Source organism: Dasypus novemcinctus, chromosome 29 (assembly GCF_030445035.2).
Source record: "Dasypus novemcinctus isolate mDasNov1 chromosome 29, mDasNov1.1.hap2, whole genome shotgun sequence".
Lineage (NCBI taxonomy): Eukaryota > Metazoa > Chordata > Mammalia > Cingulata > Dasypodidae > Dasypus > Dasypus novemcinctus.
The window spans coordinates 20,310,854-20,429,652 of record NC_080701.1 but is presented as its reverse complement, the minus strand read 5'-3'; the positions used below and the strand labels follow the sequence as shown (position 1 = coordinate 20,429,652).

At 48.2% G+C, this 118,799-nt stretch overlaps 3 protein-coding genes and 1 long non-coding RNA gene across 4 annotated transcripts; 1 reads left to right on the top strand and 3 right to left on the bottom strand.

The window, feature by feature from the left end:
- Positions 1-13,851: 13,851 nt before the first annotated feature.
- On the bottom strand, positions 13,852-30,503 carry PLPBP (pyridoxal phosphate binding protein). The gene is made up of 8 exons (XM_004469377.5): positions 30,350-30,503; positions 26,205-26,312; positions 26,091-26,126; positions 25,552-25,627; positions 18,913-19,047; positions 16,638-16,780; positions 16,147-16,245; positions 13,852-15,200 (listed from the first exon to the last, which is right to left on the bottom strand). The coding sequence occupies exons 1-8, from the start codon at positions 30,446-30,448 to the stop codon at positions 15,069-15,071; spliced, it is 828 nt and encodes a 275-aa protein (XP_004469434.3). The 5' UTR covers positions 30,449-30,503; the 3' UTR covers positions 13,852-15,068.
- A 6,102-nt stretch (positions 30,504-36,605) lies between these two features.
- On the bottom strand, positions 36,606-58,120 carry ERLIN2 (ER lipid raft associated 2). Its single transcript, XM_004469378.4, has 12 exons — positions 57,996-58,120; positions 56,618-56,739; positions 54,336-54,417; positions 53,211-53,257; positions 51,728-51,789; positions 51,447-51,572; positions 47,403-47,476; positions 47,188-47,246; positions 46,572-46,663; positions 45,588-45,677; positions 40,361-40,440; positions 36,606-39,976 (listed from the first exon to the last, which is right to left on the bottom strand). Exons 2-12 carry the CDS (start codon positions 56,722-56,724, stop codon positions 39,776-39,778), a joined length of 1,020 nt encoding a protein of 339 aa, XP_004469435.1. The 5' UTR covers positions 56,725-56,739; positions 57,996-58,120; the 3' UTR covers positions 36,606-39,775.
- LOC101426048 (uncharacterized) lies at positions 58,110-61,622 on the top strand. Its single transcript, XR_001119294.4, has 3 exons — positions 58,110-58,251; positions 61,278-61,334; positions 61,415-61,622. It is a non-coding gene; the product is annotated as an uncharacterized lncRNA (long non-coding RNA).
- A 25,780-nt stretch (positions 61,623-87,402) lies between these two features.
- Positions 87,403-92,312, bottom strand: ZNF703 (zinc finger protein 703). The gene is made up of 3 exons (XM_004469379.4): positions 92,050-92,312; positions 91,160-91,361; positions 87,403-90,267 (listed from the first exon to the last, which is right to left on the bottom strand). Exons 1-3 carry the CDS (start codon positions 92,295-92,297, stop codon positions 88,759-88,761), a joined length of 1,959 nt encoding a protein of 652 aa, XP_004469436.2. The 5' UTR covers positions 92,298-92,312; the 3' UTR covers positions 87,403-88,758.
- Between the last annotated feature and the right edge of the window lie 26,487 nt (positions 92,313-118,799).

Below are 118,799 nucleotides of genomic sequence, written 5' to 3'. Positions count from 1 at the left end.
CAGTCCTGCCCCTGTGCCCCCCGAGTCGGACCCGGGCCACCGCGCGAGGAGGCAGGCGGGGAACCCAGGAGTCAGCAGACCCTCGGCCGCCGCCGGGCGGGTGACCTCGCCCGGCGGGGGGGCGCATGTCGTTCAGTCCAGGAAGGGTCAAAGGCCACGGCAGGCACGCTTGATCTGGCCTCCCACCGCTCCCACCTCTCCGGGTCCCCGTGGCCTGGACCCGCGCTGGGGGTGGGACAGTGGGTAGGAGGGACAATGAAGAGGGGGCATCAGTGCTGGGGTGTGGAGTCAGGAGACCCCCCTTCCAGACTCTCCTTCACCCAATGACTCTGGGGACAGCCCCTGACATCCTTGGGTATTAATCTCTGGGGTCAGAACGGGGGTCTGCGCCTGCCTCCTAGGGTATCAGTGTAGGCGGTGGTGTGAGTTAGGAAGAGGTGGGAGGGCACTGGATTTTCCTAAGCAGAGGAGTAGAGACCTTGGCAGAACTCAGGGCAGAGAGAAAATTGCCCGTGGGGCTTGAACATCCTGGGAACGGGGCTGCAGGCAGGGAAAAGAGAAGTGTGGCTCAACAGTCTGTGTCCTCAGTTTCCCCCCAGAGGCTGGCCTTTCTGCCGCCCGGAAGAGCCTGCTCACGGGGTGGGCTGCCAGGGCTGAGGGGTCCTCGGGCAGGAGTCCTGTTCCCCCTCTTTTATTGTACCGACCAAGTGGTCCCTCAAGTGACCTTCACCTTCTTCTGTGATCTTGGCCCTGCTGGAGAGTGTGGCGCCCTTTCCAGCCACCGCCGTGGCCCGACGGCCAGATCCCCCATCCCACCCCCTTTGGAGGAGAGCGGCCTCTCCGGTGCCGCTGGCCCAGACACTGGCCTCTTCACTTTCCCTGCCTGGCTCCAGAAGTCTCTCCAAGCTGCAGGCTCTGGTTCCTTGAACTTCCAAAGATAAATAAATAGGCATTGCAAATGGAAGGAGAGAGAAGGGGGATGGACTCCCCCAGTGGGAGGCGGGCTGAGATTACATTCCTCAGGAATGGGTCTGAGGCCCCTCCGTGAGAGCTCTGCAGGCAGGGACCCGCCCCGACAACCCCTGCAGTTCACAGGCCGGGGAAACTGCTCAGAGAAGTCAAGCCTCTGGCCTGGGCCACACAGCTTTCCGTGATTTCTTTTCTTTTCCTTTTTTAAAAAGATTTTTAATTTTTTTAATTTTTTATTTCTCTCCCCTTCCACCCCCTCCCCCCAGTTGTCTGCTCTCTGTGTCCATTCGCTGTGTGTTCTTCTGTGATCGCTTCTATCCTTATCAGAGGTACCAGAAATCTGTGTTTCTTTTTGCCGCGTCATCTTGCTGTGTCAGCTCTCCGTGTGTGCGGCACCATTCCTGGGCAGGCTGCACTTTCTTTCACGCTGGGCGGTTCTCCTTATGGGGCGCACTCCTTGTGCGTGGGGCTGCCCTACACGGGGACTCCCCTGCGTGGCTCGGGACTCCTTGTGCGCATCAGCACTGCGCGTGGGCCAGCTCCACACGGGTCAAGGAGGCCTGGGGTTTGAACTGCAGACCTCCCATGTGGTAGGCGGACGCCCTAACCACTGGGCCACATCCTCTTCCCTCTTTTCCTTTTTTTAAGAGGTACTGAGAATTGAACCGGGAACCCCGTACATGTGAAGCAGGCACTCAACCACTGAGCTACCCCCCCCTCCCCTTTGTGATTTCATTTTGCTGAAAGAAGACACACAACATCTGGAAGGGAATTCTCTTCTAATATTTCTGAGGCCAAGGAGAGGCCAAAGGACATTTACTGAAGCAGCTGCTTCCCCACAGGTGGGGATACTGCGCTTCGTGGAGACAGATGCAAAATGCTCTCCTTAGATTTGACCTACTAGGGAGGTAAATGGCACAGACGTCATCTTCCCCTTTTACAGGGAGATGGATGGGGAAACCGAGTCACTGAGAGATTAAAGAGCCTGAGTCTGATAACGTAAGTTATCTCCCATGTGCCAGACACTGTTTCAGCCACAGAAGATACAGCAGTGAACCCAAACAAAGCATGTGGCTTCACGGAGCCAACATTACGCAGGGAGAGACCAACAATAAACAAATAAATGTGTACACTGTGGTAGGTGATAAGATCAAGGGAGCGAAATCAGGCAGCCTAAGCGAGCAGTGGCAGGGAAGCCCTGCTCAGGTGACATCTGAGCAGGGTCCGGAAGGCTGAGGGAGCAGGCCAGGGGGGTGCATTCCCTGCAGAGGAAACGGCAAGGCAGGAGAGAGTTTGGGTTGTTCAAGGAAGAGTGAGGCGGCCAGTGTGGACGGAGGGGAGCGAACGCGAGCGAGAGAAGTAAGAGCCGAGGGCGCGGTGTGAGGGGCCCCGAAAGCCATGGAGACGACTTTGGATTTTATTGTACTGCTTTTTAATATATATTTTTAGGAGGTCCTGGGCATTGAACCGGGGCCTGTTATATGGGAAGCAGGTGCTCCACCACTGAGCTATACCGGCTCCCTTTGGAGTTTATTTTGAAATTTGAAGAAAAGCCATTAGAAAGGTTTGAAAAGAAGAATCTCCTCTGAATTAGACTTAATTTACCCCTTGCCTCCCCGGAGGAGGAAAAACCATTGTGGGGCATGGGGAGGTGTGTGTGGGGGCAGCAGGAAGGTGTGTTGGGGGGCCCATGAGGAATCATGGGGCCTTGGGCCAAGGAGGTGGGGAAGGGGTAAAGAGAGGTTGGATCCTGCGTTTATTTTGAAAGTCAATTCAAACAAGATTTCCCAACACACTGAAAGGTGAGCTCTGAGAAAAACTGGTCTAGAATGAGCCTTAGGTGTTAGGTGTAAGCTCTGAGAAGAATGGAATTGCCATTTACTAAGACAGAGAAGACTCAGGAAGGATAGATTTGGGCAGAAGTCGAGAGTTTGGCCATTCATTCTGCTAGGTGCTGGGAATACAGCGGTAAACAAAAAAGACATGGTCCTGGGAAGCGGATGTGGCTCAGGCCATTGGGCGCCGCCTACCACATGGGAAGCCCGGCTTTGGTTCCTGGTGCCTCCTAAAGAAGATGAGCAAGGCAGCGAGCTGATGCGAAGAGCTGGCGCTGCAAGATGACGCAACGAGAAGACAAAGCGGGAGGCACAACAAGCAGCGGGCAGGTGTGGATCAAGTGATCGGTCGCCTCCCTCCCATATGCCAGGTCCCAGGTTCGGTTCCCGATGCCTCCTAAAAGGAAGACAAGGAGGCAAAGAGCACACAATGAACAAAGAGAGCAGACAGGGAACGCAAACAACGAGGGGGTGGGGTGGAGACAGTGAATTCAACGAGGGGTAGAGAGATGAATAAATAAATCTTTGGAAAAAAACACTAAAGTCACGGTCCCTGCCCTCCTGGAGCTTATAGGCCAGTGGAGGAGGCGGTTACTGCACAAACACACACACAAATGACTGTAATTACAGATTATGACACGTGCTGGGTAGGGAGGGGCCAGAGCAGCCCCAGTTTCCACATCAGGGAAGGCTAAGCTGAGGCCCCAAGGATGAAGAGGCGTTGGCCAGGCGAAGAGGGAGACTGGGGGGTGGGGGGTGAGGGAGGAAGTTGGTGCCTTAGACAATGGAAGGCCCAGGTTGTGGGAGGGAGTCAAGGGAGGCCGGCGGGAGCCAGGGGGTGGGGGCTGGAGGCCCGCCTGCGCCCCCTGCCCCTGCCCCGCCTCTCCCTGGCCAGTTCTGCGGAGCATCTGCCAAACCGTAGGCGCCTCTGCTGAGGCGGGGCACAGGCCTCTCTAGGGTCTCAGGGACCCCCAGCCTCAGGAAGCCCCCGATTCACAGCGTCACGGCCCGCAGAGGGAGGGTGGGCCTTCTCTGGCAGGGGGGCCAGGCCAGGCTGCCTTCCCCCCACCCCCACCCCAGAGGCAGCCGAGAGGGCGAGGCTGGCTGGCAGGCTGGGACCCCTCTCCCCGAGCCCCCCAGGGGTCAGACTGTTCAGGTTCCAGAAGGAGAAGCAGCTCTGGCCAAAAGAAGAATGGGGGGGGTGGGGGGTCATGTGTGTGTGTGGGGTTGCCGTGGGAGGGTGAGGGGAGGTGGGCGGGGGGAGAGAGGGTGGCAGGGGCCATGTGGCGCTTCAGGGGAGCAGCAGAGAGATATCGAGGCACGATATGCCGTTGAGTCCTCACCGCTTGTCTTTTTTAAGATTTGATTTATTTATTTCCCCCCATGCCCTCGTTGTCTGCTCTCTGTGTCCATTCACTGTGTGTTCTTCTGTGTCTGCTTGTCTTCTCTTTAGGTGGCACCGGGAACCGATCCTGGGACCCTCTGGAGTGGGAGAGAGGGATCATTCTCTTGTGCCACCTCAGCTCCCTGGTCTGCTGCGTCTCTTATTGTCTCTCCTCAGTGTCTCATTTTTTGTGTTTTTTAAAAATTTATTTTATTTTTTATTTATTTCTCTCCCCCTCCCCCCGTTGTCTCCTCTCTGTGTCCATTTGCTGTGTGTTCTTCCGTGTCCACCTGTATTCTTGTCAGTGGCACTGGGAATCTGTGTTTCTTTTTGTTGTGTCATCTTTCTGCATCAGCTCTCCGTGTGTGCAGTGCCACTCCTGAGCAGGCTGTGCTTTTTTCATGCAGGGTAGCTCTCCTTACGGGGCGCACTCCTTGCACGTGGGGGTCCCCTATGCAGGGGTGCCCCTGCATGGCAGGGCACTCCTTGTGCATGGCAGCAGTGCATGTGGGCCAGCTCCACATGGGCCAAGGAGGCCCAGGGTTTGAACCCTGGCCCCTCCATATGATAGACGGACACTCTGTCAGTTGAGCCACGTCCACTTCCCTCGGTGTCTCTTTTTGTTGCATCATCTTGCTGTGCCCGCTCTCCGCATGGGTCAGCACTTCACCCAGGCAAGCTCGCCTTTACCGGGAGGCCCCCGGGAATCGAACCCTGAACCTCCTGTATGGTAGACGGGAGCCCAATTGCTTGAGCCACGTCCGCTTCCTTACCTGTCTTTCACAGAAGGATTGGAGCTGGCTCTCCTGTAGCCCGTCCCGACACTACCTGCACCGATATGGGGGCGCTGGGCAGGTGTGAACCTCTCGCCTCCCCACCCCAGGCCGGCTGAGGCCCCCTGCTCTTCTGTGCCCCTCACACCCCGCGGGGAGGTGAGCAGAGAGCCGGCTGGTGAAGGCTGCAGGCGGGATCCGGGCGGGAGGAAGGCTGGAGAGTGACAGGGGCAAGGCTGGGGTGTCCGGGGTCATCCCGGGCCCGGGGCCGGGTGGGGGCTGCTGAGGGCAAGGGAGGGGGGCGCTCCGCTTGCAGGGCGTGTGGCAGGGAGCCTGAGGTTGTGGCAAACCTCAAGTCTGTCTAGAGCCGAGCCTGCTTCCAGTTCTCACCGCCATTGAAAAAAATGGATTTTTATCAAGGCCATTTCGTGCATTTGGTTAAAAAGGAAATGGCGTGGAAGAGCTTATCATGAAAAGCAGTAGTCCCTGTCCTCTCCCCGTCCCAGTCCTGCTCCCCAGGGGTGACTGCTTTTAACCTTTCCTGCTCTTAGTTGAAGCAGCCACTGGACAAGACTTAGCACCCGCAGAGACGTGCTCTGTTTGGGGGGCGGTTTTTCAAACCCGGCTCTCAGGAGCTCGCCACCCCCAGCTCCCCACCAGGGCCGAGCTGCTGTCTGAGCTGTGGCAGACCATAGACTTCCCAACTAGAGTCTCTGGGTCACTGTCACCCTCTCTCTCCCCAAACCGCCACCCCCTTCCCAAAGGAGGAGTGTGTGGGAAAGCTCCACAGCCAGACTGGAGCCACGAGCAAAACGCCCTCCTTAGCGCCCGGGCACAGCCCAGGCTGATTCGCATTTTTCAGCAAATTTTTTTATTGTCCTTTTTTAAAAAAAGATACATAGATGACACAAAATGTGACATTAAAAAATATAAGAGGTCCCCGTATACCCCACTCCCCACCCCCACTCCTCCCATATCGACAACCTCTTCCATCAGCGTGGCACATTCATTGCATTTGGTGAATACATTTTGGAGCCTTGCTGCACAGCGTGGATGATAGTTGACACTGTAGTTCACACTCTCCCCCAGTGGGTCATGGCAGGATATATAATGTCCAGCATCTGTCCCTGCGATATCATTCAGGACAGCCCCAAGTCCCGAAAATACCGCCATATCACACCTCTTCTTCCCTCTCCCTGCCCTCAACAACCCAGAGACAGCCAAAGTAGGTACAACCCCAGGTGCTGGCGCTCCTGAGGGCTACGGAGACACCCGGGTCCCACGGTCATGGCAGGTGGCTCTGGAGTTTGTTGCCTGCCAGTGGGCCCTACTTTGGAGTTTATGCTCCTGAGTGTGACAGCGTTGAACTCAGATGCGACCTTTCTACGCGTGCCTCTTCTGTCCCTTTTACTGAGTCCGCGGTTGGCACTGGGGTTGCTGTGGGCTCAGGGGGCTCGGGTCTCTGGACTGTCCTTGTGCCAGCTGGGCCCTGAGCCTCAGCAGAGCTGCAGCACCTACTCTCCGGTTCATCGGACGTACCCAGGTTGGCTGACAGGTTGGAGTTTTCGTTGGCTGGAAGTCCTTGCCTGGAACCCCGATTCCCTGCAGCAGCTGTCTTCCTGGTTCCTAGCGGGTCCCTGGGAGTGGTCCTGGGCTGGCCTTGAGGGCTTTGTCTCTCCTGCCTCTCTCCTTTCCCCCTCAGCATCTTGTACTTTTCTTTCTTTTCCTCTCCTGGCTTCTTTCTGCATCTGCCTCCTCTTCGCTGCGTCTTCTCTGGCTTCAGAGGACCCCGGGCCTTCGCTCTTGAAGGTCAAGGTCACACTTTGATGCGGGGAGGTTTGCCGGCTCTACTTCCCTAAGACCGCGCCCTGGAAGACCTGTGGTTGTGTGGGGGGACGGTGTTGGGGCACTGCATCAAGGGGGGCCCTCTCTGCGGGCCTCGCCCCGGCCACTGCACTTGCGGGTGTCTGGGTGCGTCGCTGGCCGCCTGCGAGCCCTGTACGCGGGTTCAGGGGTCGCTTTGGGTGGATTTCGTGTTTTTTATGCTCCGGAGGCTCGGGGGCCCGGGTTTGGGCAGCATGTTAAGGCGGAAGCAGGCCTTCCCGTCGACCCGAGCCCGCCTCGTTAGGTCAGCTAGACTCGGCAGAGACCCCAGTCTGGGGGACTTGGGGTTTGGGTGCCCCACCCTCCCTGGGACGGTCCCCCGTTCTTCTAAGTCTCAGGAGAAACAAAGGTCCCAGGGTTTCCCATTTCCCCCCACAGCCCTTTTCTGCTCCGTCCATCAATGCTCCGCCCTATTGCCCCACAGAGGTTCAAAGGGACTCTGAAGGCGCAGGGAGCTGGGCCCAGCATAGCTTCAGCTTAACGCTCCCTGTTCCCTGAGCTCTTCTTGTATGCCGGGTTCTGCCATAGAACCCTTTACATGCAGTATCACGTTTTAAAAAATATATATATATATATTTATTTATTTAATCAGTCCCATCCCCACCTGTTCACGCTCCCTGTCTGCTCTCTGTGTCCATTCTCTCTCTCTTTTTAAAAAGGTTTATTTATTTATTTATTTCCCCTTCTCCCCCTGCACCGGTTGTCTGTTCTCTGTGTCTATTTGCTGCGTGTTCTTCTTTGTCCGCTTCTGTTGTTGTCAGTGGCACGGGAATCTGTGTCTCTTTTTGTTGTGTCATCTTGTTGTGTCAGCTCTCCGTGTGGGCGGCGCCATTCCTGGGCAGGCTGCACTTTCTGTTGCGCCGGGCGGCTCTCCTTATGGGGCGCACTCCTTGCGTGTGGGGCTCCCCTACGCGGGGGACACCCCTGCGTGGCACTGCACTCCTTGCGTGCATCAGCACTGCTCATGGGCCAGCTCCACACGGGTCAAGGAGGCCCGGGGTTTGAACCGCGGACCTCCCATGTGGTAGACGGACGCCCTAACCACTGGGCCAAGTCCGCCACCCATGGGGCCATTCTCTGTGTGCTCTCTGTGTCTGCTCGTCTTCTCTTTAGGAGGCACCGGGAACCGAACTTGGGACCTTCCATGTGGGAGAGAGGCGCGCAGTTGCTTGAGCTACCTCCACTCCCTGCTTTGTTGTCCCTCTCATTGTGCTTCCTCTTTGTATCTCCTTGTTGCATCATCTTGTTGTGTCAGCTCACCATGCCAGCCCATCGCACCAGCTCACTTGTCTTTTCCAGGAGGCACAGGGAACTGAACCCGGGACCTCCCATGTGGTAGGCGGGAGCTCAATTACTTGAGCCACACCTGCTTCCCATAATATCACATTTAATCATCACAACCATGCCAGGAGGCCATTACTCTTAAATTAAGTCTACAGCTGAGGAAAGGAAGGCACCAAGGAGGTCAAGCATCTGGCACAAGGTAAGTTGGCTGGTAAGGAACAGACCTGGGATACGAATTCCGTCAGCCTGGTGCCAGGTGCTATGACTCTACATCCCCTAACGTGCAGCACCCATCATGGCTCTGTGTGTGTGAGCGGGGAGGGGGCTTGCAGAAGTTCTTTTGGCCTTATTCCTTTCTGTGCCATAGCAGTACGGGCTATCATCTCTCTCTTTTTTTTTTAGGAGGTTCCTGGGATTGAACCCAGGACCTTGTAGATGGGAAACAGGCACTCAACCACTGCTCCCCAATGAGAGGGTTTTTTTTTCTGTTTTTTTTGTTTTTTTTTTAGGGGTTACTGGGGTTGACTCCTGGACCTCGTAAATGGGAAGCAGGCACTCAACCACTTGAGCTACATCCACTCCTATCATCTACTTTTTTTTTAAAGATTTATTTCATTCATTTATTTCTCCCCATCCCCTTATTGTTTGCATTTGCTGCGTCTCCTTGTTGTGTGCTTGTCTTCTTTTCAGGAGGCACTGGGAACCGAACCTGGGACCTCCAATGAGGGAGGGAGGTGCCTAATCGCCTGGGCCACCTCAGCTCCCTGCTTTGTGGTGTCTCTCACTGGTTTCCTCGTGTCTCTTATCACGTCATGTTGTTACGTCACCTTGTTACGTCAGCTCGCCCTGCCTGCCCGTTGCCTCTGCTCACTGTTTTGCTCATCTTCTTTAGGAGGCCCCGGGAACTGAACCCGGGACCTCCCATGTGGGAGGTGGGAGCTCAGTCGCTTGAGCCACAGTCTCTTCCCCCATCATCCTCTTTTATTCCTGCAGCTCTTTTCCCTGTAAGAACATCCTCAAATGACCTACCTAAAGTCCCCTGATGACCCGGTGCCTTGAAGTGGGACCCAGAGAGGGCCCACCCCCGCCTGGCCCAGGTGGCACCCTCACACGGCCGACGACTCCCAGACCCGGACCGTGAAGAGACGGGCGCTCCGGCCGAGGGGCTGCCCTCTGAGGTCCGCCCAGGCCCCCGAGTCCAGCACCTCGGCCCGGTGAGCTTCCACCGTCAGCTGGGGCTGCTCGGTGGGGGGGCGTCAAGCGGAGTCAGAGCAGGCTCAGCTCAGGCTTGGGGTTCTCCTGCCATCGGTGAGGGGAGATCCGAGAGGGAGGTAGCTAGAGGTGGGCTAGAGAGAAGGAAAACAGCGGAGGGGGCCAGAGACCCCCACTGCCCTGCCTCCCCGGGCCATGGAAGGCTGCTCTGGGGAAACCAGCAGGAGTGGAGGAAGAACTGCCCTTGGCTTGCAGACCCACCAGCGGCTCTCTGTGCACCGGGGCGTCTGTGGGGCACCCTCGGGGGGCTGCGCCTGCAGCTCAGCTGCCGAGCCCCCTCCCCAGAGCCCGGGCCCAGCGCCAGCAGATGGGGCTGTTGGCAGAGGCGGCCTCCTCCCTGGCTCCGCCGTCCACACATTGAATCCATCAGGCCCGGCCTGGCTGCGGGCTGGAGCCGCGGCTCGGAACACCCTGCTTTCATCCAAGCCGGCCCTCTGCTCCCCCAGCTCTCCCGGGGCGAGAGCACCCCTCACTCGGGCTCCCCTGGAGCCACCTTCAGAGCTTGTAAGCTCTCGTCCGTCCCCTAATTGGGTGTCCCCTCTGGTCCCCTGGCTCCACACTCCAAAAATTCCTTCTGGAGGGATTTTTAAGTCGGTGCTGCAGAAACTGGGAATTCTGGAGGCCCCAGAATCCATCAAGCAAGCTTCAGTGCCTCCTGTTCTGGGGAAGCCAAATCAAAGGCAAAACCCTGAATTCCTCTTGCTCACGGCCAATAAAAACCTTGCTTCAGTGCCGGCTTCCTCTGCTGAAATCAGATATCCCAGTAATAAACAAGTCCAAAAGGCAGGGCAGAGCTCAGGCTTCTTTCTTCTGATTAGTTTTTCTTCCTTTGAAAAAACAAAACAAAACACCAATGCGCTCTAACAGGATGCCCGCTCCAGAAACCCAAGCACAGGACTGGCCCCTCGCCTGCCCCGGCCCCCTCACCCTTCCAGAATCCTCCCTCTGCTCCCCCCCCCCCCCAGCTCCTGCAGGCTGGGGTGGCTCCGGCTTCCCCAGTGCGAGTCTGCTTGCCCATGGGCAGGTCGAAGGCCGCTGGGAAGGAGAGGCCGGAGCTGCCTGCGGAGCTGCGTGCCAGAAATGGGCAAGGGGAGTTATCCCAGCTCGGGATCCTTTCGTTTTTTCCTAAAGCAACCCTTCTGAGTTCCTGATCAGGGCCGTCAGGGCTTGAGCACTGTGGGATTTCATGTTGCGTTCACAGTTCTAGAAACCAGGCAAGCAGATCCTTGGGCATTAGAAGGATGGGTTGGGGGGAAGGACCTGGAGTTCCACTTCGCCCTTGTTCCTCGGTTCCATCCCGGGGCAGACGTATCTCCCCCTCTCCCTGCAGGGTTTTAAGTGACTTTGCTGTCAGAAGATGCACTTCGGCTTGTTTTTCCTTCTGACACCATCTCTCCAGAGAGTTTCTGGTCGGGAGAATTATGTTGAGGCTGCAGATTTTAAGGGAATGGTGCCTAATGGGGAACAGACGACGAGATACCTTTCATGTCCAGCCAAGTTGTTTTATATTTTTTTCTTCACCTCTTTTTCTCTCTCCCACTTCTCATCTTCCCTTTTTGGCTTCAGGGTTGGCCCGAGTTTGTGCTCGTTTCTCGAGGACATCTGGAGAATCAGGTCACATGCTGGTTTTATTTTGGAGATTGGCAGCTGCGTCAGGCGTGGCTCCGAAGCTGGGGAGCAGCGCAGCCTCTCCTGAGGCCTGGGCTGGGGGGGGGGGTGTCATTTGCCCCGAGAGCCCCCAGCTTGCTGGTGGAACAGAGCCGTTTGGGAAAGTGCTCTGGAGCTCCCAGAGCGGCTCCTGTTTCAAGGTGATTTCAAAGCTCGGGACTGGGAGCTTGCAACATTCATTTTACAGACAAGGAAGGTGCCGAGAGCCGCCTCCTCTGTCCCCACCACGTGCCCTTCCAGCGCATCTGCGCTGAACTTGTGGTGGCTCTTGGGACCTTGGAGTGATGAGAGGGCAGGAACTTAAAGTTAAGGACCCTCGACCTTGTAATCAGGGATGCAGCACACACAGCCGTGGTGGATGCCCGCCGAGGCGAACTGGGTGGAAAAGAAAGTTCTTTACATATGTGCCTCTTGAGGGGCGGGCAGAGCAGTAAAACCTTTTGAGGGAGGAGGTGTTTGGATTCTTTTGCCCTGAGTCATGTGGCTGATGTAATAGTGTTCAACTGATTTCACGGCAAAGACAGTCGCGGTTCCCAGAGTAAATTATTTCCATTTATACCACTGATGACATCCCACTCTTATTTCAGCGTTTCAGGAATCGGTGGGGCGAGTCCTTCCTGCCTCAGATCTTTGGTGGGAAATATGGGGCTTCTTTCCCGAAGGTGAGACTTGGAGCCCTAATTCCCAGGTATCTTGGGTTTTAATGATGTCCCAGTCCCCCTTGTCCCTCCAAACCAGCATTGGAGAAGAGAACTCATTGCCACACTTGTGGGGGCTGAGGCGATGGGTAAGAGGAGGGTGATTTTTACACTCCGTACGCTGCAGCCTGTGGACCCGTGTGTCTCTGGAGTAGGGAGAACGGATCATCCTTATTGGTGGGTTTCGCTTCCTTCTCGCCCCTACCACTTGGATTCAAAGTTTGTTTTGCACTAAGATGTGTCAACTCTCAGCAATTACAGTAGACCAAAACGATGGATTTCTTTTATGGTACAGAAGTTTCCCTTAAATTAAACCTGAAGACCTAAGAATGTGCCTCTTTCCAATCACTCACGTCCGAGGTTAACAGAAGCGAGCAGAGTGGTGTCGTGGCCAATTTCTGGACCAGAGATCAAGAGCCCCAAGCTTGTTCCTTGCTCTGCCACCACTCACTCTGACCTCAGTCAAGGAGAGCAGTAGACCTTCTCTGAGGCTCAGTGCCTGTGTCCATAAATGGGTAACATCAAATGCCCTGCCAACTGTCGTGAGAGAAAAGGCGAAAGAGTGCTTTACAGGGTACTATTAAAAAAAAAAGTGTGTGTTAACTTTTAAGAGGTTGCTCTGTCAAGTGATGGAAGAGGCAGAAATCTGTTATGACCTGCCCAAGATGGCAAAGCCTTGATGGTTTATTGGGGGGTCTTGGGGCAGCGTGAACCTCCAGAGGCTGGCACCAGGGCAGGTGGGGCCCAGCGCCACTGGCGGCATCCTCGGAGAGACGGCTGTGCTGACGGGCGGAGCTGGCCCAGGAGAGCAGTGCCGTTGACCTCAGGAAATGGGCTGTGGGATGCTGTCACAGCTTTGATGAGACTCTGGAAATAACCCAGCCTGCTGCCAATCGTGTGTAACAAAAGACAAGGTCACCCGGAGAGGAGCAGGGCTGGGGAACGGCGAAGTTAATGCTCAACTGGTGTAAAGTTTCTGTTTGGGGTGATGGAAAAGTTTTGGTAATGGATGGGATTGCTGGTAGCACAACATTGTGAATGGCAATTATATACTTGAAAGTGGTTAAAAAGGGAAATTTTATGTTGTTTATGTTACACCCATACCCACATCCCAGAGAACTGTACAAAGAGTGAATCCTAATGTGACAATGGACTTTAGGTGATAATGTATAATATTTGTTCAATTGTAACAAATGTGACAACTAATACATTAACAGGGAAAACTGTATGTGTGTGGCAACATAAGCACTCAGTACTTTCTGCATTTTTCTGAAGACCTAGGAAAGAGAGGGAGGAAGAAAGGGAAGGGAAAGGAAAAGGAAAGGAAAAGAAGAAAGGAAAGCGGGTGGGGGGGGAAGAAACAGAAAGAAAAGAGAGAGGAAGAGGAAGGAAAGAGGGGAAGGGAGGAAAGGAAGGAAGAGAGAGAAAGGGGAAGGGCAGAAAGGAAGGAGGCTCAGTTTTCTCTGAATAATGTCCGTCTGGAGGCACACTGGACGGACATCCGTGTTTCCTTTCCTTTAACTGGATCTGACTCACCCCCGCAGCTCACCTGCTCCCTTCGTTGTTCTCAGTCCCTAGACAGAAGAGCTCTTTCCGGCTCTCCTTTCCTGAAGGGTTCTGCAGCCACTCTCAGAACCCTCGCCAAGTCAGCAAAGACGTGGAGCTCCAAGACCCGGCGGCTCTTCAGGAGCCAGCTGTATTACTTGGGAAAATCATCTCTGCTCTAACTTCCATTTCTTTCTATAAAAAGGGGTGACACTAAATGACCAGGGTCGCCTCCAGGGCCATTTGTGGACTGTGGGGCGGTAGTGTTCGCTTCCCCAGGCTGGCCAATGCCGCCACCTAGAGGCAGCTGAACAGAGTTCCTTACAGCGAGAGGGGACCTCTTTATTTTTGTAATTCCTGAAATGTCAACATTACATCTTCTTGCCCTTGGACATTCAGAATCCCTCTGTCCTCACGGCTTGACTGTGGCTGTGGCCCCAGGGGTGTCCTCCTCCAAAGCCGGCTGGCCCCATGCGTACTGATGGGCGCAGCTGCTCCCAGCGCCCCCTCCTGCCGTACTCACTCACTACACCACAGCATAAAAAAAATAAATCTTTTAATTGCTTTGTAATTGGCACAGATGGTATAATTCAAACTCATTTTTATTTAATAGACTGAAATATCACACTATAGCTTTGATTGAAACAGTACAGGAATCATAATGAGTTGTTTTACAAAATTACATTCAGCAGCAGCATCACGTTGTGAAAACAAAATAAGTTCATAAAATTGAAGACTGGGCTGGGATAAATAAGAGAAAAGGCCATCTAGAAATGTAACAACCTGCACTGCAGCCATCTGTCATGAGTGACAGTGCTTTCTGGTATTTGAAGCTCTTGCTATTTCAATAACAAGAAGAGTTGCAAAATTCTGACTTACAAACAGAACGAGGAGGCTATACATGTGCTGGAAAGTGCTCCTCTGGGAAAGGAACCTCAAAACCAGGCTTTGCTGAAACCATGTGCTTGGACTGGCTTTGAAGAATCTTTCATTTCCAGAGAGCAGTGAGATTCATTGGCTTGTCTTTGATAAAAAGAAAATTATGGTGGAGAAGAAATCATATGAAATCACCTCGTCCCTGTAGATCCCAGAGGAAAAAGCTCAAAGTCCTGCCTCTTCAGGAGGCAGAAGGGCCCAAGTTCAATGTACACTACTGTTGCAATTTTCAGGGTCAATACCACCGTGTGGCCAGTCACGTGGGCTCTCATCAGCAACAATGGGTGTGGAGTGTTAACTTGAGCCATGTCCTGAAATTACCTGTACTGCCGGGCTAGAGTAGAGGATATCTTCCAAGGCTGACTTGGTAGGGTAGAAAACGGGGACTGACATCCCAGGAGTCTGTAGGAAGCTGTTAACATTGAGAGAATTTTCTAGTAAAGCAGATGATGAATGGAAATCCCTTCTGACTGCAATGCATATAGGCATCGGTGACCAAATTTTAGTCTGGAGAAGACATTCATGATTGGTTGCTGCTTCTGGGCAGGATTCAATACTGAGCTCAACTCCTTGCTAATGGTTTGGTATCCTTGGAATGCCTCAGAACTGTCTGGAATTCCTCAAACCCAATCTAAAGCCACTGCTTGAAGGAGCTTCCATCAACACACACGGTCATTAGCCATCTCTACCTGGGGCATAGGGAGAGCACGGCTGTGTTGTAATGTGCAGGATATCAAAACTGAAATTTCGCTTAGTGCATAGTTAAGTCTTCCTGGGCAGCGCGCGGAGGTTGTGAGCCACTGCTGGGCTGTTCCTCGGCTCAGTGGTTTGGGGCGATCTCCACTGCGGCCTTCAGGTCAGCTGCAGACTTGTCCAGGGCAGGTTTCTTGGAGTAATCCCTTTCTCCAAAAATGGTGCTTCCTATTCGGACATTCGTGGATCCGACCTCAATCTGGGGGAAGAGAAGGCAGTGGGAAATGAGTAATGGGGTGAGCACACACTGCTCCTCGCCTTCTGGCTCTTGAGTTCTCTCAAGGACGGTGATGGTTCAGCTGAACTCAACTACTGGGGGCAAACTCACCTACCGGGCAGTGGTTCTCACTGCCCTGATCCACCTCCTAGGGGGCGTCTGAGAAAGAAGGACTTCTTTGGTTTTCCTTATTTCTCAAACATCCCCTAGGGTTTTGGTGGCTGGGGAGTGCACCTGACATCTAGCTGGGTGGGGGCCGGGGATCTAGAGAGCCTGCAGTGTGCGGGGCACGACGAAGAGGGGCCTTCCAGGCCACACCCCGTTCTAGTGTGCCGTTGTCAGCTAGATCAAAAAACCCGTTTATGATGATCTGAGCACAGCATCGAATTCCATTTTATTTATAAACACGGCATTTTCGCACAGTTTTAATATACAGTTTTTAGGAATGCAACTTCTAAATAAAAAAAGAGAAATTTATACTTTATTTTGAGAACTTTATCAAGTTATTTACTGTTCCAGAAAATCATCTATTTAAGCTGCCAATATGGCAATACGGCATCAGCCTGTATTCACAGCTGTGGCCTTCATGGTGAATCTACATGAGGAAGCATCCGACTCCTTTGTTATGACTTTGTTATATATCCATGCTCCAGCATTTATGCATTAAAACATCTTCTCTAAAATAACTCTAATTTACTTTCTTCTCATTCTCCTGAATTAGGGAGTTATACTGGTTAAAAATTTAGGAATCAGAGAGGTTATCATTTCTAATGAATTTCATTTCAAGAGAGAAGAGGCAAGCGGGCCTAACAGAATAGTTGAGAACCACGGCTACAGGAAGGCACCTGAGGTCTTCTCCAGCAAAGACCTTTTGCTGCAGGCCTTCGTACCCTGCCCGAGGGAGACCAGGACACCCAGAGACACTTACCGCGTGCTGGAAGTCCCCGGACATGCCCATGCTCAGCTCGACCTGGCCAGTGGGGATGCTCAGCTTTTCACACAGCTCCTTCCGGAGGGACAGTAACATCTAGAAAGACAAGTGGGATACCTGTTTTATTCCCACCGTCCCTCTGGGTGCTTTGGCAAGTGACAATGATTATTAATTCCTCATGGCTTCGAGGCCTGTCCTGCTTGCTAGAAGTTACCGAAAGGGTTTTTAGGAAACTTTCCCACTTTCAAGAAGATTATTAGTTACTGGAGAGGAAGAAAGAGCCCATTTACTCTTAAAACTGTGCTCTGTCCAGGTTCAAATTATGTTGAAAAAGGTCGGGGGGTTTTGGGACAAGCGGACTTTGGAAGATTATATCTGACAGGCAAGGCCTGGGCTGCCTTTGAAGCTGACAAGAACAAGCCCGTTGTACTGGGGGGCTTCGTGAGCACGGGAGCAATTCATTCCCCATCGTCCTCAGCCCCCAGTACCTGGAAGTCTGGATTGGGTCCTTGACTGAGATCGTGTCCAAAGCTTCCTATGGTCATCAGCCCCACAAACTCCAGGCTGGGGCACTGGGCATTTATGTGCTGGACCACGGCTACTGTCTCTGAAGGCGAAAGGCCATGCTTACCTTCATGAAAAGAGAAGACACATATCCTGCATGTTGGAAGTAGCCAGAGGGAGGCGCCGTTCCCACCCCTTCTTCTAACACAGCAGCTGACTCCCGGATGCCAGGACCCCTTGAAATAACTTATCCACAGGTCCTAAAGAGTAACTTCCTATTTGGGGTCTGTTTCTATGTTGCTCTCCTTCTGCTCAGATTCTGAATTTCCCAAAGAAAGAATTATAAAGCAGCTTCTCTTCACTATGCCTCACTACTTAAGGACAGCTCAAGGAGAGGGAGAAGAAAAAATGTTGCTTTTCTTGGGATGCCAAGAAGAGTCAAGTTCCCCAAAATGCCAGCTGAACCAGAGAATTATTTTTCTAATCTGGTATTTTTATTAATTTATTTAGAATTACAAAAATTTAAAACAAAGTAACAGATAAAACACTTTTTTTTTGTATTTGCAAAGTTTAACTGCACTTGTAAATTAATAACGAGAGGAATCTCTAGCAAATGATTATTTGCTATGCAGTTTTGTTTTTTTTAAGGATTTATTTATTTATATCCCCTCCTTCCTCTTCTCCTGCCCTGCTGTTTTTGCTGTCTGCGTTGTCTTCTCTTCTCATTTTCTCTCCTCTAGGATTCAACAGGATTCGATCCTGGGGACCTTTGATGGGGAGAGAGGTTCCCTGTCAATTGTGCCACCTCAGTTCCTGGTTTCTGCTGCACTTCACCTTGACTCTCCCCTTGTCTTTCTTTTGATGCATTGTCATCTTGCTGCATGACTCACTTACATGGGGCACTGGCTCACCACCCGGGCACTTGTGTGGGCAGTGGCTTACCTTGTGGGCACACTTTCTCTTCTTCTTTTTTACCAGGAGGCCTCAGGGATCGAACCCAGGTCCTCCCATATATTAGGCAGAGGCCCTATCACTTGAGCCACATCGGCTTCCCTGCTGTGCAGTTTTAAGGATTACAGATACTGTCTTGCCTCCTGCCATTTATCAAATGGAGCTGCTAGGAACATCCACCTCAATCTTTTTAAATTAGACTACTGATCAAGAAATGAAACAATGAACTGATATGGAGTCAGTTACAGAATTACCTATAATGGTAATATAATGTAGCTATAATCTGGGAGCACATTATATACAATGATGATAATTGTTAAAATTTACTGAACACGCATATGCCAGGAACATGTGCCACATCTTAAGAGCTTTTCATTTAATACAGTAACTCCACAAGGTAAGGATTCTTACTGTCTCCATTAGAAAGATGAAGGTGGATACTAAGGCATGGGAAGGTTAAGTGCCTTTTCCAAGGTCACACAATTTAGGAACTGTGGAACTGGGATTTGAACTCAGGTAGTCTGACCTCTGGACCTATCTAGAAAACAGATGGGCTTCCGTGCTAAGATTTGGTGAATACTGGTGCTGTGGTGGATGTAATCAAATGACTGATCTGCCACCGTTTAGTGTTAGTAAATAGCTAACAAGTAGCATGTGCAGAGTTCTATGCGAACAGCTTTGCCTGCATTATCATATTCGATCCTCATAACGCCCTCTCAAGCAGGCACTCTTATGAAACCCCTGCCAGGCAAGGACACTGAGATACCAAGAGGATAACTTGCCCAAGGTTGCAAAGATGGAAATGGTGGTGCCCACACCCAGGGGCTGTGTGTTTCAAGGCCCATGCTTCCATTCACTACGTCCCACTGTCAGCCCCAGTCCTGTAATGATACTCACTGCCTGGACCCAGTGAGTTTTCCACTATTCTGTTCTAAAGTAATACTCATTACTTTTTTTTTTTTTAGACAAAAGTATTATCCGTGTGACCTTTGGGAATATTCAGGAGATCAAAGGTACAATCTCCTTCTTGACTGTTCCCATGTACCCCCTTGACACTGCTTCCCTTCCCTTACTCCCCGCCCCCCCCCCCCCAAAAAAAAGGTAGAATATAAGAAACCATGATGTGTTAAAGAATTCTACGTGGACTGGCTTGCATGCCATTGGTGTTATCCAGATCACGCCCGGAAGTTTCTTTGGGCAGGGATTTCTTTCCATAACTTTATCAGATCCCTAGGCCCAGCATTCTCCCTGAGCCTCAGCCATCCTAAGGGAAGGGAGAAACTCTACAATCCGGGTCTGCTCACTTACTCTCCTCTCCACTGGTGTTAATTTGCACCATAACCTTTAACCTTTCTGGAGAACTTTTTTTCTGCCAGGAACTGTTCACTTTGTCTGCCAGTTTCACAGAATCCACGGTTTCCAGCATGAAGAGATTGGGGACGGCTGCAAGGAGAAAGAGGCAAGGTAATATTCTCCACTTACCCAATCGCAGCAAGCGACACACAACAAACCCTTGACTTGGTGGAGGGAGAAATAACTTTCCAGGAAAAGAAAAGCACGGTTAAACCTAATTCCACTGAGGACAAATACGCATGTGACAGTTTTACTAGATGCAAATTAGAAAGTCAGGCCATCCTTGTCTAAAGCAGGCAGCATATGTATCCACTTTAAACCGGGCTGGTTTCAAGCAGTTAGCAGTGGCAGAGATTCCTAGTAATAAGCCTGATCTAATTAAGGCCCAGTTCAAACTGAGGTCAACAGGTCAAGATGACAATGAGGAAAGGATAACCAGTAGAGGCCAAAGTCCTTCCCTAGCATGTCTAATGAGCCATGTACCTCCTGGGATGGGAGTGCTCTTATCAAACAAGGACACCAGAACGACCCAAACACGGACAGCGACGTGAGACTCCACCAGCCACACACACACGTACACATACCGCAAATATAGGATTTCTTGTTATTTTTGTTTTTTTTAAACAACACATCAATTGGGAGACACTAAAATATTCTTCTACGGATTGCTTGCTTTCACTTAGCAACATGTGTTGGAGGTTTTTCCACTTTGGTACCATAGATCCACGGCTTTTTTTTTTTAAAATAATAAATAATTCAGAGCTGGTAATTAATTATATTCACAATGTTGTGCTACCATCACCACCATCCTCTACCAAAACTTTTCACTGGTTCTTTTTTTTTGTTATTAAAAACAAATAATTTTATTGATATATATTAATAAGGCAGACAATTCTTCCGAAGCGTACAATCAATGGTATTTGGTATAATCACATAGTTGTGCATTTATCACTTCAATCACTATTAAAGCATTTTGTTTCAATGATAATAATAAACAAAAAAACAGACAAAAGAAAATTCTCATCTCTCAATCTCTCTATGCTTTCCCCACTGTACATAGCTGCTGTTTCTGGCTCTTCTATCCAAAGTACATTATCAATGGCTGTTAGTATAATCACAATGTTGTACATTCATCATCTCAACTGGTTCTTTTTCAAAACTGTAGAATTCTTCAGAGTGGATGGCCATAATTTACTTAACTATTCCTCTTGTTAATGGATATTATGATTGTTTCTTGTTTTTTAAAAGCTTAGACATAGAGCTGTGGACATTTTTACAAATATTTCCATAGAGCAGAGTCCTAGAATTGAAATTACTAGTCAAGGAGGACGTACATTTTAATATGTGTTTGGCTTTGCTAATTTGACATGCAAAAAAACCCTTCTAATTTTAGAATCTTTCTCGAAAAACTGTGGGAGTGCTTATTGTCTCAGGCCTTCAAACACTGTCATTAGTGATCGTCTTTATTTTTTCACTAAATCGGACTGGTGAAAGTGGGATTTATTTTATTTTGCATGTCCCTCATTGAAGCTGAGCATTTTGCATTTGATTATTGGCTTTCTGTATTTCTTTTTCTGTAGATTGCCTGTGTTAGTTTTTGCCTCTGTCTGGCATCTAGACAAGATAGAGTATAGGGGCCAATTTTCTCTCACCGGAGAAAAACGAAAATAAAAGAATCGCCCTGCCCCCCATGCAAATGGACAATATATAGGAAATAATGGTTTGAAAGAACAGGATATCGTGTGATGAAGGACAGTGACCTCTGATAGATACGGAACAAATGAAGTGAGGCCTTCACCCCCCGCCCAGCTTACTTCCTGGAGAAAGTTTCCAGATCAGTGCAGGGAGAGGGGACTCAGGTGGAGCAAGTGGACTCTGAGGTGAAGAGATGGAGCTGGGAGTCTGGGAAGAGTGAGGCAGCTGCAGTTCACAGGACAGCAGGGGGGGGGAGGGCGCCGTGCACAGCGAGCACGCTGGCATCTCTGCAGAGGCTCCCGCTTGAGTGTTCGGCTGGGCAATGACCAGTACAGACATGTGAGGACATTATCCAAGGCTGGGAAAGAACCATGTGGAAGGATGAGAAGCAGCAGTGCCTGATGCCCACACAGAGCAGGGGATAGTGCCGATTTCCCCCAGTCAGCCTGGAAAAGTCAAGATTCGTGGCACCCTGGGTAGAGTACACAGAAGTGGGGAACAGTTAACCTCAGCCTGAGGTCTGCTCCTATCACACCAGCTAATCTCAAGAACAAGACCTCGATGGAACAAACTGTCTCCATGAACGTGGCTGTGTTCCAGAATAAAGCTCAAGAACACTGATAGAAATATAAACACAACAGAAGCAAGTTCACAATGGCTGTATTTTGTACCAAACAAAAACGACGAGGCATGCAAAGAAGCAAGATGGTATGATGCCTAATGTGGAATTTAATCAATCAAAATAAATCCAGAACTCACACCACTGATAGAATTAACATAAAAGAACATTAAAAAGCCTTCCTAACTGTCCCATATATTCAGAAAATAGAGACATGAAAGGTATAAAAAGGATTCACATTGAACTTCTAGTGTGAAAACTACAAATTAGATTAGGGCAGGGGAGGAAAATATATGTGAATAAATAATGGCTAAAAAATTTATAAACTTGGGAGGAGATGTGGCTCAAGCAGTTGAGTGCCTGCTCCTCACATACAAGGTCCTGGGTTCAATCCCCAGTGCTGGTATCTCTGAAAAAAAAAGGAGGGGGGGCAAAAGATAAATGGCCAAGATGCACATGAAAAGATGTTCAACATCATTAAGTCACTAGAGAGATGCAAATCAAAACCCTAAGATACTGTTTCACATATTTTTTGGTAACTTCATTTTATCTTCTTTGTTGACTTATCAGCTATGATCCTTTACTGTGCTATTTTGTTGGTTGCTTTAGGGCTTAACAAGTTGCAGTCTGCATTCACATGGGGTATGCCACTTCCATATAATTTAAGAACAGTGCAATAGAGAAGCGGACTTGGCCCAATGGATAGGGCATCTGCCTACCATGTGGGAGGCCCGCGGTTCAAACCGCGGGCCTCCTTGACCCGTGGAGCTGGCCCATGTGTAGTGCTGATGCACGCAAGGAGTGCCCTGCCACGCAGTGGTGTCTCCACGTAGGGGAGCCCCACGTGCAAAAAGGAGTGCGCCCTGTAAGGAGAGCTGCCCAGCGCGAAAGAAAGTGCAGCCTGCCCAGGAATGGCGCCGCCCACACGGAGAGCTGACACAAGATGACGCAACAAAAAGAAACAGAGATTCCCGTGCCGCTGATAAGGATAGAAGCGGTCACAGAAGAACACACAGTGAATGGACAGAGAACAGACAACTGGGGGTGAGGGGGAAGGGAAGAGAAAAGAAAAATCTTAAAAACAAAAACAAAAACAACAACAGTGCAATAGTGTACTTCCATTTCTCCCCTTCTATCCTTTATGCTATTGTTGTCACGTATTTTGTTGTTACATATAAGCCCAACAATACATTGTTACTCTTTTTGTTTATATGATATGAAAATAAATAATCATAGCAAAATAACAGAGAAACATCAATGGGACCAAAGATGGATTCTTTGAGAGAATAATTAAAGTTGATACACCTCTAGGCAGACAGATTAGGGAAAAAAACCCGGAAGACATAAGTTACCAATATCAGGAATGAAAGAGGTGACATCACTACACATTCTAAAGATAGTAAAGGATTAATAAGGGGTGCAGATGTGGCTCGAGCGGTTGAGCCCTTCTTCCCATGCAGGAGGACTGGGGTTTGGTCCCTGGTGCCTCCTGGAGACAGAAGCAAACAACAAGCAAACAGGCAGAATCAACTCAGGGGAGCCAATGTGGCTCGGTGGGTGAGCTCTGGCTTCCTACATACAAGGTCCCAGGTTCTGTCCCCCAAGTACCTCAAAACAAACAAACAAACAAACAAGCAAAAGGATAATAAGCAGTTATTACAAACAACATTATGTCCCTAAACTCATCAACTTAGAGGAAAAGGACAAAGTCCTGGAAAGACAGAGTACCAAAGTTCACCTTAGAAGCAGATTATGTGAACAGCTCTGAATCTATCAGAGAAATTGAAACTGTTGTTAAAAACCTTCTGGAGAGTGGATGTGGTTCAAGGTGGTTGAGTGCCTGCTTCCCACACGGGAAGGTCTTGGGTTCAGTTCCCAGGGCCTCCTGGAGACAGAAGCAAACAAGAAAACAGATGGGGGAATCAACTCAGGGAGCTGATGAGGCTTGCTGTTTGAGTGCCTGCTTCTTACATGGAAAGGCCCCAGGTTCAGTTTCCGGTGCCTCCAAAAAAAAAATAAACAAGCAAACAAATGAAAAAACCTCGAGAAATGGATCTGGCTCAACGGATAGAGCATCTGCCTAACACATGGGAGGTCCAGGGTTCAAATCCAGGGCCTCCTGACCCAAATGGTGAGCTGGCCCATTCGCAGTGCTGAAGCGTGCAAGGAGTGCTCTGCCACGCACGGGTGTCCCCCACGTGCAGGAGCCCATGCGCAAGGAGTGAGACCTGTAAGGAGAGCTACCCAGCATGAAAAAAATGCAGCCTGCCCAGGAATGGCGTCGCACACAGGGAGAGCTGACACAGCATGATAACACAAAAAAAAGAGACACAGATTCCTGGTACAGCTGACAAGAATGCAAGCGGACACAGAAGAACACAGAGCAAATGGACAGAGAGAGCAAACAACTGGGAGTTAGGGGTAGGGTGGGCAGGGAAGGGGAGAGAAATAAAAAATAAATCTTAAAAAAAAAAAAGAAGGGAAAAACCAACTCAGGGAGCCGATGTGGTTCAGTGGTTGAACTCCGGCTTCCCACATACGAGGTCCCGGGTTCAATTCTTGGCCCCGGTACCTCAAAAACAAAACAAAACAAAACATGTCCCTACAAAGAAACCTCTAGGGTTCAATGGTAAACTCTAGCAAACAAAGGAGGAAATAATATCAATTCTACACAAAGTCTTTCAAAAGACTGAAGAGGAGGAATACTTCCCAGCTCACTGTAAGAGCTACTCAACAGGCAGACTGTGGTGAGGTACCATGAGAGCAAAGCCGTAAACACAGTACAGGAATAGAAAACTATGGATCAACATCCCTTGTGAATAGAGGTACAAACATGCTAAGCAAAATATAACAAATTGAATCCAATATTATAATAAAAGGATAATACTTCTTGAGCAGCTGATGGTTATCTCAGGAATACAGGGTTGGTTTAACACTTAAAAATCAATCAGTGTAATTCTACAGCTTAACAGACTGAAAAAGAAAAATCAAATGATCATTTCAATAGCATTTGACAAAATCCAACATCCATCCTTGCTAATACCTCTCAGCAAACTGGGAATAGAAGGGAACTTCCTTCTTCCCATAAAGGACATCTATGAAAAATCTACATTTAATATCAACTTAATGGTGACAAATTCACTGCTTTCCTCTCAAGTTCAGCAACAAGGCAATGATGTCCACTTTCAGCACTTCTATTCAATATTGTACTGGAGGTTGATAGTGTAGTAAGGCAAGAAAAACAAGGCACCCAGATTGGAAAGGAAGAAGCAAACTCTTTATTCATAAATGACATGAATAAAAATATTTGCAGATTGTTGTTCATAGCAGCATTATTCACAATTACCAAAAGATGGAAGCAACCCAAGTGTCCATCAATCATGAATGGGTAAACAAAATATGATATATACATACAATACATATGATGGAATATTATTCGGCCCTGAAAAGGGATGAAGTTCTGATACACAGGACAATACAGATGAAACTTGAAGACACTATGTTGAGTGAAATAAGCCAAGCACAAAAGGACAAGTATTGTATGACCTCACTGATATGAATAATTAGAATAAGCAAATTCACATTCTCAGAAACCAGAGAGCAGGTTATCACAAATGATGGAAAAGTTTTGGTTACTGGATGGTGATGATGGTAGTACAACACTGTGAGTGTAATTAACTGGATTATATAACTGAATGTGGTTAAAAGGGGAAATTTTAGGTAGTATGTATTACTTGAATAAACATTAGGAAAAAAACCAAAAACAACCACACACACCCTGGGAATGTACAACACAAACACTGAACCCTAAATGTAAACTATGGTCTGAAAGTTAATAGCATAATTATAATAATATTGTTTTATCGGCTGTAACAAAGATGGCACATACAATACAATGTGCTTATAGGGAAAATGGTGTGTGTGAGGTGGGAACTCTATTTGCTACATGATTTTACTGTGAACCTACAACCTACAACTTCTTTAATAAAAATTAAAGTGTATGGGCTCCAATTCTTTACAACTAATTTGAAAGGCCATCAGTACCTGGGATGAGGTAGTGTATTTATCCAAGTTTATATAACCCAGTTCCTTTGATTCTTGGTGTGATGCTTTTTCCTTATGCTAAGAACTAAGACTTCCTTCCCCCAAGAAACTGCAAAGCACAATTCGCAAATGGTGAATTGGGCATATTCTAAAAGCTGCTCTTTTACCAAGAGAATACAGGACAAGTGATAAAACGGTGGAGTGGTTTTGTTTTTGTATTTCGGTTTTTACCTTACCCATCAATTTGTTGACATTTTGTTTCTGTAGGTGGCCAATGAAGTGCCATTTGATTTCAGGACAGGAAGACAAAATCTGAAGGGAAAAGGGTAATTACATTTGACTCAGATTTGATAGAGGCCTTGCTGGCCCACATGCCTTGTGCCCTGCCTGCCTTCCGGCCCCTCATGTCCACGCTGCGATCCTTAAATGCCATGAATCACTCGTACCGTCTTCAGCCAGCCTCCCGAGAAGAGAAAGGCCACTTAGAAAGACACCTTAAGGTCTCTGTTCACTGCTTCCTTCCCTTGTTCCCATCGACTCCCTCCACCTTCCAGATCTTACCCATTACAAATGAAGTGGTCAAAGCTTACAAATCTCACCAGGACACGAGATTATTACAAATTCACTTAAAAAAAAATCACCGTTTCTAAAAATTCACAAGACTTTACCCCCAGGCCAACCCCCTGTTCCCAAACCAAAGCACCAGAGTGGGTCTAATTTTCAAGTGAAGAGCAAGATTTAGATGCAAACTCAAAGAAATCAGATATCCACTTACTCTAGGATTTGATGCTTTTTCCAGCAACTCCTGAACCTAAAGGGTGAAAACAGGACAAGTCAGACGTCAGCCGGCCACGGCTCTTCCAAAGGCTCATGGGAAAAGGGCTCTTACGTAGTTCTCCCCGAAAGTGCGCTGACCGTGGCTGTAGGCGTCGATCACCATGTCTGCCGGCTTGGTTTTGCTGACGGCTACGAGCCGGGGCTGGATGGCGGGGAGATCCTGCCAAGAGGGAGAGACCCATTTGGGTTACTGTGTGGGAATCTTACTCCAAGTCCTGTAGGATAGATCAGCACGGACCTTAACTTGGCTTTTGGCAAGATCCGTTTTTCCAATACTGCAAGGAGATCACTGCCAAAAAATGTTCATCAGGTGTCTTTCACATGCATGGCATTTCAACCAGATATGCCGTTTACCTTCCTGTCTAGCAAAAGGCATTCTTCTCGCAGGAGCGCCAGGGGTAGGGTAAAGCGGTGTTTCCTTAACGGGGGTCTTTGACCCACTGCATCGGCACCACCTGGGACCCGCCCCAGACCTGGTGGGTCTGAATCTCTGGGGCCAGAGTTTGAGAATCTCCTTTTGAAGCAGCTCTCTGGTTCTGTTTGCAAACCAAGGCTGGGGCTTAAGGATCACTTTTCATTAAGAGAAGGCAGCATTCTGACCAGAAGGGAGGCTACTTCTGGCTTCTGAAACTGCAGGTTAGCAGTTTTGGCAATTCATTTGATAATGTCCTGTTTCTCATTATGGTTCCTCGTGTGTCTCACTCACTAAAACCTAGACGTGGGTGGTTAAGAGAGAAAAGAGAATCTTTCGGAACTTCTGTGAAGTGTTGAGGAGGGGAATAAATTCTTCCTCAGGTTAATACTTGGTTCCCTCAAGGTTTTGGGCTGGTAACTGTTGCTTAGAGTTCAGTGATTCTTTACGTCCCCAAAGATTCAGATATAAATTAAAAAAAAAAAAAATTATTTATTTCTCCCCACCCCCTTGTTGTTTTTTTTACCTTGTCTGTTCATCTTCCTCATTTCTTTAGGCACCAGGAGCTGAACCTGGGACCTCTCAAGTGGGAGGGAGGTGACTAATCACTAGAGCCACCTCCGCTCCCTGCTTTGTTCGTCTCTCATGTCTTTTCTTCTTGTGTCTCTTGCTGTGTCAGCTTGCCGTGCCTGCCTGTTGCGCCAGCTCACTGTCTTCTTTAGGGGGCACTGGGATCTGAACCAGTGACCTCCCATGTGGTAGGCGGGAGCCCAGTCATCTGAGCACATCCACTTCCCTCAGATATAAAAGTAAAGGCACATCCCTCAAGTGCTTCAGTGGAGGTGAGAAAGGTTTTGTTCTTAAAATCAACAGAGTACATCAAGGTGGGAAGGGGCTCCCCTACACATCCTGTAACACTCGTCAGTGTTACCCACTGCCCAGTGAGCTAGCCTCTCTGACATCAGGGACAGGAGAGAGGGAAGTGCCCTGACCTTGCTCCTTGGGGCGAGCTTAGCTGTGTCCAATGTAGATGTTACCTTTGAAGAGTTCTCTGCTTTATAATGTAATTCTAACTGTGAAAAGACAGAAACAGAGCCCAGAAGGGGAAAGAATCCTGCACCAGACACTTCAACTACCCATCGGCCCACGGGCACTTCAGAGGGCTGCCTGACAACTTGGTGGTTAAGAGCAGCAAGGAGCTCACTGGCAGGATTCTTTCCACATCCAAATTGCCTTAGCTACTCGATGGGACACAGGCCCAGAGGATTCCCTCAATTCTTAGCCACATCCCACTCCTGAAGAGGGGAAATAACAGGTCTATGAACTGGGTGACCATACATCCTGGTTTAGGCCAGCTGTCCTAGCGTAATTATTAATATCCCCCCCATTCATTCTCAAAAGCAGGTAACCATGTACTTTATTGTCTATGAATCAATGAATCAAGCACCTGAGGCAGAACTGGGACCCAAAAATCTCTGTGCTCGGGATTAGGCCCCCCTGATCCCTTCCCATGGCCACTACATCAAGACAGTTTCCTCGCATTTTGTCGCAACCAAATCCACACAGAGGCAACAGGAGAACAGATTCACCTCTCCTTCATGGGCCCTGTCACCTTAAGGCATTTTTACAGAATCACAGTTATTTGCAGAGGACCTGCAGGAGTTGGGTCAGGCAGCGGAGTCTCCTTGTCCTCTCTTCTGAGGGCCTCATTACCTGCCTCTTTTTTTTTTTTTTTAAGATTTATTTATTTATTTAATTCCCCCCTCCCCCAGTTGTCTGTTCTGTGTGTCTATTTGCTGCGTCTTGTTTCTTTGTCCGCTTCTGTTGTGGTCAGCGACACGGGAAGTGTGGGCGGCGCCATTCCTGGGCAGGCTGCTCTTTCTTTCGCACTGGGCGGCTCTCCTTATGGGTGCACTCCTTGCGCGTGGGGCTTCCCCACGCGGGGGACACCCCTGCGTGGCGCAGGACTCCCTGCACGCATCAGCACTGCGCATGGGCCAGCTCCACACGGGTCAAGGAGACCCGGGGTTTGAACCACGGACCTCCCATGTGGTAGATGGATGCCCTAACCACTGGGCCAAGTCCGTTTCCCACCTGCCTCTTTTATGAGATCAAGTCACATCTCCTAGGATTATGCTGATGAACTGATGGTTTCCCAAGAGAAAAGTGGAACGGACAGCCCATGTGCTTGACAGCGACCCTGGGAGAACCTCCCAGAATGATGTTCACTAGGGAAAGCCCTAGGTTTATTTTTTTAAATTTTATTTAGGAGGTACTAGGGATTGAACCCAGGACCTTGTACATGGGAAGGAGGTGCTCAACCACTGAGCTGCATCTGCTCCCCAGTGAGAGTTGGTTATTTTGTTAGTTTTTTTTAGGAGGTACTGGAGATCAAACCCAGGATTTGGGAAGTAGGTGCTCAAAAGCCACCTCTGCTCCCCCCAGCTTTATTTCTTGAGAAGCACTGGGAATCATAGAGAGCTTAGAGCTTTCAGAGCTCATCCCCTACCTGTACAGATGAGGAAACTGAGAGTCAGAGTAGTTATGTGACTGGACTGAGGTAACAGCTAACTAGTAGCCAAGGAAAGATTAAAACACAAGTCTTTCGTCCCCAGGACAGCACTCTGCATCAAGATACCACAAATGATTGATCACTGAAACTTCTGACCTCTCTGTCAATCTCACTCCACGCTATTCGGCATAAACTTGCACTAAGGAGGACAGATATTGACTCTTGAACTAACAAAAAAAATTCCAAGCATTGACAAAATACATATAAGGGGAAAAAGATCCCCTTTTAAACTGCTTGGGATTGGATGTCTGACTGCTCCGTACTGTCCCAAACGTGGACGTGCATCTCCGGTGCCTCCAGTCTGGCAATCCACCGTCTCCTTCGCTGCAGGTGGAACGGACGTTTACTGAGCATCTACTACCTGCCAGAGGTTGCCACACTCAGCATTTCAGGAGGCCCTGGCCTCCTCTGGGTTCTCCTTCATCTGACTTCTCTTTTTCTTTCTTTCTTTCTTTCATCTATTTTTTTAAAATGTTACATAAAAAAAATATAAGAGGTCCTCATATACTCCCGCCCTTCTCACCCCTCTCTTCGCACATCAACAACCTCTTTCATCATCGTGGGACATTCACTGCATTTGGTGAATACATTTTGGAGCACTGCTGCACCACATAGATAATGGTTTACATTGTAGTTTACACCTTCCCCCAGTCCACCCAGTGGGCCATGGCAGGACATACAATGTCCAGCATCCGTCCCTGCAGCACCACCCAGGACAACTCCAAGTCCTGAAAATGCCCCCACATCACATCTCTTCTTCCCTCTCCCTACCATCAGCAGCTATGGTGGCCACTTTCTCCACATCAATGCTACGATTTCTTCCATCACTAATCACAATAGTTCCATAGTAGAATATCAGTCATCCGACTTCTCTTGCAGCCTCTGGGCACAGGCCCGACCCTGCTCCAGGCCGGCAGGGCTGGGGACCCCTACGCGAAGCGGTGTGAGCAAACGCCCGCACGGCCAGGGGACTGACTGGTCGTCGCCCCAGGGTGGCGGGTCCCCAGACAACCTGGTAGCACTCATCCCGGGGTCGGCGAGGAAACCCTTCGCTAGCCTCTCGGAGGCTCCGCGGCCCCCGCCAGTGCTGACGTGCCGGAGGCATCCCGCCCCTCCGGGAGACCCCGCTGCGTCACCGTGACGACCCATTCCCCCGCTGGTATCCCCTTCCTCAAAGCGGCCGCCCGCCGTCCCACCCGGTCCCCTTCCTCACCGGCGGCCGCCGCGCCACCGCCTGCTGCACGCGCTCGTTCACCGCCCGCAGCGCGAGCCCGACTCCCAGCTCGGCCGACATGCCGCCAGCTCTCCACATGCCCCGGGCGCCGACGCCGAAGCCCAGTTCCCGGGCGCCCCCGGGTTGAGACCACCTTCCGGTCCCGCCCAGCTGACGGCTTCGTGTGGCCCAATCGCCGCTCACCACCGAGTGGTCTCACCCAATCGATACACCCGGGCGGCGTGGGGGCGGGGACGGAGGCGGGCGTAGCGAGCGGCACCGCCCCTCGGGGCCGGCCATCTTGGGGAGGTCGCCCGCCGCCCGCGCTGGCGCTGGCTTGGCGGGACTCAGGGCTCGGGGTTGTTCAGGGGTTCCCGGCTTGGGTTCTTCTCTTTTTACTGTCGGAGTCACTGCTGCACCTTCTCCCCTGAAAGGGAATTTCCTGGCGCGGAAAACGCTGCCGGTTCTCGGGATTCAGCTCCATTTCAAAATGCCTCCCAAGGTTTCCCGGCCCCTGACTCCGAGCGCTGTGAGCTGATGTCGTGGGCCAAGGGGCCTGGGGTAGAAGGGGCCGGAGCAGGAGACTTGGTTTTTAGTATCGCACATGGGCCCCCTGAGGAACCGTTAAGAGATTCAGAAGAAAACTTGAAGAGATAACAGTACAATGGTCCCACAGTAAAATGGTAAATTTTATAGCCAGACGGTGAAATAGTAGGTGCTATGGACAAGGAAAGAGGTCAGTTATATTGAGGAGGCCCCTTTTTTTTTTTTTTTTTAAAGATTTATTTATTTAATTCCCCCCCTCCCCTGGTTGTCTGTTCTTGGTGTCTATTTGCTGCGTCTTGTTTCTTTGTCCGCTTCTGTTGTCAGCGGCACCATTCCTGGGCAGGCTGCACTTTCTTTTCACGCTGGGCGGCTTTCCTCACGGGCGCACTCCTTGCGCGTGGGGCTCCCCCACGCGGGGGACACCCTTGCGTGGCACGGCACTCCTTGCGCGCATCAGCACTGCACATGGCCAGCTCCACACGGGTCAAGGAGGCCCGGGGTTTGAACCGCGGACCTCCCATATGGTAGACGGACGCCCTAACCGCTGGGCCAAAGTCCGTTTAAGGAGGCCCTTTTGACTGCACTTGCTGTTGAAAGATTGAGACGTAATTTAGTTTAACGAAATGGGCAAAATTTGGTCTCCAGGTTGTCTGGCCTTGAGGTGACCGGGCTTACTGAGATCCTTCCGGGAAACGGGCAAAGTTCTTTCCCTTCCCCTCACGCCTTCTTCCCAGACTCCGGGAACTGAGATGGGATTTCACAAGCTCTCTTTTGGCAAAATCACTTTGAGCAGAATCTAGGGTCCTTGCAATAAGGAAATTCCTTTCTTCCCCCAAACACACCGAAAGTCTCTGGTCATTTACCATGGTAAATGCCTGTAAACTGGGTTGCCAGAGATATTAGGAGTAATTGTGGTGGACTTGATACATTTCTACTCCCCAAGAAAGATGTATGCTGGTGGGCATACAAAGTTGGAGGGCGGTACCCAGAAGTAGTGGTGGAAGGAACAAAGCGGATGATGGTTAAGAGATGTGTAAAAGGATTGGGAATTGTGAAATATTTTAAGTGATATATTTGGAAAACACTTTAAGATCATGCATAGAGGACTGGCATACGTTTGGGTCTTGGTTTCATCACTAAACTGCCATCCTGGGCAAGTTACTGAACTTCTCAGTTCTTTTCATTTATAAAATGGAGTATCTCCTTTAGAGTATTTGTAAAGCACTTGGCAGAGTGCTCTGTCCTAAGTGTGTGCAAGTGTTCAATGAATGCTAGTTCCCCCACCCCCTCCCAATGGAGCCATTCAGTGAACGTTTGTAAGCCTTCACTCTGTAAAGGTACATTGGGAGAAACCAGGACGATTAAGAGAGGCCCTCATCCTCTGAGAATGTGGTTTGTTGTGAAACCAAGTTTTGTTCACTAATACAAGGCAGAAAGCAATAAACCCTACGTTTTCTTTTTTAAAAGATTTTATTTCTCCCCCTGCCCCTCGTTTGTGCTTGCAGTCTGCTTTCTGTTTATTGTGTGCTCATCTTTTTTTTTTTAGGAGGCACCGGGAACAGAACCCGGGACCTCCCATGTGGGAGAGAGGTGCTCAATTGCTTGATCCACCTCTGCTCCCTGCTTGTTTTGTCTCTCATGTTTCCTCGTGTCTTTGTGTTGCATCATGTTGTGCCCACCTGTCACGTCAGCTCGCTGTCTTGCTCATCTTCTTTAGGAGGCACCAGAAACTGAACCTGATACCTCCTGTGTGGTAGGTGGGCACTCAACTGCTGGAGCCACATCTACTTCCCCAAGAACTTCTTTTAGGAATCAGCATTTAAGCTGGCTCTTGAAGGATGGTTTGATTAGGACTTGAAGAAGGGAGTAAAAAGTAGACTCTGTTCTCAGCGACAGCTATTGGCTTGGGTTCTCATCCCCAACTTGGGCCCTAGATCTTCATTTGTAAAAAGAATTTAGCCTTGATTCATTTTTTTTTTTTTTTTAAACATTTTTTATTTTTCTCCCCCCCACCCCAGTTGTCTGCTCTGTGTCCATTCGCTATGTGTTCTTCTGTGACCACTTCTATCCTTAACAGTGGCACCCAGAATCTGTCTCTTTTTGTTGCATCATCATCTTGTGTCAGCTCTCCGTGTGTGCGCACCATTCTTGGGCAGTCTGCACTTTCTTTCACGCTGGGCAGCTCTCCTTATGGGGTGCACTCCTTGTGCGTGGGGATCTCCTACACGGGGGGCACCCCTGCATGGCACAGCACTCCTTGCGCGCATCAGCACTGCACATGGGCCAGCTCCACACGGGTCGAGGAGGCCCTGGGTTTGAACCGCGGACCTCCCATGTGGTAGGCAGACGCCCTATCCATTGGGCCAAGTCCGCTTCCCATGATTCATTTCTAAGATGCTTTTCATCTCTAATATTTCATGATCTTATGAAAATGGTAGTAGAGCTCAAAAGATTATGGTTACCCCAGTCCTATTATCATTTCACATTTCCAGTTTCCTTATTTCTTAGTTGTGCTTTTAGATTAGTTTTATTCCACTTTTCCTCCTTTTTTGTTTTCTTTTTTAGTTTCTATTCTTTCTCTTCCTGGGGCATCAACCATCCAATTTAACTTTCATCCTTCTCTACCTAATTCTTGAAAAATCAAGTCCAAAATCACTTCATCCCCATTTTCTTTAAATTGCTAAAACAATTTGCAAGGACAAAGGGGAAAAGAGAAAGATTAAAAATCCAAATACCCAGAGGAACAGATTTTATCAGCAGTTTAAGATCTGGTATACTTATTCACCATAAATACTCTTAAAATATTCACCTCTGTAGTCTAAGGCCCTGAATTTATGAGGAAAATGTATATAGATTTTAAAATTGCTTCCTTCTGAGCCTACTGATTCTTTTGGGGGTATAAAAAAGATAAAATAATAGAAAATTATTGTTGCCTGGTTACTTGGCTCCAAAGAGAATGGAGAAATAATAATGCCTGTGCCCCAGTTTAAATGAATTCAGGTAGAGTAGCCATGACGTCAGTCCCTCAGCAAACATGTTGTCACATTCAGCTTTTGAAATGTCAATATAGATTCTAAAACCCTAGACCTGGGGGGGACCTTTAGAGATCATTTGTTCTTTCATATAGACAGAATGACATTGAAACCATCCAAACCGCACATACTCTTCCCAATTTCTGAAGCCAATTAGAGAAGAAAATGTTAGCATGTTACCCATGCTAATCCCTCAATTTATTTTCTAGTAATATTTGCAGATAAGTACTTCTCTCCCATTTCAAATTTTAGTCAGCCTTACCTTAAGTAGTTCTTTTAAAAATGCTCTATTTTGCAAGCTAATTTCCTTTTCTTTGGTCTCTGTGGAGCTAGAGAATAGCTGACCATGATGCAACTTTTGTAAAGGTGAAGTTGTTAAAATTCTTCTACCTTTCCTGGGGTGAACCTATGAGCTTCTTTTTCAACTTTTTTTTTTTTTTTTCATTTTTGTTTTAACATTTTATTTTCTTTCTAGTCCCTTAAAATCCTTTTTAATTTGGAGTGCAGGAACTGGACAATTCCTTGTAACACTGCATCATGGCCTACTTTCTGCATTTCTCTGTACCTGTTTGCTTCATTACAATGTTGTCTTTTCTTCATCTGTGCATTATCCTGTATGTACTCCTGTTCTATTTGATCACATTTAATTTTCCACTTAGTGGTACCCACTTAATAGTTGTATTTTCTACTCCATTTTTACAGTTGACTGAAAACAAGTTATTTTTGAATAATTATACATGCTAGGATAGGCATGGTGCTAAACCTTCACATGCATTATTTAATTTAATCCATGCAACACATTTTACAGATGAAGAAACTGAGGCTTAGAGAGGTTAAAGAACTCACTCAAGACCACACAGCTAGGAAGTAGTAGAGCCAGGATTTGCACTTGGCAGTCTAACTCCAGTAACTATACTCTTAATTTACTCATTCAGTTGTAAATTCTTATTATTTGCATAGGAGGTTCTCAAACCAATAAAGTCTGGGAGCATCATAAAATAAGCTGAGAAAGGGCTGGGTTAGAGTTGCCAGATTTAGCAAATAAAAGTATAGGACACCCAGCTAAACTTGAATATCAGATAAAGCACAAATAATTTTTAAAGTATAAGTATGTCTCTTGTGATAATATTTGAGCCATACTTACACTAAGAGTTATTCATTGTTTATCTGATATTCAAATTTAACTGAGCATCCTTTGTTTTACCTGCAAAGGGGGAAGTGGATATGGTCAAGTGACTGGGCTCCTGCTTACCACAAGGGAGGTCCCGGGTTCAGTTCCTGGTGTCTCCTGGAGAAGATGAGCATGACAGCGAGATGGTGTGACGGGCAGGTGTGGCAAGTTGGCACAACAAGATGACGCAATAAGGAGACATAAAGTAGGGAGCTGAGATGGCTCAAGCAAATGAGTGAGTACCTTTCTCCCATGTGGGAGGTCCTAGGTTCAGTTCCCAGTACCTTCTAAAGAGAAGATGAGCAGAAAAAGAGCATTCAGCAAATGGACACAGAAAGCAGACAGTGAATGCAAACAATGAGGGGTGGGGGAATAAAAAAAATAAATCCTAAAAAAAATTTTTTTTATCTGCAAAGTCTGGGTGGCTTTCCAGAGTTAAGTCTGGGACTTCCTACTGAATTGAGAACAAAATGAGTTTTGGGGGAGCAGATGTGGCTTAAGCAGTTGGGTACCTACCTCCCACACGGGAGGTCCTGGGTTCAGTTCCTGGTACCTCCTAAAGAAGATGAGCAAGACAGCTGACGTGAAGGGCTGGTGTGGCAAGCGGAAGCAATGCGCTGTCACAATGAGGCAACACAATGAGAGACATAACAAGCAGGGAGCAGATGTGGTTCAAGTTGATTGGTGCCTCTCTCCTACATGGGAGGTCCCTGGTACGGTTCCTGGTGCCTCCTTAAAGATGAGCAGCCAGCATACAACGAATAGACAGAGAGCAGACAGCAAGTGCAACAACAAGGTAGGGGGAGAAATAATAATAAAAAAAAGAGTTCTGGGCAAACTGAAAACATCTCTGCCCTCACATATACAATTCTATAATATGATAAACTTCTATAGCACTTACCCAAAAGGATGCCATGCTCACAAAGTGGTGTTTATTGTTTCTCTGTTGGTAATAGGGATAGATTTTCATCTGAATATGTTTTTAGGGAGATCTTGAATTTAACTTGTTAGGCAGGGATTTTTTTTGAATTAAAAAAAAATATTTATTTCTTCTCCCTCCCTCCATTGTCTGCTCTCTGTGTCCATTCGCTGTGTTTTCTTCTGTGTCTGCTTGTGTTCTCATTAGGCAGCTCTGGGAACTGATCCTGGGACATTCTGGAGTGGGAGAGAGGCGATCATTCTCTTGTGCCACCTCAGCTTCCTGGTCTGCTGAGTCTCTTACTGTCTCTCCTCTGTTTCTCTTTTTGTTGTGTCATCTTGCTGCGCCAGCTCTTCATGTGGGCCAGCTCTCCTGCATGGGGCAGCACTCCGCATGGGCCACTCACCACACGGGCCAGCTTGCCTTCACCAGGAGGCCTTGGGTATCGAACCTTGGACCTTCTGTATGGTAAATGGAAGCCCAATTGCTTGAGCCACATCTGCTTCCCTGATTTTTTAATTTTTAATATTTTAAAAATATCACCTATTCTAATATGAGGTATAACTAAATTTAGTGTTTGTAAAAAAGTAAATACAAAGACTCATTTTATTTAGTAAGACTGAAAAGAAAACTAAGACATAAACTCACACAAGACCTTTAGTGTTGTCCAAAACAATCCCTCCAGCTTTCAGCCCAAGGTAACTAATCCAGTAGTATCATTTATAGACTCATTGATAAACAAGAATCATTTCCCAGTTACAAAGGGTGTCATTAAGCCCTTGGTGTGCAGAATTAGTTTGGCTATTCAATCACCAGCCTATACAAAAAAGAAATAAAAAGAGAATGGAAATACAAACACAAAATGATTGGCTATTACCTCTTAAGGAAACATAGAAACAGTGGCTAACACCCTCTATTGGATAGAAAAAATGTAGTAGTCAAGTTGAAAGATACAGAATAGCCACTAACCAAAATCCAGTTTATCTTAAATCAATCAAATGGATAAATCCAGTCAATAAAAATGACCATCTTTCATGATTTACTCTCTATAAATGGTAATGTTATCAGTGTTGAAACATACAGACCCATAGAAATTACCACAGATCATTTATAAAACATCTACTTTTTAAAATCAACATATTGCTAAGATTCTTTCAGTGATTTTTTTCTCCCTTTTCATCTTGGCATGATTGCAGGATCCCTCTGACTCTATTTTTTATCTTAGTCATGTAAAAATTAACCAACTCTGGCTTCCCTGAAAACATTCTGTCTTTAGATGAAAAAAGTGATTAAAAACAGTACTAAATATGAGTCACTTCTGCAAAATTTAATGAGAAACATTCAACCAAGGAGCTTTTCCTTGGAAAATCCTAGAAAAAACTGAGTTTTATAAACAGTTACTCATGTTGATAGAAATTCCATTTATAAATAGCAGCCATGACTCTACTGCCTACAAAACTGCAGGCTGTCACATTTACATGTTGAGATCTCCAAAGTTTTAAGATGAGAGTTTCTACTATTAAAAAAACAAAGTCATAACACATCAATGGGTTTGCTGCCCAATGCGAAGGAAACAGCTGACTCCCATGATTTTACTATTCAGGCAGGTACAGACGACCAGTGGATTTAAAATAATGGGTACAACAACATTTATAGTTTTTGTTTAAAGAGGAAGCAACATTAACATGGAGGAGGGCAGTTGCAGCAGGATTTTACTCTCTTGAGACACTTGTAGTCAAAGTGTATCTAGTGCAAGGGACAAGCTATCATGGGATGGTAATATTAGAGAAGCTTTCAAGTTAAGCACCTGAGCAAAACGTGCTATTCAGACAGACCGAGAGATCCCCGCTCCCGATTCTGTTGTAGTGAAGTGGTGTTTTCTGAGGCGCAAGAGCCTCCATGTAAATGGAGGTGCTGGCCATATCCTGTTGCTCCTAGCAAATGCTTAAAGGCATTGAAATGGGAGGAAGATGAGCGCATCTTAATAATGATACCCTCTGCTGGTCCTGGGAGCCCGTCTACCTCCCACAAGTGTATTAAAATCTGTCACTCAGGAGCATTTTGCTTCCTGTACAAAATGTGATTAGGACCACTGGTTTGAGAATTCTAAGTCCAGGAATTAGAAGAGAGAAAAGCAGCATTTGAAGGAAGGGGGGTTATCCCTCTGTACCTTCCTAGATAGGCTGGAGGCTCCCCGAACTGACAACCAGGTGCTACTTAGGAGTAAGCTGGCCTGGAGAAGAAGCCATACTATGAAGCAGAAGTCTGGGCATGGGACGAAGAATGAGGTGGGAACCTGTATCAGAAAGTATTGTTCATAATAGTCACCCGGGGGAGGAGGGGTACAGAGGGAGTTTGTGGGGAGGGGGATGTGTGTGCACGTGCATGCAGGGAAGCAAACAAATGACAAGCCAGGGCTGGTCATGGCTAGAAGCAATGTGCTTGCAAGTTAATACCAAATAGTTGTGCTCCACTGACCCATGCTGTGTATAACTCATGGGCTAGAGGCTGGACCCTCCTTTCCCTCCAATCCCAATTTTAGGATATAAGACAAACTTTTCTTTCATGTTTGCTCTCCCCCATCCAGAATCAACCAGGGTGGCTCAAACTTTTTCAAATGGTAATATAAAGATAAAACATTTAAAACTGCTTTTGGGGCGGCCACTCCAACCCAGGGACCTGGGCATGAACTCTGATTTGTACCCACATAGCTGTTTCTACAAATTTAACCGTCAACCTGATCCTTGTGTGGCTGCCTGAATCCCTGGGTTTAGAAACACATGCTACAATGCTATCATTATGTCAGACACATCACACCTTGAGCAGTAAGACTAGGAAATCTCTGGGTTGATACAGCATTAGAGCTTTTCACTGTCGAATCTCCACAACAATAAAACACACGATCTCAAGGTACGTACATAATGTGCCAAGCAGGTACTGTGGAGGCAAACAGATAAAACGATCCCACTGCAGCAGCTATTAAGACACTTGAGTTGTTTGTCCCTGTCTTCTTGATGCTGAGTGGGACTAGCAAACAGATTGAGAGGAAAAGAACCAAATCATGGAACAGGTGAAAAGCTTCAAAGACTGTGTGGTGGTGACAAAACATTGACTCTGGAAATGGAAATGTGGTCACCATACTCTATTAGCCCTAGGGTCAGAAGGGTAGTGTACAGAAAACCTTGCAAGACCTAGCACCAGTTCTTCCTTATCAGGGCTCAAGAAAGCATGCCTCTAAAACAACTCATATATGGACTGACAAAAATACCAGGAAAGGCAAACATTCCGTTTCTCCACAGTTCTACTGACAAATTCACAAGCACATATTTGCCCAGTTGCTAAACCTCACCCACAGACACCTCCCACCTTGGAGGCAGGGGTGAGAAAATTGGACCAAATTTTCCCAAATAAGGGAAATCAAATCCCCGGGACACAACACCCTACATTTCTCTCGCTCCTTAATGATAAACGTCAACAAGCCAAAATTAGTGTCTGGAGGTCAAAGGTCAAACCCATGGTTTACAAATCTTATCAGAGGTCATGTAACCTCCTCACCTGAATAAAATCCCAAATCATCAATCTCCCACACCATCTCTCCTTCCCAGGAAGGGGAGTAGATTTATGTCCATTTCTCTTTTGTCACCACAGTACCTTGAAGATAGTCCAAGAAGGTATTGTGGGAGGGAGGGGCATCCTGGTTCCTCATTAAAAAATAAAGAGCTCCTTAAGTGTCACTGGAGGCGGTTTAGCTATCATTTTCAGTTCCCCTCAGTGGCTGCCTCCAAGGGCTCTTCTTCTAAGCCCAAACTCAGCTTGTCAGCTAGCCCCTCAAACTGCTTGCCCAGCCCGCCCGCTGAGTCCATGAACATGTTAGGGATGTCTTTGCCGAAGTAAATTTTGCTGTTGGAAGCAATTGCCTTGTACTTCATCAGCTGCAGATATTCGGGGGTCAGCTTCAGCTGTTTACAAAAAAAAAGTAGAGATTTGGGTGAAGGCAGATTAGAGGAAACCCTGGATGGCAGCCCTTCCATTTTCACCCGGAGAGAGCCCCTGTCAAAAAAACATGGCTCCCTCGACTCTTCTGATCTGTTACGGCAGATCTAAGGGAGAATGATCTCAGATCTTCCAGAGGCAAGAGTTGCGAGAGTTTCAAAATTTCTATGTTTAGCACAAAAATTAAACTTCAGTCAGGGCCCTGCTGAGGAAAAGGGATGTATCTGTCCCCCACAGCACAGCAGTCTTCAGCTCTGGCAAAGAGGAGCTCTGGGTGGTGTGTCATCTAACACTGGGGACTCTCTAGCGTTAGAAACCCAAACCCAAACCGGGCTGCACTGGGTCTTTACCTTATTTGCTTCAGCTATTTTCATAGCAGTGTAACACTCAGCATCAGCCTTTGCCTTCTCCCGGGCCAGAAATGCAGCATCTGAGGGAAGAGAATGAAGTGAACTGGATGAAGTACAAAACAGTGTGGTTTGCAGGAAGTGCAGAGGCTCTCCGAAGACCTGTGTTTTGGCCCCTGTGATTTTCCCCGATTGCCTTTGTAATGCAAGGGAAGCATGTGCTTTGATAATCCAGATGGTGTAGTGAGAAGCTCCAGGGCTCTGTCCTCCCACAGAAGTACTGAACAACCAGCAAGACCTGGCAGAAACATCTTTCTCAAAGCTTGAGAAAACAGTTAAAGGATTTCAGTGATGGGGTGAATGCTGAAAAAAAGAAAAAGGCACCTTAATAATGGTAGGATCTTGGGCAGCTGATGTGGCTCAGTGGTTGAGTGCTGGCTTCCCACATACAAGGTCCTGAGTTCAATCCCTGGCCCCAGTTCCTCAAAAAACAAACAAACAAAACAAACAAGAAATGGTAGGATCTCAAAAAAAAAAAAAAAAGAAACAGATGTGGCTCAGTGGTTTGCATGTATGAAGTCCTGGGTTCAATCCCTGTACTTCCTTAAAAAAAAAAACAAAAAACAAAAATAAAAAAAAAACACACTGAAAAAGGTAGGATCTTGTAGTGTTCTTGCTGGCTCTGTCCCCAACTTGATAGTTTGGTGAGAGCCAGCTTGCACTCCAAGTGCAGGTCTCTGGTTCTCGTACCAAAAGGAACAAAGTAACTCTTGTGCACGTACTGGGAACATGTATGTCAGGGCCAGTCTCTCTAGTGGCAGCCTGAAGGACTGAACCAGGACACTCGTTACAGGTCTGTTGTCCCACATGCCCTGCGTGAAGAAGGCAGATCACAGAGCTCTCCTACAGAATACCATAGGAAAACAGTCAAATCACAACTGTCTGGGGCAAATCATAGCAGCTGGCTGTGGGACATACAGCACAGTGGCCAGGACAGTGAGGAAATGCTATTTCCTAGGGAAGAGGGGACATTTGGATCCGAGTAAAATAGGGGAATTCCTAGGGCCACGTGTGCTTGCCCAGAGCAAGATACATGCACAAGAAGGACCAGGAGGACATACGGATAAGGAAGCACTTGCTCAGGTCAATCTGCAAAGACTGGGAAAGGTGTTTTCTTTTTTTTCTTCTTTTTTTGTTGTTACCTTCCAGCATTCAAGGAAATCTGTTATAACACTAGCTAGATATGAGCTTAAAGAACAGATGTTGGCGGCGGACTTGGCCCAGTGGTTAGGGCATCTGTCTACAACATGGGAGGTCTGCGGTTCAAACCCCGGGCCTCCTTGACCCGTGTGGAGCTGGCCCATGTGCAGTGCTGATGCGCACAAGGAGTGCCCTGCCACGCAGGGGTGTCCCCCGCGTAGGGAGCCCCATGCACAAGGAGTGCGCCCAGTAAGGAGAGCCGCCCAGCGCGAAAGAAAGTGCAGCCTGCCCAGGAATGGCACCGCCCACACAGAGAGCTGGCACAACAAGATGACACAACAAAAAGAAACACAGATTCCCATGCCACTGACAACAGAAGCAGACAAAAGAAGACGCAGCAAATAGACACAGAGAACAGACAATCGGGGTTGGGGGGGAAAGGGCGGAAATAAATAAATAAATAAATCTTAAAAAAAAAAAAAGAAAAGAACAGACCCTTCAGAGTCCAAATTCCAGTGATAAAATGTTAAAATATCAAAATATCCAGGTTGCAACAAAAGATTACAAAACATATAATGAAACAGGAAGTGATGGCCCTGGCAAAGGATAACATTAAAGTATGAGAAACCATCAATAAGGAGGACCACACCTGGGATACACCAGAGAGAGGCTTTAAAAAATGTCCTAAAGGAAATCTAAAGGAAATCTAAAGGAAATCAAGAAAATGATGGATGAACACAAAGATAATATGAATAAAAAGAGAAATTATGAAAAGGGACCAAATAGACCCCAGTAACAGAAAGAAAAAGGGGTTCAACAATAGATTGGAGCTGACAGAAGAAAGAATCAATGAATTTGAAAGTAAGACAATTGAAATCATTCAGTCTGAGGACAAAGGAAAAAATATACTCATTGTGGGAGTCCCAAAGGAGGAGAAAGAGAGAAATGGGTAGGAAAAATATTAACATAATGGCTGAAGATTTCCCAAATTTAATGAAAGACATGAATATACACACCCAAGATGATTAACAGATGATCCTTCAAACAGGATAAACCCAAATAAACCCACACCTATCCATATGACACTTAAACTGTCTAATGATAAACCTAAAGAGGGAATTCTGAAAGCTGCAAGAGAGAAAAGCAATGTGTCATGTACAAGAGAACCTCAATAAGATTAAGTGCTGTTTCTTATTGGAAACCATGAAGGCACGAAGGCAGTGGGATGGCATATTTAAAGTGCTGAAGGGAAAAACTGCCAATCAAGAATTCCATAACTGTCAAACTCTCTTTCAAAAATGAAGGCGTGGTTAAGACATTTCCAGATAAACAAAAGCTGAAGGAGTCTGTCACCTTTAGACCGGTCCTGTAAGAAGTGCTCAAAGGAGTTCTGCAGGTTGATGGGAAAAGACACTAGACCATCTATCAAAGTTGCAGGAAGAAAAAAAGATTTCCAATAAATGTTAATGACATGGGTAAATCTAAATGTCAGTGTTACTGCATATTTGGTTTGTAACCCAACTTTTAACTTCCCACAGGATCTAAAAAGCAAATACACAAAATATAATGATAAATCAATGGTGCTAGACTTATAATGTATGGGGGGACTCAAAAAGGTGGGGGGACAGAGAGGTATAGGAACATAGTATATGTATGCTATTGAAGTTTATTTACTATCAATCCAAAAGTGATTGTTATAGACTTAGGATGTTAAATTTAAGCCCCAAAGTAATAATAACCAAGAAAATATTGGAGAATATGCAAACCCATAGAGACAGAAAGTAAAATACAGGTTACCAGGTGTGGGTGCCAGGGGAAATGGGGAGTTAATGTGTAATAGTTACAGAGTTTCTGATGGAGTGATGGGAAAGTTCTAGTAATGGATGGTCGTGAGGGTACTGCAATATCATAAATATGATAATCCCACTGAATGGTATCCTTGGGAATGGTAAATGGGAAAGCTGATGTTGTATCTATGTTTCCACAACTAAAAAAAGAAAAAAGGATGAGCAACTCGAGACAATGACAATTAAATTCAATATATGATCTGTCATGGGATCCAATAATACAGGAGAAAAGGCCCAAAGGGACATTTTTGGAACATAGAAAAAAATTGGAATATAGACTGTGAGCTTTATATCAATGTTAAATCCTTGAACTTGGTAAATGCACTTAAAGTGGATACATAAGTGGATATCCTTATTCTTAGGAAAAGTACAAGGAAGTATTAAGTGTTCAAGGAGCATGATGTATCCAACCTATGTTCAAATATTCAGAAAAAGACTGATAAATAGATAAGACATATCGGCAGATGAATGTATAGATGGTTAGATAGAACAGTAAGGCAGATGTGGCAAAATGTTAAAATTGATGGATCTGGGTATCTGGGGAGATGGGGGTATGGTGGAGTTCTCTGTAAGGGGCTTGTATTATTTTTGCAACTGTCCTATAAGTTTGAAATATTTCAAAATAAATGTTTAAAGGAAAAAAAAAAGTGCTTTGAAAGCATCTCCCCATGATGGGGACTATTTTATGAACACAATAATCACTGTGCCTCAAACATACACTTTAACGGCATTAGAAACACAAACAAAACCAAGTGTTGCTACTCCAGTTTCCACAGGCTTACTTCTCTTGTAGCTCCATGTCTGGGTAGCAAAGGGTGGGACCCTGCCTTAACTTACAGTTCCAAAACTCACCATCTCCTCCCTCTTGTGTTAAACACCAAAAGTCCAAAGAAGGCTCCAAATACTGTCAGAGATATAGCCACCCAAAAACTGAACATGGGACCACAAATAAAATAAACAAAATAGAGTTCAGTCTCTCTCTACCATCGTTTCCCTTTTATTTCCTTCAATCTTCTACAAAAGTTTTAAAATAAACACTGATTAAGCTGGCACAACTCTAAGAGAGAATTATATGCCATGGTCTAGACCAACACCTGTTTGGATTAAGACCAATTTAAACTTTCACTGTGCAAGCACTATACTTCCCTAATGGGCTCTGAGACTAGCTTGCTGTTAAGCTCATGCAAAACTTTTGATATTTACCCCATTGCTTTGGGAAAGAGGCCAGCCTTATGTGAGTACTATTTGTAGGAAAAACCCCAGGAATAAAAGTCAGCATGCAGGCCTGTAGTTCCTGCATGCCCCCAGCATGACCCAGGGTAGAAGGAAATGTGCAGGGAGTGTGGAGTCTGGCTGGAGCTCTGGCTGCTGTGCAGCCAACTCGACTGGCATTAGTACCCGGCGACGTATTTATAAGAAATAAAATGTGTTTTTCTGCTGAAAGTTCCCTAATGAGGAGCTGCTGATGTGTAAAATCCTAATTGGCTCTGCTATGGGTCCCCGGCAAAGCCTGATGGTCCCACAACGAGTGTAATTGGACAGAGCACTGTGTAGCCTGAAGCTATAAAGTGAGGTCTCACTTTGCCCTGGAATTTGTGTGACATGAGGCACTACATGAAGGGGTGGGTGGTGGGAATGAGGTGAGGGCTTCGGGGCAGGGAACTGAAGGTGAATGGTATTTAGGTAAGTAACAAAGAAAATTCTTCCCTCCAGCTCCAGGGTCATTGGTGTTGAAAAGGCACCTTCTTCAAACCAGGCTCAGCATCTACACAGACCTTGAGAGCAGACTGAGATGCCAAAAATATGTCGTTTATTGACTTCTGAGGGAGGGGCAGGTAAGGCATGAGGGAGAGAGAGCTGCTGGTTTGGCCTGCTCCTCGTGAACTCCCAATGCTCTGGGGCCCTTGCGAGACTGTGAACTCCAAGACAGTAGAGGCTATCTGCTTTTCTTTTTTCATATGCCTAATAAAATGCTTAGCACAAAATGGCCCTCAATTACCATTTGTTGAGTGACTGAATGCTCTCTGAAGTGGAAAACTGATGGTAGCTTGGCCAAAAAATCCTCAGAATTCAAGTCTGAGCACAGAGAAAAGGTGATGCTCCAAAGAAATCATGACATCCTACCCACTTGCCACAAAACGGGGTCTGAGGAAAACCCAGGCATCAACTTCACTTTTGCTCACCTTCAATTTCTGATATCTTCTTCTCAGTCTCCTTCTCCATTACCTTCTGCCCATAGGTGATTTCTGCAACCTGAGCCACTTTTTCTGCCTCTGTGTTAATGAAGTTGAGAAAAGATTTAAGAGTCCTGAAATTTTGCAAGTTTGACTAAATTTCACCTTTGACCCTGATCTGCATGCCCTGATTCTTGAGACTGGGCCAACTCAGATGGTGTGCCCCTGCCCCCAGAGGACAGCCGTGACAGGAGCACATGGCTAGAAATGGAATGCAGGAGTGAGCGCAGGGCCACACCACCAGTGCAAGATGGCAACTGAGGCGACCTGGGCCCGAGGACAGAGAGTCATTCAGTCTTTGAAGAAGGCAAGGAACCTCTCTCATAAGCTGTGAGGCTGGGTATTTCTCCAAAAGGAATATTTTAAGGAGTAAGGTATTCCCTAAGAAGTTTTCACCTTCTACTTCCTTTTAGGAAGTAGCCAGGTTTGTTGTTGAAAGACAGGATAGTATGGTAATCAAGAACACAGCTCCTAAAACCAGATTCCCTGGATTTGAACCCCAGGTCCACTACCTACTTGCCATACGACTTTGGGCAAGTTTATTTCACTTCTCTGTGCTTCAGATCCTTTCATTGTAAACTGAGGCGAATGGTAATATCTACCTGATAGGGCGGTTGTGAGAAAAGAGTTAATTCATAGTTAAGTGTTTAGAAAATGCCTGTGGCTCACTGTAAGTACTCAATAAGTGTTAGCCATTATTACTAGGAATTAAGAATCAACAGGTAGGACTCCTTTCATTTAAGAGCTATGTGGAAACTCAAAACTCATTACACTCTAGCCACAATTGGCAAGTTTCAACTTCGATTCTTGGAGTATGAATGCTACTCCTGCATTGTGAAAAAAGGTTCTGGGGGGACTGTGTCATCTAACTGTGCCTGGCCCACTCTCCCCAGTCCCTCTGCCCCGAGAGGGGCTGCAGAAGCACATTCAGACCAATGAGGGCCTTCTTCCGCTCGGTCTCGGCTTCCTTCTCCACCACCTTCTGTTTCTGGGCTGCAATAAGAAGCTTAGTCTTCTCACTTTCCCTGAAAGGAAAAAAACAGGCCGCTGTGAGGCTGCAATGGGAAAGCTCCAGAGAAACTCAAACTCGTCCGCTGCAGAGAGACAAACTACGATTTCTTACTCTCTCCTGGAAGGCTGTTCAATGTCCCATATAAAAGCTGATCTGTTGCAGACATTAACAGGGCTCTTTTTCTCCACCAAAATAATCCATTGGTGGGAAATAAAATATAATTTACCTTAGTAAATCACACCTACCTGCCCAAGTACTCCTCTTTCCCTCCCATCTCCTTTGGCATGAACCATTGAACACCAACAAGGCCCCTGGCCCTTTTGAAAGCATTGCTGCTCTAAAGGACTCCTCTCAGTCACAGCTACAGAGCCCCAGTGAGACTATGCTGACATGCCTGCTCCATGCACCAGTGCAGGAGGCTAGAACACACATGCAAGATGGAATAAAAGCTTGGCTCAGCTTCGATTAACTCCGGGACGGGACGAGATGGGAGGTATGAGAGAGCGGTGGTTAGAGCTGAAGCACAGGTATACTCACATCAACTCGTAGTTTCTGCGGATTGACTCAGGTATATTGGGCTTTGTCACCCGTACAGCCTGGAGAAGGATAAAAATAACAACTGATGGGAAGGTGAGGGTGGTGGGGGATGAAAAGTAGCTCCCACTGGTCCTTGATCTTCCTGGACAAAAAGGACATCCCTTGGAAGAGGGGATGCCAATTCAGCAGGAACTATCCCATGCGGCAATGCTTACTTGGATGACAAGCCCAGGGGCCATGGAAGTCAGGTCCTGTTGCAAAGCCAGTTTGAGATTTTCATCAATCTGATCTGGAATCAAGAGAATCAGAGAAATGAGTTGTTACACTTTCTAGACAGGGTGGAGGAAGGTATGGGCGCAGATACAAACTAAAAAACCAGCTCAAGAATGTACCATATAGGCAAAAGGTCTTCCTGAGGTAGTTATGTTTACCAAATTCTAGAAATTTAAAGATTCCCTGGGGGATCCTGTGTGGCTCAAGCAGTTGAGTGCCTGCTCCCTACATGGGAGATCTCAGGTTTGGTTCCTGGTACCTCCTGAAGCAAAGCAAAACAGAAAAAAAAACAAAATAAAAACAAACAACAAGCAAAACAAATGAAGAAACCAACTCAGGAAAGCTGATGTGGCTCAGTGGTTCTATGCTGGCTTCCCACATACGAGGTCCCAGGTCCAATCCCAAAATAAAATAAAGATTTCCTGCAAACCTTTTGGAGCAGCATGCCTAAGCAAGCAGTCCCCTCTCCATAAGGTAGATATGTGTCACCTACTCCTATGGCCTTAAAATAAAATCACCTTTGTAGTTGAAAAATCTACAGGAGAACTGAACTATAAAAAAAGAAGTATGAACATTTCTAGCATACTTCCTTTCTAGCATCATTGAGCAGCCTTTCTCTAGATGATAGCAGCAAAAAAGGACAGGGAACAGTTTTCATGGAAGCAGGAAGGTGGGAGAGCTGTGTTAGGTATTTTGAAAAGAGCCGGGCACATTAAATCTAAAAGAAAAACAGACTGTGACGTCAAGGAGAGCCTCAAGGAAGACTGTTTTCATTAGGAACTCCATCAAACAGCAGCAGGGGAATATTAAAATTTACAGCTCTGGAAACGAGCCCAATTCTTCTGATGTGCTATTTGCCTTGGTCCTGATTCCTCTGTCTGGAATTAACGTGTAAGGTGCTTCTGAGACAAGTGCAAGAACAGCAATAACTGGTTCCCCTCTGTGATTCTATCTGTGATTCTGAAACAACAGCATCAGAGCAGCTTTCTCTGGTCTCGGCCTTTTCAGGGTTTTGTAGCCCTCTTCCCTCTTCCCTGCCAACAAGATCCTCAGAAGGTTCCGGAAAGGCATTGGAAAAAAAAAAGACTCCGTGAACTCAAGACTTTAAAATGAATCACCTCCCTTTTGTCAGCTACCAAGTACTGTAGTTGGTCATCCTTGATATCATCTATGCCCAAATGAGCCTCTGAGGATATGCGTACATAAATCCTTCCCTTTTACAGATGCCAAGACCACGGCCAGAGACTAAGTGATAGACTAAGTCCACAAAGCTAGCAAGTAGCCCAAATATTGAAATAAGCTTATTTAATTACTATACTTCGATTTCTAGAATTTTTTTCCTTAAGTTTCTTTAAACCAATTTAAAAATTTTTATTGTGGTAACATATATATACACAACATAAAATTTCCCATTTTAACCTCTTTCAAAGTACAATTCAGTGGTATTAATTATATTCACAACATTGTGCTAACATCACCACCATCTATTACTAAAACTTTTCCATCACCCCAAACAAAAACTCTGAATTCAGAAAGCATTAGCTCCCCATTTCTCCCAAGCCTGCCCCTGGTAACCTAATCTACTTTCTGCCTCTATGAATTTGGATACAACTGTTAAGAAATTAAAATAGTACTTTCATCAACTGTCCTAACAGTAGGCAATGGATTTTAATGTTTTTACTTATTGAATTTGTTCTCACAAGTCTCATGGCACTAAGAGGGATGTACAAGTCCAGGTTCCGCAGGTAGCATCTTCCATCTGATATGGATATAATAATTTGACAGGTAAGGATAAACATTATATTTCATAGTTTATATTTTAAATAGGATACCAACCAAATTTTAAGTGAGATGGCCTGTACCCTCATATGTTAATCATAATGCAGCCAATTATATCTGAGTCAACGTGGAAGAATCGGGCCTAGTAACTTACTAGGAGAATCTAGAAGAAAAATTTCGCAAGGTAACTTAGTAATACTAGTAATAACTTGTTTATATGTTATGGTCATGTTGATAAATGCTGATTAAGTTTTACCATTAAGCAATCACAAAGAAGTTCTTCAGGTAGGCTTTTGAACAGATATTTGATAATATTTTTAAAAAATGGGCAAAGAAGATACAGCAGAGTAAGAAAAGAGTTAACTTATCCAGAGTCAGGTTTAAAGTCAGACTTATGAGCATCCTGAGAGGAAGGGGTAGACAAAACCTCTGAGTTCAAAGATAAAAAAACTTGAGTTTTTCCTTTATGGATTCAAACCGATTTTAAGTAGTATACTGCTTGCCAACAAGAAAAAAACCTTCAAAGCAAATATATTTTCCCAGCACCCTTGTATAAGAAGCTATACTTCACTAAGCTACAATTTATCTTTAAGACAGTAAGAATTTTTCTGATACAAAGCAACCTAATATTTTAATTTTCTCTTCATGGAGAAAATTTGTTTTAAATGTTTTGAAACAACTTTGCTCAGGTAATTGTACAAATCCTAAAACAATGGTTAGACTGAAAATTAATTATATTTTATAAAATTCTATCAGTTTGAAGAGAAAGCATCAGTAGCAAATTTCCTGAATTTTTCTTAACAGCACACTGAATCCAAACACTGGAAAAGAATCCAAATCCTATTGGGATGGTAAAGCTATTGGTTAACTCGGCCAGGTAATTATGCCCAGTTGTTTGGTCAAGCAAGCATTGGGCTAACTGTAACACAAGGGCATTTATGGACTTTAGTCACCATTGACTTTACTGCAGTGGTAAATCATAGATAGCTGATTACAATCAATCAGGGAGATTACTATTAGCAATGAGTGATGCTTAACCCAATCGGTCAAATGCTATAAAAGGGGAAGTGATTCCAACATTGAGAGAGAATTTCCAAGCTCTTCTTTGGACAACCAACATCTCCCAGAACTCAAGAATCATCACTGGACTTCCATTGGAGCTCCTGGTTGCAGCCTACCTGTGGAACTTGGATTTGTGCATCTCCACAACTATGTGAGAGACTCTGATAAATCTCTTACTATCAAGAGATATCCCTTGTTGATTGTTTCCCTAGAGAACCCTGACTAATACACCTATAAAATGAGTTTAGATTCGTTTCCTATTGTAGAACAATTAAAAGAGATTCTGATGATTTCTTAACTCTTAAGCACAGAGCAAAAAGATGTTTGCTTAATTAAGATCATTGGCAATGTCAATGATTCCTTCTTCTATTACTGAGATGTTTCCTTCCACTGCTGCTGAAGTCAGGCTGTATTTACTTTGACTAGGTGAAAAGGATAAAAGGTGTCTACTTAAGCACATGGATCCTTTATGTTTTAAGTGATTTCCTACTCATCACTACAGAGCAAAAGGTACAAAAACAAAAAACAAAACAAAACAACAACAAAAACCAAAAAACCATAAAAGTTCTAGGAACTCTAAGGAGCGATGCTTTTTGTCCCAGTTCTAGAATTAAATGGGAACCACACCATAGGTTCATCAAATTCCTGGGTGCCCTTCACTCAGTTTGGTGTGGTAGAAAGAATACTCAAGAAAGAACCTGGAAAAGGAAGTTCTAGTTTCAGCTCTGCTACCACATAGCTCTGTGACTCAGGAAAATCACTTTCTCCCTTTGGGCTTCAGTACCATACCCTTATCTTAAAATGAGGATGTTGGGCTGGATAATCTCTAAGGTTCTTGCAGAATTGATCTTAATTATAGAATGAGGTTTTAGGAATAGACAGTGGGAACATATTTCCATTCCAATCCTCTCAATTATACCAGAAGTGAGATTTCTATTTCACTATTATTCTAAGGTATCTTCTTCCATGTTAGCTTCATTAATGTTTTCCAGGAATTCCCTTGTGGCCTGCACACTAGATTCTTTAATACTTCTTATCCATAAATGACCACCCTGAAATCCTTCTCCTAGCCTGTAGCTCGGAATTTGGCAGTAGGGCGAAGCAGGGCTGCTAAAGCATGGCAAGGTCAGAAAAGACTTTCTTACCAAACAGTTCAATGTAGACCTCTTGAAGTGTATGTACACTGCAGAACTGGTTCAGCTCATGGTGGATCTTGTTGAAAATCAGGGCCTTATCATAGTCGGCAGTATAGTTTTTCACTATATCATACACTGGCGAGGGAAGACGAGATTTCAGAATAAGAGAAGGCAAGACTCAAAACTTCCTCAGATGCAGATGTTCTCCCTTCCCGGGGTGCTGTGACAGACAAGGGGGTGGCATGCAGGGGAAGTACAGTGGTGGTGAGGATAAAATGGGAAAAAGTTACCTGCGTTTGGGACCAGGAAGTTCACCACCTCGATTCTATCAAAGTAGATCATCACACCACCACTACCGGAGGAAGAATGGACAAAAAGGTCACCAATATGTTTTGGAATACAGTGAGGTCTTTTAAGATGATGACATAAGATTTATGACTTGGCAGAATGGGAGAAGAGTTCACAGGAGATTAGAAGGCATCTCGAATCTCCAACGAGGAGATCTTCAGGGCTCACAGGAAGAACACGACTGCCCAAGAAATTGCACCTCCTGAAAATACCTCCAGAGAAAAAATGTGGGAATTCTGGAGTGCCAGAAAGAAAAAAAGTAGTTCATACCTTTTGAATTGGCAATGCCTTTTGGTGAAAGCAATCAATTGCAGGGAAAAGACTGTGAATCTCAGAAATTAAAAGATGACTGTGGAATTCTATGACCAATGTTCCTCAGTTTGTCTTCACTATCACTTTGGGGCAGCACCTCCAACTCCCCAACCCCGCCCAAATTTTTATTATAAAAAATTTTCAAACATACAGAAAAGTTGAAAGAACAGTACAACCAATCAACCAAAAGCTAAAAGAATAGTACAAATATATCAACACCTATATTCAACAAAATTCAACAACTGTTAACATATTACCCAATTTATTCATCTACCTTTTTTGCTGGGCATTTCAAAGTAAGTTGCAGTTATGCTGCTTTACCCTTTAAACACTGAGCAAGCTTCGCCTAAGAATGACACGCTCCTACAAGACCACTCCCAAACCTAAGAAAATTAACAATAGTTCCTTTATGTCATCTACTAGCCAGTCCTTTTTCAAATTCCCCCAATACGTCCCATAATACCTCTTACAGTTATTTTTGAACCAGGTTCTAATCAAGGTTCACCATTGCATTTATGTCTTAAGTCTCTTTTTCAATCTAGATTCTTTCTAATGCAAATTTACCACATTAACTAATAATTTTAAAGGTTTCTAAGAGAAAAACAGTCCCTGACATAAAATAAAATGACTCTGTCTAATTCGGGTTTGCCTGAGTGCTGTGTTTGCTCATGGTGGTGTTTAACTTGTTACTCTGTCCCAGTTTAGACTCTACCTTTCAACTGGACGACTCAATAGTATTCTCTTTGGGTTTCCTGCCCCTAAGGTCTTCCCCTACCTCTAAGACTGTCTCCATAGTTAGTTATGCTGGCGTTCTCTTCCTAAAGCAGTGCTCTACCAAGTTATTTATCTGTTTACAACCTTTAGTTGGACCTCACTTCTCACAGAGGAAATCTAAAGTTATGGCATTAAAGGCCCTCTCAAGCCTGTTGACCTTCTCCTGGTTTCTCTCCTGCACGCCGCCACCTAGTCAAATCAGAATATAGGCAGCCACGGGCAGGGAATTTACCAAAACCTCCAACAAGGCGAGCCTGTCTTTTGTACTGTGCTTTTGCAATCAGCCGATTACTTTTTCCTCTTACTTGTTTGTACTTAGCTTTATTGTGGGTACCTTACCTAGTTCCACAAGGTACATTCTTCACCTCATCTGTTTGGAGTGTGGTCTGAAATAGAGATGTAAAATACTGTAAGACTGGCAAGGACAAAGTAATTCATTTGTCAGAATTTCCAAATGGCCTTGTCCTTGAATACTTATTTGGGCTGAGCTTTGCCTTTGTTAAACATGAATACTCTACCTGATCCTCCTTACTTACAGAGTTTGAGACTAAGCCAAGCAAAAGTACCCAGTCCCACTGTCAGGGTACCACTACACAATTGGGCTGAGTAATAATAGTATAGTAGAAAAACCCTCGATTAGAAGTCCTAAGATCTGTGCTTACTTCTACCTCTCCCGTTTCCTAGTCTTGAAACAGGGCTCCCTTACTTAGCTTGTCTCAGCCTGTAATACCTGTTCATCCACTCTCAGGAATACCGTGTGATGCAAAGAAAATGATGTACCCGAAAATACCGTGAAAACCGTAAAGCACAGTAATGGCAAAAGAAACTTACAGAGAAAATGCTGATTAGATGTCATAGGATATTTCCTTGGGTCAATTTAAAAGTCACTCTCCAAATCATCCTATTCCTTTTAGCTGGATACACTCAGAATCATTTTAAAGATGGCTAGTCTAACTTAGCTAGACTTAGATCTGTCATAATTAATTCTACTCCTACTTTACATGTCATCTCCCCTCACCAGGTTCAATCTCTCTCTTTTATCTAAAGTTCAGATAGAAACTAGCAAAATTCAATGACAGACGGAAACATCACATGTTTAAACCCTGGGCTTAAAAGCATATACCCACCCAACTTTTCCTTCTATACATTTAGAAGAGATTTTGTTGGCTTTGTCGTCACATGAAGAAATAATTCCCAGCTGGGGCTGATGGGTCAAGGCAATGACTCTCATTTGCTTATCTGAACCATCGAGAAAAGCTCCAAAGTAAGTAGCCCATGGAGCCTCATTTTTTCTCAAATTACTAAAACAAAACAAAACAAACCACACACGCAGACAAAAACTAGCCTTAAATAATTTCCTATAAAGGCATTTACATATCCAGTGGCTAAATAGTTCAGAATCATGCCATTAATCAGTGCCCCAAAGCGACGGCCATCCAACCACAGCACACAGGTCAAGCGTACCTGCACAGACTTGTACGACGTGATGAAAGGGAGCATGAGGTGGAAACCAGGGCCACTGGTGGAGGTCAGCAGGGCACCGCCCCTGAGGGGAGGGAGAGGCAGGCTCAGTTTACCAAGAAGGCTCTATCAGATACCATGTGACTGACTTAATCTTCCCTTCAAGTGACATGTGCCAGAACCAAGCTCATAGACCCCTTCCTTCCTCTCATTCCTTCCCTAATGTTCTAGGAAGCCTGGTGATAGAACATAAAACCATCAGTCATGCTTTTGCAAGGAGAAAAAGAGGCCCAGGAGCTAAGTGGAATAAAGACAGAAGAATCTCTGGTTATACTTAGGATGAGAGGAAGTTTGTTTTCCTCTGTCATACACATTGGGCTTGTGGCAATTAGAGCAGTTAAATCTAGGAGTACATTATCAACTAACTGCACTAATGTTAGAGTCCAGGGACATGAACAACCAAAAGAATAATTTTAACTACCCTTTATACGTCTTTTTTTTTTTTTTAAAGATTGATTTTATTTATTTCTCTCCCCTTCCCCCCACCGTTGTCTGCCCTCTGTGTCCACCTGCTGCGTGCTCCTCTGTGTCCGCCTGTATTATCAGGTGGCACTGGGATAAACTGTGTCTCCCTTTTGCCATGTCATCCTGCTGTGTCAGCTCTCCTTGTGTGCAGTGCCACTCCTGGGCAGGTTGCACTTTTTTCACACAGGGTTGCTCTCCGTGTGGGGTGTACTCCTTGCACGTGGGACTCCCCTACGCAGGCACAGCACTCCTTGCGTGCAGCAGCACTGCATGTGGGCCAGCTCACCATACAGGCCAGGAGGCCCTGGGTTTGAATCCTGGACCTCCCATATGGTAGGCATACACTCCATCAGCTGAGCCATGTCCGCTTCCCTATAAGTCATTTTAATATGTATTTTTTTGACAGCAGAGTCACATTTCTAACCAAGTTGTAAGTAAATAAATAACATTAAAAGTTCTTTTTTTTGGTACATGTAAGCAGATGTGGGGGAGAAATGATTAAAGGAGAGGGGAGAAAACAATCAGTTTTAGTACTTGCGATTGGCAATCCAGAAAAAGCAACTAAGGGTATATACAAGAAGGGGTCTGTAAAAACCGAAAAGTAAAAAACTTGGCTGGGAAGGTTAATAAAAGGAAAGCAACTCATGACTTCTAAGTGTTTCTTTGCTTTACATATGAAGGTCAAAGATAAAATAATAATGAAAAAAAATTGAGTAAACAGTGACATAATGGGTTCCTTTATTGTAGGAATCATCATCCTGGCACTTGCCTTGGTTGATATAAATCAACCTGCAGGCTCTTACACTTTTCCTGAAATGATAGTTTTATAGAGTAGTCCCAAAGGAACCATTCTTTAAATCAGCAGAGTAGGCTAGCCTCTCAATTTGCCAGTAAAAGCTGGGGCTCAGTTGTTTTTTTTTTTTTTTTTACGATTTATTTTATTTATTTCTCCCCCCTCCCTCCATTGTCTGCTCTCTGTGCCCATTCGCTGTGTGTTTTTCTGTGTCTGCTTGTATTCTCATGGGGGGGTTCCGGGAACTGATCCCGGGACCTTCTGGAGTGGGAAAGAGATCGTTCTCTTGCGCCACCTCAGCTCCCTGATCTTGTGTGTCTCTTATTGTCTGTCCTCTGTGTCTCTTTTTGTTGCATCATCTTGCTGTGCCAGCTCTCCATGTGGGCCAGCACTCCGGCACGCAGGGCAGCACTCCTGCGTGGGGCAGTACTCTGTGCAGGCCAGCACTTCACCTGGACCAGCTCGCCACGTGGGCCAGCTTGACTTCATCAGGAGGCCCTGGGCATTGAACCCTGGACCTCTCATATAGTAGACAGGAGCCCAATTGCTTGAGTTACATCTGCTTCCCTCGACTGGTTTTTGTGGAGATAACCTAGCGGTGTGGAGTCAAAACACCCTGAATGATGCAGGAAAGAGCGTTTTAGGGATTGTCTGCAAGGAGCACTGCCTACTTTAGGTTTTGTCTCTCAATCTATATACATGTTTATCAATTGCCATCCATGGCCTCAAAGAATACTAAGGAGGGTTTTTTGGGTGTACAACAAAATTACAAAAATATATAAAATACATGTATGTAAATAAAGTATTTATCTCCTCCCCCCATGGTACTGATACAATTGCTCAGTCTAAGAAACAAAAAATATATAAAAAATGTAAACACAGATACTCTGCAGAATCTGCTAGACAGTGACTAGCAAAGGGGGACATTTAACAGTAAGTTGCAAACTTCTACCTGCCCCTGCCTTACCTGTAATATACCCCAATATGTCCCTCTTCTATCTTGTGCACAGCTGAGAAGAGAGACGCACAAAAGAAACTGGCAGCCACAGCCACAACCGCTCCCAACTGAGCCATCAGTGAACTGTTATCCTAGGGAAAAGATAGCAGAAATATGTGTGTCTGGTGTGCAGGAGAAAAACCTGAACAGTAAGAGTACTACATCGAGGCGAGGTCCCTGAAAGTGGCTCATATGCAGCCTGTTGTAGAATGAGCACAAGGGTCTCTTCATTTTTGTTCTCAAGTCAACATTCATATTCCCCAGCCACAGAATTATATTTTCACCTCAGTGAAGAGACAGCGGCTCTGGCTCCAGATACAGCCCTGGTCCAAGAAAGAACCAGTGCCAAATGGGCAGTGTTCAGAACACAGCCTTCTCTTTCTGTGAACACTAATGTGCTGTCACTGGAACCACCCATACTAGGAAGAGGGAAGAGAGGCACCTGAAATCGGTTGGACCAAATTACAGAGGATGTCAAATGACAGGTAGTTGTGACCAGGTATTTCTGGCCAGTTTCCCAATCCTAATTGCCTGTCATTTCAAAGGAAACCATTATGTGCTCCTTTCAGATCCTAGAGTGACAGAAACATGCGAGCAGAGTTTCAAGGTAGGCTTCTCTGGCCTTTCGTCCACCTTCCAGTTAGTCCTTTGACCCTAAACAGGATAGGTATCTGAACAAGACTAGAGCCACCCTTCCTTCCCATAGACTTAACTGGAACTTTGCACCCGAGTTCCCAAACCCCTCCTTAGAGGAAAAAATTATGTGCCTCAGGATAGGAGACTCTGGGCTCTTGGGTCCAAATGCGTTCAAGGACCAGGGCGCCGGAGTTGGCATCTAAAGGCTCATTTCCTGAACACTGGACGAGCTGGAAAAACTGTGGTGACTGTGAAGTTCACAATCAGGCGTGTGTGGGCACTCAATGAGAGCGCGGATTTTGCCTCTCCGGTCTAACGTTAAGTCGGGCGTAGAGAGCCCGCGAGGCGCTAGTTTTACCACGACTGCCTCCAGCTGCCGATGTGCAGCCAACCACATCTTTTCTGCAGAGACCCTTCCCTCCTCGAGGTCCTCCCCGCCCCACCTCGCGCCCCTTCCCCTCCCTCTTCCGAGAGAGGAGAGCGGGTCTCCAGCACCCTGGGTCGCAGCCGGGGCGCCAAGAGCGGAGGGTCCCGCCTGGGAGATGGCGGGTAGGGGGCAGGGGACAGAGAGGGGCTAATATCTCGCTGTAGAAACGACCCGGTTGAAGGAGAAGGGCTGGTGGAGCTGGGGCCCGAAAGATCGCCCACCACCTCGGGCCCAGATGGCCCCCAGGCCCAGGGCGCGCACTAAGAAGGGGCGGGGGCGGCGTACCAGGCTGTCCCTCCAGGCGCTCCGTACTCCTCCGAAGCCCGAGCAACCGCAGAAACCGCCACGCCCCTCACCGCAGCTACTTCCTTCCGGGCCCGTCGCTGCTATGACGCCATCAGTCCGCGCGAGAGCCCCGCCCGCCCGTCCGCGCTCCCAGGCGGGTCCGCCACGCCTCTCTGGGTGCGAGACGTCGGTGTCCGTGACGGCCACGAGGGAGCGCCCGCCGCTCGGCCGGGGAGGCTGCGGGGCTCGACCTAGGGTTTGTTTGGGGGAGTGGGAGCGGAGGAGCGCCCGCAGGAGGACGCCTCACCGCGGGGTGGTGGTCGGGCCTGCGTGGGGGAGAGAGGGTGTTGAGGCCCAGCGCGTCACTTTCTGAGACTCCCCCAAACTTGAGGCCGATCCGATTGTGGGAGCCCCGGTGGTCTTTTCGAAGCAGGTACTAGCGAAATGAAGCCACTCTAGCCCTCTGCTCGTCCCCTTTCCAGTTGCCCTGCTGAAAGGCACGATCTTCTAAATATGCAGATTAAATACCGTTTGCTACCAATCAAGAAACCCTACTTTGAATTGCCCTTTATGCTTTTCTAGGAGCTTTGGCCTTGGGGTCCCACAGCACCATAAAGTTAGATTAATAAGGAACCATTGCCCCCTTTTTATTGAAGAGGCTCTGAGTTCAGTGATGCGCAGGAGGTAAGTCAGTGAAAGCCTTCTTTATGCTTCCTAAACATCTTGAGCTTAATTGCCTTTATAACACCCTGGGACAGTGCACAGAAGCTAGTGCACTTCATTGCCTCCCTGGAGAGACAGTAAGTTCCCTGAGGGTAAGATCTGTGTCTTTTCTTGAGCATCCCCCATACTCAATGCTCAATAAATACTCGCTGAAGGAATGGTGAAACCAGGACCGGAATGCAGACCTTGTGACTCCTCATCTTAGGGCCTGACGTTGTCCTCCACCTTCACTGTTCTGTAGGATCATGCCCACGGCATTGCTACATCAGTTACTGAAATTATTTTGTTTGCAGAAGGGAAGGTTCAGTCTGCTTAATTACAGCCTTTAGTAAAGGCAGGGTGGTAAGCTTGTGTTGTCAGGCGGATTTCCGATGCAGGAAAAGTAGGTTTTTTAGGCATCATGGCTGTTCGGGATTGACCCATTCTTCCTCCCTGGTTTTGTTCGGGTTTGTATTGAGATTTTTCTTTTGAGCAGATGGAAATTTATTTCTCTTTCATATAAAGGGAATCCAGAGGCAGGCAGTCAAGTGTTGGTATGGTGATGACATGGTCATCAGGTACCTAGGTTCTTTGTATTTTGTTAGTCCAAAATTTTTAGTGTAGAGCTTCATAAGAAAGTTGCTTGAGGGGAGAGGGTGTAGCTCAGTGGTTGAGTGCCTGCTTCCTTGAATTCAAGCTGTTCTACATTCCAGTAAATAGAAAGGTGAAAGGGGCAAAGGGTAAAGGCCAATTGCCTTTTTATTTTTTCATTCGAGGAACAATTTATTGAAGTATATCATTCACACACCAACACATAAGCAATAAGTGTATGGTAAAAACTGGTGTGTATTGAGATGTTTCAGCATTATATGGTTAAGCCCGTAAGTGGGGTGGGTGGTGCTGTGTGGGAGCCCTGTGCCACCTCTTTTTATGAGGACCTTCTACTCTCTCCTTTCCCCACCCTGCTACCCCACACCTCCACACACAATCACACATCCAGGTCCACCACCTGACTCACCCTGTGAGAACTTGAGAGCTTTTTCTCTAACTGTTCAGAGATAGAACTCAGCAGGACATGCTTAACGAATGTTTATTTAGTAGCTGAGTGAACGAGTAAGAGAAATGGAAATACTGGAATTTATTAACCCAATGAAAAGGGCTTAGCCAGCAGCATACAAGATTTAAATTAGTTTTAATTTAAGAATTTCTTGAGGAGCGACTGTAGCTCCTCCGTCGCTGTGTGCCTGCTTTGCATGTATGAGGTCCTAAATTCAATCCCCCGGTACCTCCTTAAAAAAAAAAAAAAGAGCATTTCCTGACTATTAAACTTTGGAATGAACTATGAGAGGAAGTTGTGGGATTTTGTCATCAGGAGGCTTTTACCAGATCTGAATTGTTTAGTTGTGACCCTGCCTAGAGGCAGGGGGTGGACTTCACTAGATGATGAGCTAACATTTCTGAAAATCCCTTAAGAGACCTGTGATTTTTATGACTCAATATCCAATGTTTCCATGCAGCTAAACCATGACAGAGTTAGGTGTAGGGATTGTGCAGCCAGACTGCCTGGGTTTGAATCCTGGCTCACACCTCTTGTTAGCTGTGTGATCTGTAGACAGTGACTATCTGTGCTTCTGTTCTTCACTGGTAAAATGAGGGTATTAGTAGTATTAACCTTATAGGACTGTTGGGAGGATTAAATGACAAATTTTAAGTGATCAATATGTGTTAGATGTTGCTATTTTAAAGAGCAGATTCTCTTAATGCGTTCTTGTGTGTTTGTGGGTACAGATTATTAATATGACAGGGTGAGAGGGTGAGAGAAGGATAAGCTCAAAGTTATGTGATATTGAGCAATTACCAAATGAAAGCTTATCAGAAGAAGAGATAAGGGACTCTGGATTTATACTTCAATAGATATTTGCAATACAGACTTCCTAAAACATTACTGAGTACTTTCTATATACCAGACCTGAAGCCTTTCTCATTTTATATTGTCTTCATTTCAACCCTTTAAATTCAACTCCATTTTAGAGAAGGAAGTTGATGTTTAGAGAAGTTAAGGAATTGGCCATGATCACAAAGCTGGTAATTGGCAAAGGCAGAGTTCAAATACTCCCACATCTATTTCTTTTCCATAGTAAGTCAATTGGAAAATGATTCAGCTTAACACACACACACACACGCACACATACCCGCATTTATTTCACATGTAATCTTTCAGGAATGTAAATCAGTGGTCAAAAACTGTAAAACTTTAAATTGGGCCAGATCATTTTGCAGTTGTAGGTTGAAGCAGGGTAAAAAGCACCTCACCCCAGCAATCCACATCACTGTATCTCTGGATTGCTGTTTGTTTGGTCCTCTTATCTAGCTAATGGTTAGTGAGAGTGCCACTCCAAAGAGAGAAGAAATCCCCTCTTTCATGGACAAAGGCCTTTATGTTAACAACCAGGTTAACTCCGAAGTAATAAGGCAACTTATAAAATTTTTGGCTTCGGTTTTTTATCTCACAAGAGTGGAAGTTGCTGGAGCAGAGTTTCTGTTTACTTGATTTTGATTTTTCCTCTTTTTCTTTTTTAGACCTTCGGTCAAAGGATAGAGGTCATTTTCAGGACGTTTGATCCCAGAAAGATTTTGGTGAGCTTGGGGAAGAGGAGTGAAGAATTATATTTTTAATTATTAAGAGAGTTACTTAGAACTTTTCCTTTTTCTTTCAGTTGGGAAAACCAAGATAGGTGCCTTCCAAGAATGAAAGGATATGTGCTTGAGGCTAATGCTGTTTCTTCAGGGGAGATGGGTGAAGGATCAAAGAGGAATCATGAAAAAAATGGAGTTGGAAGCCACCTACAGAACATTTTGTGATTAAATTTTATACCTTTATTGAGGGATAATTGACCTACAATAAACTGCATAGAAAGTATACAATTTGATGTTTTGGCATAGTGAATATACCTATGAAACCATCACTACAGCGAAGATAACATATCTATTACACCCCCAAATTCCCTCACCTTCCTTTGTAATCTCTCCTGCTGCCCCCTTGATGTGGCATCCCCTCCCATTCCAAAGAAACTGCCAGTGTGCTTTCCGTCAGGATAGATTCGTTTGCATTTTGTAGAATTTTATGTAAATTGAATCATACAGTATATACTCTTTTTTGTCTGACTTTTCTTCACCCAGAATAATTGTTTTAAGATTCATCCAGGGAAACAGACTTGGCCCAGTGGTTAGGGCGTCCGTCTACCACATGGGAGGTCCGCGGTTCAAACCCCGGGCCTCCTTGACCCGTGTGGAGCTGGCCCATGCGCAGTGCTGATGCGCACAAGGAGTGCTGTGCCACGCTGCGGTGTCCCCCGTGCAGGGGAGCCCCACGTGCAAGGAGTGCGCCTGTGAGGAAAGCCGCCCAGCTCGAAAGAAAGTGCAGCCTGCCCAGGAATGGCGCCGCCCACACTTCCCATGCCGCTGACGACAACAGAAGCGGTCAAAGAAACAAGACTCAGCGGAGAGACACGGAGAGCAGACAACTGTGTGGGGGGGTGGAATTGAATAAATAAATAAATCTTAAAAAAAAAAAAGATTCATCCATATCCATGTTGTTGAGTTTATCAACAGTTCTTTTTTTCTTTAAAGATACTGGGGTTGGGGATTGAACCAGGAGGGATCTTGTACGTGGAAAGCCGGTGTTCTCCACTGAGCCACATTGGCTCCCCTGAGTTGGTTTTTTCGTTTATTTGCTTGTTGTTTGTTTTTGTTTTTAGGAGGCACTGGAGGCTGAATCTGGGACCTCCCAAGTGGGAAGCAGGTGCTCAAGTGCTTGAGCCATCTCCGCTCCCTCATTTTTTCTTTTTTAATGTTTATTTCATTTATTTATTTCTCCCCCACCTTGTTGTTTTTTCACTTACTGTGTCTGTTCATCTTCCTTGTTTCATTAGAAGGCACTGGCAGCTGAACCCAGGACCTCCCATGTGGGAGGGAGGTGTCTCATCACTTTAGCCACCTCCGCCCCCTGCTTTGCTGTCTCTCTTATTCTATTTTTCCTCCCCATATCTCTTGTTGTGTCATCTTGTTGCGTCAGCTCGCTGTCTTTTTTAGGAGGCACCGGGAGCCTCTGCTCCCTGCTTTATTGTGTCTCCCATTATGTTTTTTTCTTCTTGTGTCTCTTGTGTCAGCTTGCTGCTCCTGCCCGTCATGCCAGCTCGCTACCTCGCTGTCTTCTTTAGGCAGCACCAGGATCTGTACCAGCTATCTCCCATGTGATAGGCAGGAGCCCAGTCATCCAAGCCATATCCATTTCCCCTCATTTATTTTTACTGTGAGTAATATTCTCTTGTATGGCTATGCAATCTTTTTATCCATTGACCTGCTGATGGGCATTTAGGTTGTTTCCTGTGATTTTAATCCAGCCTATTTATTGTACTCATTAAAAAACAGAGGCCAAGGATAGGAGGTCTCCAGAGAAGGCATGTCCAAGGCTCATAGTTCATTTGGGGGGTGCTGAGAAAGAGCAGCCTGTTACCTGGGAAACTGTCCCAAGAGGCCTGGCAGTTGAAGTTTGGGTTAGCCTGTTTTGCCTGGGACGGCCTGTCCCTTGACAATCCCTTCTCCAACTCTCCCACCCTGAATCCATGATAACAGTAAGTACATTAAATAATAAAAAATTATATGGAATTTTATCTGCATATTTTTATCTGTAAATCATTCTGTGTCATTGATAAAGTCCTTTTTGCTGTAGATGAGATACCTTATGTAGTTGGAACGTCAGCCTCGGAGGATAACTTAACCCTTGCTACATTCTAAGCCAGCCTTTTTCCAACTGAAATGCTAATCTCACTCCTTTCTCCTGAGGAACCTAGACCCTCCAAGTTACCGCCTCTGTCTTTAACTTCTCTTTGTCAGTTTTTTAGCCCAAGTCTACCATCTTGTGCAAGCCCTCTTTTCTCTCTCTTTTTCTTAAAGCCCCTCCACAGATCCTGTGTAAGCCTCTAGTTCTTTAGTTCTCTCTCTAGTTTATCATTCCTTTTGAGCAGAGTTTCTTGGAAAAGAAGCCTAGAGTTGCTATCTTTACGTCTTCATTTTCCATTCCCGTGTCTTCAGGCCGTATCTTCAGTTCCTTTCTCTGAGGCACTTGGTACTGTTGACCCCAAATATTTAAAACTCACTTGGCCTCTGTGAGTGACCCTATCCCTCCTGATTTCCTTCTTCTTCTCTGAATGTTTCTTCGTAGTGTCTATCATGAGCTTCTCTGTAACTGTTCCTCAGAGAATGCATTTATCCACTGATTTTCTTTCTCTGCGGTCTCTTTCTGGAAGGTCTCCTGTGTTCTCAATATTATAATTATGTAGTTGCTGTTGATTCTCGCACATCCATATCTGTAGCTATGAACTATAGACTAGAATATCATCTCTGTGGATGTTGGATGGGGACAAACCAATCAAGTCTAAAACTGAATTTGTAGTTCATCTCAGACCTATTCCTCCCATTAAAGGTATCACCATTTCCTCAACCATCTAAGACAATCAGGGTCTATCTTAATTTGCCACATCCATTTAGTCATGAAGTTCTAATGATTCTTTGACTCTGTACCCTCTTTATACGTTGTCCTAGTTTAGGACTTTATCATTTCTCACTTGGGTTATTTTAATAATCTAATATTAGCTATCCTTCATCCTCGATCAATTAATCATCTATACGCCATATGATCTTGGACTGTGTACTTTTTCTTAAAAACACAATAATAGAGAAGATAGAGAAGCCCAAATCTCCTAGCTTGACATTTAAGATCTGTAATACAATGATCCCTGACCTATACCTCTAGTTTTTATGATACTATTTCCTATTTTCTCTCTCTCTCTCTTTTTTTTTTTTTGCCTTTTGCTGGACTTACTCTTTTACTCATCTTTCAAGATCCTTCTAAATGCTCCTTTTCTGTGTTTCTACAGCACTCTGAGCATTCTTACATAGCACTCACTATAATGTACTGATATATTTTAGATATATGTCAGTATTCTCACAAGACTGTAAGCTCCTCAAGGGCAGAAGCAAAGTCTTATTCATCTTTGTGCCTATTCCCCCTTGTCTAGATATAACGTAATTCCCAGCACATAGTAGGCACTTTATTTAGTAAAAAGTGTTTTCGGGGACATTAACTCATTTGATTCTTATACTAATCCATGAGAGTGCTATCATCATAACCTTACTTTACAGAAAAGGATTTAGAGATTAGAGGGTCAGGACACATACCCAAGGTCGTTGTCAGATCCTCTGATTGTAAATCCAGTGTTTTTTCTCCTGTATTTGTGGCTTTGGAAAGTGCCAATGTGTCAGGAAAGACATTTAGTTCAATTCAATAAAAATTTAAACTAGCTATAAGTGACAATCGGAAGTGATAAAAGCATAGAAAAGTGGGAGAGACCACTTGAATCTGGGCACGTCCTGGGCAGGGTTTCTCAACACTGACATTTTATACTGAATGATCCTTTTCTTTGTGTAGGCTGTCGTGTGCATTGTAGGATGTTTAGCCAACCAAAAATGTCTCCAGACATTGATGAATGCCTGTAGGAGGGGAAAGTAGCTCTTAGCTAAGAACCACTAAAAAAGGGGGGGATTTAAGATCAAGAAGCAAGCTTTTCCAGAGTTCCCAAAATATGACAGATGGTGTATCGTTTTGCCGTTCTCTGTGAGCTAAGAAAGTCAGGGGAGTAGAGAATGGAGGGAGATCCTAGGAGTGTGGATTCCTGGACACAGAGCCCAAGGGGAGTTCTGAAGGAAGATGGAAGATGCAGGGGTTGGGGTGGGGGGAGTGGAGAAGAGGGGGGTGTTGCTAAGTGGAGAAAAGGGCACTGGGATCTGAGAGAAACTGTGAGGATAAAAACCACTGGCTATGGGTGGAGACATCTGTGTATGTGTTTGCAGTGTAGATATCAGCTCATTCTGTGGAACCGAATTCCAAAGACGGGAATCACTTTTTCTTCAGAAGATCAGACATGGGGAGAGGCCCGGCTGTAAATCTTAGAGGGGAGGACTTTAATGCCACTTAGAAATCAGACCTGAAATACCCATAATGTTTGTCAGGCCACATTTTAGTGTTCTCAAATAAGAGTGCAGGGTGTGGGGGATGAAATATGGCAGGTATTTGATTTAAAAAGCCTGCACAGATTTAATGTCCTGATAAAATGTATTAAATCTTTTAAGGTTTTAATGAATCTAGTATGTGTTTCATAAATCAAGAACTCTGCTAAGCCGTCTCCTAGTTTAATAAGAGTAAACTAGAAAATTGCTCTGAGCAGAAGCAAAATACATTTATATCACATTGAAAAGTAATAGATTTTTTAAGCTGAGGGGGTCTTTCTGGGCCTTTTGAACAGTTTGCTTATTACATTGCTCCAAGTCCTTCAAATATTAAACCACAGGCAAACACGTGCTTAACCGTATCAAGATGTGAACTAGAACAAAGGTAAATATTATTTGTAAGAGAGCAGAAAACAAAGCCAGTATTTCCTTACCCTTAAACCTAGGACCAGGTTGATTTCTGCCCTGAAATCTGGCTTTGTGTATCAAGGCTTAAGGTGGTTGGTTGAAAAGTATTATTAATAGTTATTAAACTTCCTTTCCTTACTCCCTCCCTCTTCGATCCTCACCCTCTCAGCACAGTTGGCAAGTTAAACTCCCCCTCCGGCTTCGGTTCTCCCGGTTCTCCCGCTGATTCTGGAGGGGTGTGTGGAGGACTGGTCAGACTCTGCAGCGTGAACGTTCAGAAGCTTCCTCCCTTCCTCTGAAACCCCAGGGCTGTCACGCTCGCCTTTGTCCTTCCTGGCCTTTCGTGTGCTCCCCCAAGCCCAATGCTCAAGCCCCATGGCGGTGGGGAGCGGGGTTTGGGCCCACAGGAGTAACAGCCAGGTCCTGAGCAGGCTGGAGGCCCGAAACCCCTGCCACCCCCTTCCTTCGTGGACGGGGCAAGGTTTCGAGTGAGGTGGTGGTTGGAGGAGTTGGGGGGAGGTGGCACTGGAGGAATGAAGGGGGTGGGGTGGGGCTCGAACATTCCTGCGCACAAAAGCTGGCAGGGCTGGTGAGCTCTGCAGGGGAGGGCGCGGGCCCGTAAAGCTCAGTGTGGAGAAGCCTGTCCAACCTCATTAGCTGTCACGGACAACAATACTGATCTGGCAATAAAGGCGATTCCAAACCTGTTGGTCATTAATCACCCGCCTGACAGTTGCGAATGGAAGTGGAAAAACCTCATCCCCCTTCTACCCTTCCCCTCCTCCCCGGCTGGCTCTAGCGTTTAGAGTTACCTCTTGGTATACCCGTGGTCTGCTGGGCGAGCTGGTTTCTCCTCCCTTTGATTGTCAAGGGGTCGGCGCCTTCAGCGTGAGAAGCCACGTGGTTGGCCAGAGCTGGGCAACCTGGGAGTCCACGCACAGGGAAGTAGCAGGGAGAAGGGGAAGGGGCGCTCCCCAGAGACCTAGGCCCCCACCCTCGCCCTTGCTCCCTGGCACCCCCCTCCCTCTTTCAGGCACTAAAGGCCACCATATTTTCCTTTACGTTCCTCTTCTCCCCTCTTCCCACCCCTCACTCTCAGGTGCCAAATAAGCTGCTCTCCCTCTCAGGACCAGCTTTCATCTCAATCCCTTACATCCTATTCTAACTTCAAACCCCATTTCATTTCCCAGATGAACTTGTAGTTTCAGCCTCCTCCCTAACCGTGGTATTTGGGGACCAGGTGGGTGGTAGCGACAGTGTGTGCGGTCAGTGGGCAGATGCTGCATGATGCCCCTGAGATCTCTGTGAGTACAGCTGAGGTTTGTACCCAGAGAAGGGAAGGACTGGAGCAGAAGGGGTGCGGGCTGGAGAACGTCCAGAGACAGACTAGCACTCGGCAGCCCCTTGAGGTCTTTGCCTGCTCTTCAGTGCACTCAAGCTAGAGGAGATCTTCTGCTTAATTTCAGAGGATGTGGAGAAGAAAGGAGGGAATTAGCCAGAAATTTCTGAAACAGTAGCCATATGATTTGTCTATTTCTTGATCTTCTGATGGCAAAAGAGAGTAAACAGAATGATACCAACCCAGGAGGGGGAGAGAGTGCGATATGAATTTTCAAGTGGTCTAAAGTCATCCTTTGGTTTTTCCAAACTTTTCTGTGTCCTCTGAGTATAGATTGACACTGGACGTGCCCACATATGCTGGTGCTGCCTGCTCTCTCCAAGGCTCTGCTGATCTCTTGCTCCTCGTCATACAGCATTAGGTTGAGGACAGAAATGTCTGTCCACAGCTGAGCCTTACAGACTCCTCTGTCAAAGACAGACTCCCATGGCAAACTAATAGGAAAAAAAAATGGAAAAGAAGGACAGGCTCTTTTACATTTTTAAAGGTCTGATTCACAATTTTATGTCCCACCCCCTCCTTTATCCCTAATGTTTTCCTAATTACTATGGTTGTTCTTAACTCTGGTGGTGCATTAGAAACGCTTGGGGAGCTTTTAAAAAAATAACGATTCTCTGGGCCACATTCCCAGATATTCTGATAAAATTGGTCTGGGGTCGGGTCCCCACTTGGAGACAATTTTAAAAGCTTTCCAGGTGATTTGAATGTGCAGCTAAGGCTGAGAATCCCTGGAGTAATACCTTTACACTCACCACATCAGTTCGCACCATGGTTCCTTTGAGTTTGAGGTTTCCTTTGCCTGGGATGCCCTTCTCTTTTCTCTCTGCCTGTTAACCAATCACCTGGGGCCAGTTGTATCAAGTGCCACTACCTGTACAGTGTTTGGCACCATTCAAGAGAGAGGCAAAAGATGTGGTCTCTACTCAAAAGGGATTTGTAATTCTAGCTAGGGAAATAATACCGTACACACAGAGTGTTCTACTTAAAGGCTGAATGGTCTGATACACACTATAGGTGAAATAGGAGCTCAGAGGAGATAGAAGTGAATGAAGGCTAGAGTCATGAGGGAAAGCTGTATGGAGAGACTGGGCTTGGGATGAGCATTGATGGATGGGCAGGGTTTGGGTAGAGGGGGAGGAAGTATAGAGAATTTCAGACAGGGACAGTGTGAGCAAATGTGTAGAGACTAGAATGAATGGGGCAAGTCCTGGAGGCAAGGAGAGAATTTCCTTGACTAGAGAGAAGGCTCTGCTCTTCCTTCAGCCTGCTGATTCTTCCCTGGGTTCCAACAGCCTTTCCTGTGAATTCCACTTATTTATTGTTGTGTACTCTGAAGTCACTTTCATGTATGTGTCTCTAGTTCAGTCAGATTTGTAAGCAACTGGAGGGCAGATTTTAAGGAGGTACTGGGGATTGAACCTGGGACCTCATGCATGGGAAGCAGGCACTCAACCACTGAGCTACACTGGCTCCCCAGGAACTATGGATGGGAACCTGCCATCCCATCCATCCCTTCCCATTTAATTCAGTTTGATTGGCTCCATTCCAGTCCAATCTAATCCATTGAACATGTGTTTATTGAGGCCCAGCTATGGACCAGTTCTAGGCTTTTGGGACTCAACAAAATATTGGCCCTCCTGAGCTTAGATTCTAGGAGGGAGATGGAGACAACAATATACAATATAAATAATATATAAATAAATTACATCGTATCATAGAAGATGATAAGTACATGGGAAAATGAAAAAGAACAGGGAGGATCAAAAGTGAGTGTGCCTGTGTGAGTGTGTGCATGTCTGTATGTGTGTAGTTATTATATGGAAAGTATTAAAATAAGGCATTATCAGAAAGAGAGTATTGTTAATAGAGGGGTTAAATAGCAGGTCTGAATAGGTCAAAGACCTGAAGGAAATGAAGGAGTTGGCCGACTGGCTATCTGGGAGAAACATTTTTCAGGCAGAGGGAACAGCTAGGCAGAGGCCCCACGTCGCGCATGCCTGGCCTGTTTGAGGAATGGGCAGGAGGCTGTGTGGTCAGAGCTGAATGACTGAGGGAGGCAGAGAGGGAGAGGAGGTCAGAGCCATGACAGGGAGCTGGCTCACGTAGGGGCTGAGGAGGCTCTCCGTGGACCTGGGCCACTATTCCAAGTGAGATTAGGAGTCCTCGCGCGGTGTCAAGTGGATGAATGGCGTGACAGTTTATGTTGTAAAACAGCTATTTGGGGCTGGGATAATAGATGATGGGTTGGGGGGTGGGCAAGGATGGCAACAAGGAGATCAATCAAGGGACCGATTTTTACAGGCACAGCCAAACTTACGCAACTCGGGGGAAGAAGTCCTTCAAAGAACTCCCGCTGGAAGGCTGCACGTTACTCCTAAAGGCTCATTAAGGTCTTCTTTATAAGGTACACATTATTCAGGCTTTTGACCTGACCGAAACTGATCATCCCGTTTATTCACCAGGCTTGGCTTCAAGAGACATTTTCCACCCTTAATCAACACGTAAAGCTCTGTCATTTTCAATAAAGAATGTGATGGGCTTTGAAGATGGTTTTCAAAGAGTTTTGAGTAAGGCAACACTATTAGAACGAGTGCATGTAAAGTGACTATTTTGAATGGATCCATTTGAGATCTAGGCTTTGATTAAAAAAAAAATCACCTCTTATTTTATAGTATTTCTTCTGCATTTCCTCTAGTACTGAGCAGAGGTTTGGCACTCAGCTTGCAGTACACTCAGTAAGTACTTGGGGAATGGAATTAAGCCTTGGGCATGTTGGTATGTGCTAATTTGCAAGGGAGTATTAAAAATTCCATTTGAATTTCCAAATCCAACTAATTTTGAGGGGGCAGGCAAACTATTTTTTTCCTTCAAGAGAAGTGAGGCATGCATATTTAAAATGATTCTTTATCTCTCTCTCCTAAGAAGCAAAGGTGACCAGCTTTCTGTTAAACTTCTTTTTAAAGTCCATATAAATGAATGAGCAGCCAGGAGGGTAATGAGTCTGTCACCCAGTAACAAACTTTATTGAGTGGCCTTTGTGGGTATTAGTCACTGGAAGTGGATACAAAAGAAACAGAAACTTCCATCTGTGCCTTCATGTTGCTCTCAATCTGGCTAGGGAAACAGGATCCTACAAGAAGAGGGTCCTTACAAAGAAGCATGCTGGTGGGTGATGTGAGGAAAGAGCCTCCTTATATTTTTGTGTATCACTTTTCAACATATTACATCGCCCATGATCTCGTTTCATTTAGTCCACACAACAGTTTCCTGAGATAATACCAGTGTTATACACTGAAAAGGACCTCGGAGATCACCCATTTTATCCAATCCCCTCATTCTAAAGGGAGGAAACTGAGGCCCAGGTATGCGAAGTGAGTTGCCCTGGGCCACCCAGAAAGCAGGGGAGCTAAAACTGGCACCCAGTCTTATTGTCTCCCAGCCTTCATCCTTTCCTACACTTTCCGAGTTGGGTAGAGTTACAGGATCGAGGTCCCAGGAACATTTAATGGAGGTAGGGAAAAAGCTTAGTTTGGCAGGGTGAGAAAGAACGGGCAGCCAGTGGGAAGAGTGCCTAATGGCTTGTAGTTTCAAAGAGGAGAGGCGTAGGCAGGGGAGGTGTGACAGTTCATCTAAAGACTTGGAAGTCGGGGTCACAGCAGGGTGCCCCTAGGCCCAGAGTCACAAGAGGAAATGTTAGCTTTTTAAAATGTTATTTTTATATTTTTTATTAGAGAACTTGTGAGCTTACAAAACAGTCATGCATAACGTGCAGAGTTCCCATACCTCACCCCTCCACCAACACCTTACATTGTTGTGGAGCGTGAAACATTAGCTTTTAATTATTATTTACTGAGGCTGACCCTCCCACGGCTGGAGTGGCTGGAGCAGGGCATTCAGGGAAGTTGGAGAGGCCTGGAATGAAGGCAGGCGAGGCGCTAATTACACGCGACCTCAGTAATGAACTGAATTCCTCCGCATGGGGTATGTGGTTCCAACCACTAGACTGGAACAAAGAGCTGACGCCTGGGACACCCACAGGAGAAAGTCGCCTGCTCCTGCCGGTGTGACACCAGGCCTTCAGCACCAGGGGTGGGGGGGCAAACTGTCCAGGGCTTTCCGGCAGCAAGGCTGGAGATGGAGGGCCGGGCAGCCTGCGTGGCCCCCCTTCAAATGAAGAAGGCAGCAGCACCCACACTTGATCATCCCCTGAGGGATTCCGGCCACGGTGCAGAGGCTGGGGGTGGGCGTTGGGGGGTGGGAGAGGGAAGGCAGGGAAGACACAGGGAGCCTGGCCTTTGGAGCAGATCAAGAGGGCCTTTTTTTTTTTTTAAGTGCTGTTATGTTTATTATCACCATCAGCTTTGTCCTGTTTTTATTATTTATTTTACTTATATATATATTTTTATTTTCAAAGCTTTAGATTACATAAATGTTACATAAAAACTATAGGGAATTCCCATATGCCCCACCCCTCCCCTTCCCACCCTTCCCTCATTAACAACTCCTTCATTGGCGTGGTACGTTTGTGACATTGATGAACACATACTGAAGCCCTGCTACATAGTTTACATTGCAGTTTACACTCTGTCCTGCGCAATTTTACAGGCTATAACAAAAAGTAAAATGGCCTATATCCGCCGTTGCCATGCCAGGCAGGGCCATTCCAATGTCCCAAAATGCCCCAAGGAGGGTATTTCTCGATGTGGCACACGGTGGGCAAATGTCAGGGGATTTCTGGACGTCTGGTCCCTGGGTCAGGTTTGCTCGTTCATGTGACTTCTGGACTGGAGCGTTTAGAGCAGTGCTTCTCCACCATTAGTGTGTGGACAATTACAAAGTGGATTTAGAGTTGTAGGCCTGGGGAGGGACCTGAGATTCTGAATTTCTCACCAGCCCCCAGGCGATGTCCATGCTGCTGGTTCTGGGACTGTACTTTGACTAGCAGGTCTTTAAAGGCATAATTAGCATGAAGGGGGCTTGTCCCAGCCCCCACTGGGATACTGGCCTCCTGTCTTAGTTTCCTGTGGCTGCTGTGACCAAGTTCCACAACCTGGGTGGCTTAAAACAACAGAAATGCTTTGTCCTGTACTTCTGGAGGTGGGAAGTCTGAAATCAAGGCGTCAGAAGGGCCACACTCTTTCTGAAGTCTGCTGGCTTCCGGCGTTCCTTGGCTTGTGGCATGAGTCCGTCTCTGCTCCCGCCACGTTGCCATCTTCCCTGTGTCACCCCTTCTTAGAAGGACTCCAGTTCTACTGGACTGAGGACTTGCCCCACTCCAGCATGACCTCATGTTAACTTGCAGGGTTCCATATGTAATCTGTAATGACTTCCAAATAAGATGGCATTCAACAGGACGGGGTCGCGACTTGAACATCTCTCTTTGGGGGACACAATTTAACTCCTAACACCTTCCAGATCTTTCCAGCCTTGCATCTCTGCTCTTTCCTGGACCTCTCTAGGCCCCCGCTGACCTCTCTGAACGTTGGTGGCACTGACTGTGCTGCTCTCTTGGCCCTCAGCACTTCCTGTCTAGTCTCTGTTACATGTCCATTTGCAATTTCCCCGGCTACACTGCCGGCTACCGGGGTTCCCCTTCCTTCCCTCTTCCTGCCCCCTGCCCTCTACTCCTGGAGGCCAAGGCCGACATCATGGGTATGGACAGTAGTCCGTGCATGCTGACTCCTTGAATTCATCCATCCTTTTAGAGCCACATCCTCTCCTGGGCGCTCTGTCCCCTGGCTGTGTTTGCCCAGAGACCCCTTGCTGGGTCAGGCCCTCTGCCCCTGCTGCCTCGGACTCTGCTTCTGGAACAAACAAGGTGGATGCGGTTCATCTGCTAAGAGAGTGCTGAGTTCCAGAATGGGGCAACATAGTTCTCTCTTGGAAGAGGAGGAACTGCCCAGTTAGGCAGGCCAAGGGACCATTGATCTGAGTCCAGGGAAAAAGTGGCTTCTCAAGAGGAGCCCTGGACCCCAGCCCACTTCCAGACAACTTCTTCTTTCACCTTTCTCTCATGGGTTTTAACTTCACAAACGTGCCAGTTCCCAGCACCCCTGAGAGACGGCCGTATTGGTGTTGGGGGGAGACCAGGGCAGGGGGCAGATGGAGTGTGGGGTGGGCAGGGTTGTGGTGGGAAGTTGCACCATACCCCAGACTTCTGTGCGAGGGGCTGAGATTGTGTGGCAGGGCTCACACCAGCTGACTCATGTGATAACTCGCAGCTACACTCCTCTCAAAATACAGACACCCCCATATGGTAAGTTCACACACAGACATCTTGCCCCTTTCTTCCGCCCTTTATACCTCTACATTCTCTCCCCTTCCCTCTCTCGGCCCCCCACCCCAGACACATAACACACGCACACACAAACACTTAACCAATTAAGTCCGTCGAGCGCTATTTGCAGATGACGGTGTGGAATTGTGCTGGAATTGTGTCCGGCCTCATTAAATGTCAGGATTAACAATGCGGCCCTTGGCAATCAAGGCTGCTCTGTGGCTGTTAGTCATTAATCACCATCTGACAGTCCTGAATTGGAAACGAGGAGCCTGTTCACATGTGCTCTGTGTACCTAGTTACCCTCTTGGTAATCAGTCTCGGAAAAGTTTTCTTTGACTCCTTGCCTGCGAGGGCCTCTGTCCTGGCAAGGGGGCAGAGGGTCATTCGGCTTTGCTCCCCTCACCTTCTCGTCCCCACTGGTAAGAGAAGTCGAGGTCCTGAAAAACAGGGGAGGGAGGAACGTATTGTTTTTGGCCGTCTCCCTCCCTCCCTCTCTCTGTCTCTCTCTCTCATGCCTGTTTTATGTAGCCTTGCTTTTTATATTCTGGCCCAGTGGTCAGGAAAATTCTTTTTCTCCCTAAAGAAATTCTGAAAGACAGCAGGGAACTCAGTTCTGTTCCCAGAGCTGCTGGGGTAAGTTGGTAAAGTGTGGCCCTTCCCGGGCTGCCCAGGTGTGGGCCTACCTCTGCCAGCAGGGAGGGCTCGGCCCATTTCAGGTATTACTTCCAGCAACTTGGGCTGCATTGGGGCAGGTCTTCAGGGCCCCTTTACAGGACTGAGAGGAAGACTAGGTTCCCTGGGGGGTCATGATTCTCAGCACCTTTCTGCAGCCTTGTTAACCACCTCATTCCACAAATGTCTGCTGAGAGCCGAGCACCTGCCAGGCCCAGACCGGGTACTACATCGTGGCTGTGAACCCCACGGTCAAGGTCACCGACCTCGTGGGGGCTGTGTTTTGTGGAGAGGATAAGTAGCAAACAGACACTCCTGTATCGTGGTGGGATTTCTCTTGGAAGGAGCTTGCTTCTGCTCTGGATTCTTGGTTCTGGGTGTTGGCCACCTACCAGGGCCTCCCAGGAGCATTAACCCTGAAGCTTCCTGGGAGAGAGTTTAAGCTCCAGGGCATCCCTGTCCCAGCGCCTTCTCACCCCTCCTTGGCCTTAGGTCCCATTCCCTTCAAATCCTGATTGCTGTTTTCCTAGATGTCGACTCTTGCCCGACATGATCTGGTGGACACTGATGTATTAAGAGGGTTGTCTTCTCCCCGGAGCCTTGCTCCAGGGCATCTCTTCTGGACTTCACTCCTTAACTCCAACGGATGGCTTGAGTGGGGCATTTGCCAGCACCATGGCAAGTTGGTAGAGAAAGGAGGCCACCACCAGGGTCTCCTCCACTAGCCTCCAGGGTTTACTGCTGTAGCCCGGGTCCTCAGAATAACCTCCTCTCTCCGCAGGATCACCCTTCTTTTTCTGGGGAAGGGGGAGACTGACGCGGAGAAAGAAAGGTTTCTGGAATAACTGGTGGAATTCTGGAATTCTTTCTCTCTTTCCTGATTGTACTCCTGTCCCTCCTTTGAGTTTCACCTCTTAGTCCAAATATGACTTCAGTTCAAGGCTGTCAACAAATGTTTCAGCCCTTTCACGGTTTTTAACTAAATGGCATACAGCAGGCATTTATTTATTATCCACCACTTGCTTGACACCATCCTTGCCTTTAAGGAACTTATAGTCCAGAGGGGGGGGAGATGAGAAGTCCTCACACAGCAAAGTGTGAGTCAAGTAAGGAGCTCAAGGGCTTCAGAGAAACTTGCTTGGGGTAAAAATGAGAACAGTGAATTTGTGAGGCTTTTTAGGAAGAATAACTCAGTGCAAGAGCTTGATGTCCAGGAAATAGTGAGTTGTTATGTTTGGCGCCAGTGAAGAGCTCATCTGGTAGGAGTAGAGTGGAAACGTGTTGGGGTTATTTTGTGGAGGACTTGAACGGTAGGTTAAAGGTTTGGCTTTTATGAAATAGACAATGGGGAGCCAGTGAAGTTCCGTGGGTTTCCAAAAGTAAGAAGTATACTTTTATTTTTCATTAAAAAATTATCTTTCTGGAAGAGAGAAATCGGAGTTTCCCTCAGACCTCACGCTGCCAGCAGGAACCTTGTAATTCTATATTGATCTGTGTGATTGTTAGTTTAAATTTTGTCTCCATCAGCAGCTGCCCATGCCGCAGCCCCTGGAGCTAGAAGACGCCAAAGCTTGTCCCGAGGGCCTCCCTGGGACTCACTTGAGAGGTTCTCTTCAGCCCACAGCCACGTCCTTTCTCCCGCTCACTTGCCTTCGAGCCCAGAGGTCAAGCCTGGCCAAGGCCCATCCCGGGTGCCGAGGCCTGCAGGGCAGCCGGGCCGTTGGAGATGCTGCGCTGCCCCCGTTGGCTCCCTTCCCCCTCGCGCTCTCCTCTTCTGGTTTGACACGGCCGAAAGGGAAAGTCCCTTCGTGACAGGGCAACTTGGCTGAGCTTCAGGTATGGCTTTCCTGGCTTGGAACCCTCTCTCTCCCGCTTCACCTGGCTAACCCCCACTCATCCGTCAGGTCTCAGCTTAAATGTCATGCTCTCAAGGAGGCTTTCCCTGACCTTAGTTCTAAATGAGGTTTCCCTGTTACAACCCTTCGGGGCCACAAAGCACTCTGCTCTTCCTTCCTTACTACCACTGCCAACTTATAATTATATCTCGATTTGCATAGTTTGTGTTTCCTTCATTAGCTTGTAAGCGCCACGTGGGCAGGAGCTGTGTGTCTTTTTGATCACTGTCGTATCCCCAATGTCTCGCCCCGTGCCTGGCATGTAGTAGGTGCCCAGGAAATGGCACTGTGTCCCCTCTGTGGGACACATGAGCTCAGAGTGGCCTGGGGGTAGGCAAACTATGGGATCGATCTTTTTTTTTCCCCAGAAGGAAAGCCAGAGAAGGAAACAGGGAGGTATGGGTTGGCTTTTGTGGGAACCCTTCCCTTGTGGCCGGGCCCCATGGAGTGTGCTGAGCCTGCCTCATGAAGATGATGGGTGACCCCTGGTTACAAGGACCCAGCTTCTCCCCTGACAAGAGTCCTGGACTTCAGAGCCTGGCCTGTAAAGAAATTGATGGATGTTTCAAAGAAAGCAACAAGTTCTGACTGCCCTCCACTGATCTGGTTCTGGAGAATTCTGAGCCTGAAAACCCTATGGACGTTTTGGGCTCTGTTCTTTCCCCTCATGAGGTCCCTAACCTGAGAAGCAGAAGCCAGAGCTGGGGCTGGCAGCTCAGGAGTGGGCTCGGCCCTTGAGGGCCTTCACCCAGGGCAGCTGCCCGCCCCCCAGGGCATTTGGAAATGCAGGGGTTATTTTTGGTTGTCTCCATAATCGGAGGGTGCTACTGGCAAGCAGGAGCCAAAGGCCAGGGATGTTAAACCATCTACAGTGCACAGGACAGTCCTGCCCAACAAGGAATTGTCTTGCCCCAAGTGTCTGTAGTGAACCTTCGAGAAACTAAGAGAACAGAGAACCAGGGACTCTGAAGCTGCATCCCTTACACAGCAAGCATTCCTTGATTACCCATCATCTCCCTGACAGTGTCCTAGGCACAGGGGTCATCAAGTTTCTGTCCCCCGAGACCCTGAGATGGGTGGCGGAAAAGCTGAGCGGCACAGCCCCGGGGAGAGGGGCCCCTGTCCCCTGCAGCCCCCCGCTCAAGCACGTCCTCCTGCCCCTGGAATCCGCAGAGCCATGGCCCAGGCCCGACTCAGCCGCGGCGCTGTTTAACTTTTTCCACATGCTGGAGTGGGCGAGAGGTGGTCCCTGCAGCCGTGCGGGGGGCGGCAGGAAGAGGGGCAAGCCCGCGGGTTGGTGGGGAAGGCTTCTCGGGGGCGTGCCGAGAGGGAAGTGCCGGGGGAAGTGGAGGGCCTGCGGGGAGGATGGCTGTTGGCACCGGGAGAAACCCATCCAGCGGAGCCAACCCTCATTAATCATCCGGGCGGCTGAACTGCCAGCTCCTTTCAAGATCTTTCAAGAAGGGTTTTCACCCAAAATAGAGTTGAAAATGTGCTGGGCCCTACTCAGAATCTCATCAGTCTGGGCATTATGGGAAGTGTCAGGCCGGCTGTGACGGACAAGGCCCACTCTGTTCCCGGGGTCCTGACTCCTCAGCCTGTCATATCAAGCGCCTGATCAAATTTGACAGCTTCATTTGTACCTACAGAATAGATAAAAGGGGCTGTTCATTGAAACAAATGGAGGGGAAGGGGTGGGGGAGGGACGGGAGGAGAGGGCGAGCGGGAGCGTATGTGTGTGTAATGGGGGGAGAAGTGGCCTTGGGGGAGGGACAGGAGGGGGCGCTTACGGTTCGGAGCCAAGGGTGCCAAGAAGGAGGCTGGCGAAGCACCGTTTCCTCTCTAGCCCGCCCAAAGAGGGCTTGGGAGAGGCGGGCCGGGGGTGCAGGTGAGCGTCAAGAAGGGCGTGGGAGAGCCGGGCCAGCAAGGGCAGTGTACGTCGTCACCCCAACCCCCCAAGCCCGCTTTTGCCAAGAGCCTTCCTCCCCGCCGTCCCAGAGCCTCTCAACTGTGCTCTGTCCCTGGGCTGAGGCTGCCACCGCTCCGGGCTGCTGGGCACACTTAGTTCTGGCCGCCCTGAAGCGCCAGCTCCCTTATGTCACACTTGCAGGTGTGCGCCCCCCAACCGGGAGCTCGTTGGAGGGAGCTGTAGGGGGTCTCCCTGACCCACCTTGCCCAGTCCCACTTTGGGCCGTGCTCAAGCTGCCTGGCTGGCTTTGAAGATCTCTCTTTCCTCCTCTGCCCCTTTACATTTTATCAGAAAATGGGGGCCAAGTGAATGAATGAATCCTTCCAGCCACAGGGTGCCCTGAACTCCTTGTGCTTTCTATAGTGCACCCCCTTCCTCAATTCCACGTTTCACTTTGTAGTATTAATATGTCCTTGCACCGTTTTCCATAGTAGATTGTAGGCAGTTTGATGCGAGGAGTTGTGTCCTCCAACATTTAGCGCACGCAAGTCAGTTGATGATGTGCTTTCCACAGCACGCGCGCCCTGGGAGGCTCAACTGTGATCCCCAAGAGGTGACCCTGGCATCCGGTGATTTTAGGCTCCTTTCTGATCCATTACAGTCTTCAGAGGAGAGCGCCAGAGGTTAGCAAGGCTCCTCTTTCCTGCCCCCAGCCCACCTGGAGCCTTGGTGAGATTTAGCAAAGGGCACCTCCCAGGCGGGGGGCAGCCCCACGCTCTGTCTCGCGGGTGGCAGTGGAGCGCCCACTTACTCCCTTGGCCAGATGCCCTAGCGCTGAGCAGCACCCACATGCCAGTACGTGGTGACCCTGGGGGAAGGAACAAAAGGTTTTGGAATCAGACTTGGTAGGGAAGTTGTCACCACCACCTACTGGCTTTGTGACCTTGGGCAGGTTACTTACCTGCAAAATGTGTTCAGTCACAGGACTTACCGCACGAGGTTGCTGTGAGGATGCAATGAAACCGTGTATGCAAAGTGCACAGCACAGTGCCTGGCCCATGGAGTACCTGGTAAATGTTAAAGGAAAAAGGAGCATGTCTGGTCCCTGACGCCCAGACCTTGTCACGTGAACTTAGAGCACTTTCTGTGAAGGCACTTGTTGGTCAGTCACCACTCATCATGGTCACTTTGACCAATCTTTAGCTTTTGGCGTGTTTCACAGGTCAAGCCTGGTTAGCGTCTAATTCCTCAAAGGTTCCTGTCCTCCTGGGTGCGGGTGGGGTGGGGGTGGGGATGTTACTAGGCTGCCCCAGTGCTCAGATGGCTGGTGCTTTGTGAGCCACCAGGTGGAGACCTCAGCACGACAAGGTATACAGAAGGTCAGGGATCTTAGGGTCTCACAGTCCTGAGCCTAGTGCCCTAACCTTAGTGCAGCCAGCCTTGTCTGGCTACGGCATTCCATCTCCAGAGGCAACTGTGGTTCCCACAATTCCAAGTGGAGACTTCCTCCAGGTAAAAAGGGCTCAGGGGCTTTGGAAGGCGCTTCCATTGGAGGTGAGCTGGGGTGCGTTCTTGTTCTCACTCCTGCCATAATCACGGTGTGAACCTCGGGAGGACCCTCGGTGCCTTCATCTTACCGCAAACTCGGTTTCCCTCTGTATTGAAAGGAGCAGGGGTGAGGACAGGCTGGGAGCTGGCCAGTGCACCCCAGCCTACACCAGTGGTAGACCTATATCCAGTCTCCTCTCTTTTGGGGCACCCCTGCCCTTGCAGTAAGGAAAGACCACGTGACCAGTTCTGGCCAGTGGAGAACAGGCTGAAGTGACACTTCATTTTTGGCCTTGAACATGTATTAATAACTGTTGGTGCCAGACCCTCCAGCTCTTCTTCTGCTGTGATAACTGATGATGGTCCTGTGTCAGGCCATGGTCTGGATTGATTATGTTGAATAGTATGCGATGCTTTTGGATATATCCACTTGGCTATGCTGAACTAGAGTTTCTAGTTATTTAATCAAATGCTAATCTAGGTACTTCTATGAATGAGTTTCGCAGATGTGATGAATGACTCTAATCAGTTGATTTTAACCAGTTCAAAAGGGACATTTTCCTGGGTGGGCCTGACCTAATCAGGCAAGCCCTTTAAAAAAGGACTTAGGTCTTCACTGTGCTCAGAGGCTCCAAACAGCTCATGTCAGTAGAGTTGCAGCCTGCTTGTGAGCTTCTCTTCCTGACTGCCTGCCCTGCAGACTTTGGACATGCTTAGCTAGTCACCATGATTGCGTAAGCCAATGACTTCTAATAAATGTCTTACTGTATCACTGGTTATGCTTCACTGATTGAACTCTGGTTAATATAGAGATGCCTGTCAACAGATGGATATGCAGTGTGAATGAAAAATAAACCTTTGTTGTGCTAAGTCAAGGAGATTTGGGGGCTAATTTGTTACCACAGCATAACCTAGCGCATACTGACTAAATCAATAGCATGAATAGAGCCCTTAGGACATTACATCATAAAGCTTACACATCTGACTTCTTATAGGCTGTCAGCTCTTTGAGGCAAGGCCTCATCTTTTAAATTCATAGTACCTAGTATGTAGTGGGTACTCTAAATATTTTCTGAATGAGTTGAATCCACTGCATTGACCAGCATCTCAGCTCCTGGAAGGATGGGGCAGGACCGATGCAATTTGAATCATATAGTCCCAGCACATGTAGGCACATTGGCCAAAGCTTTTTGGTGGGACAGGTCCCCTTATTCTGTCCATCTGTAGCATCCAGGCCCATCTAGATATAAAAGCTGAAGTTGCTTGGCTTAGTGCAAAGAATTTTATAGTAATAACTATGTTAAATTGCTGGCTTCACAGCTCTTTGTGAGATTTTGGTCCATTAGCTTAACCTCTCCAAATTTCCGTTTTCTCATCAAAGGGAACTGGAGGTTTGTTGTAAGAATTAAATGCCCAGCATATATTACGAAAAACTGGGACATGGCACACACAAAATGATGTTATGGGAGGTGCCTAGGGTGGGCCTGGCCCACTGTTGCATGTTTGTTTGATGGATCCCCCATTCGAAGTTGTCAAAAGTAAGAAGGCAGAGCACTGTCATGCCATTTTCCTCCGTGGACGAGGTACAGACCCACATATAACACACAGGTACACTTGCATGTCCACACACCCACGCCCAGGAGAGCAAACAGGATGTGGCGGAGAATGCAGTGATGTTTTCCAAATTGTTGTTTCCATTCTAAATCTGGCTCTGATTTAAACTCCAGAAGGGTCATTTTATTTTATATTCCAAAGAGCTGCAGAGGTACCCACTGCCCATTCAGTGCAGCGGTGCTCCCACCATGGCTTGATTTTTCTCTGCTTTTTAGTTCTCATCTTGCCAGTCCCCTTTTCCAAAAAAAAAAAAACTGGCCATTGGCCATGGAAAATTTGATTCTTTTTGTCGACTTTGGTTTAACCTCATAGGGTTCTCAAACTTATTTTAAACATAATTTCTAACCCATGTAAGCACCTCAAGCAGTCTCTGAAATACTTACATCACCCTCTACTCAGCATTTCATCAGATTTTTTAAAAATTTTAATCATTTTTTGTGAGTCAGCTCTTTGGGTCAAAAATTCCGCATTATGATACCCTTGGATTTTCCTCTCCCTCTGTGAGATGAAGTCATGAGGTTTCTTCTTCTGGATCTTCCACATTTACTATCCTGAAAGGAATTTTAGAATTGTCTTTGACAGGGCAGGTGGGTAGTGAGATTGGGGTTAGTGACAGGGTATCCTAACCAATTCTTGTCATCATAAAGCTTAACTCTGTGAGCATTTTATAAATTCATACACATTCCAGTTAGAAAGGACCTTAAGATTATATGGCCCGCAACTTCATGATAGAAATGGGGAAAAAAGGCTCAGTAGGATAAAGTGACTTGCTCAAGGTCACACAGCAATTAAGTTTCAGAGTCAGATCAAATCCCAGGTTGCCTGACTCCCATTTCAGGGCTTTTTCTACTCTATGTATAATGACTAGTTGGTCTGGATTTTCCAAGACAGTTCTCAAGTTCATCAGAGTGCAGAGTACAAAACACAGTCGCCTCCTTTTCTCTCAGCCGCAGGTTCAACTTCTTTTCACATAACAGAAAGGTTTCCCGGCTCATCTTTGGGCCAAAAACCCCACTGGCAACTTCTCCTGTTTTAGGAAGTGATGATAATGCTGGTGTTAGGCCACCACCCTTGGAAAACCGGGAAAGGCACTTTATTTAGGAAGAAGTACAAGCTGCCACCACCCCCGGAATGACAGTGCAGGCTCATCGGGAGAAGGCGGGTCGAAGGAAACTTAGAAGCGTTGCATATGTTGTGAAGCCTGAGTTTTGATCTGCCTTTGAAGGAGAAATTACTGGTGCAGGGGCGCAAGGTCCAGCCCTCCTCCACTGTGGAATGGAGGGTTCATCCATCTTTTACCCTTCAAAAGAGGGCGCACCTAGGAGGAACTGGGGAGCCTCCCACCAGATTGGCGCTCCCGTAGGAAGGCCCCCAACATCAGCCCCAGCCAGTGCTCCCTCTGCCAGCTCCTGCAGCTCCACCATCTGATCCACACAATTAGCACCTTATTATACCCTGCCCTCTTCTCCGCGTCTGCCACCCTAGGACGTAGCACTTGATTAGGTCGGCCTAAGTGCAGCTAGACATAATGCTGTGTCCCTGTCTCATGGGCATATCTTGTCTCCCCTCAGTAAACCCGGTGGGAGTTTTGTCTGAATTTCTTCTGTATCTCAAGGCCTCCAGTATTGTGCTGGGCATGTAACAGGAATTCTGTACAATCTGTTTGCTTTGCTGATAGACGGCCTAAAAAGTATAAATCCCCAAAATACTTACAGGACTCTATTTTCAAGCTGCCATTTCTCTATTTTGGACATGAAATACATCATTTTTCAACTAAGTGATATGTACATGTGGAAGGAAGTAGATCTCACTTTTGTGGCCCCCCCACCTCTTTCAAAGTCAAGGCCAGTGGTGCGTCTCTATCAATTGACTGCCAACCCTCTGCCCTTGTCCCCTCCCCTGGACTGTGGGGGCTAACTCAGTTCTACCCCTGCCTTGCCTCCCCAGTCACTCCCTTTCCTCCTTCTCTGCTGGGTGCCCTCCCTGTATCGGGGGAACCCTAAAGGAGAAAATGTGGGCACGCTGAGTTCACAATAGGGCAAGCTTTGTGTGTGTGTGGGGGTGGCCACTGTGTCCCAACTGACCTTGGAACGGAGGGACCTGGGACCACTGAGGGAGGCAGTTTCCTTCCCTCTCCGGGCTGCAGGTTTTTAATGTCGTCTTTGTTGGTCGGGGCCCCTGGAGACGGGGCTGAAGGGAGAGGCTTTAGGCTGCTCCCTCCCTCCCGGACAAAGCGGTGCAGGCTTTTCCTGTTGAAACAGGGCGCAGTTGTGAAGTGCCCTGACTTCGCACACACCAAGGCCCGGCAACGGCTGCAATAAATCAATAGGAAAATAGAAGCTGCCAGTTAGACTAAACAAGTGCATTTGCAAAGACGGCTAGCCCTCATTAATCACTCTGACAGTCCTAAAAACACATTTCCCCTTTAATGACTGTATTTGGATAATCAGTGCTTTTTCCTCCTCAGCCAGAGTTTGAGTAACAGACAGCTGGTGTTATTACAGCCATTGGGGAGGCAGCGCCGGGATCAGGGTGGACCGAGAGCCATCCACTGGAGGTCCGCGCAAGCAAGCGGGGGCTGGCTGCAAAGCTGTTGTTATGCAATAATGAGGGGGAGCTTTGTCCTGCCACTGACAGGCTCCTGGGCAGCCAAGGGCAAGGTCTCCCCAAACCTCGACACCCACCTGCATCATGTGACTACAAAAGCCTCATGTCGGGGTTTAGGAGCTTTGGTAGACGGAACCAGGGTCGGGGAGGCAGAGGTTTCCCCGGAAGAGGTAAGAAGGTGGGTGCTTGTGCTTTGGCTTTGCTTCCTTTCGGTGACTTTGGCTTTCAGGAGAAAAGTTGGAAAGCCAGCACATTCCTCTTTATAAATGATGTAACACATTAATGCACAGCACATTATGAAAATGGTAATTCAAACCCATAGTGCTCCAAATTAAACCATACATTATCGGATGCACTCAACCATCTATTTTGCAAAAAGACAGGATGGAATCAAATCAAACAGAAAAGCGGAGTGCAGCTCCCCCCCCCCCCCCTGCAAATGATTCATAAAGCGCAGAGCCCCGGGATTATCGTAAGATGAATTCCACGGTACCCAGCCGTGCATCGGGAGGGGCTAGTTCACGGGTTGAGATCACAGAATGCTGGGCAGGGGGAGGCAATCCGGGCTGCCTCAAGATGGCGAAGGGCCCCCTGCCTCCCACGTGGGCCGCGGGGCTCCTGGGAGATGGGTTGGTGGGTCCATCGCTGGGAAGTTCAAACTTCACACCACTCCTCTTAGGAGTCAGACCTGAATCTCCTCCCCCCTCCCCTCTCCCCCTCCCTTCCTCCCACTGCTGCCCACAAGGCCACAAAAATAACCAGGCAAGAGGTGTGAAAACTGGACCTGGAGCCAGGAACGTCCAGTGTCTCGAGTTCCAGCCCTGTGCCTTCCACCCCTCCTGCTGCCTTGGGAACAGGGCCCCATTCCTGGCGCCCGCCCCCGAGAGGTTAGGAGGAAGCAGGGGAAGGAGGGCTAGGAAGAGAGGGAGGTGGGCAAACAGGAGGTAGAGGTGATGCTCAAAGAAAGAGTTGCTGGATGACTTAATTATGCACAGGGGCAGTTGGTGGCGGAGTACCACCTCTATTTAAATGGCAGTTTTGTTCAGCGAGAATTAAGCTACTGGACGTAGCCAACTCGCCACCAGCTAATTCAGGCAGGCACATTTCTCGGTCACCGATTTACCAGTGGGGCAAGCTGACATTTCAGGTTAAGAAGCGGACACTCCAGACTACATCCTGTGCCCTTTGGTGTCACACCTGGAGCTGGGCCAGCTTCTTCCAACCTGGCCAACAGCATCGGTCTCAGGCCTCAGAGGGAAACTCGGCAGAGAATTTCCTAAGCCACGTTCTCACGCCCGAGGTGTAAGCCCAAGCAGCTATTAGAAAAGTTGCTTTTGGTATACGGAGAATTAGCCAGTCAGGGGAGATGAGTCTCTTGCTTTTTCTCCAGTCCCTAGGAAGATCTGGAAAGACCCAGAACAGAGAAAAGTTTAAGTGCCCTGCAGAGGGAGCTGTACCAGCAATTTTAGCAAGCCTTGAACACCAAACCAAACCGGAAGTATCTGAAGGAAAGAGTACTGGAGGAAGACAAGAAAGAAAAGAGCAAGCAAAATAGGAAAAAGAAAAAAAAGAAGAGCAAAGCAGTCTCCATATTTCAGGTCTTTTAAAGATTCGGATTGACTTGCACGCTCAGAAAGCGGATAATGTTCATTCCCCAGAAGACCCCAGCAGGCTCTCAGCCCTTTCAGCCCCGTGTCTCCTCGGGTGCCAGCGACGCCAGCAGCCCAAGTCCCTCCCCTGGGACACACACAGGGGTTTATGGTGCTGTCATTGACATTTTCTGCAAAAGAATCCGGATGTTTTCTGATCTGATGAAAAGATGAGTTTTTCCCAGAGATACACATTTGGGAACCAAGAAAAACAAAAACACAAAACATTTTTTTTTGCAGACATCCCGCCGAGTCCTGAAGGATGGGCGCTGGGGTGAGAACCAGGCGGCCACCCACCCGCTGGGCCGGGGAACTGCGATGGTCTAGGCCAGTTTCTGGACCACTGAAACCGCACATGCAGAGAAAGCCCCTACCCCTTCCCCGCCGACCTCGATCGACAGACGCTCCAGAAGTATGCAGCAGGAGGACTACGAGCTACTTAATCGCACTCCTCGCAGAAAAAGCAAAGCTGAACACCAACCAGGATCAAGAGCCTCTGCAGGCCGCACGGGGCTGTCGGAGAGAAGCGCGGCCAGGAGGGGGCAAGGGAGACCCGCTCCAGGTGGCTCAACAGGTGGCCAGGCGCCCGCGGGTGCGGGGCGGCGGCGGGGCAGAGGCGCAGGCGTCCCGCAGCGCGGGCCCGAGGGCCTCGGCGGGCCCGGCCCGCTCTCGCCACTGGCGAGCGGGGTCCGTTTGCACCAGGGGACGTGGCCTCCGTGAAGCCGGGCCTCCGAGCGCGCCTCCCGTGGCCGCCCCCTGCCTCGAAGACTCACCCCCACCACCCCAATAAGTGACATCCCCACGTCTCCCCGCCTGTCCGAGGATGCAGCCGCCAGTGTCAGCCGTGCGGGCTCGAGGAAACAGGCGAGCCAGCCCGCGGAGCCCGACTCTTGGCGACCCGGGGTGGCTCCAAGGTCCCGCGTAATCGCCGCGCCTTCGCCAGCAAAACCCGATATCCACGCCGAGAAGCCTGCGGGGCGCAGGTGACCGGGTCAACAGGACCCCGCCCCCCCCCAGCCTTGCCAAGCGCCCCACTCGCAAGGTGCATTTCCTCTTTGGTGTCGAAAAGGCACTGTCAGGTAAAGGAGGTAAACCCCCACAAAAGCAAGACCGAGAAATCCTGCGCCTTCTGAGCAGAGCGGAGCGCGGAAGGTGCCGTCGGGGCTGGCGCCGGGGGCGGTTTTCCTCCACCTGTCGCTCTCCGTCCTGCCGCCAGGTGGCGCGAGAGGCCCGTCGCCTCGTCCTCCCACCCCGCGGCGGGGCCACGGTAGCCGCTGCCAGTCGGTTGGCACCCGCAGGCTCCCGGCTCAGCCCCTTGCACCTCGGATCTGGGTCCACAGGAAAATCCGCAGTCACACGCACCTTCCACCCTAGCCTCAGGAGGTGTCAGGGCCTTTGAAGTGAGGCTGCGAGCGAAAGAACTCCGCGGAAAAAAATAATAAATGTCGTTTTATGGTATTTGTAGTGCGTTGGCAGAAAAAATTTTTTTTTTCCCCTCGCCCCTTTCCTGTGGAAAGGCATTCAAGCCGTCCTTGGACGGAAATCTCTGCGGGAAACCACACGGTATTTTAAACAAGAATAAAAGATGGGCATCTGCTCAGGTGTCTGGAAGCGGGACGGTGGGCGAGGCAAGAGAGAGACACGCCACGGTGCGAATATAGCCAAGTATTCCATTTATTAACAAAATAAGTCTTACCAAGGGTGGGCTCTATTCATCCCGAACGGGCCCCTCAGCCCCCGCGCTGCATAAGACTGGGAGGGAGGGGAGGGGAGGGGAGAAGACCCAGGGGCCTTCCATCCATCCCAGTCACTGCAGGAGCCCATGGCCAGCTTGGGGGACTCCGCCGGGTCAGGCCTGGGAGGGGGCGAGGGGGGCTGCTGCGACCCGCGTGCTCCCTGACCCCCCGGCCTTCCCCTCGCGGGGCTACGGGGTTGCATTGACTCTGACCTTGCCACTGGTCTGCTTTGGAGGGATCTAGCCAGAACCGCCGACCCCGCCCCTACCTCCGGGGGAGGGGTCCCTGCCCCCACAACGGAGAGGACAAGGACTGTAAAGCACTTCGCAAAATACAAAGAGCAAAGTTTCACCAGCGAGGCCTGCCAGGGCTTTTCATTGAGTAGGATGAGTCCTGCAGGGCCCCCACCGGTGGGCGCTGGGCCCACCCGGCGGTTGAGCTGGGAGGGGGCCCAGAGGGTAGAAGTGGACGGAAAGGCTCTTTGGGCCCCTGGCTTCGAGGAGCCTGCTAGTGGGGCCAGGACGCTCTCGTGGGTAGAGCAAGGTAGGGGAGCAAGGCTCTAAATTGGGGGGTCAGGGCCCAGACCAGGGACCCCACCCGCGTGGGCCGGGAACGCACCAGGAAAGGGTTGCAGGAAGGGGTCAGCTCCTGGTCAGCACAACTCAAGATCTCCTGTCACCGACGTGGCCACCCCCCTCCCCAAATGGGAGACTAGAAAATCTCTCCTCTCTGTTGCTTGTACAAAGGAAAAACAGAACCTCGAATGGAAGGAAACGAGAGGGCATGAAGGAGAAAGGGGAAATGTCCTTTGAACAGGTTAAGACTCATGCAAGAAACTTCCCGGAAGGGGGAAAAAAAACACAACAAATAGAAGAACCCAAGCACCCCAATACTCCCTCCTCCCCCTAAAAGCAAACCAATCCAAAAAGAAAAGAAAGGTTAAAACTTATCCCTACGGAAAAGAGAAAAAAAAAAAATGAAAGAAAATAAAATGAAAGAAAGGAAGAGGGGCGGGGATCATGGAGTTATTCGCGTGATTAATATTATTATTTGGGGGAACACAGACTTTTTGCATACCATTGACTCGTGTGGGCCGTTAATGCACTTATATTCCCAGCTTGTAAGCTAACATTATAGTAAATAAATACACAGTCCGGTGGGGAGGATCTGGGCGGGGAACCCCGGGAGGACAAGCAGTAGTGGAGGCTGCAGCGGCGACAGCTGGGCGGGGACGGCGGCGCCCGGGCCCGGGCCGGGGACGAAGGCAGAGCTGTAGCTACTGGTATCCGAGCGCCGAGGCTGACGCGAGTCTCTGTCCGTACAGCGCGTATGGCGAGTAGTAGGGTCCGGCTGTGGGGAGGGACGGCACCGCCAGGCCCCCCGCTGTGGATAAGTGGCTCTTGCCGTAGGGGTGGTATCGGCTTAGCCCCAAAGTGTGTGGACTCCGCAAAGACAGCGACCCGGGGCTGCCGGGGGCGGCGGGCGGGGGCAGGTGCAGGTGGCAGGAGGCGGCGGCCGCGGCGGCGGCGGCGGCGGCGCTGCCCAGGCCCGACGCCCCGGGATAGGCGGCCAGAAGTTTCTCGGCGCCCGGCAGGGCCGTGTGAGTCCGTAGGTGGCTGAGCAGCTCCTCCGAGGTGGCGAAGCGCTTGTCGCACGGGCCGCTGGCCGCCACCCAGTTGCAGCTGTGCGGCAGCGGTTCGTTCTGCAGCATGAAGCCGTAGGTGTAGAGCGGGTGGCTGGGCAGCGCGGCCTGCGCGGCGCTGGACGAGAGCGCGGCGGGCTGCAGCGGGTGGCCCGGGTACACCAGCGGGTAGCCGCCCGCCTTCAGGCTGGGCCCGGCCGGGTCGTGCGCGCTGCAAGTGGAGCAGCTGGAGCCGCCGAGGTGCGAGGCGCTGTGGTAACCTCCCAGGCAGTAGGGGTCCCGGCATAATCCCTGCAGGAAGGAGGGCGGGGAGGCCCCGGTGAGGGGGCTGGAGCTGGGGGGCTTGCCGGGGGGCAGGCCCAGGCCCCCCGACAGCTGGCCTCCCACGAGGCCCGACTTGCTGGGATCCAGGCCAGGCACGAACTGAGACGGGTAGCCGGCGTAGGCGCCCACGATGGAGCCGTGGTAGCCGATGCTGGAGGGTGGCAGCGGGAACACCGAGTGGCCGGGCTTGTAGGGCGACACCGGCGCCACGTGGCCGGCCCCCACCAACGCCGAGGGTGGCTCCGACTTGCGCCCGGACGCCCCGGGCTCGGCGCCGCCGTGCGCTCCCGGCTCGCCCCCGCGACTCATGGCTGCGGGCTCCGGGCTGGCCTTGGGCTCCTGGTCCTTCTTGTCCAGCTCCGCGCCGCCGCTCTTGCAGTCAGGGTGGTGCGGGGAGCCGCCCCGGGAGCCGCCGGGCGAGGACGCGGACGAGGACGCCGAGACCGGCGCTCCATGCGGGGGAAAGGGCGGGCAGGCGGCGCTGGGAGCCCTGAAGCCCGCCTTGTCTCCCGGGGACGCGGAGGACGACGAGGAGGTGGAGGACACGGAGGAGGAGCCGCCGTCTTTGCGGGAGTCGCCGGCGCCCTTGGAGTAGGGCTTGAAGCTGGACTTGTCCTCGGCCGGGGAGTCCCCCAGCTGCTTGAGGGCCGCCGCGGCGGAGGCGGCGCCGGGGGCGGCGCGCCCGGGCTCCTTCTCCGCTCCCAGCGCAGTGGCCGCCGCCGCCACCGAGTTGAGCTTGGAGGAGGGCGGCGGGTCCGGCTTGCCGATCTGCGAGCAGGTCTGGGCCAGCAGCGCCAGGGGACTTTTCTTGGCGTCCAGCTGCGGGAGACAGCCGGGGGGGGGGGGGGGTGAGACTGCGAGACCGACGGAGCACGCGGGACGCCTGGGGAGCTGGGCGACGCGGGAGGCCCTGGGCGCCCGGGCGGTGGCGCGACCGCGAGGGGCGGCTGGCTGGAGCCGCGCTCACCCCGCCCGGGAGTGGGGACCCTCGCTGGGTCCCGGGGTGCGCCCCAGGCCCTGGGGAGTGGGGCGGTGGAGGAAGTGCTGGCAAAAGGACTTTTTCTGGGGTCGGGGTCTGGGAGGGGCCGTGAGTCGCCCCCTTCCCTCTAATCATCCCCCCTGCTAGGCCCGTGGAGAAACTTCTTTCCTCCAGTTTCGGGAACTTCGCTTGGGACGGGTTTCTGGCTGGGGCGCCGCGGGGTGGGAGCCGGGAGAAGCGCCTTCTGGAGGAAGGGCTGCCTTGGGCGCGCTCTTGGCCCCTCCCTGCCGGACAAGGCACCCCAGGAAGTGGGAGGAAAAAAGACCCGGGATCGGGAGTGTCGAGGTGCAGCGCGCCCTAACCGGCTGGGCCAGGGGCGGAGTGGGGCGGGGGGGGGGGGGCAGCCCGGGCTTCAAAGAGAACAGACGCGGTGGGCTGCGGTGGGAGTGGGGGCGCCACAGGCCTGGCAAGTGGGTGCCGGAGGAAAAGTAAAGGACCCAGCGGGGACTCCAAGAGCAAACGCATTCCGGGAGAAAACCCGCAGCTCCGCGGGGCGGGCGTGGAAGGGGCCCCCTTCACCGGGAAGCCGTGGGCGAATCGGGGGAGGCTCGGATCCCCTAGCCCGCCGTCCCTCCTCACTCCGTCCGCGTCGCCCCAGCGCGCGGGGACCAGGGCCGCACGGGGCCCCGTACTGGGGGGTGCGGCGTGGGGCCGCCCGCCGGGGAAACTGACCTCAATGGGGCTGACGGGAGTGGAGGACAGCGGCTGCAGGTACTCCGGGTGCAGGAGGTGGCCGGTGTGGGCGCTCAGCATCTTCAGGACCCGGATCGGGAGCCGATTCGCCTGGCGCAGGGGGTCCGCCGGGGGCAGGAGGGACACCGCCGGCCTCTTCCCGCCGCCGCCGCCGCTGCCGCTGCCGCTGCTCTCGGGTGTCCTTGGGTTAGATCCAGCGGGCGACTCGCTCATTTGGAGGAGGCAGCGCCGCGGGGGGGGCGGGGAGGGCGGGCAGCAGCGGGAGGCGCGCTCCGGGGCGGGAGGGCTCGCTGGGCAGCGTCGGGCGCCTCGGCCGCGCCTGCTCCCCTCGGCCGCCGCCGCCAGCCCCGGCCTGCCACACAAAACCCTGCGCCGCCCGCCAGCCGCGCGTCAAATAGCCGCGATCGGCCGCCGCGCTTCAAAGGCAGCGCCGCGCGCGCCCAATCGCCGCGCTCGCCCGGACCCCGGGGCGGGGAGAGCGGCGGGCGGAGGCCGGCGCCGCCGGTGGGCGGGGAGCGCCTTAAAGGCGCCCGGGCCGCGCGCGCCCGCCGCCGCGGCCTTGACCACCCGCCCGACTCCTCCCCTCCCCCCCAGCCGGGCGGCCGTCTCCTCGGGGTCCTAGGACGCGCGGGACTCCTCGGGGACCTGGCGCCGAATCCCCCGCGGGCTCACCTGCCGCGCTCGCTCCTCCCTCCCTGCCCACCCTTGGGGGGGGGGGGTGGGTGCTGGTGGGGAATGTCACCCTGCCGGGGTGGGGGCGCCGGGGAGGGCTGAGCCCCGGCTTCTCTCCGAGGCCGCCGGGGGCCGGGCCGCGCCTCGGGAGCCCGGCTCGGCCCCGCGCGCTCTCCCCTTCTCCCGGGTGGGCTCACTTGGAAGCGCCCGAGCGCCGCACACAGCCACGGTTCTCCCGGCGGGAGCCGCTGCCACTCCTGTCTTGTCCGAAGCCGGCAAGTTGGAGGACCCGCTTCCGGGGTGAGCTGGTCGCGATGGAGCAGGAGCCCGGGCGGGTGCGGAGGCGAGGTACCCCGCGCGGTGCGCGCCGCGGGGAGGCGCCAGGCGCGCGGCGCCTACGCGCTGATTTATAGGTTGGGTGGTGGGCGCGTGTCAGGTTTCTCATCGTGTCCTCTTTGGAGGCGTGACATTCCCCCCCACTGCACCGTGCCGAGCTACTCTTTTGGGGAGACCCGGGATTACGGGAGGGGTCCGTAACGCAGAGGAGTGGGGTGCCACTTTCCAAGTGCGGCACGTGGGCACCAACTCCAGAGGTGCACCCCCCTTCTCCGCCACCTTCCTCGCGTGGGAGAGAATACACTAGGTTTGCCCAGGAAAATTTTGCAGTGAAAACTTTTCATGAAAAATAACAGTACCCTCCCCCGCCCCCCGCGATTTTCGGATGAAGTGTGCCTCGCCAGCTTCGCTCGAGCCAGAGATTTTCCGTAGCCACAGTCCTGACGTTGAAGTTCCGGGGGCGCCGCTCGTCCCCGCCAGGCTGGTCCTTTGTGCGCGGGCCTCCGTGGAGACCGCTTCCCGGTGCTCGCGGCGGCCAGTGGAGGCGCGCTGGTGTCACCGTCTGGTTTCGAGGACCACTTTCCCAGCCCCGATCCGTCACTGCCTTCGGCAGGCTCGCTCGCGGCGTCTTGTTCCAGGACTATGGGTCCCGGACTCTGCCGCGCTGACCCACGCCTCGAGACAGCAGGACAACCCCAGATGGGGACAGATGATTTCAAAAGGGCTCCTCAAGCAGAAAGGAAGAACTCTCAGAGAAAAGAACAAATCGTGGATATTTATCCTGCGCGGTAGGAAGACAGCAGGCACCACTCCCAAGCCGTGCCAGTCATGAGCTAAACTAAATATATTTTCTGCAGACACGCTGTTTTTGGGGGGACGGTGTGTGTAGACCTTTTGGAAATCACACCGGTTTTCCATGCCCCCCAATTTTAAACCCTAGTTAAAACAAAAGTCAGGGGATGCCCTGCCTGGAAGATTGCAGCAAAGTGGGGGTATAGGGATGTAAGGGAAGGAGGGGTGATCCCATTTATTTTATTCTGGTGGGTTCTGTGGACTGATGGCTCCAGCTTGCCTTCCCAAGGCACAGCATGGTGCAGCAAAGGGCAGGGAGGGGAGCCGTGTACCCCCTGGGGTGGCCCTGCCTCTGCCAGCCTCTCTGCATTCTGACATCACTGCCGCTGCCAACCCCGCCCTTGGAAGCCCGGGCTGCAGGGCTGCTTGGACCTACAAGGCCATTCGAGAGAACAGGCCAAGAAAGCGGTTTCGAGTGGGAAAGCGCTGCCCTTTGTAGACACCTTGGAGGAGGAAGAGCTGGGAAGAGGGGAGGCCTCGAGACAGTAAAAGATGAAAGACTCTTTCCTGATTATTGTAACCAGCCCAGCTGTGAAGGCGAGCCAAGAAATCCTTCTAGGACCCCAGCAGATGTGTGTTAGAAATGATTAATGGGAAATAAGCTGGGAGCGAAGGGGAGGGGAGAGAAAAAAGGCGTTCAGGAATTTGCAAGGAGAAGGGGGCAGGAGGCAGCAGGAAGGAGAGGGGAGAAGAAAGGAAGGTGGTAGAATATTTACTCTTTCTTTCGAAAGGACAAGAAGATTAAAGGTAGTGAATGAATGAAAGGAAGGGCCGAGTGAAGAGGTGAGGACAGGAGGGCCCGGCGGGGGGCCAGGGGGAAATAGCTCTAAATCATACTTGTTCCCTCAACTCACAGCTGATGAGGCTAGTGGGTACCAGGCGTCATTGTGGCGAGGCCAGGCCTGCTTCCCTTCTTCCTGGAAAGTGCTGGTGAGGGTAGCAGGGCCCCTTTGGTTGATCTCTTAGGAGAAAAAACTGGAAAAACATCCTTAGCCCGGCCAGAGGCCCAATTAAAACACTACCAGATGATTATTACAACCAGTATTTGACATTCACTTAGCTGAAATGCTAACCTATGCAGAGCCTGAAATGGGGCCCACGTGGCCTGGAAGCAAAGGCAGTTTTCAAAGGAATGGCTTGTCACCCGGGAGAGAATATGGCTCCTGGTTCAGTGGGGCCGTGTTTATTGAAGGCCAGCTGGGGGCAGAACGTTGCGCTGGGGGCGTGGTTGAAAAGGCTGCGTGAGACGTTGTTGTATGGGGGCATATGGCACAAGCCCTCCGCTAGCAGGAAAGTGGCAGATGTATACAGTTATGGGGCCTTTCTATATCCAAGCCCTTCTCAGTTTGCCGTGGTAATGCAGGGCCACCATTAAAATAAGACAAGGGCCAGGGCTGTGGGAAAATACTCCTGTGGCATTGTGGTGAATAATCACAGTCCAACTGTGTCAGGCATCGGTAAGCATCAGGGAGTCAACCTGCAGTTGAAGAGAGGACGGAGAGGTCAGTCGCCCAAAGGCACACAGCTCGCAGCTTATGAGTGGCAGAGCTGGCCTGATTTTGGAGGCGGGTCTTAGAGCCAGACCACTGAGCTGTGGTGCTGTGGTCCCTTTTGAGAGAGTTTGGAAGCTGGGAGCCTCAATCCTCACTCTACTAACCCTGTCCAAGTCAACCTCCCTAGGCCTCAGTTTCCTCATGGGAACAATGGAAGTCAGAAGAGCCACCTCAGGGACGGGGATGTGGCTCAAGCAGCTGGGTGCCCACTTACCACGTGGGAGGTCCCAGTTTGGTTCCTGGTGCCTCCTAAAGAGGATGAGCAAGACAGCGAGCTGACGCAAGGGGCTGGCATGGCGAGCCGATGCAATGAGATGATGCAACGACAAGACACAATCAGAGACACAACAAGCAGGGAGCAGAGGTGGCTCAAGTGACTGCGCACCTCCCTCCCACATGGGAGGTCCTGGGTTTGGTTCCCAGTGCCTCCTAAAAAAGAAGACAAGCAGGCAGTGAGTGCAAACAACAAGGGGGCAGGGGGAGCAATAAAGAAATCTTAAAAAGTAAAAAAAAAAAAAAGAATAGCCATCTCAGAATTGGGAGACCAAAAGGAGACCACGGATATCACACGTTGGTTGGTATACAGAAAGTCCCAGGTAAATGATGGCTGTGATCAGTAGCACCATGTACATAGCTGGGCCACTTCAGCAATGGAATCTGGAAGATCTCAGCACAGGGAACCGACTGGAAGTGCCCAAGCTGTCCCAGAATCCTATGGAAATGAGGTTAGCCCCTCCCCCAGCCTCCAGTCGAATGTACCTTTAAAAAAAAAATGCCCCTCAGAAACCACCAAGAAAATTCCTTGAGGAGACTCTGAATATTTATAGATTTTTTTTTTTCCCCCACCACTTCCATTTACATAAAATTTGCCACCCAGGAAAAAATGCCTGAGTCAGGTTGAGAGCCAGAGGTGGTCGATTTGCTGTGTAGGGTTAATGTGTAGTTTTCAGTCCTCGCTGAGGCAGAATTGCCTGAATGATCGCCTCTCTCCGCATAACACTCAAACTCTAATGGCAACAACATGAAATAATATCTCACTGGGTAACTATTTACATTTTTTTTTTTTTAACAAGCTGTAAGAACTCTGAAAAGTCTGCCTTGTCGAGAACTTGGTTTTCCTCCCTGGCGCTTAATATCTTTCAGCGGCGGGCAATTACTGCCTTGGCCGGGAGCCCTGGTTGAGCGCTTGGAGGCACTTCCTCCGTCTGCCCTACCCGCGGGGTCCCAGACAGAGCCTGGGGCACGAGGTGGCCAGAGGGGCACCAGCGAACCTCGAGCAGCAGGTGCCAAAAAGCCCGGAGAGCCAGCCTCGTGGGGGGCCGCGCCAGGGGTGACTCACTTTCCCCGGGGCAGAAGTAGCCCCCTCGTGTCTGCTGTCACGGTTCCTGTCCAGTGTCCCCATTGTTCCACTTAGCACATGGCCCCTGCCATCATGTGGTGACCTGTCCGATCTCCTGCTGGACCGTGGATGCTTCTGCGTTGCCTTCCTCTTTGCATTCTTAATGGCCAGCAGTGTTTTGCCATCATCGCTGCAGCTGCCAACGTTGAGTGCCAAGCTATGCTCCAACCCCTTATCCGTGCATTATACCACTTAATACTTCTAGAAAACTGGGGGGGCAGGCCCTAGGGTTAGCTGCATTTCACAGGGGAGGAATGGATGCACGGAGAGGTAAAGCAACTTGCCCCAAGATGGAATCTGGTAAGAGATGGGGCTGAAGAGTGTCTGGAGGCAAAGGGTGCCCCGTGTTTGTTAATGAAGAAGCTTGCATCTCTGTGGGGCTGGTTATTTATGTCTCATCTGGCTCAGTCCCCAAAGGAGTCAAGACTGTATCTTTCAAAATATAACAATCTCCACAAGGATGGAATCTGCATCTTTGTGTCCATCATCTCAGGATCATTTGCGGAGTTGTGCTGGGCAGATGTGATGATCCCTGCTTGACACGCGAGGACACAGGCTCTGAGAGCTCTGGGGCGCATCCGCAGCCCCACAGCAAGCCCTTGGTGGAGTGGGGTGTAGAAGAGAGACCTCAGCTCTCTCCTGGGTTCCAGTGCCTTCTAGCACAGCTGGTTGCTCTGTGGATGGGAAGGCAACACCCTTTGATTGAAAAGGAGAAAAGAGGAATTAACTCCTTTTCCTCCTGGGAGAATTTCCTTTTGAGAGGTGGTGGGAAGGAACAGACAAAAGGAAAAGCAGGAGACGCAGGCTTATCTTCAAGCTCCGGTGTTTGAAGCGGATCCTTGAGCAGCCGGCTTTGAAGAAGCGGGTTCCTTTATCTCTTATCAGCCCCCAGGGAGATAGGCCGGGTGGCCTGAGGAGGAGGAGGCTCTCCTAGGTGTGCTTTTGAAGTTCTCCTGCCTCAACCCTGGCGCTGGGCATTGGCCCGGGACCACTTTGTTCCTTGGGGCCTTTGTGGGTCCCTCTTTTCAGATGTAAATACGGCCGGGAGAAATCACGCCTTAGTTACCTCAGTTGTGATTAGCAGACCAGTGAGCCTCCCCGGGGAAAACCCAACACTTATTGAGCACTTACTGTGTGCCAGCCCTTGTTCCAAGCACGTTCGCTGTCAAAACTCACCTACCTCACAAAGACCCTGAGGGGCCCCTACCGGAGGTTCAGTAAATGCCCGGCTGGAAGCTTAAGCGGGTAGAACTGCGGCCCCAGGCCAGGCAGGCGACTCCTGAGCCACTCCACGGTGGGGCCAGGAGCAAAGGAGGGGGAGCCTAGAAACAGAAACGGAAGACTTTGTCCCCGAGGGCAGGTGCTCTAGGTCAGGATTTCCATCCATTGCCAGGCATGGGAGTGTGGTTAGGGGAAACTGAGGCAGAGAAGGCGTGAAGGAGGGGGAGCCTAGAAGCAGAGAAATGGAAGACTTTGTCCCCAAGGGCAGGTGCTCTAGGTCAGGATTTCCATCCATTGCCAGGCATGGGAGTGTGGTTAGGGGAAACTGAGGCAGAGAAGGCGTGAGGGGAAGGAACTTCTGCCTGGGGCAACGGTCCTTCCTTCGGTGACCATTAGTGACCGCTCAATGGGTGCCAGGTCCAGGTGTGAGTGACGGTCACAGCAGCCGGCCCACCCAGCAGCTTCTGAAAGGCAGGGGAGCCCTTTCCCACGGGCATCCGTGTGCTTTTTTTTTTTTCTTTTTCCCTTAGGAGGTATCGGGGATTTGAACCTGGGGCCTCGTATGTGGGAATCAGGTGCTCAACCGCTGGGCTACGTCTGCTCCCCATCTGTGTACTTCTTTGCTGATTAAAAAAAAAAGTTAGCAGTCCCTAGCTTCAATCCTGATTAGTGTGCTGCGATTCTGCTATCCACTGTTCTTCATTGTGTTTACTCAAAGTCAAATTCAGAGTCCCCTTGCGTTTACCGGGCGGTTTCTGGATGCCAGACGTGGCTGCAGGTATGCTCATGCAGCCTCTTCCATTTGGACCTAAGGGGCATGAATGGCCCTGAACTGGGGAGCAGAGACCACACTCCCCCAGGGGCACTGCCTCCCTAGACACCCTTCTCCCATGCACAGAGCTGCCACCAACTGGGACAGAAGAACCCCAGCCCTCCAGAGGGCGGTGGGTGGCAGACTGTGAGCTGCAATGATCAGTGTCTCACCTGCTTCTGACCACACCTGTGGGCTTTGGCCGTGAAGGTGGTGACATTTCCACGATCTTGCCTTCCAGTGGAGAAGCCTCCACAATTGCCCAAAGTGTACCCTTTCCAAGCCGGGCTCCCGAGTAGCTGCTCCTAGCTCATTTCAACAAACACAACAGAGAAGAGGGAAGAGCTGCTCAGGCAGCCGCTCACTTATCACAGGATGCATTTGATAAAGCCAAATTCCAAGATGTCAGGAAAATTTTGAGGAGTGGACCCCTGCCAGCCTCTGCGTGGAGGAGACTGGAGGGGCAGGTGACAGCCAAAGGGATGGTCAAAAGTACCGTTCTCCATTTAGGGCTGGGATTTATTTACATAACACGTCCCCCCTCTAAAAGTGATTTCAACCTATTTTTTTTATTTTATTAAAAATTTTTTTTCTTTTTTTTTTAAAAAAGGTATAGATCACACAAAACGTTACATTAAAAAACATAGAGGGCACTGGATTTGGCTCAACTGATAGAGCGTCCGCCTACCACATGGGAGGTCCAGGGTTCAAACCCCGGGCCTCCTGACCCCTGTGGTGAGCTGGCCCACATGCAGTACTGATGTGCGCAAGGAGTGCCATGCCACGCAGGGGTGTCCCCTGCATAGGGGAACCCCATGCACAAGGAGTGTGCCCCATAAGGAGAGACGCTCTGCACGAAAGAAGTGCAGTCTGCCCAGGAGTGGCGCCGCACACACAGAGAGCTGACACAGCAAGATGACGCAACAAAAAGAAACAGATTCCCGGTTCCACTAACAAGAATGCAAGCGGACACAGAAGAACACACAGTGAATGGACTCAGAGAGCAGACAACTGGAGTGGGGGGAGAGGATAGAAATCTTTAAAAAAAGCACAAGAGGTTATTTCAGCCTATTTTTAATTTTATTGAACATTTTTGTATTTATATTAGTATGAAATTATTCCCACGGCTCCAAATTCCAGACCCATGAGAATATACAGTGAAAAAACCTCCCTCCAGCCATCTTTTCCTCCCCAGTTCATCAATGCTATGAGTTTACTGCCCATATTTCCAGAGGTATTTTATTCATTTATTACTAAATGCGTCTATATTCTTCTTCCTCCCTTTTTAAAAATTTTATTTCTCTTTCCACACCCCCCACCATTGTTTGTGCTTGTTGCCTGCTTTCTGTATCTGCTCCACTTCTTTTGTTTAGGAGGCACCGGGAACTGGACCTCCCATGTGGGACGGAGGTACCCATTTGCTTTAGCCACATCTGCTCCCTGCTTGTTGTGTCTCTGATTGTATTTCTGTGTTATGTCTCGTTGATGTATTATCTTGTTGTGTGTGCTATCTTGTTGCATCAGCTTGCCTTGCTGACCCATTGTGTTAGCTCTCTGTCATGCTTGTCTTCTGTAGGGGGCACTGGGAACTGAACCCAGGACCTCCCATGTAGTAGGCAGGCACCCAACTGCTTGAGCCACATCTTTCCTTCTTCCTTTTATACAGAAATGGTAATATCCTATACACACTGTTCTGTACTTGATTTTTTTTTTTTAAATCAATGTATTTTGGAGATTGCATAAAGAACTTCTGTGTTTTATGTCATTTTTAGCTCGTGGCATTCTCTGATAGGGATATACCACAGTTTATTTAACCAGTCCCCTACTGATGGACATTTAGGTTATTTATAATCTTTTGCTCCTGCAGTGAGTAACCTTATATATGTCCTTTTCATGTGTGGTCATATATCCATAGGATAAGTTCCTATAAGTAGATCGCAGGGTCAAAAGCTATGTGCATTTAAAACAAGCCCCTTTTAAGAAAGCTGGTGAGAGCCTCTTGGTGGTAAACGTCTTTGCAGTGGTGTGGGGTTGTGGTTGTGTAGAAGTCCAGCTGGGGGACTCAGGCAGGAATACATGGGAAATACTTTTCTTCCTACTCCCCTTCCCACCCACTCCATATTTTAATAGGAGAAAAAGAAGGAGGCGGATGAGAGGAACAATCAAGTCTGGCTTAAAAGAATCCAGTATATTGACAAATATTATACATATTTTAATATAACAAAATTCCTAACGAGTGAATCCTAATGAGAACTCTGGATTATCTAGGACTTTAAAAATTCATGGTCATGAAAAGGCAAAGATTCATGATAAAGACAAAATAAAACAATGATTCTGTAGTGTCAGTAGAGGCTCATCTCCCATCCTAATGATGAATTTCCAGAACAAGGAGTTTGAAGCATGGGAAAACCTCAAATCAGGAGAGAAAATTGTTACTGTTACTTGAGTACCCGCCAAGACAGCTGGCAAGTCTTCATTTGTTCTTTTTTTAAAATTTATTTCTCTTCCCCCTTCCCAGTTGTCTGCTCTCTGTGTCCATTTGCTGTGTGTTGTTCTGTGTCCTCTTGCATTCTCAGTGGCACCGGGAATCTGTGTCTCATTTTGCCACGTCATCTTGCTGCGTGAGCTCTCCATCTCTGCGGTGCCACTCCTGGGCAGGCTGCGCTTTTTTCATGCAGAGGCAGCTCTCCTTGGCGGGGTACACTCCTTGTGCATGGGGCTCCCCTACGCAGGGGATACCCCTGCGTGGCATGGCACTCCTTGTGCGCATCAGCACTGCGCATGGACCAGCTCACCACACGGGTCAGGAGGCCCTGGGTTTGAACCCTGGACTCTCCATATGACAGGCGGATGCTCTATCACTTGAGCCACATCCGCTTCCCTTCATTTGTTCTTATTTTTATTGTTCTCAATAAGCATTACCTGCAAAATTGAAAGACAGAAAAGGGAGCGACGACGTGATTTCCCAACAAGAGTGGAGACAATAAGAGTTTTCTGCTTCATCAACCATTTGCTCCTCCCACACCCCCCAAGAGCAAAAAAGTGAAGCAGAACATTCCATCCCAGGCGTTTTGATATAGGGAGCTTCTCTTTGCCAAGACTCCTGGCATGAGTCCAGCTCTTGCTGCTTCACCTCAGCCCCAGACCCGGGCCTCGATGGGCCACTGAGTCATTTAGTAACCTTGACCTTGACACTGGAAAGAACTATTAGGACTGGTAAGCTTGTCGATGGGCTCCTCGAATCAGGATAAATTTCAATTCCTGGATGCCCAAAGTAAAATTCTAATAAGAATTCCCGTTGAGCGTCTCTCTCTTGACCCTCAACTAGTCGCCCCCCCATTCCCCCGCCTCACATCTTGAAGAACTTTTAGGCGTCATGAGGTGCCTCTTCCAGTGTTTGTAATTTATAGTTCAAGACAAGTACTTTCTGCCAGGCTGTCTCTGTTTTTCTCATTCATTGCATTCAATCAATCAATCAATGAACAATAAAAAAACAAAATGAAAGCAAACAAATGAACAAAAACCCTAAGCCAGAAAAGCTTCAGCAGTTGAAAACTGGGAGTGGAAAGGATTTTTTCTTATGTTTATTCTCCTTCCACATCGGGCCTGGATGGCTCCTCACAGGCTCCTCTCCTCTTTCCAAGCTGGGAGCATTTTTCACCACTGCAGTCAAAATGCATAATGACAATCTTATTTATGACAGGAGACATGTTTTAAAACAGTTGTTTTAAAACAACTGACAGAGCTGCAAGATGGGAAACGACAAGAAAGTGAGATTGTTTTTTGGAGGGGGGAGGGAGGGATAGGATGCTGGCAAAGGAGAACAGTATTTTCCTTGTTAAAAGTTGGAATTCATCCTTTATTCCTTGAGCAAATAAAGAAAAACCATCCAGGAAGAAAGCTGGGGGAGGGACATTGCATAATGACAGTCTTCAGAGACATGGGCAGTTGGGTGTGGGATTTCCTTGAACTGCTTCTTTTTGGGCGCTCCCAAAAGAGAATTCCAGGGAAGCGGATGTGGCTCAAGCAGTTGGGTACCTGCCTGCCACATGGGAGGTCCTGGGTTCGGTTCCTAGTGCCTCTTAAAGAAAATGAGCAAGACAGCGAACTGACATGACAGGCTGGTGCAGCAAGCTGATGCAACAAAGAGACACAACGAGGAAAATACAGTGAGAGACCCAACAAACAGGCAGCAGAAGTGGCTGAAGCAATTGGCTGTCTTCTTCCCACATGGGAGATCCTGGGTTCCATTCCCAGTGCCTCCCCGCCCCCAAAAAAGAAGACGAGCACACAACAAACAGACACAGAGAGCTCAAACAATGAGAGGGTGAGAAAAATAAAATAAATCTTAAAAAAAAGAGATGGAGAGAGAATAAGGCAGTGGGGGACCAGGAGACAGGTGAACTCTACCCCCTAATGCTACCTGTCTCTGATCAATTCAGCTGATATTTATGAGGCTCCTAATTTTCTGCCCCTGACAGGATGGTTTCCAATTTAGCTAGAGAAGGCAAGACGGTCTTCAGAGCAGCACACCGGGGTAAAGGCTGTTGGGCCGATGGTTCCCTGAGGACCCCATAGGTTTAAGGATGAGAAATACAGTTTTTGCATTTTGTGCTTGAGGAGAAATCCCTTTCCGATGGCCAACAGCTGGAAAATGTCATCTTTTTCTTCTAGCAGTCTGAGACGCTCCAGCCCCAAAGCAAGGAGGACCTTCAACTGCAAGGAAAACAGTTGCATTCCCCTGCCCGCGTGCGTCCCTTCTCAGCCTGAAGCCGTCAGAGTGGACTTCGTCCAAATCCCACAAGCCTGAGAAATGAGCAAAGATCGGCGGGGAGGGTAACCGCTGACGAAAGCAGATTTACCGCTATTGCAGTTGTTGTCTCTTGTTAACTGAGTAACTGGTGAACATTGATATTTAAAAAATTAAACTAAAAACAATAAGCTCTGGGAGGAAAATAACAGAAGAAGATGAGACCTGACCAGAGTTAACTCTGACCCCACAGGAGAAGAGGAAGAGAGCAAAAATCAAGAACAAACAACGGAAAGCCAGCCACAGAAAGAATGCACTTGGACCCGGAAAAAAACCCTCCTGTCTCCACAGCGATGGCACATTAAAAACCAAAGCTCTGGAGGTGGTAACAGCACCTTAGGCATAGAAAGGAATTGGAGTACTCCTGGCTCATCTCTTTAGAATACTTCTCGTTTTTACTTTTTTACTTAGGGATCTAGGTGTGATGGGGGAGGATGGACTGGGAGCAGCCAGCTCTGCTGAAGGGTCTTTGATCATGTTGGTTCAAGTTTACAAAACATCCAGCATGTCCCTTTCTGTAGCAATTTGTGATATGGTTCATGAATTCCAAAAATAGATATTGGATAATGTTTGTAAACTGCTACTCAGTACCTGGGTGCGCTTAAATTACGATTAGGGCTTTGACTGGGCCACGCTGGTGGGGTGTTGAGTCCCTGCCCCTTGGTGGGTGGGAACTCACAGATAAAAGACATGGCAAGGGACAGAGTTGGAGGTTTTTGATGTTGGAGTTTTGAGCTGGAGCCCGGGTAGAGAAGAACACAGGAATGGAAACGGCTCCTTAGACACAGCAGAAGCCCTGGGGAGAGAGCCAGAGCTATTCGCCGATAATCTACAGCTGGCCTTGGGGAGAGAGGCAAAGCCTAGAGAGCCTCGTAGTCTACAGCTGCCCTTGTGGAGAAAACAGAGAAGCTGAGCCCAGAGGAACCCAGGAAGCCTGAACCCTCACAGACATCAGCAGCCATCTTGCTCCTACGTGCGGCCACAGACTTTGGTGAGGAAAGTAACTTAGGCTTTGTGGCCAGGTAACTGTAAGCTCCTACCCCAAATAAATAACCTGTTTCTAAAAATCAACCAGTTTCTGCCGTTTTGCATCAGCACCCCTTTGGCTAATATGCTTCCCAAACGGGCAGTGACACAGCCCTGGGAGGCAGGCCCCAGGGTCCTACACCCTTTGTCCGCCCACCTCAGGCCAGGGCTGCAGGACAGTTAAAGCATTTAGGGGTCGTGACTTCAGACGTTTTTAGAACACACCCTCCCCTGTCACCCCTGTGAGCAAAGCAGGAAATTGGCTTCTTAAATCCCAATATATTTTGCCCAGTAAGAGTGTTCCTATTTGCTGTTCACCCCCCCTCCCCCTGCCGCCCCAAGAATTGGATTACTTAAAGAATCTTTTCTAAGACGTCAGCAGTTTAATAGAGGCAATAAGTCAGGGCTGCCCTTGTGTTTTATTTTTCTGCCAGTATTTAGTTAATTAAAGAATGCAAATTAAAACACCTTAATTTATGTAATATCAATACCAACACCTTAAAACATTTGGCATAACTGCTCTGGCACGTCCTTTACATAAACTCTTCGGAGCCGTGCTAATAAAAATGAAAAAGGTTGTAAATCAAATTTAATTTATTCATTTTCTGTTTGGTATGAAAGCACATGCCAAAATCAAGTTATTTATGAGTGTGTCAAAACAATAGGCGTTTTTATTGGTTGCGAGTGACAAAAAGGTTTTCACTGGGGTGTGTGTTTCCATTTTGAAATGTCTTGCAGTACATCTATTTTCTGGGCTCCAGTCTCTAAAATGTATATTCTTTGTACCCATATCTTCAGAAAAAATGGATTTAGATATTGAGAAACATGTTGGGCCTAAAAACGTGGCAACATCCACTCCAAAAAGGTACCCGCAACCATCTATATGTAGATAGACATGTCCATAATGCATTCTATGGTATATGAATCTGCAGGTGAGATAAAAGGTTGATGATTTATATCTGATTTCTTAAATATTCCATTAAGAGGATTATCTCACAGAGGCTCAGACAGCATCGGAAGGGATTGAGTATGTGGCTGTTCTCTTGGAAGCCTCAGAGATGAACTACCTGGACGTGAATGCAGAGCTGAATACCATTTTCACCTTTTCCCTTCTTTGCTGCCTTACCTTTCTTTCTTTGGTGGATCTGGGCCCAGAGTACATTTTATTTAGATCAGTGGGACCCATTCAGAATTCCTGAGGGATGCCATACCGTGCCTCCTTCCTCTGACAAATCTCCGAGTGCAATCATTCCTTTTAAACCCCTTCCTTTCCCAGCTCTCGGCACCACTCTTTACCCAAGCAGCTCTCAAGGCAGAGAAGAGGAGATTGAAGAGAAGGTCTGGAAAAGCCCTCTCCATCCTGGACCATCCCTGAAAATCCAAGCAAATGCACAAATACTACCCTCTAGCCAGCCCATGGCCTCTTTACTTGGTAGGAAAAAACCAAACCAAACCAGAATAAGACCCAGTACAAAAAACAAACAGACAAAAAACCCAAACAACAAAAACCCCTGTAAATGCCATGCCATATTTTATTCGCGATCTTTTCTTATGAGCATTCCAAACTTGACAGAAGGGGCAGCATGTTGGGGTTTGTCACTTGGGAAAGGATGAAGGGGTCTCTTTCTGTGACCCGTCACGGCCGTGGTCCTGTGCTGCCACTAGGGCTGGGAGGAGAGTGCCTCAAGTTCTCAAGTCGAACATATTCCAGTGGCTCTCTTTCTAGCGTTAACAACAGAGATGTGCCTTTTACATTGGTTCTGTTAGGCGCTAGCTGAGATGCCCTTCCTTGACTCAGTCTCTCTGCCAATACCGAGCTAGAAACTTACACTTTTTAAGGACATTCAAAGTGTTCTTTTTGGGGGGCACCGAGCACAGCCAGGGGGTCTTAGAAGAGTTGATGCCAAGCCCCCCAGTGGGAACAAGAGGGTCTGGTACGGCAGGCAGCCCACTTGAGGGCGAGCTGAACTTCCTGCCTTTTTATTAGGACACGTTAACACCAGAGCCTTCCCCAGCCCTCTGTGGGAGAGTTGGGGGGACCGAGGGAGGTCCGGTTGTGGGTACTGGCTGGGCAGTTTCTGGGGACCGTCTGCCTGTCCAGGTAGAAGTCTGCAGATCCTCACGTGGGATTGTGGGCACATTCACCCTCGTTTTTTTTGGTTCTTTTTTTCTAGCTACATGTCATCTCTAAAGCTAATTTTTGCCTTTATATTTATTTATACTCCTACCACCGTAAAGAATTTGAGGTTGCTTACAATTCAACACGGAGATACAGTAAAACCTGAAGCCATTAGCAGAAAAATAAAAAAGATCAGAGCCAAGTACAAAGGAGGAGGGGGAGGAAAAAGGGGAATAATTATACGAGAGGGGAAGAAACTTAGGTTAAGGAAAGCTAATGCAATTGAGAACAAAACCCTAGCTCCCTGGTAGCCTGGTGGGCGGCTGCCAGCTACTGTATGAGCTCTAGGTCATGGGACCTCAGAGGCAGGTTTCAGTGCCTGCTGTGGGCTCGGGGGCCCTGTGAGCTTGGTCAAGTTGCTTCCTCTCTCTCAATCTCTGGTTCCTCATCTGTAAAATGAGAACAAAGCGGGTCATCACAGAGGCTTTGTGAAAATGCAATTCAACGATGACAACAGTAGCCTTCCCTTATGTGGCACACACTGTATACCAACTACTGTTCTAAGCGTTTTATGTAGATATATTCCATTAATCCAAAAATGCATGTTTTTCACATTTTAAACATCACTGACATCGATAAGAAAGCCTCGTGTCATAGTTTGACAGCTTCTTTTTTTTTTTTAATGTTCTTCGTAGGACCCCAAATAATGTGCATTGTAGATGAGATAAAATAGACTATTAACTCATTCAATCATCACAATAACCATATGAGGTAGGTACTGTGTTTTGTCCCATTGTACAGGTGAGGAGACTGAGGTGCAGAGAATTGAAGCAATGTGCCCAAGGGCCATAGCTGGTAACAGTGGAGCTGAGATTGTCACCCTAGGCTATCGGCTCAACCACTACTCTGTACTGCTTTTCAGTAAATATTTCAGCAACAAACACTACAACAGAGAGGTTGCCGTTGGGCGCTGGGGATGCAAAGGTGAAAAGACATGAACCTGCCCTGGAGGATCTGGTTCTCTAGTAGGGGGTTGTGACATGTAAACAGAGCATTAAATCTCAGTGCGTCAGTGGAAGCATGTTCAAGGCACAGAGGCAGAGAAGGGGCAGAGGACGCATTTCTGTAAAGCCTCTGCCCTGGGTCTTAGCTCTGTAGCAGAAAGTACCCCTCCAGCACGTCGGCAGAGACACAGGTTTTCTTGACTCTGAGGGAGCCTGTCAGGTGGCTCTTGGAATGACAGCCAGTTAACAACAGTGGAGGCTGTGTCCTCAGTTGCACAGAGCCCAGCATTCCCACGCTGCGCCTCTGGCCGTGTTGTGTACCTGACTGGCAGCTGAGAACTGGGAACAACAGGTCCTGCGGGGCATTGTGCTCCCAGGCCAGGCGTGGGTGTGGCCTCCGGGGCAGAGGCTGCGGACGCCGGAGTCAGGAGGGTGGTGAGTCAGGGAAAGACCTGAAAGTGGAAAGAGAGGAAGGGAAAACAGGCAAGCAGGAAAACGCAGCTTCAAGAGGGGTGTGGAAGCGGATGTGGTTCAGCCAGTTGGGCACCTGCCTACCACATGGGACGTCCTGGGTTCAGGTCCTGGTGCCTCCTAAAGAAGACGAGCTAGATGCTGCATTGGCTGCAACGAGCTAGACACCTAAATGAACAGATGTCACAAGCCAGCGGGTGCTGCAGCCCACAGAGTGGATGTGGCCCAAGCTGTTGGGCCCTCGCCTCCCATGTGGGAGGTCCCGGGTTCGATTCCTGATGCCTCCTGGAGAAGGTGAGCAAACAATGAGCAGATAGATGAGAGAACCATCTGGAAGGAGGGAGTGGGGCAAAATTTTTTAAAAAGTAAACCTAAAAAAAAAAAAAAAGGAAGAGGACAATCATCTTTGGGAAGCTGTGAGGGGCAGGCCAGCTTGGAGGGAGAAGACCTGCATTTGGGACCCGATTTTGCCTCTTAGGAGCACATTCTCCTTTGAGTCTCGATTTTACTGTCTATTGGGCATAGTGACATTACATTTACCCCCCTCGCACAGTTGTTAAAAGGTCAATGAAGGGGAGCGGGTTTAGCTCAAGGGGTTGAGCACCTGCTTCCCATGTACGAGGTCCCGGGTTCAATCCCCGATACCTCCTAAAAAAAAGAAAAGATCGATGAAGATAATCTCTGTGGAAGTATTTTCCAAATTAAATCATGTGTGTTATCTTAGGGCCTTTCTAGCCAGGTACTTGCTCTTTCCTTTTCTTACAGGCTACATGGGCGTGGACAAGTTACTACAGGGAGTATAAAAGAAGCACAAGGGTCGACACTTCCTCCAAGTTTTGTAGCAGTCTCTAAGGGACTTGACCTAGGACTCTGGGCTCTGCTGGGGACTCTCACTGACTGCCCTGGTGAGGCAGCTTGGGGGCCGCAGGGGTCCACCTGGTTAGAGTTGAGGGACCCTGCACCACGAGGCGGGGGTGGGATCCTCTTCTTGATCACGCCACTCACTGCCTCCCCTCGGGGACCCCAGCCCAGGCCACCAGCAGCGAGCAGCCCCGGCAGAGAGCTTTATGATTATCCTCTTCCACGAACACAGGAAAGTTGGGCAGCCAATGCATCGGGACTTAACAAAAGAAAAACAATCTCCAAAGCCAAACCCAATCTCTTCTGACATAATTTCCCTGCTAGAGAGTCTTTTCTGAAATTCCAAACAGAGCCACCCCTGTATTATTAAAACAGTTCCTAGACCCAACAAGAATGGGCTGGAGACGACACAGGACCTGAATCCTTGGCCTTAGCCACGGAGGGCTGGGACCCCTTCAGTTGTCGTCTGCGCAGGAGGAGAACGCGGAGGTCTGGCGGTCAAGGCCAAGGGGGGTAGGGGGCTGGCGCTCAGAGGCCACTCCCAGGGACATCTAGAGTAGGGAGAAGGGAGGAATAAGTGGGATGAGAAAGAGAGGGAGAAGGCCGGGTCTGGCGAGCTCTTGGAAGGGAAACGGGAAAAGAAGGGTTTATAAAGGGGAGGCGAGGAGAAGGCGCAGGGGCCCGAACAAAGGACCCCCCGGACGGGTCTCAGCATCTCCCACTCCTCTTCCTTCGTCACCCTCCTTCCGAGCAGGGCCTGCCTTCCTTGGCAGCAGACAAAAGGCCATTTCGGAGTTGCACAGAGAACGTGTCCCTTGGCCAGAGGGGCCGGGCAGAGGCGGCGCGGGCCAATCCCGGGCGTCCACGGAGGGGGCCTGCCAGTCACCGGGAACCCTCCGGGAAAGGGGGGCCCTTGTCAGCGTCCCCTGCCTTTGAAGTGACTGGGATGGAGGTGCTCAATTAAAAGCCCATCAGTCTGTAAGTAAATCAACGCCTATCAGGCTTGTCACATCAAACAAACGATTATTACCCCGGCCCGCCCACCCCATTAATCTGGCTGTTCCCTCTTGACGGCTCAGGGTCAGGGCGCCGTAAATCCTGTCCTGGAGTGGAGCCACCTGGATCTGGATGAGAGCCGGGGAGCAACCCGCTGCTCCCCGACGTTTCCCAGAGGCCTCCGCGGAGGGACGAGGACGTACAGGCGACGGGGACCCAAGGTGACACCGAGGGACGGAGCGAGAGGGAGAGATGTGTCACCGGACAGAGACCCAAAGAGGTGGCGACAGAAAGGAATCGAAGGAGCCCCTGAGAGAAATAGGGGTAAAAAGACCCTGAGCGCCTGAGAAAAGAGAGAAGGACAAAGTGACTGGAAGAGGAGAGCAAAAGGAGTGGAGCCAGTGTCCTGCAAACGTACCCAGAAGGCTAGGAGCGAGTCAGGGCGGCTAGACATCAGGTTCTGTGGGAAGAGCCTGGCCTTGACTCTCGGAGACAGAGGGATGGAGGTCGGGCAGCTGCTTCTTCGGCTCTGCGCCCCATCCCACGGCAGCCCCCCAATGCTACATCGCCCAGGGAATGGTGATGGATGGGACACAGGAGCTCAGGGCCTGGCTAAGGGGTGAGGTCCTGCATTAGACCTCAGAAAGCCTGGTGGCCAGAACCTGATTCTCCCCAATACCAGGCTATGAGGAGCCAACCCGAGGGCAGGTGTCAGGGTCTGGTACTTGGCTGAGCGAGTCTGTAAGAAACACTTTGTTCCGGGGGCGTTTGGTCTGAGCCTTCTGGGCGTGTCGGCTCTTTCTGCCCCTGAGATCAAGGCGCTGGCCCTCCCCACTGCAGACGTAGGGGGAAAGGCGGGGGCAGAGAGGAGACGAGACAGCGGGGTTCTGGGGAGCTGGGGTAGGGGGTGAAGGAGGAGCTGGGGTAGGGGGTGAAGGAGGAGCTGGGGTAGGGGGTGAAGGGCCACGGAGGAGGGCGCTGGAGGAGGTCAGGCATCCCGTGTGCAAGAACAAGGCTTGCTTTTTCAGGGAAGGGAAGGACAGCCTTGCCCCAGAAGTCTGCTCCGCTGGGTGCCCCAAGGCGCAGCTCCCTCTGCCTCGGGAGAGTGCCTGTTTAAAAAGGGCCATCTCATGCTTTCTCCACTGCTAGAGGAAGGAGTCCCCAGAGAAAACGAAGAGATGGGAGTGGGGCAAGGGAAACTGAGGAAGGGAGCACCTTCTTGAAGATGCTGAAGATGATACCCCCACCCTCCCCCAGAGCACACGGCAAAAACTGCTAACTGCAAATCCCGGGGACACACCACCGTCGTGGCTGCTCGTTTGGGAGGGAGCACAGGGCTGCACCCCAAGCCAGCCGATGACATCGCTTCATTCTAAACTCATTCCAACTGTTTCCATTTTTAAACCCTAGCTCACATTCTCACTTTGAATTGATTTTGGGAAGATTCCTCCAGTCCTTGCTTGTGCACTCACAGTAAATCTCCTTCTCACTGAGATACCAGTTTCTTCTTTTTTTTTTTTTAAAAAAAGATTTACTTTTATTTATTTCTCTCCCCTTCTACCCCCCCTGACCCCTGTTGTCTCTTGTGTTCATTCACTGTGGGTTCTTCTGTGTCCGCTTGCATTCTTGTCAGGTGGCACCGGGAATCTGTGTCTCTTTGTTGCATCATCTTGCTGCGTCAGCTCTCCGTGTGTGTTGCCACTCCTGGGCAGGTGGCGCTTTTTTGGCATGGAGCGGCTCTCCTGTGTGGTGCACTCCTTGAGCGTGGGGCACCCCTACACAGGGGGCACCCTTGCGTGGCACAGTACTCCTTGCATGTGGCAGCACTGAGCGTGGGCCAGCTCACCACATGGGCCAGGAGGCCCTGGGTTTGAACCCTGGACCTCCTATATAGTAGGCAGATGCTCTATCAGTTGAACCACATCTGCTTCCCTCATTCCATCTTCAGGACCCAACCATGCCTCTGATTTGGTAGAAACGTTGATCCATTCCAAGCATCAGCGAGGCCTTTTACAGATTAAGAGGAATGATATATAGATCCTTTACATGTGGGAGAGTGATATATCATTCATACTTTCATTCATTCAACAAAACTATAGCCTTTAGTGAGCACCTGCAACTTACAGGCCCTTCTCTAAATCCTGAGGATACAGCAATGTGTATGATGGGAAAGATCAAGGGATATGGGAAACCTTTTACAAAGAACTCCGGTGTTTGACCTCATCTTTATTTATTTATTTATTTTTTTAAATTACATTATGAAAAATATGAGGTCCCATTCAACCCCACCGCCCCCGCCCCCCACTCCCCCCACAGCAACACTCTCTCCCATCATCATGACACATCCATTGCACCTGGTAAGTTCATCTCTGAGCATCACTGCACCCCATAGTCAATGGTCCACATCATAGCCCAGACTCTCTCACGTTCCATCCAGTGGGCCCTGGGAGGATCTATAATGTCCCGTAATTGTACGTGAAGCACTATCCAGGAAACTCCACGTCCCGAAAACGCCTCCACATCTCATCTCTTCCTCCCGTTCCCCACACCCAGCAGCCACCATGGCTACCGTTCCCACACCCATTCCACATTTTCTCTGTGGACATTGGATTGGTTGTGTCCATTGCACATCTATGTCAAGTGAGGGCTTAGATTCCATATGGGTACTGGATGCACTCCTCCCGCTTCCAGTTGTAGACACTCTAGGCTCCATGTTGTGGTGGTTGACCTTCTTCAACTCCATGTTAGCTGAGTGGAGTAAGTCCAATAAATCAAAGTGTAGGAGCTGAAGTCTGTTGAGGCTCTGGGCCTGGGTGTCATATTATCAGTCCAGAGATTCAAATCCCCTACATATATCTTAAACCCAGCACCGACTACAATTCCAATAAAGTAGCATGCAAGTCTTGTGAAAAGAGATCCCCTCTGAGTCCAATTCCATCACGCAGAAACACCAGCTCCAAAGAAGGGCTATCTGTCATGGCAGTGAACCCCTTCTGCCATGACCATAGAACCCGTGGGTCTCTTTATCCCTCAAAAGAACCAATACCTGGGGTTGTATCTACCTTATCTGTCTCTTAGACTCTGTTCAGTTGTACATAGGGGTATTCCTTCTGACAACCTCCAGACTCTTTTTTAGAGACTCACAGCCTTATAATCTCATTTCTCCTTTCCATTTCCCCCTTACATTAGGTCAAACAGCTTCCCGAAGTCATGTCATTATATGTAGACAGGTATATTCTGCTGTTCCGCATTGAATCTTTAATTCAAGGTCATTTTCTAGTTGCTTCTTCAGCTGGTATGTGGTAGTGATCCCTCGGTGCCAGGGAGGCTCATCCCCGGGTGTCATGTCCCACGCTGGGGGGAATGCATCACATCTACATGCTGAGTTTGGCTGTGAGAGTGGCCACATTTGAGTAACATGCAGGCTGTCAGGAGGAAACCCCCAGGCACAATGCTACTCTAGCCCTTGTTCTTACTGCAGGTGTATAGGCTCAAAAGTGTAACCATTAGTATCACGAGCCCACTGTTGGGCCCTCCTTCCTTCCTGGTTCTTGCCGTTGCACCTGGAGGATTGCCGCTGCTCTCCCAGGGCCCACAACAGTGACCCCCCGGCCAGGAGCCCAGTACCCCCCCAGCTGTTGTTTTTGTTTCCACTATGAGTATATATAGACATTACCATATACCCTGGGCATGTGCCCTGTATAACTCCCTGTCAACCATATATATCCTGTCAATAACATCCCATATCAGTATTCCTCCGCTGCCATTGTTGAACCACTCTGTGATCCAAAACTTCCCGTAAAGTGAATCCCAACATAATGTCAGCTTCAGAAGAGTCTTAGATCACTGAAATTCATATATACAATATACAGTATTTCCCCAGATTCACCATAAAACCTTTTCCCTTGCACAGCAATAATCTTTTAACTTATTCATATCATATTTCCTGAAACTGATGTACAGATTCCAACACTATAGTTTTCAAACAAGGTGACATTTGTGCTTACTATGTGGTCCATATTTTAGGCTGTACAGTTTTCTAAATTTTTTAGTTATCCTATGTTTTGTCTTATGGTATTCATTATTAGTCTGTCGTCCCCTATATGTTTTTGGTGTAATATTAGCTGTTTTATATTCATCCTCGTGTACTCTCACATAACTCCTCTTTTGCCCCCTTATTTACCTTTGTTCCATCCATTCCACATCCATTTTCCCCTCCCCTTCGGGCCCACAACACCTGCCAATCTAATACCCTGGGAGCCGTCCTTTCTCACGAGAGATACAGTTCTCTCTATTCAACGGCATTAGTCTTCCCCAGGATATGGGTCCACCCCACCCAATGGTAGAACCCACCTTGGCAAAATGAGCCTTCAGCTATTCCCTCCGGAGTCCGTCACGCATCAGACCATACCCCCTGAGCATCCTAACCAGGTAACCCTCCTACTTATACTTTGATACGTTTTACTCAACATTTAGTTCTCAACGAACTTCTGACACTCTCCCATATTCGTATGTTGCCCCTCCCTCCCACCTATTTCTTGGACAATATTACCCCTCTTCCCATCCCCAGCCCCCCTCAAACCCAGAAAACCCCACCCGAAGGTAACCCCTTGCCCCCATTTTGTCCCTTCTTTGTGCTCATACTTATCGCCAGCTCATCACAGATTCCACCCCTGCAGACATTAACTCACATCCTTCCTCCACCCCCCGATTTCCTGTAAGCCACTTTTCCAGACTCTAGCTCTCTGAGGCAGTTAACTTATTTCATATCATTGAGGTCATATAGTATTTGTCCTTCAATGCCTGAGCTGCTTCACTCAACATAAGATTCTCAAGGTTCATCCATGTTATCACGTGCGATTGTAGTGTATTGGTTCTTACAGCTGAGTAGTATTCCATTGTGTGTATATACCACATTTTATTGATCCACTCATCTGTTGATGGACATTTGGATTGATTCCAACTTTTGGCGATAGTGAACAATGCTGCTATGAACATTGGTGTACATATATCGGTTTGTGTCCTTGTTTTCAGATCTGATGGGTATATACCCAGCAGTGGTATTGCTGGGTCATATGGCAAATCTATGGATAATTTTTTGAGAAACCGCCAAACTGTCCTCCAGAATGGTTGGATCCTTCTGCATTCCCACCAGCAATGGATGAGTGTTCCCCTTTCTTCACATCCTCTCCAGCATTTGTGTTCTACTGTTTTTTTCATGGCTGCCAATCTTATGGGAGTAAGATGGTATCTCATTGTAGTTTTGATTTGCATTTCCCTGATTGCTAGAGATTTGGAGCATTTTTTCATGTGCTTTCTAGCCATTTGTATTTCTTCTTTGGAGAAGTGTCTGTTTAAGTCTTTTTCCCATTTTTTAAATGGGTTGTTTATCTTTTTGTTTTCAAGATATATGAGTTCTTTATATATGCAAGTTATAAGTCTCTTATCAGATATATGGTTGCCAAATATTTTCTCCCATTGTGTGGGTTCCCTTTTTACTTTCTTGACAAACTCCTTTGAGGTGCAGAAGGCTTTAATTTTGAGGTAGTCCCATTTATCTATTTGTTCTTTTGCTGCTCGTGCTTTTGGTGTGATATTCATGAAGCCATTTCCTATTACAAGGTCCTGTAGATGTTTCCCTACACTGCTTTCTAAGGTCTTTATGGTCTTGGCTCTTATATTTAGGTCTTTGATCCATCTTGAGTTGATCTTTGTATAAGGTGTGAGATGGTAATCCTCTTTCATTCTTCTACATATGGCTATCCAGTTCTCCAGGCACCATTTGTTGAATAGGCCATTCTCTCCCAGTTGAGAGGGTTTGGTGGCTTTATCGAATATTATATGGCTATATACATGAGGTTCTATATCTGAACTTTCAATTCGATTCCATTGGTCTGTGTGTCTCTCCTTATGCCAGTACCATGCTGTTTTCACTACTGTAGCTTTGTAGTATGTTTTGAAGTCAGGAAGTGTGATTCCTCCTATTTCGTTTTTCTTTTTCAATATGTCTTTGGCTATTCGGGGCCTCTTTCTATTCCAAATAAATTTCATAGTTAGTTTTTCTAGTTCCTTAAAGAAGGCTGTGTTGATTTTTATTGGGATTGCATTGAATGTGTAGATCAGTTTTGGTAGGATAGACATCTTAATAATATTCAGTCTTCCTATCCATGAACAGGGAATATTCTTCCATTTATTTAGGTCTTCTTTGATTTCCTTGAACAATCTTGTATAGTTCTCGATGTATAAGTTTTTTACCTCTTTAGTTAAATTTATTCCTAAGTATTTGATTTTTTTATTTACTATTGTGAATGGTATTTGTTTCTTGATTTCCTCCTGATCTTGCTCATTATTGGTGTATAGAAATGCTACTGATTTTTGCGCATTGATCTTATAACCTGCGACTTTACTAAACTCATTTATGAGTTCTAGGAGCTTTGTTGTAGATCTCTCAGGGTTTTCTATATATAGGATCATGTCATCTGCAAATAATGAAATTTTGACTTCTTCCCTTCCAATTTGAATGCCTTTTATATCTGGTTCTTGTCTCAGTGCTCGAGCAAGTACTTCCAAGACAATGTTAAATAGGAGCGGAGACAATGGGCATCCTTGTTTTGTTCCTGAGTTTCGGGGGAAGGATTTCAGGATTTCGCCATTATAAACAATGTTGGCTTTTGGTTTTTCATATATACTCTTTATCATGTTCAAAAAGTTTCCTTGTATTCCGATCTTTTGGAGTGTTTTTATCAGGAAGGGGTGCTGTATTTTGTCAAATGCCTTTTCTGCATCTATAGATATAATCATGTGGTTTTTTTCTCTCAATCTGTTTATATGGTGTATTACATTGATTGATTTTCTTATGTTGAACCATCCTTGCATACCTGGAATAAATCCCACTTGGTCATGGTGTATAATTTGTTTAATGTGTTGTTGAATACGATTAGCAAGTATTTTGTTAAGTATTTTTGCGTCTAGGTTCATTAGAGAAATTGGTCTGTAATTTTCCTTTCTTGTGGTGTCTTTGTTTGGCTTTGGTACTAGGGTAATGTTGGCATCATAGAAGGAATTAGGCAGTGTTCCTTCTGTTTCAATTTTTTGGAATAGTTTCAACAGGATTGGTGTTAGTTCTTTCCGGAATGTTTTGTAGAATTCACCTGTGAAGCCATCTGGCCCTGGGCTCTTCTTAGTTGGGAGATTTTTAATGACTGATTCTATCTCTTTGCTTGTGATTGGTTTGATAAGATCATCAATTTCTTCTTTCGTCAGTATGGACTGCTTATGTGTTTCTAGGAATTTGTCCATTTCCTCTAAATTGTCATTTTTGTTGGAATATAGTTTTTCAAAGTATCCTCTTATGATAGTCTTTATTTCTGTGGGGTCAGTGGTGATATCACCTTTCTCATTTCTTATTTTGTGTATTTGCATCTTTTCTCTTTTTTTCTTTGTTAGTCTCGCTAAAGGTTTGTCAATTTTGTTGATCTTCTCAAAAAACCAGCTCTTGGTCTTGTTTATTTTTTCAAGTGCTTTCTTATTTTCTATTTCATTTAGTTTTGCTCTTATCTTTGTTATTTCCTTCCTTCTTCTTCCTGTTGGGTTACTTTGTTGTTGTTTTTCTAATTCCGTCAAAAGTGCAGTTAGTTCTCCAATTTTTGCTCTTTCTTCTTTTTTGATATATGAATTTATGGCTATAAATTTCCCTCTCAGTACCGCTTTTGCTGCATCCCATAAATTTTGGTATGTTGTGTTATCATTATCATTTGTTTCAAGGTAGTCATTGATTTCTTTTGAGATTTCCTCTTTGACCCACTGTTTTTCTAAGAGTGTGCTGTTTAATTTCCAAATTGTCATGTGGAGTCTGGGTCTCTGTCCCTTGCAAATTTCCAGCTTCACTCCACTGTGGTCAGAGATATTGTTTTGTATGATTTCGATCTTTCTGAATTCATTAAGCCTTTCTTTGTGGCCTAGCATATGGTCAATCTTGGAGAATGTTCCATGTGCGCTTGAGAAAAATGTATATCCTGCTGTGTTTGGGTGTAATGATCTATATATGTCTATTAGATCCAGCTCTTCTAATATACTGTTCAAATGTTTTGTTTCTTTAGTGATTCTCTTTTGAGATGTTCTGTCCAGAGTTGATAGTGGTGTATTAAAATCCCCCACTATAATTGTAGATGCATCTATTCTTTCACTTAGTTTTTCCAGCGTTTGCCTCACATATTTAGAGGCGCCCTTGTTAGGAGCATAAATATTTATGATTGTTCGATCTTCTTGACAGATTGTCCCTTTCACTAAAATATAGTATCCTTCTTTGTCTCTCACAATTGTTTCACATTTAAAGTCTATTTTGTCTGATATTAATATAGCTACTCCTGCCTTTTTTTGGTTGTTGTTTGCTTGTATGATTGTTTTCCAGCCATTCACTTTCAACCTCCATGAGTCTCTGGGTCTAAGATGTGTCTCTTGTAGACAGCATATAGATGGGTCATATTTCCTTATCCAGTGTCCCAGGCTGAATCTTTTGATAGGTGAGTTTAGTCTATTGACATTCAGTGTTATTACGTTTAGAGAGTTATTTATGGTAGCCATATTTTGGTTGGATTTGTGTTTGTTATATTTTGTTTGTATTATTTTATTTTCCCCTTCTATTTTTGTCTTTCTTGTTGCTTTTACACTCTCCTCCATCTCTGACTGTCCTGTTTTTTCCTTTCTTCCTGCAGAACTCCCTTAAGAATTTCTTGAAGGGGAGGTTTCTTGTTGATATACTCTTTCAGTTTCTGTTTATCTGTGAATATTTTGAACTCTCCATCATTTTTGAATGATAGTTTAGCTGGATAGAGTATTCTTGGTTAGAAATTTTTTTCCTTTAGTACCTTGACTATATCATACCACTGCCTTCTTGCCTCCATTGTTTCAGATGAGAAATCAGCACTTAATCTTATGGAGTTTCCCTTGTATGTGATGGTTTTCTTTTCTCTTGCTGCTTTTAGAATTTTTTCTTTGTCTTGAGCATTGGATAATTTGACAAGTATATGTCTTGGGGTGGGCCTGTTGGGGTTTATGACCAGTGGAGTGCGCTGTGCTTCTTGGATATGTACATCTGTCTCTTTCAGTAGATTTGGGAAGTTTTCATTCATTATTTCCTGCAACAGTCCTTCTGACCCCTTTCCCTTCTCTTCTCCTTCTGGAATGCCTATAATACGTATGTTTGAGCGTTTTGCGTTATCATTCAGGTCCCTAAGTCCTATCTGGATTTTTTCTACCTTTTTATTGACCACTTCTACTATCTGTTTGATTTCCAATGCACTGTCTTCCACATCACTAATTCTCTGCTCTGCCTCTTCTAGTCTGCTGATATTTGCTGCAAGTGTATTTTTGATTTCTTGAATTGTGGTGTTCATTTTCATCATATCTGTTATTTTTTTGCGCATGTCTGCAATTTCCCCTCCAAGTGTTGTCTTCATGCTGTTAACCTCTTTCATTACTTCATCAAA

Excerpts from the sequence above, each read along its gene's own strand:
- ERLIN2 (XM_004469378.4), bottom strand. The coding sequence starts at position 56,724 with ATGGCTCAGTTGGGAGCGGTTGTGGCTGTGGCTGCCAGTTTCTTTTGT. Across the intron at positions 54,418-56,617 it reads CATATTGGGGTATATTACAG|GGGCGGTGCCCTGCTGACCT; the intron begins GTAAGGCAGGGG and ends CCCTCCCCTCAG. Across the intron at positions 51,790-53,210 it reads AATGTACCTTGTGGAACTAG|TGGTGGTGTGATGATCTACT; the intron begins GTAAGGTACCCA and ends TTCCTCCGGTAG.
- ZNF703 (XM_004469379.4), bottom strand. The coding sequence starts at position 92,297 with ATGAGAAACCTGACACGCGCCCACCACCCAACCTATAAATCAGCGCGT. Across the intron at positions 91,362-92,049 it reads CGGCGCTCGGGCGCTTCCAA|GACACCCGAGAGCAGCGGCA; the intron begins GTGAGCCCACCC and ends ATCTAACCCAAG. Across the intron at positions 90,268-91,159 it reads CTCCCGTCAGCCCCATTGAG|CTGGACGCCAAGAAAAGTCC; the intron begins GTCAGTTTCCCC and ends TGTCTCCCGCAG.
- PLPBP (XM_004469377.5), bottom strand. The coding sequence starts at position 30,448 with ATGTGGAGAGCTGGCGGCATGTCGGCCGAGCTGGGAGTCGGGCTCGCG. Across the intron at positions 25,628-26,090 it reads AAAAAGCATCAAATCCTAGA|ATTTTGTCTTCCTGTCCTGA; the intron begins GTAAGTGGATAT and ends TTTTCCCTTCAG. Across the intron at positions 15,201-16,146 it reads CCGGGGACTTCCAGCACGCG|ATTGAGGTCGGATCCACGAA; the intron begins GTAAGTGTCTCT and ends CTCTTCCCCCAG.